Source organism: Rattus rattus, chromosome 6 (genome assembly GCF_011064425.1).
Source record: "Rattus rattus isolate New Zealand chromosome 6, Rrattus_CSIRO_v1, whole genome shotgun sequence".
Taxonomy (NCBI): Eukaryota; Metazoa; Chordata; class Mammalia; order Rodentia; family Muridae; genus Rattus; species Rattus rattus.
The window spans coordinates 134823407-134967585 of NC_046159.1; the positions used below are offsets into that span (position 1 = coordinate 134823407).

The 144179-nt window shown below is 38.2% G+C and overlaps 1 protein-coding gene across 1 annotated transcript; it reads left to right on the forward strand.

Annotated features, from left to right (window-relative positions):
• Nucleotides 1-30102: 30102 nt before the first annotated feature.
• On the forward strand, nucleotides 30103-113420 carry Calcr (calcitonin receptor). The gene is made up of 16 exons (XM_032907277.1): nucleotides 30103-30137; nucleotides 32740-32885; nucleotides 37560-37989; nucleotides 38169-38240; nucleotides 80250-80328; nucleotides 84783-84936; nucleotides 86277-86387; nucleotides 88644-88756; nucleotides 90215-90306; nucleotides 93018-93144; nucleotides 103030-103183; nucleotides 105372-105432; nucleotides 105516-105582; nucleotides 106491-106709; nucleotides 107634-107675; nucleotides 111485-113420. The coding sequence occupies exons 1-16, from the start codon at nucleotides 30103-30105 to the stop codon at nucleotides 111731-111733; spliced, it is 2151 nt and encodes a 716-aa protein (XP_032763168.1). The 3' UTR covers nucleotides 111734-113420.
• Nucleotides 113421-144179: the final 30759 nt, after the last annotated feature.

The window sequence follows — 144179 nt, forward strand, 5'->3', positions numbered from 1 at the left end:
GCTACTGAGAAGTCAGAGGAGACTACCCTCTGCCCACAGTCCAGACCCAAGAGGGAATCGCATAGTGCCAACTGTGCCCACTGGGTGCAAGGACCTAAGAGCAATCAGGGGCAGGACGCTTTGATTCCTGCCCACACCTAGAGCTGGAAGACAGTCTCCAGAAGCGCCGCAAAACCTGAGAGCAGGGGTAAGACCCACTTTGCTGCTACCAAGTGATCTGCCTGGTGGATTCAGGATACACAGAGGCAGAAGCCCTCTGGGTCACGCCACTTCCTGTTTCTGATTCTCCCCAGAAGCGAACTGATACCATTCCATAGTTCCCTGCACCCAAATCCCGTGGGGAAGAGAGCTGACCACCCAGAAGTGCAGACATCACGATACCACAAGAGAGAATGCCACCTCTGCACACCTCTGCCCACATCCCTGGTCCAAGGGAAAACTGTACAGTGCCTCTGGACATAGGGATATAGGAACAGACAGACAGCGGTCCTGAACTGGAAGACAGTCTCCAGGAGTGCTAACACACCTGAAATCAGAGCACCTGTTCTCAGGAAAGGCTGAAAGAAAACAGGAAAACAGTTCTACAGGAGTGCTGACACAGAGGCCTACAGCAGGGCCAACTCACTCTCAGAAACAGCAAGAAAAGCAAACACCAGAGAATACTCAATGGCTAAAGGCAAGTGCAGGAACTTAAGCAACAGAAACAAAGAATATTTGGCATCATCATCAGAGCCCATTTCTCCCGCCAAAGAAAATACTGTATACCCAAACACACCAGAAAAGCAATACTTAGATTTAAAATCACATTTTTTGATAATGATGGAGGACTTTAAGAAAGATATAAAGAACTCTCTTAAAGAAATGCAGGAAAACACAAGTAAACAAGTAGAAGCCCTTAGAGAAGAAACATAAAAATCCCTGAGAGAATTACAGGAAAGCACAACCAAACAGGTGAACGAATTGAAAATGGAAACAGAACCAATAAAGCACAAAGGGGGACAACCCTGGATATAGAAAACTAAAGGAAGAGACAAGGAATCATAGATACAAGCATCACCAACAGAATAAAAGAGATAGATAAACCCTTAGCCAGAGTAACCAGATGTCAAAGAGAGTGTATCCAAATTAACAAAATCAAGGCCCATATCTAAAGATAATAAAAGCAATATGCAGCAAACCAGTAGCTAACATCAAACTAAATGGAGAGAAACTTGAAGCAATCACACTAAAATCAGGGACTAGGCAAGGCTGCCCACTCTCTCCCTACTTATTCAATACAGTACTCAAAGTCCTAGCCAGAGCAATCAGACAGCGAAAGGAGGTCAAAGGGATACAAATTGGAAGGGAAGAAATCAAAATATCACTATTTGCAGATGATATGTACTTAAGTGACCCCAAAAGTCCCACCAGAGAACTACTTAACCTGATTAAAAAAAAACTTCAGGTAAGAGTCGGGGTATAAAATTAACTCAAACAAATCAGTAGCCTTCCTCTACTCAAAGGGTAAACAGACTGAGAAAGAAATTAAGGAAATGACACCCTTCACAATAGTTCCAAATAATATAAAATATTTTGGTGTGACTTTAACCAAGGAAATGAAAGATCTGTGTTACAAGAACTTCAAGTCTCTGAAGAAAGAAATTGAGGAAGATAAGAGAAGATGGAAAGATCTTCCATGCTCATGGATTGGCATGATTAATATAGTAAAGATGGCCATTTTGCCAAAAGCAATCTACAGAATCAATGCAATCCCCATGAAAATTCCTACTCAATCCTTTATAGAAATAGAAAGAGCAATTTGCAAATTCAACTGGAATAACAAAAGAAAAAGAAAAAGAAAAACAGGATAGTGAAAACTCTACTCAACAATAAAAGAACTTCTGGGGGAATCACCATCCCTGACTTCAAGCAGTATTACAGAGCAATAGTCATAAAAACTGTATGGTATTGGTACAGAGACAGGCAGATAGATCAGTGGAACAGAATTGGAGACCCAGAAATGAACCCACACACCTATGGTCACTTGATCTTTGAGAAAGGAGCTAAAACCATCCCATGGAAAAAAGATAGCACTTTCAACAAATAGTGCTGGTTCAACTGGAGGTCAGCATGTAGAAGAATGCAAATCAATCCATTCTTATCACCATGTACAAAGCTTAAGTCCAAGTGGATCAAGGACCTCCACATCAAACCAGATGCACTCAAACTAATAGAAGAATATGTGGGGAAGAGACTCAAACACATGGGCACTGGCAAAAATTTCCTGAACAAAACGCCAATGGCTTATGCTCTAAGATCAAGAATAGACAAATGGGACCTCATAAAACTGCTAAGGCAAAAGACACTGTCCTTAGGACAAAATGGCAACCAACAGATTGGGAAAAGATCTTTACCAATCCTGCATCTAATAGAGGGCTAATATGCAAAATATACAAAGAACTCAAGAAGTTAGACTCTAGAGAGTCAAATAACCCTATTAACATAGGGGGTACAGAGCTAAACAAAGAATTCTCAGTTGAGGAATGTCAAATGGCTGAGAAGCACCTAAAGAAATGTTCGACATTCTTAGCCATCAGGGAAACGCAAATCAAAACAACCCTGAAATTCCACCTCACACCAGTCAGAATGGCTAAGATCAAAAACTCAGGTGATAGCAGATGCTGTCGAGGATGTGGAGAAACAGGAACACTCCTCCGTTGTTGGTGGGATTGTAGACTGGTACAACCATTCTGGAAATCAGTCTGGAGGTTCCTCAGAAAATTAGACATTCCACTACCTGAGGACCAAGCTCTACAACTCCTGGGCATATACCCAAAAGATGCTATTTTTTATAATAGCCAGGAACTGGAAAGAACCCAGATGCCCTTCAACAGAGGAATGGATTCAAAAAATATGGTACATCTACATAATGGAGTTCTACTCAGCTATCAAAAACAATGACTCCATGAAATTCATAGGCAAATAGAATGAACTGGAAAAATATCATCCTGAGTGAGTTAACTCAATCCCAGCAAAACACACTTGGTATGCACTCACTGATAAGTGGATATTACCCAAAAAGCTCGAATTACCCAAGATGCAGTCCACAGACCACAGGAAGCTCAAGAAGAAGGGTGACCAAAATGCGGATGCTCCCACTCCTTCTTAAAAGGGGGAAAATATCCAGAGGGGGGATGTGGAAGCAAAGTTTAGAGCAGCAACTCAAAGAACGGCCATTCAGGGCCTGACTCACATGTAGCCACCAAAACTAGATAAGATTGATGAATCTATAAAGTGCATGCTGAAAGGGACTGGATATAGATCTCTCCTGAGAGACAGATCCAGAGCATGTCCAATACAGAGGTTAATGCTAGCAGCAAACCACCAAACTTAGAACAGGATCCCCTTGGGGGGAATTAGAGGAAGGATTGAAAGAGTTGAAGGAACTTGCAGCCCCATAAAAACAACAACGCCATCCAACTAGAGCTTCCAGGGACTAAACCACTACTGAAAGACTAGACATGGACTGACCCAGGGCTCCAACTGCATATGTAGCAGAGAATAGCCTTGTTGGGGCACCAGTGGAAGGGGAAGCCCTTGGTCCTGCCAAGGTTGGATCCCCAGTGCAGAGGAATATGGGGGTGGGCAATAAGGGGGATGGATGTGGGAATACCTGTATGGTGGAGGGAAGGGAGGGAATGGAGCTTATGGACAGGAAGCCAGGAAGGTGAATGTAATGTAGGCAAAGAAATATATCTAATAAAAATTTAAAAAAAACATTTTTTAAGGTTAACAGATTAAAAAGAAAGTGTCAGGAAAGAGAATGGAAAGAGAGCACAAAATCCCACCCCTTACCAAGAAGCTTTTTGTAATTGATAATTGATGGAGAAAAGGAAACCCATTTTCTCCAATGGAGTGTCACCATTAGGTCGGCCACACTCCAGTGCAGGCCTGGTGCAAGGAGAAACTGCCAGACACACATGGAGTCGATGTTTTGTGTGTGCTTTTTGGCTGTGTCTCGGTGTCTTTTTATCTTGCTAGGTCTTTTTTGTTTCTTTTGTTTTTAAGAGAGAGAGAGAGAGAGGAAGTCAGATGGGTATGGAGGTGAGGATGATATAGGAGGAGTTAGGGGAGGGGAAAAGATGTGACCAAAAATAAATTGTCTGCAAAGAGCTAAATAAAGAAGAAAAGCTATCAGATTGTATCAGTTAGAATTTTTTTTAAAAAGTGACAAAATTTAACATTCACTCATGATCCCCTTATGAATCTGTGGCAGACCTAATAGCAAAAAGAGAGGGAAGGGCAGGTCAAATTATGATAAAACACATGTGCAAAATCCTAAAGTTAATGTCATGCTTAATAACAAGTACTGGATGTTAGCCCCCAAAGTTGAGAACCAGACAAGACTCATCTCTAACTATACATTAAATAAAATAAATGTATACATGTATAAAATACATTAAAGGGATATAGACAGCAAGCAGAAGAATATTCTGATCTATAGTTATAGACACCATTATGGTAAATCTAGTAAACCCCAAAGAATCTCACTGAAAGGAAATTGGAGCTAAAATCAGCCTTTAACACAGTTGTAGGCTATAAGTGAACCTGCAGAAATTAATCGGTTTTTTGATGCACGGCAATGAGCTGGAAAATAGACTTTAGCAAATAACTCCATATAAAGCAGTAGAGAATAGTGTAAATATTTTTAGAGAATATTCTCAGAGAAACAGTTCCTAAATTATCTGTGAGAATTGTATGTTTAAGACCTTTAGAGCATTTGAAAGAAGCAAAGGATTCTGGGTAAGCGGAGTGACCACAAATAAAGACTGAAGTAGCCAGTGCCTTGAAGATCAGACTGTCTCTTTCAATGAGATCTGTACATTCAAATAAATCTAGACCAAAATTCCAGCTTTTTTCCCTACAAATTAATAAACTGATTTTAAATATTTTGTTAATAAAAAAGACATCTACAATAATTTGGAAGTAAGGAAAATAGTTTTGGAAGATGTATCTCCTCCTTTTATGTATTTTAATAAAGACACAGATAAATCAGCGCATCAGTTGGAACAGGATAATCATATACATAGATCAACACAAAAGAACATCATTTAGAAGATGGCACATGCATGAATTTGGTCAATTTATTTCTGACATAAATGCCCAGGGAAATTAATGAAAAAAAATACTTACAATAGGTTATGATATATATATAAGGAAAAACACTCAAATTTTAACTCACATTATGCTTGAGAGGCCAATTCAAAATTATTCATTGATTGACCTAAGCATACACCTAGTAGTAAAATTCTTTTAGAAGAAAACTTAAGAGTTAATTTCCATGGCCTACAGATAAAAAACATGTAATACAACAAATATGAAAAAGCCCCAACCACAAAGAAAAATAATTAGCAAGAATTTATAAAAATTGCTAACTTCCATTCGTAAGATACCACATTTTAAAAAGAAAAAGAAAAAACAAGCTACATTAGATTAGAAAAATATTCTTTTTTTAAATTGCATTTTATTAATTTACATTTTTGACGTTATCCCATTTCCCGATTTCCCCTCCAGAAACCCGCTATCCTACCACCAACCTTCTATGGGCGTGCTCCCTCATCCACACACCTAGTCCCTCCCACCTTGCTACCCTGGCATTCCCCTACGCTAGGACATCCAGTCTTGACAGAACCAAGGGCCTCTTCTCCCACTGATGCCCAACAAGGCCATCCTCTGCTGCAAATGTGGATAGAGCCATAGGTCCCTCCTGTGTTCTCTTGGGATAGTGATTTAGTCCCTGGGAACTCTGGGGTGTCTGGTTGGTTGATATTGTGTTTTTCTTATGGGGTTGCAAACCCCTTCAGCTCCTTCAGTCCCTTCTCTAACTCCTCCATTGTGGACCCCAATCTCAGTTCAATGGTGGGTGTGAGCATCTGCCTCTGTATTTGAAAGGCCCTGGCAGCACCTCTCAGCAGACAGCTATATCAATATTCTTAGTATGTGTGTTGGACATGAGCTTGAACACAGAACATTACTATGGTTCCATAACAAGAAGGAAAATGACCCAATTTGAAATCAAGCACAGTATTTGAATTGTTATTTCACATAAAAATGTACAGTTATCTCAAAGATGCCTGCACCATGCACAATGCCAGTATTCATGAGAAGAATGTAAATTCAAACCAAGGTGAACTATGTCACTCACTAGCAAAATGAGGGAAAGGAGATAAAAGGGGTTAGTGGGGCTAGAAAATGTTGATTGTTACATAGTCATTTACATTGTTCAAAACTCATCAAATGCTGCTTGCTATTAAATGGATACATTTTACTTCAGAAATGACAGTGATATAAATAAAAATAAAATGTATGTGACAATTAGGTATAAGATGATATAAAATGTAACAAATATATTTAAGGTATAAAGTTTAATTTAAAAGGTCTTATTGAATCATTAGTCTGAAGAATAATATTGAAGCACATATTTGATATTATTAATTTGACTTATTGATGTGGTCAAAGGTAGAAATAACAATGATAAGGAAGTGCTAGAGAGAAAATTGTCTATTATACAATGCAATTATGTGTCAAAACATGTGCACCTATGTGAGTGTATACGCACATTTTTCCAGAGGAGAAAAGAATATGACTGAAATATTTCATGAAAAATCTAAAAATAATTGAGAACTTCCATGAAATTTAAGTGGCAGTTATTAAGGATAGGTGAATTTTCTAGAAATTTAACGTTTTAATACTTAAATATATTAATGTTGTGATATACTCTTTATTAAATATTAAATAATTACAGTGCTTTTTATGCGAGGAAAATAAACTGTAAGTACATTTATGTTAGCAAACAGAAAATATGAAAAGGCACAGATAAATAAAGAATACCTAATATCAGAACTAAGGTATTTACAGTGGAGTGGAGAGTCTATAAGTCAATAGGCTCAAAGATTAAAAATTTGCAAAGAATATGAACAAATTTCCAGAAAAGAAAAATCCAATAGCAAACAACCACAGAAAACATTCTGGTTATAATATAAATTAAAATAAGCCACTGTGTTATTCCATATTCCTAGACTGGCAAACTAAAGTCATATACTTCCAGGTTTTGAAGATATTGTACAAAAATAATAACTCTCATACATAACTAATGAAATATAAAATAAAGACCATTTAAGACATGTGAGGATTTTCAAACCTCATTTCCTGTAATTTGTTAGACATATCATGTGCATAAATGATTAGTTACTATAACACTGTTTGTAAGAGGAATAAACCATCAACAATGTAAAGAGAGAATGGGATAATAACCTGCCCTTCACTCTCCTGTGTTAGGGTTGTACCATGTGTATTCTGTACCACAGAACTTAAAGTGGATAAATACAAGTATTGCATTTTCGTCTATATAATCTTGAGGAATAAGTGAACAACAATTGTAAGATGGGAACTGTAAATGGTGTGTAAAGAGCAAAGAGGAAGGGAAATTTCGAAAGGTAATAGAAGAAATGACTAGTATCAAAATATGCTGTCATATATGTGGTAATGATATAAGAAATCCTTTACTTTGTATAACTAATGTAGGCTAATAAAACAAAGCAGTAAGTATGAAGTGATTTGTTTACAAAACAGAACAGCAACATATGGAATAAAACAGAAACTTGCACGGAAAAATATACCTTGAATTTTAGAAAATGAATAAAAATAAAGAGTGATGAGAATTCAATTAAGGGTAAAAGTTTTCTTTAGTGGACAGGGTGGCAGGTACATAGATAGGTAGGTGGGTGAGCAGGCTAATGGATAGGTAGAATGATGGATGGATGGATGGATGGATGGATGGATGGATGGATGGATGGATGAATGGATGGATGGATGGATGGATGGGTGTGTGGATCAATGGATGGATGTGTGGTGCTTTGATGGCAGGTGGGTTGCTGGGTAGGTGAGTAGGTAGAGAGATGACAGATAGATAGATAGATAGATAGATAGATAGATAGATAGATAGATAGATAGATATGAATAGAGGTCAGAGTTCTCATAATAAGAGCTTAAAACATAAGTATGTAGATTCTAAACTCTTCCTAATTGTAGTAATTAAAAAAATGGATATCTAAAATAATCCGGTAAGTATTGAATACTGAAGCTTCCCCCTGTGACATCGACAGAGAGAAATCTATTACTATGCTGTCAATGTTCCATCAGGGGTAGTTATGCTGATCATAATTTTATGAAGAATAGATTTTTAAGGTTTAATCTATATCTAAGAATTATAACAAACTAAGAAATAGGTGTATCTGTCATGAAAAGTCTCTTCAAGATCAATACTGATCACTACGTTATTGCTCTATATAGACTGTGAAAAGGGAAGAAATTATTGGTTCAACTAAATTCCACACCTAGCCCAGGAAACAGTTCATGGCGCTTCAATAGCTTTGCAGGATATCTGAGGCATCGAATTCATTTACCATGGACCCCTGCTTTCAACTTTCCTTTGGTTATTAATTCTTCACTTTACTTCCTGGAAAAAGTCTACTCTTCATTCTGTTCCTTTGAGGCTCACAAATTATGTTATTTCCAAAGTTTTCCTGTATCCAGTTTCCAAAGGCAAAACTATAGAGGTGGTGTAGCTTTTCCTTACAATGAGTTAACAGCTGAAATGTAAAAATCCTGGAAGAGAAAATTGATGGACTCAAAAAGTCACATGAGAAGAAACAATATTGTAATAAGAAAATTCTATAGCAAAAGTCATATTTGTATCTATTATGCGTCATCTGACATTTGAAAGCTTTTATAATGAATACATGCCTTTAAACAAACACCCCGTGGCAAATGCTGATTTATTTCCATATGATTACAATTAATTACTATAATTTGGATGAATCAGAAGAATAACTTCTAAATGGCTGAAAGAGGCACTGTACTTGTGTGGGCATTTAAAACACTCTAGACAAAGACGTGATTTGTGTTAATTTTTCTAAGCCAGTTCCCACACTGTCACATGTAACTCAATAATACAACCGTTAGTCACCAACCAAAAAGAGTGAAATGACATATTCTATATGTTTAACAAAGAATTCTGAATAGCCTCTAATATTCTGCTTTTAAGTAGGGGCTCTGGGCTCATGCTGCTAGAATGAGAGGGAAACACCCTCACAGATGTGAAGGCAAGGTGCTCTTTCAAAATAGGGTTTTCCAAATGTGGCAAAAATTGTAAAGTATCCTTCTAGAACTTCTAGAATTGTCTAAGCCAGAAAACACTAGTGTGAGGGAGATGATCCGATGATACCCAAAGGGAAGAGATTCAGATCAGTGATGAGGAGACACTGAGGAGACAGTGATGCTATCTAGAAATGGCTGAGTGAAGGTGAGTAGAGTTGAGAGCGAACTGGATACACTGTCTTCCTTTAAGAACTTTCCTCACAAAGTTCTTGGTTTGATGTGAAGCAATTGACATTTGTCATTGTTGGTGGTGCTGGTTATATTGATTTGTTGAGAGCAGGTCCTTTTATACTGCTGCTGGTCCAGTCTAGCCTTGAAATCAAGGTTCTTCAGCTTCAGTCTCCCAGGGGGTGGGATTACAGCTATATGCTACCACCCCAGACTTTCTAAGTTATTCATTCTTATACTGATGGCAATGTTTCTCAAAGGACACCATTTTATACCTCCGTCCACTCCAGGCAATTCTTAAAAACTTTCATCTCCATTAGATTTTTCTTCAGACTTCAGAAAAAGACAATATTGTTAATGGTTAACCCAAGCATGGCATTGACAATGGAAAAATTGGATGAAGGATATATGTATAAGTATAGTTATAGGTATAGGTATGTATATGTGTGTAGTTTTAGGCCAAAGCTACAAAATCTTTTATAATGTAGCCTAGGGTAGACTGGGAGACACTTTTTAACACAAAAAGACAAAAAGATAGGTCCTTATAAGGAAGTGAATTTACACAAGTGATAGTTCTTTTACATGGTATGTTCCTATGTGTACACTGGATGATTAAATGATTAAACGTGCAATACTGAAGGAACACAATCTTATTGATGTTCCATGGAGAGAATATACAATTCTAGTGGCTTCTGCTACTTCCTTCTCTGCTTTCAAAATCTGACAAATCCACTCTCCTGTTTGCCATGTAGTGGTAGAATTAGAATCAGCCAGGGATGACTAATAACTTACACAAGAAGGTTGACTTCTCTAGATAATGGCAGAAGGAAGCAGTGATATGGAAACTATGTAACTGATGATCAAAGTCAGAAGATGAAAGTGGGATAAGTAAAATGAATGTGAATCCAGCCGTCCATTCCTCACCCTGTAGACTTGTGAAGAATGTAAACTTCAAGTAGATGTCTTGGATATTCTGATGAATATTTTTCATGTACTTAGCAAAGAGTATGATGATTTAAGATATTTTGATGGGTTGATCCACCTTGTCATCTATGATTTTGGAATAGTTGTTCTGAAGTGACAAATTTATCAGGGAAAAAAGTTTCCCATTCAAGTACTAAAGTCAGTTTTCAGTGGAGTGACACTTGGTGTATCAATCACACTTCAGAGCACTCCCCAGGGCCAGGATAGTCAGACAACACAACCTCAACTCCCTGCTTGCAGTTGTTGTTTAAATGAGAGATACAAATGGAGACATTAAAAGAAGAAAGAGAGAAGTTGAGTGACTAGAGAGATGGGGATGATTGGGAAGCAATTGGAGATGGGAACGAATGTACTCAAAATACATTCTTCAAAAATAAATGTGAAATGATGTCTTACAGTTTGTTGAAATTCAGTTAGACGATAGGATCTATATCATCCCCCAAGAACACAGAATAAATGAAATATATATCCTGATAAATATAGTAATAGGTTCTGTACCTGTGGAATTATTAAAACCCTCCAGCAAGGGTCTGGTCAACCTTCTAAGTTGCTATAGCCACACGCTTGAGATAAAGGAAAAAGATTTATATTGGGTCAAACATTCAAGTATTTCAACTCTGTCACCAGCCTCACTGCTCAGGGCCTGTGATGAGAAAGAAGTCTGTAAATACAGAAAAGGACAACTCTACTCATTTCATGGTGGCCACAAAGGATAAAAGGAGGGTCGGGTCCCAATATCTCTTCAAAGGTATGCTTCTGACAACATAACCTCCTCCATCCTGCTTCTGAACATCGTCTCCTAACAGTTCCACAACCTCACAGAAGAGTTCTATGCTCCTGACAATGCTTTTATCCTACTGACCTCTTGGAGACACTTGTCTATCCACAAAAGGCACAAAGAAGGAAAAGACAAGTTAGCAGAAAGGTCCTAAGCATTGAGCCTTGAGAAGGGATGCAAAACAATAGGAAAACAGATCTCACAGACCCTATTATTTTAGAAAATAAGAAACAGAGACTGCTTTACATTAAAGATTCAAACACTATAAAACAAAATAAAAATTTAAGAATATTTGTTTAAAATCAAAGAGCAAAGCGGAAGCTCGCTACTAGAAGGAAGAAGATAAAGGAAAGTCAAAGAGGACAACAAAATCAACTTCCCCATCAGTGTTCTATGTATAAATCCACAAGCATAGGGTGGAGGGTAAGCCTATAGGCAATGAGCGACAAAACACAGGGATTAGAGCAATAGTCGAGGGACCACACTAAAAACTGATTAACTAGACCTTGGGGAGATTTCTCTCTAATCTAATCTCATCTAGGATATCAGCAATCTTTAAATCAACCCTAATGATCACAGGGTATCTTTGCTCAACTTCCATACCAAGTTTCTGTCTTCCCTAGGACATCATCTCTGGTATTTCAATGAATTAAGACAAATGGCCAAGAAATACACGTTTATGCCCCTGGCTGGTTCACCAGGTCAAGCCCAGGGCAGCTGCCCTCAGGCATGAGACTTTAGTACTCCAGTTCCTATCATATTTATATTCTGTATGTTTGTTTTACTGAAATATTTACCTTCAAGCACTTAAATAATACATAACACACTCACGCAGATCTGGTAACTCCTGATGCCCTGCCATGTGTCACCAAGGAAACAGCCTCGATTTGAAGACACGATTTTCAAACAAAAGAATATCATGTTTTGTTTTCCAGAAGTATTGGTTCTATAAATAAATTTGGACAAAGCCAATCCCTGATGCCTCCTTCTTCCCTCAGTATATCCTATGACTACTCTGAATATTCTCTGAAAGACCACATCATACGAATTGGAATGGACACTGACGCCTACTGGTTAAAGTAAACTCCTTCTCAAGAAACTTATGAGTCTATTGCGCAAAGAGCAAACTCTTTTCTATTAGAGATTTTGAAATTTTAACATAACTGTCTGTTTTAAAAGAAAACTCTCTCTTCATCCTGACTGACAAATAACTCTACTGAGACAAATGTTTTCATAAAAATATTAAATATATCTTGGTCAATTGTGAAGCTAGAGAACTGTTTACCAGATTGTTGAAGTAAAATAATAGGAAAAAAAAGCACCTGCCTTCAGCCTCTAACATGCTATAATGTATGAATTTATTCTTGTGTTTATAGTGAGTATGTATTAAAGCCAGAAAATGAGTACTATTTTGACAAATGATATAGCCTTGTTGTGCTAACGTTCAACAGAATGTTATGTCAAAGTGGTTGTTACTCTTGAAGAAGAATCTGTCCTCACTTTCCTGACTTCTTCAAGGTTGAAGGCTAATAGATGATAAATCACAAATAACTCTGAGAAATGCATGTTTTGAGATTGTGACAATATGGTTGTAGCCATAGTATTACTAACTTATTGGTGCTACTTATGAAATTTGCTATCTCTGAGCAAAGGTTTCTGGAATTGGTATGATGTATTTCTTTAATGTCATAGTCAATGAAACAGAAGACCCATTTGTGGGAGACACTAAGATGAGTCATGTGGTAGATGAATATCTGTTGATTCTCAATATTTCCTTTCTATTTGCTTTTAAAAATAAAGGCCAGCTCTCATGATTCAAAAAGTGAAGATGAAAATTCTAACAAACTTCAATAGTGAGTGAGTCAGCTCTTAGGTAGAGAATTTCTCCAACTAAAATATCAAAAAATAATAAACTTATTATTTGAAATTTTCAAATAATGTATTTAGATCCTATACATCCCCTCCCTCAACTCCTCTCAAATTAATTTTGCATTATCCAACTACTCCTGGTCATGAGGCTTGCCCTGGAGTGCAGTTGATATACCAGATGTAATTCCATTGAAGAAAACTGGCTCTCCCTCTTCTAGCAGCAGTCAAGTACCTTCCTCAGCTAGGGCAGCCAGTCTTCCATGTTTCATGCTGGGATTTTGTCTGGTGTGAGCTTGTGTTGGTCTTGTGCATATTGTCATAGTAATTAATCGATATGTGCATCTTCCTTATACCTGTATAGAGCATTTCCTTGAAGCCACATGCCACCTCTGTTTCTTACATTCTTTCTGCTCCATCTTGTGCATAGATCCCTGAGAATGTGGGCTACCCTTGTTTTGTAACTTTTCAGAAGTGTATCATTATCTCCCCTAGTCCATCTGGCCTTCTAAGGTCTATGCTGTCATATTTCATCTGTTGGGTTGTTTGTTCGTTTTTTCACATGTTTGTATGGCACTAGTTTGTCATTCCATCTAAGATTATTCCTACTTGTCACTATTTTACAGGGTAAGTGGTCATGTGTAATCATTATGATTCTAAAGATAAAGGGATTGGCGTAAGGTCTCAATCAGCAACTAAATCTATCAATTGTTTTAAGCACCTCAATATCAGAATAGCCACAGGTTCACTACTCAATGAGAACACTCTTACCAGGATTGAGCCCAGTGTCTCTCTATAAGTTTAAAACAACAAAGCTATAGTATATTGAGTAATTTCTAAGTGTCAGAAATCCAGAAATATCGATGTGAATATAGATTGGGACCTTTCATGAGCCTGCAATAATTGTATTTGTGTGTTAGTCATCTGAACGTGCAACAAATGTTTGTTGACGTGAGATTCAGGTTTCTTGACAAACATAGAGGTGCCGAGTTTGTGAGGTGGTTCCCTATAGGCCATGTGATCCATGAAAAGCAAGACACAACCCATGACTGTATACACAAACCACCATTTCTGTGGTATCATATTGCTTTAGAAATAAGCCATGAAGCCTCAGTGCGGTAAGCTAAAGGATATTCCTGAGTATCTGGACATTACTGATTAACGGCTGGTCATGACTACTATACAAATAGCTTGAAGAGTGAAAGGTGCTGCTGAAAATATACAAGAACATAATTCCAGCTGCCACCTGTTACGATGGATACTCAACCAAGAGAATTGCTAGCCGCAGATAATTCTTCTGAACCTGTGACAACTAAAGAACCGTGCACCCTGAACTTGGGGATAATGAGGAAGGTGTGTGGTATTTAAAATGTGTTAGCCAGCTATGGTGATGCATTCACTTGTAATCCTCAAACTCCAGAAGATAAGGCAGGATGCCAATTGGAGGCGAGCCTAGACTATATAGCAAGGTCTGGTTTCAAAAAAGAAAAGAGAGATAAAGCAAACAAAAATATCTAATCAAAACTAACATTATGTGGGCTGGAAGATAATGAAGTCATCAACTTTCTTTTCTTCCTCCACCCAGAAAGCCATTGAAAGAATATTCGGTGGTTTTATTTTGGAGGCAATGCATGTATGAATGAATTCATGCTCCACATCAGGAATCTCTCCTCCAGCACATAACAGGACTCACACAGGGATGGGTTACGTGTAAACTGATGTTAGTATACTGATTGCAATAGATAATATGGAACCATCTCTAACCATGATGACAGAGCATGGGGAGCTTAGAAACTTTTGATATTTTGAAAAGGAAAAAAACACAGTGCCCATGGAGAAATGAGATGTATTTGGAAGTTGTTCCAGAAATGATAATGCCCCAGGCTTCTCTTTAGGTACCCACAATAAAAAAAAACTACAGAATTTTTTTTTTGCAATTTTTGTATAATAGGGGCTGATATTCTTTATACAGTTAGCTTAGCCAATCTCAACCTGGTATCATTTTCATCTTAATCTGAATTGCTTATCTAGATTTAAGAAGTTGATCTCAGAACCCATCTGGAGGTTGCTAAATATTCAATTTAGCAAACACTGTGCAGGGAATTTCAAAATATTATTTCAATACCAGACTCGAGTAAAGGAAAAACCAAGAAAGGGGACTCTTCTCCAGAGATTCAAAGTTCTTTTTAAAAAAATGAAATGTTCTCGTTCTTCTGGGGAAACTCTCTAAGCCAGGTTACCTCACTAAAACGGATGCTGTGTCAAACACAGAGACATGTGCAACCTAAAAGGTGATATCAGAAGATGAGCGAGAAACAGCATTACATGGGTCTTTACTACCTATCTGGATTTACCCCGCCCAGTCCTCCTTTATGCTTCTTGTGATACAGCCATGTTTCAATGTACAAGAATCCAAGCAGTAATTATCTCTTTGCCTGGAGTAGGGCCTTGGGGGGAAACAGAGGGATATTTTTAAAGTTGTGAGTTGCTAGTATGAACTTGATATTGTGACAACACTGCTCACCTAGTGACATCAATATTAGTACCAGCTAGGATGAGTGTCAGTGTGGATGGCTGACATGGACCAGAGTACACAAAAGGTTCCATGGTGGGTAAGCCAATCAGGACACACCAGCTTTATGATAAAATTATGTGGAGTGTTTTCTTACTGACTAAACTAATTAGTGCTTACTTTTTTTATTTGCTATTTGTTTTTTGTGTATTTCTATAATTTGTCCTGTTGACTTCTTTTGTCATCATGCAAACACTCTTCACTCTTTTATAATGATATATATTATTTTAGTTACAAATTTACTTTAAATAGATCCTGAAGACTTACAGAAGAAAGAAAATGCAAACAGACAACAATACCCATCTCCATCTCTTACTAAAGAAAATGCAACAAAAATTAACAAGGAGGAGATTTTTTTTCTCACTCACTTTAAACATTTTTCTTGGAAAAACATTATGTATAAGGTCAGTGCAAGGATTTATTGGCATGCCTTAGTTGATGTGATCCATTACCTAGCATTATGCATTATCTGTCTACAGATTATATTCTAGAAAAAGGGAGAAATAGAAGGATCACTTTTTAAGGTCACTTATCTTATTCAAGCTTTGAAGGTGTTCCTGCATATTGACGAAAGAATTTAGAATCCCAAAAGATTTAATGCACCCATATTAAATAAAGAAGCATCTCTTTTTTTTTCCTAGTGGGCTTAATGTAGAAAGAAGAAAGACCAAAATACAAAGAAAGAAAATTCAATAACACAAGCTGCAGTGACCTTAATACAGAACATGTCCAGTTATTCTTAATGAGCACATTTTGAGACACCTGGAAAATTTTCATGCAACAATACGCACACACCAAAACTAAGATCATCTTTCTGCAAACTTATTTTCTTTTCGACATAAAAGAAATATCAGATGTGTGTGTGTGTGTGTGTGTGTGTGTGTGTGTCTTTATTCCCAAGTAAAAGATAGTGACAGATTATTTTTGGTTTTTTTTTTTACAAACTATGATAGAAATATGATTTATTTCTAGTTTAAATTTTTATATTTAGTAATTTGGTAAGATCCAATTACAACACATTTCACCTACTTACTTGACGATTAACATATTTGTACCAACCCATCCTCCCATTTATATGCTACACTGAAATATCATAACGTTAGGTGGATTTGTGTCTGTCCTGAGTAAGAAAAATAGTTTAAGACAAAGCAGCTTTAACTGTGTATGCTATTACAGTAAGTGTGAGGGAGCTTGAAGTAGTGCTGTTTCTGGGTTTTGTTTTTTTTTGCTTGTTTTTGTTTTCTTTTTCCTTTTTGTGTTTTGTTTTAGAATAAAATAAGCAATTTTGGTTAAAGACACCATTAGCAATTGTAATAGTGCTGAAGTTAAGTCTTCAGGGACACAAACCTGGAAGTCTGCAAGTCAGTCGAAGGCTTAAAAAGCACTTACAGAGGTCCTTCAAGCCATGTGTGACTGGGTCCCAAACTACATAGATTTCCATTATTCATCTCCAAATGTCTGCAGAGAAACTAGGATCAAATGCCTCCCAAGCGCGAGCCCCTCTTTAATCACTATCAGATGTTTGTAAGTGAAACTTTATGAACACCTGTTTACTTGTTGTTTACTGTTGTTGTTGACTTGGTCGTGGACTTTTGCTCATCCTGTTGTATAAATTAAGCTGTGCAGTGTCACAAAGCAGCATGCACTTAGTGGACAGAGCAGTCTACTTTGTGCCATTTGGCTTAAGGGAGTGATGGCTGGTGACGGTCTTCAGTTACTTCCACACAGCATCTAATGAGGGCTATTAGAGGCTGAGGCTGGGAAGCAGAATGGCATGATGGGGGGCTATATTTGGACTCTTACCAGCAATTGTAATAGTGGCGTTTACTATAAACATGCACTAAGTGTTGTGTGATAAATTTAGCAACCAGGTACAAAGCTGAGAACAAGTTGCCATATACATACACACTCTGATTAGGAAGTAGATTTTATTGTTTTAAAACTTTAAAATGAAGTACAGCTTTTGATATTTAAAAGATTGGAGACCCCTTTCTTTCTACTGGGTTGCCTCATCCAGCCTTAATATGAAGGGATGTGCCCAGTCTTATTTCAACTTGATATACCATGTTCAGTTGATAATCCTAGCAGGCAGAGTAGATCTGGGGGAAAAAGGAGGTGGGGGAAGGGACTAGGAAGAAAGGAGGGAGAGACAGCTGCTGTCAGGATGTGATATATATATGATATATATCATATATATAATATATATATATGGTTTAAAATTAAATAAACATAAACATCAAAGAGGGGTAGAAACAAAAGATTGGGTATACAAGTAATTCTTGGAGTTGAAGTTAGGAGATCACTTAAAAATTGTTGAATGTGGGTTGGAGAGATGGTACAGAAGTTAAGAGCATTTGTTCCTCCTACAGAGGATCTGAATTCTGATCCCTGCACCCACACTGGGTAATTAAGTGCCTGCAACTCAGCTTCAGGGGTATCTGATCCGGTCTTCTGGCCTCTGTGGCATCTGGATGTGGTGCATTCCCATGCTCAAACGCTCATGAGCAAAACCTCAGTGAGTCTTTAAAATTTCTGTTGAATGCATAAGCATCCTCAGTAGGAGATGATGCTTGGAGAAATATGCAGAAATTTTTACTGAGCTTCCAACCAAGTGTCCTGTATCCATTTGAAGCCAGAGAACCTTCTAGGGGTTAAATTGTCAGTAGGAATCAAAGGCTGCTAATTCGCAGAGGCAGCTATTCCACAATGAAAAAACAAAACAAAAAGGGAGGAAGACAAGAAGGAGGAGAGGGAGGAGGAGAGGGAGGATGAGAGGAGGAGGAGGAGAGGAGGAGGAGAGGGAGGTGGAGAGGAAAGAGAGGGAGGAGGAGAGGCAGGAAGAGAGGAAGGAAAAGAAGGAGAAGAGGGAGGAGGAGAGGGAGGAGGAGAGGAAGGAGGAGAGGGGAAAGGCACATTCAGTAATTATTGCTATACCTGAAAACTCTCCAAACACCTTTTAAATGTTGTAATTTGGAGAGTCACAGCTAAATAGATGACTGTGGTGTGTGTGTGTGTGTGTGTGTGTGTGTGTGTGTGTGTGTGTGTGTGTGTGAGAGAGAGAGAGAGAGAGAGAGAGAGAGAGAGAGAGAGAGAGGGATAAGAGGGAGAGAGGGAGAGAGGGAGAGAGGGAGAGAATGAAGAATCTACATTAGTTCAGTGAATGACACATAAGCAGATCCCACAATCACCCAGAGAAGCGCTTGGTCAGTAGAGAGGAAGAAATGCTAAAGAGAAATGCTAAATTTGGATTATATTCTCCTATCAGGAAAGAACATTGCACTGATGAGCAAACAAGCTCCTAAGGAAGTTAACTAGTCCGGATCTGTGGAAATAAGAAGTTTCTTCATAGTTAAAGGGATTAGTTGTGTTGTTTGGTATGGATTGCCACCCATTTCAGTGTATGTCACTGACAGGTGATTATAATTGGACAGGAAGGATTGTCACGGTAGAAAATGGACACTATAGCGCATTCTTGACTTGCAGTGGCCCTGGTATTAACGAATGTCTTATCTGATCCACTGAAGCTCCTAGAGGGGTTATGAAAATGATGTGAAAGTGTGGTGGTCAAAGCGTGTCCACAACATTTTTAGTGGCACTCCTCTCACAGGGCCAAGATCTACTTCCCTATCTTGAGCGTGTCTTACTGACTTACTTCCGACCAGCGGTGCATGGTAAGAAGCAAACGTTTGTTGGAACCTCTGAGGCATGTTGTGTTGTGCTAAGCTTTGGCCCCTCTTCTTGGGCTGCATACTGTAGATGACAGCATAAGGACATTCAAGTTGGTACAGAGGGTCTACCAGATTAGCTAAAGCCCCCAGCCAACAAACAACTACCAAGCTGTCATGAAATTCATCCCTCCATCCAATCAAACTTCTCAGAGATTGTGGCATTGTCTTATAAATAATCATATGAAAAGCTCGGAACCACAGCCTTGCCATTCCAGCAATACTCTCTTAGAAGCTCGGAGAGCAAATAAACTCCCTTGTTTCGAGCCTGTGTTCTATGACCATTTGTAACCCAGAAATAAACAATCAATATGGAGGGTGTCTGCTGTGATCATTAATCCCAGACACACAAAATAGAGCACAGTTCTATTTCTAAAATGGATGAAACAAAGCACCCGTAATGGTTCAGGACCAAAGTGCTGATGTTGTCAACATCTTTCCCTAAGAGCAGGTCCCAATAGGCTGATCACAAACATCACAAGCATAAGTTTGCCCTTCATGGAAGTAGAAGAAGACAGACAGGCCTGGCCTGTAGCTCAGCAAAAGGGTACTTGTGATGACTTGTCTGAGACCCTAAATGTAATTCCTAATACCATATGGATACCAAATAGAGAAAAGGAGCTTTTGTGTGAAGTTCCTCCTATTTACCAGAGATTTGCATGGGCTTCTAGAGTAACATCTCTAGACAACAAGAAAGTGTCACTTTTACCTCAAATGTGCTTTTGCTTCTTTGCATGTTCATATAAGTGTCTCCTCTTTCTGTCTGTCTCTCTCTTTCCCTCTTTCTTTTCTCTCTTTTCTCTCTCCCTGTCTCTCTTTTCGCTTTCTCTCTCTGTCTCTCTCCCTCTCCTCTCTCTCTCTCTGTCTCTGTCTCTGTCTCTGTCTCTCTCTCTCTCTCTCTCTCTCTCTCTCTCTCTCTCTCTGTCTCTCTCTCTGTGTGTGTGTGTATGTATGTATGTATGTGTGCATGTATGTATGTGTATGTAGGTAGGTAGGTAGGTAGGTAGGTATGTATGTATTCATTGATCTCTTTGTATGTTCAAGGTCCAGGACTCCCTGAAAATATCAAAATTTGAAAATATAAAAGGTCCCTTGTACAAGATGGTACAGCATTTTTAAATAACCTAGACATTATTCTCCTGTACACTTTAAGTCATTTTATTTTACTTATAATAATACTCAACACAACATGAATTATATAGAAAAAGTTGTTATATAGATAATGCAATTTCCATTTCAAAGAGTTTTACGTTTAAGTGAGTCACCAACAAAGAAACCACAGCTATGAAGTGCTGTCCATGTAAATGTATCATATGCATAAAGAGCGACAAATAAACACATACACACACACACACACACACACACACACACACACACACACACACTCATATACTGCTACCACCACCATCACCGCACCTTTAGAGCTTCCAGAAAGGCTGAAATATCACTGAGATTATAGTTGGTTGTGAGTGTCTTCTGGTTTTATTGTTGTTAATACACAAACATTATATACAATATTAAAATTATTTACATAATTGATGGATCTAGATAAGAAATGGGTACAATGCCAATACCCTCAACTACCTGATTATCAGAGTGTCAGTGAGGCTACTGCCCTGAAAAGTCCCTGAAGAAATGTAGGATTATTCCATGCAAAAATCAGACTATAACAGGAGAAAAGAATTCTTTGGGTTCAAAGTTAGGCAGCTTAGACCAGCAGTCTTGCATCCTCCATCCTTGTTTCCAAAGTCTATACCTTCCTTTATTGGAGAAGGCAACTTTGCCGGAGAATGACAATGGAATTGGATCACGGCTGATAAACTGTGAAATCACTTATCTACTTGGAAAATGAACAATCAAAAACAAAACCATAGTTATCTTTCCCATGACAGCTTAACAGAGTCTAGTGTGTTCTGTAAAAATTACTTTAGAAAGCAAATTTGTAACCAGATTAATATAGTGACTATCACACAGTAAGAAAACATCCAACGACTGTCTGTATTATGCCAAATTTATTATATGATAATATTATTTAATTTTCACTTTAAATATCTGTGGAGGCTATCACTACCATCTCTGTTTTACAGATGCAGAAGCCAAGGTTTATGGAACTTGAGCCTTGTCAGACCTGGTTACATGGAAAGGCTACCCTCACAATGTTCACTTCTAACGACCACCGGGCAAAACCTCTCTAAAGACTGATCACTGAAAATACTGAATTAATATTAAAAGGCCACTACTAAACTCATCTAAAGGAGTTGAAATGTTTCTCATAGAAACCATCAAGCCGTAATGATTTCCAAGAAGAGAAACAGAATATTGCTTATTTTACTTGTATCTTCTCTGTTATCAGCACTGCGAGCTCATCACCTATTCTTTATGTCTCCCTTCCCCCATCTCCTCGCCACACACAATTTCCAATCCTCTCTTTGTCCCAGGTCCAGGGGAGTAGAAGACATTCTTTGTGTAACCTTGAAGTGCTATTATGTCCATCCGAAGAGCTATTATTCTTATTCAAAGCACCAGGCCACTATGGTCTCGGGTCTAAACAATGGCATTCAGCATCCGGGGAAACCTTAAGCTGTGTCCATCATTCTTTCAAAGGATACCATTGTATTGTCTTCTCTTTTACCTGCCTCCCTGAACAGATGGTTTTCCCATCTACTTCAACTGCTCTTCTACGAAAACAGCAGTGCTCAGAGTCCACAGTGGTGTGCAGGAATATCAGCGACATCTGCTGTTTGCCTATGTACAATCTGCCCCCGCTTATGTAATGCTCGCCAGTACCCTGAGGGGATTCCACAAGTGATGTGGGTATCATTTCACCTTGGCAAACTGAAAGTGTGCTCTGCTCTCCTGTGATCATGAATAAAAATGCCATGGAGATATTTCCTACTCGAGTTGTCATGATTATCAAGGAGAGGGGAGCAGAGCAGGTCAACATCCCTAGGAAGAGCCCCTCCCCCTCTTTTCTCCCCCTAGACTCTACAGCTCCCGAGGAAAATAACTTTTGGCAGGTCTCTATCGCAAGGGATTGTGGGATTTCTAGGCAGTCACTAACTCTAAACCTATATTCAGATGAACACGGATATTAGGAGTAAATACTAAAAACATTGTTTGAAGGGACCAGAATTTGAAGAAAGCAGATTAGAAATGATGATAAAACTCCAGAGGCTAGAAGCATAAGTTAAGGGGGAAGTCGGAGGAAGTGGGACAACCCTGATTAGTGAGAAATACAAGGACAGATGTCTGCAAAGGGGCTGAGGCGTGTGCTCGGGTGAATCAACGAAGGTAACGGGCTTTAAAGAGTTTAATATGCGAATAATTCACTTGGACAGAGAAGTTATTTTTCTAAATGTCACAGCAATAACTTCCTAAAGAGTTAAGGAGTTTTGCCACAGTAAGTTCAACCAATGCTTTTTTTTCTAATGAAATGGCTTTCTGCCAGTGATAAACTGGGATCTACCTTATTAATAATTTAAGTCCAGAAGTATGAAGTCGTGGAGATTCCCACCAGTGGCTTGGGGAAAGAACTCGGGGTAGTGTTAAGTGCTGGATATTAAGGCAGCAGTGAGGTGGCGACCTGACTGTGGCAAGGGCAGTGATTTTCTTCCTCCCAATCCATATTTTCTAACCACTGTCATTATTAGAGCAGTTGTATTTAAGTGACCAATTCTAGATAAACGATCATATTTTTCAAATTTTCTTACAAAATGTGAGGCTCTTCTGCCACAGGATATAAACAGAAAACAAGGGTGAGATTCTGAGGAAGTAAAGGTTGCCTTCAAGAACACTAATGGCAATGAGCAGGAAGAAAGGGGAGGCTGGGTCCTAGGAGCAAGGGTGCCTACCTCTGACTTGTCTATGTGTAAATCAAGATTAGCACTGTGCATTGTCCTATTACCGTAGGGTTTTCAGAGCTTGTATGACCAACTCAATCTTAACACAACTAAAACAGGGCTGTTACATTCAATAATCATTATCTTGGGATATTTTTTAATACTGAATAATATGAAGTTGGAGTTGAAGTGGACAATTCGAAGCAACTTAAAGTTCGAAGAACTTAAAATGGATATATGGATTTCATCAGTAGATTTGATCTATAAATATTAAATATTTGTACTTAATAGCTGAACTAGGAAGAATAGACCAGAGTTAAGTGACAACAGATTAAAATTACCATGAATTTTTCCATATTTCCATCATTTCATACTAAAAGGACAAGTGATGCTTATGAAAATAAAAAACGAAAGTGATCAAACGCAGAAAGTCATTTTAACTTCTCGTTTTCACTGATGTATATAATTCTCTTTTAACTTAGATTGCCAAGCAAAACGTGCCACTTCTAAAAGTGATAAGATTCTTGAGAATAATGTAATATACTATACATAAAATTAATAATGAAGGGAATGGAAATCGTGGGAAGCCATACATGACTGCTAGACACCCTTGCCAAAATAACGCCATATTTGTTTTCCTCTCCTGCCTGGGTGACTACTGGCCAGTACTCATGGTACACCTTCTATGTGTATCCTTTAAAAGCTGTCTTGTTAAGTAGAAAAACCAAACTGTTTAATAAAAATCAAAGTAGTTTCACTTTCTGTCAGGGAATGGAGAACGGAGCCCCGCATAGAAATTCTCTTGGCTTCCAAAAGGAACAAACCAATCTGAAATGCCACTCTAGACAGAAAGCATCACCCATACTCACAGACAGAAAATGTCGCTCATATCAAGTCTGTATTAATGATTGTTGGCAATTTATCTAAACCCACAGTCTCAGTCATTACCTAATTAGAACGAGTCCCTCGGGGTTGGAGATGGCTCAATAGTTTACGTCACTCACTTCCCTTCTGGAGAATATGAGTTCTATTCCTAGCATTAATGTGAGGCAGCATACATTGGCTAAAACTCCAGTTCCCAAGGATCTGACACCCTCTTCTGGCCTCCCTGACACACACGGACATGCACATACCCTCACCAAACCCACTCAATTACGCAGAAGAAAAAAACAGATGACTCTTTTTGAAAAAACAAGTCACAAATGTCTATCTTCAGGACCCTTTTTTTTTGGCCTAAATTCTGTATGGAAATCCGTTATCATCACGTGGACGTCAGCTGAACATCAATTAAATAGGAAGCATGATAAAAAAAAAAAAAAAAAAAAAAACCTTTAAATGTGAAAAAAGAAAGTTTTCTCCCTGCCCAGTTCCCAGATTGGCATGTATTCTCTCCTGGAGGTGTCACGATCACCTATCTTCCTGATACTGATTATCTTCCTCCTTACTCCCTCTTCTCTTCTTCTTCTCTCCCCCCCCCACCTTTGCAATCCCCCATTACCAAATGGATTTATATTTGCAAAGAAAGCAAAGATTTATCTCCTCCTTTCCATTGCCTTGGTCAATAATCTGAATTAACCACTGCCACTGACATCTCCACCCCAACCTTGGGCGCCTTTTACCCGGATTGCACTCTTCCTATCTCACTGGCTTTCAACAAAGATGACTACTACTCACACCTGACCAACCTTAGCCTTTCCCTCCTTAAGAGTCTTCATTGATAATCCACCTCAGACTGCCCTGGTGGTCTCCTCTCTTCTCATTTATTTCCAATGTCCTTGTATTCCACTGACATGAGGAAATTCGCCTGGAGCTGTAGACTTGCCAGGGACTCTGTGTGAGGTGAACTCTTCACTTCCCTCATCTGGTCATGGAAGCAGCATTACCCCTCTCTGGTACCTCCCATGTCTTGGACATCTATTAGGATACTTGTTGGTTTTGAAATATTTATTTTTTGACTTCTCTTCCTATCCCTACTAGTCTGTGGCTTACTTGAGAGACCGTGTTTTATGTTTTCAAATCTTCAGTATATAACGTTTGCCTTTTATATAATAGGCATTTGCTTTTCAGAATTTGGAAAAAAATTGTTGTGCATTTTAGTCTTATTCTCCAGGTAATGACTCGGAATGTATAAGTAGTCAAAGCTGGGAGCTACTGATAATACTGTGAGATTTTTATATCACAAAATAACAAATAAGTACACTGTGGTTCTTAATAGTCCGTAAATTTTAATTAAAATGTAACCCTTTTCTGGTTAATTAAACTTGCAATTGGTAAAATAAATTTTAGTAGATAAAACAGCTTGTGTGTGTGTGTGTGTGTCTGTGTGTTGTTAAGAGACAATGATACAATTTTTAAAGCAATAGAGGTTTTGAAATTCCTTCTTTCATGTATTCATGGCCACATTACTTTCCTAATAGAAAAAGACTCCTCTAAAGAAATAAAGAGACTTTACTTACTGCCATTAAAATGGCAAATCTTAAATAATTTAGAAAGTTACTTTTCCTTTTATATATCCAGTTGCTTATAGATTACGAGCACCCTTTTGAAGAATTTTAAATATTAAAAAAGTCTATTTCACAGTTTTTGGCCTTCCTACATAATTTACTTTGGTATGAGTAAACGATCTGAAATAGATGTCAAAAACAGCAGCCAAAGCTTCAGCACTCTTACTGGTTCAGATGTTGTCCTCTCTGCTATCAGATACAGGAGCTCTCTTTGGAGCTCTAGCAGAGGCAGCCACACTTTCCAGGTGTGCAGAGGCTCAAAAACTGCTCGAAAACGATTTTGAAGATTCAACCACAAGAGTCTCATGTTCCAATAGGAAGGAGTCAGCCCGCTTAGCACACTCCTCCCAAAGAAGCTTCCCTCGGGCACCCAGATTAGAAAAGATTTGGATAGTTTTTTTGATTTGCCTTGATTTTAATATTCTTATTGACTTTAAAAATTGTATCCACGCATACAATGTAATTTGATCATATTAATACCTATGAATCCCCTTAAATCCTCCCAGATCCAGCCCCACCCTCCCACCCCCTCCCAACTTCTTGTCTTATTTGTTTTTCTCAAATAGTCCCCTGAATCTGCTTTGTGCTCCCTACTACGTACTTGTGGTATGGGGCCATCAACTGGAGCATCCTAGGAGCCACACCCTTAACTTTTCTGCCAATAGCTTCATGGCGAGGAGGGTGCTCCTGAGCCTCTCAGTCTCCCATGGTAGAACGTTGGAAAGCCCTATTCTGTGTAGACAACCACAGCTTCCATGGTGTTTGGACTGCCTCAGTTGGTTAATTTCTAGAAGGCATTTAAGCCTGTCAATTCCAGTTCTTAGAATCCTTCTGCGTCCTCTGCGTATGTAGAGGTCATCTTTGGTTGTCATTCTTCAGGTAGGGTCCACGATGTTATCTGAGACAGGGTCTCAGGGGTTAGGCAGGAGTAACTGGCTGGAAAGCCATGGGGATTGTCCTGTCTTGGACACTCCAGCAATGGGATTATAAGCAGTGCAAAGAAACACCCCCAAGTGTTGGTTTCTTCTAGTGTGAATTGTGGGAATCGCTCTGTTACAGAATATATTTGAACTTTCCACAGAAATAGAGAAAATAGTCAACTTCCATAAACCAATGACCTAGTTTTGACATGTGGTAATATTTCGTCAGAAATCACTTCCAATTTTAATAATTAAAATTCCATTATCATAATTTTAGTTTTTCTCATTGGCTTTTTTCCATCTTTCATCTAACTAGTAATATACAGAAATGCCGGGATGTCTTACTATAAGTGCATCTCAACGCAATAATAATTTATAAATAACATTTTTAACTAGTAAATTGAATGCTTTAAAAGGCGGACCAATTCAAAATTCACCGAACTGTAGTGCTCAAAACAGGAGCTGGTGGATTTTTTTTCCTCCGAAAGGTGAGCTGTAAATATTTAAATTTGCTGCAGCAGCTACCCCTTGTGTGGTGCTGGAGCAGCCACAAACAGTACACAAATGGGTGAGCGTGACCACATCCCCATACAACCCTATTTACAAAACCGATAGCAGCTGGCTCTGGCCCTTAGGCAGCAGTCTGCTCACTTGTGCGCCACGCGGCTTTGATTGTACTATTTAATTTCACTAAACAGCTCCTCAAAGCATAGATACATATAGAGGAAAATAGGAATGTTATCTTCAGTGGCTTTTAATAATCTGTCTGGAGAAGAGATCAAAACTGGCCTCAGTCTCCATTGTGTTCTCATTTAACAATGGTATAAGTTATCTACGTGGTCCCTCGGGTAAAGATAAAATTTTCCCTATTTCTTTGCAAGTGAACGTAACCATATGACTCTACTCCGGTCAGGATTTTTTTTTGTTATTTTATTTTTTGTGCATGCCTATGAGTACATATGAATGTATACCATGTGTGTCTAGTGTCAAACGGTGTCAGAAAATAAAAAAGCATCATCTCGTCTAGAGCCGCAGTTGCAGACAGTGGTAAACCATCGCGAACGTGCTAGGAATGAAATCTGTGTCCTCTGTAAGAGCAGCCAGTGCTCTTAACCTCTATGGCATCTGCCCAGCTCCATCTAGGAAGTTATGAGTAAGAAAGAAGCAGAGTAGCTTCTGGAACGGTCTCTAAAGAAAGTTGCCATATACTTTTTAGTGGTTCCCCCTTAGCTCCTACACCCTTTAGCTTGAAATGTTGGTTTGGGTCCAGAACTCTTTTTACCCCTAAAGACCTAGGCCATACCCTGACAATGGAGAGGTAATTGGATGGAAGAAGGTTAGATGTGTGGAGATTTTGTATAGGCACACCCTACTAGCAATATTTTCTCTTGAATATCTATCTCCATATCCTTTTGAAGAAGAAATAAATATTATCGATCTGTGATCATTTGCAGTTCTTCCTTTACCTGGAGCCTCACTGAAATTCTATTGCTGGACGTTTCAGGTCTCACAGAGAAAGCAATAACAACGCTTAAGACGGAAAGCCAGTCAATTTCGGTATTCTGTTCTAACGTCGCCCCCTCCCTCCTCACCCAGACTCTGCACTCTCACTTCTTTTCATGATGAAACTTTCTGGAAAGCTAAACATTGTTTATGTAAGTTAATAAAGGTATACAAACCCTTAAGGAAGAACGGGGTAGCGTCTACCACCGTTGAGAGCAATGCCCCGGAATAGCTGCAGAAATACAATTATTTGTAATTTCCTAAATCTGGTCACTGTGAAAATCTACAAGCAATTTCACGCAAATCCCAGCATTTTCTGTGTTTGGCTCTGAACGCTCATGCCTGTTCCCCTGGAGAACGGCTCTCGTTAGCTGTACTGGCAAAGCTACCTTATGCAGGTGTCGGTAGCTCTCATCCCTGCTGCCGAGGTTCCAGCTGGGAAAAGAGACGGCAGAGTGCGAACCTCTGAAAAGAATTACCAAACGCGTGGGAACCTTCTGCTGTTTGAGATCCTCGTCATATGTGTAGTTAGACAGAGCATTCTGGCATTAGACAGTTGATTTTGCATCGTTTTATTCTATAGAGAGCGCTTTTTTTTTTCACCAGATCCCCGGACGATGGCAAGAAGAGTAACATTCTAAAGGGAATTGCCTCCTCACTTTAAATGTAATTGAAGAAAAGAGAACGATAAGCAGATACCATTAATATTTTTTTTTTTACACAGAAAACCTAATGGGAGAAAAGAACCAGAATGCTAATGTTGCTTATCTCTGTGAGGTTATGGGCAGCTCATTTCTCCCTTTCATTTTCTAAATACACGGCAATGTGTATCATTCGATGTCCTGAAACACTTTACTAAATAAACAAAACAGATACGAGAATGAAAAATATTAAGAAAACTCACAAAAGGAAAAAAAAAAAAGAATCTCCCAGCAATTGTCACTTATCTGTGTTTTGGGAAGACAGCAAAGTTACAGGTGCCTCAAAGATCCTGTGAGTCCACAGTCTGTTTATGCCGGTAGTTTGGAAACACCTGGGCAATTATCCTTTTGGTTTCTCTGTCTCTCAGTTTCCTACTCTGTGCAATTGTACCTGGCCACTTGGCTGATGAGAAAACTGAAATTTGATGTGAGAGGCACCTGGACTTCCATTTCTAGCTGATGAATAATCAGTGCATGTAATCATTATAGCAGATGTTCAACTAATTCAGGAAATGTTGTGTGGATGGGCATAGTATCTCTGTGTTCTGAGGAACAAGGATGAAGGAGACTACCTCCACGGAGGTCACAACCGTGTAGGAATGGTAACAATCACAGTGATTATTTAAAGTTCCCCACTAAAGAGGTCAAAGAAATTTCGTGGCAAGTTTTAAATTGTATAAGACAGACTATTCCAATGTAATGAAATAGAGAAATATTCTAATAAGGAAAATGAAAATCATGAATTCCAGAGCTAGCTATCACGATGTGAGCCGAGGTACATTTCAGATTCAACTTTTTCCATTAGAATTTTCTAACAAATCTGACCTAACACTGTGCACGAACTCACCTAACTGCTTTAGTAGCTACAGATTGAAGCTTCTATGTGTGTACGCATGTACACATGTGTGTGCTTACCTGTGAAGAAACATAGTACCAAAGATACCATATTTCATTCTAGATTTTCACACAATACAAAACCAGCTCTTTTCTTTCCATTTTTTTCTGGTGAGGAATTGAAGCGTAGAAAGATAAAGGAAGTTTCCTAAAAGGCTCGTGGAATTGGGTACAGCTTTAAATGGTCTTAGAAATCGTACCTAAAACATGTAAGATATCGAGTACATTTCAGAATGAGAGCCAACGGTGAACAAAGGTGCAGAAGATGAGTAGAAAGTGTCGAGGAGGGGGCTGCTGACCCCAAACATAGTAAATTATAGGTACATGAACTGAAGTCCATATGCATTTCATGGCAGTGCTAAAAATTATTAACTATTGTGAATATTTAATCACCTACAAGGTAAGGCCAATAAAATGTTCCTTCCAGGGTTGACACAGAGGTCAATAGCGATGTTTGAGACCCGTTTGATGCTGTCTGACAGTCGGTGGGTATTTAATTAATTGAAACTATTATTATTAATGGGTAAGTGGTTTAGACTAGCCAAGTAAGTGCACATAGAGGTAAAAAGTGGCCAACAATTAACCACAATGGCCTTTTAACCCAGTCTTGAAGAATCACAGGTGCCTGGCCAAGGAGTTTGGGCTGTTATAAACTGTTAGAATGCCTCAAGGGAATTTCATCTCCAGACAATATTAAATGTTGTAATTTCTTCAGCATTTACTTGGTAATCAGGAAAATGATGGTGCAGCATGTGGATCGTGGGTTAAGATTTAAAAAAAAAAAAAGGAAAATAGTTCAAATTCCTATGCCTGGACACTAGCTACCCAGTTACAAGATTACTGAAAATTCTGGATGGAAAGATACATTCTTACATTCTAGAAGTGTCGGTCTCTACTGGCCTGAAATTATGTATGAAGAAAATTTTAACAAATAAATGTCTGAACTGCCTTTGCTCATTTAACATTCAAAGGTTAATGTCATATCTATGACCTCTGTTCTGAGCAACAGAAGATATATCCAGATAAGAAAAAAAGACAGAAAGACATGAACTAAAAAATTTAAAGTCTGGATTCAACTCAGTTGGACACTTGCAAGCTGAGAATGAAAGCAGGGCCTGGCACATTTGCCAATAAGTTATCAATACTTGTTTACTATAGGACAAGTGCTTTCCGGTTTGCTAAGGCATTTACATACTTTGTTTCATCTCTAAAGCATAATTGCATAATTATGATTTTGTTGTTTTTTTGATGAGTAAATTGAGGCTCAAAGAAATTAAGCAATTTGTTTTTTTAGCATACACAAAAATAGCGAAGGACTTGAAACAAGACTGGCAACTGCTGCCCTCTTCTTTACTGAAAGCCGACAACACTAGTAACCACCTCTAGCCAGTTCAGGATCCCGCCACTGAGCTACCCCTCCATGATGAACACAATCAGCCTCAAACTCTGACCACAAACCCCCATCATCTACAAACTCCAGAGGTATCAATATCGCCCTCCCACCTCCATTGCTGCCTTGTGAGCATCCTCCATCCCCCTCCAACATTCATTTCTTCAGCTCAAACATCTTCTAAGAAAAGTAAATTCTGTTAATAAAACCTCCAATAATAAATTCCTTTCCCAATTTCCTGCAATAGGAAGCAGCCCCTATTCAAAGCAATCGCCCTCACTATTTCTACCTATAGATAATTGCTATTTTTGAGATTTAAAAAAAAAGACAATTAATCCCATTTCATGGAGTCGTACCACATTGCATCTTATAGAATAAAACCTATTGACCAATTTTAAGATGAATGCAGTACATATAAAACAATCTGTGCGCTTGAGGGGAATAACCAGAACTTCCCAAAAGATGACCTACGAACCAGCATCAAAAACATGTGAACTTCTTAGGAATTCAGAGTCTGTGTCTGCTGCCCAGATGAAAAACTGAGTTCCGATGTCCTGCATCCACAAGGAAAGCTGGGGCCTAATGGTGCACACCTGGAATACCAGGGTACAGGACTGATAACAAAAGATTTCTTAAGGCTTGCCGGCCAGTTAGTCTAGCAGAGTCTGTGTGCTCCAAATTAATTGAGAGAGAATATTTTTAAATGATTAAGGCAGAGAAATGTTAAAACAAGCACCCTGGAGTCGACAACTGGCCTCCAGGAGCGCGCGCGCACACACACACACACACACACACACACACACACACACACACACAAAATCTCAAGGCCCACTCCGAAGGTAACAGGGAGAGGTGACATGGCATCGAGATCCCCAATTAGTTTGCAGCCCTTTAAAACTTGAACGGCAAAGCACTAGCTTCTTCAGCTAAGTCTAACATTCTGCACATAGCAGCAGGTGATGTATGCCACGTAACATCTTAATGCAGAGCCATAAAAGACATTAGCATTTCTGTTCAAATAATATCTTACAATAGAGACACTTTCAAGAGGCTGGGGATCTAGCTGGCCCATCACTGAGCAGAGACACTTTAAGAAGAGGGAAGGCAGAGTCTGTCAACTAGAGATTTTGAAACCTTGGGGGAAAATCATCTGAAAAGGTTTAGGCAAACCAGGAGGAACAAGGCGGCAGATAGAATATGTTGCTTAAATGGAGCAGTAATGAAGAGGACATGGGAAAATACTGCCCCCCTTTGAAGTGGAGAAAGCACAGCCAGGAGAAGCAGAGGCAGGTAACCGAAGGCGAGATTTCACTCGCTCCCTGGATAAATACAGTCATCTGTAATCAATTTATTTTCTGTAATCAGTTTTGAGGAACGGCAACCTGCGTGACCGGGATAGTTCAGAATCACCCCAGGGATGAAATGCTTGCTTTCTCCTAGTCTCTCCCCGCCGTTCAACCTTCTCCTTCTCCCTAGTCCTGTTTTGTTTTTTAATTTTTTGGTTTTTTTTTTCCTTTTAAAACTGGAGGCGTCTTGGATTTTTGCAATTTCTGCCATTGAAAAATCTGCACACCTTCATCACCTTCTTGGAATGAACTCCGTAATTAAAATCTAGTTTTGAAATATTTACAGACGTCTGCCATGGGCCTCTTCTGCTGTTTAGAATTCTAAGATTTTTTTTTTCTTTTTACATTAAGAAAGCAAGCCCGTGAAGCAAGCAGACAATTCGACCCTGTGCCCTTACAGCCCTGTGAATTTATTCTCCTTTTGCTCTTTTTGTCAGTGCTGGAACTGAGGATACAGGTGATCCCCACTCTCGCCTTTACGGAAACATCGCCATCCAGTATGTGTACAAATTAATCACCCTGCAGTCAATTCCCAGTTACTTTGTCAAAATATTTAACACATTCAGCATGTGCCTGTGCACTTGCTTAACCGTAATAAAAAAATGTGCCTACCTTATAGAATTAAGATAAGAAAATACTACTGATGCTTGGTAAAAACAAACCAGTACGGAGTAAGTTTACAGTACGGGAGAGCCAATAAAAATTCTTGTTTTTTTTTTTTTAATACAAAGCAGAAAGTCAAGAACTATGACTATTAACGACAGTTTACATTTCGTTTGTAACTCTAGGGGAAGTTGTGCATTCCCATATGATATCCTGGCAATTTAAGCTAAAAGGTTAGTACCATGTGAGAGTTTTTCTACTAATACAATGTAATATGAAGCAGCCCTGGAAGGTACAGTAAATCGTGGCTACTTATCCCACAGCCCCTATCTTCCAAATTCATGAGCACAGACCAAATACACCTAAATTACAGAAAGCCTTTTGCAGAAGCACACACGCGCAATCTCAAGAGGAGTAGATTCCCGACCAAACGATCTCTTTCACAGGGATGGATGGGACAAGTCCATCGTGAGGATTTTTCCAGGAAGGCAGAAGGGGCTCAGCTCAAGGAGAACCTTCCCTGACATGTAGAGCAACACTGCCATGCCTGCATCTCAGCTGTCTGTCAGCAATCTCCTTGATACTGTCAGTATGTGAAATTAACCACTCTTCTCCTGCTTATTATTATCTGCCTCCCCCTGCTAGGATGTAAGCTCTCGGCACTCAATTATTCATATTTTTTTTCTTTTAATGAATGGGTGCATACTTTTATTTTTGCAGGTTTTTTTCCCCCTGACTCCTAGCTTTCTCTCTGGAATTCTCTTTATAACACAGGAAGCATCTATTCCCCAACTTCATCAGACACGGAATAATTAGTTTCCATTACGACTCAGTAGTATACACCCTGCCACGGCCTCTTACTATGGGTTATTTATTTACTGAGTTAACTGTTAACCCAAGTAAAGTTTAGACTGAGAAGAATTGAGAAAGACATTTCCTAGTTCATGAGGAATTCGTGGTCCAGCTTTGCCTTAGTTTAGGCTTTTGGTTTGTTTTGTTTTCTGCTGTCGGGAGATGGGTTCTTGGGAGAAAAATAATTGTGAGGCACCCTGTGAGATGCACCGGCTCCCTGTCAGAAAAAGACCCAGAAAATCAAAGCAGACTTTCTTCCAGAAAAGAATGATCTATCAGGTCAAAGTTCAAATTGTTTCAAAGGAGAAAATTATTTTTTACCAAGATGAATTATTATTCTCCCACTGTCATCCTGAGGTCTGTAAAGCAGAAGGGTAATTACATACAGGATAATCACCAGCTGCTGTGTGTTCAAGAAGGCCGAAAAGGAAGCACTGCGTGTCCATATACGAACCGTGGGCTCCCTGGGGGTGGGAACTGCACATTATACACCTTGGGTACCCCACAGTGACGAGCCCAGTGTATTATGACCCAAGGAGTATTAAGTATGCTCTAAACGGAATGTATTTCAATGCTGGGGTGATTTTCAATGCAAGGAAGCTTTACCTATCAGGAATTGCTAAAGGAACAGAATAAGTCCCTGAGAGAAACTTTTTGTCTAGATTGTTTTTTTTAAAAAAGAGAACAAACTTGGGGCTAGTGAGATGGTTCAACGAGTACAGGGCTCACTGTGCCAGGATAAGAAGCTGAGTCTGGAGCCCCAGTACCCTCCTGACCAGCAGCTCAGACCTGTAATCCCCAAGGGCGGAGGAGGCAGACCCCAGACTTTTGCTAGCCAGCCGAAGGACAAGCATTTCAAGACCCCACACTCTGAGCAGTGAAAATGGAGAGTTTTAAAGACAGAGGTGGAATTTGCCTTTAAAGCAGTTAGTCCTTTAGTCCCGAAACATGGAAGATAAGATTGATTACAGACTGTCCCTAAACTCACCTCCTCCTACAGGACAAAATGTTTTAAGAGGGATGGAAGGAAAACAGAAAACCTTCCATAAAGCTCCAGTACTTTGAAATCAAGAGACAGGGACAGTCGCAGAAATGTAGGATTGACAGTTAAGTGGATTATTTCCTGAAAACCACATTGATAACATTTATTCAAAGGTATATTTGCAAATACGAGGCATCCTGTTTGAAACACAGTAGCTTATCCCAAACCAAGTTTATGCTACCTCTGATTATAGCACATAGGAAGACATCTCCTTTTCTCTGCAGTCCAGCCCAGACAGTCCCCTGTGGAAATGAGACAGAACTTCCAAGGAACAACACCCACACTTCCCAAACATGCTCCGTGGACTATGTCCCACTCCATTTCACGGCACTGATTTTAGGAACAAGCAACAGATCTCAGAAAGTCTAGATCACTGGGCAAATAATTTTTTTTTCTATCTCACGGCCCCCCGCATCCACATCTTTCTATCTAGGGATTTACTGTGTCCACACAGAAAATATTCTGGAAGCACTAAGACAACAACCGGACTACACTTCCGTGATTCCGAATGCATCCAACAGGTGCACAGCAATTTTGGTATTAATTAATTAATTTTGGTATTAATGAATTAATTTTGGTATTAATGAATTAACGCAGCAGGCAAAGTCAGTTTTCTCCCCTCCAGAGACTCGGTCTCATCCCCGATCCACTCCAGCTACAACACCTTCCCCAAAATCTGGCTACGGTGGCATCTTGCTTTGCCAAGATTATTTCTGGAACAATTAGCACCTCAATTAGTCGAGGTTATCTATGCTTACACCACCCAGGGTTTAAGGCTTTATAACATATATGTACGGTTTTCTTGCTAATTCTTAGACTTTTTTTTCTTAATCTGAGTCATATACAGCTCTGTGACTTTACAGAAACACGTCCTATCCACACACACTCTTGTTTGTTATCCATACCGTGGGATGCTCAAGAATCAACCAACAAAAACAACAAACCAATTTTTCTGCTCTTGCTGGACAGCGACACTTCCGCCAATCATTCCCCTAAGTCTGATACTTAGTGGTTGGGGCTACAAAAGAATAATTCTGTATAGATGACCCCCAGCAGTTGCTATAGTAGATACATAAACAGTTTTAATAATTTTGTGCCGTTTGTACCCACGAAGGCAATTAAGGTTACAAAAAAGAATTTTTAAAAGAAGGCTTGATCAAGATGCGGGCTGGCTATCAGCACCTGGGTACTCAGAGAGCTACTGAACCCAGGACAGACGTTATTAAAGCACACCATCAAGATTTGCATCTAAACCCTGAATTCAGAAGGTCTCTTTTAATTTTTTATATTAGTACAAATTAATTGTACAAATGGGAAAATTCACGCCGTTTTTGTGCATGTGGCTTTGAATTTTTTTTCTTTGCCAACCTCCTTCTCATCCAAATGCCCGGCCCCTTTTCACATTTCACACGGCTAACAATATTACTGCCACTTAGATCCAGGAAATGAAGGGGCTGAAGTCTCTTCCCCTGCAGTGGGGTAGCGCTTTAGGTTTGAATGCATGATGAGTCACACTCAGCCCTCTGGGTCACCAGATTGAAGGTGACAGGGAAAGAGACAGGGAAAATGGAGTAGGGGGCTTACAAAGACTACACCCCTTGGATTTTTGGATTTTTCTTTTTCTTTTTTTCTTTTTTTTTTTTTTTTTTTTTTTTTTTTTTTTTTTTTTTTTTGGAAGCTAATTTGTCTTCACTGGGTGATCACAGTGAAAGTCCCAAAACTACACAAATTAGGGGCCCCTATAGCCTCTCTGCGTGGGGGAATTGGGGTTCAAATTAGGACAGAAACACACACACACACTTTTGCCTGGAGTCACTGACTTCCAGGGGCTCCAAAGATGGGGGAACAGCGAGAGCTGCAGCCCCTTTCCCAAGACACCTGCATCTCTGTCACACAGAACTACCCAAACTCTTAACCTCTGAGTGCCTAGAAAAGTATTTTGTCTTGCTGTCTGCTTCTTCCCCATCCTATTATTACTATTTCTTCTGCTTATGTGTTAGTAACCTCGACGGCTACAGCCACCTTGCAGTCCCGAGACACACAGGTAACTGCTTTTCCAGGCTTTTGCTTGAATGGTCAGGGGGGAAAACGTGCCCTCTAATGCCTGGCTGCACCCAGCTCCAGACAGGAGGTGGAGGGCAGCCCGTCCTTGGAAGCAACTTGCCTGCCTCCCAGGGTGCGCCTGCCAGTCCGGGTGCGCCCTGCCTGGAATCATATTGTCCCAGGCTCCTGAGGGCTTTCAGGAGGAGAAGGGAATTGTCCTCAGCACCAAGTCAGGCGCCCCCGGGACTACTCTTTTCTAGCTCACTTCTGTCACTCACCCTAAGATAGTAAACCAGCAACGACCTCTTTTGTGGACGGCAATGTCCCCCCAAATCCAACCTGCACCATAGGTTGCACCTGCCCAAATCCAGAGGGGTCCAGGGCTTGCTGGACCCTCTGGTCTTTTCTTACCCTCTGCCTCCGGGCTCCTTACTCAGCACTCCAGGTCTTGGTCAGCTGTTTTCTCACGCTCCCACCCTAATTTTATTGCCGCGCCCCACTACAGATTCCACTCTCCGTCGGGTCCCTGGTGTGGTCCCCTGAGTGGACCACTCTTGGAGCAAGGGTACCACTCTCTCTGGGGTAGGGTTCTTTGGGAAACTCACCTCCCTATGGAATTTGCATCCTCCAGGGAAGGGGTTGGACTCTCAGAAAGCTGCCTCCAGGGACGGGTTACGATCACTGAGCCCAATCTGTCGACCCCCCAACTCCCTCCCTACTCAAGGTCTAACTGGGGTCCCTCTCCTGCTTCCTGGGGCTCCGAGCGCTGGGGTGTGGGCACTCTTGGGGTGTGGAGCAGCGGCAGCCAGTGCAGACCCTCTCCCGCCAGGGCTTGGGGTCCGGAGGAGCACAGAGCGGCTGCTAGCCCCTCCCCTCCGCGGGCTGGAGGGGCTGACGCGTAGGGAGGGTCCGGGCGGGGCCGGCTCTACGATCGTCCGCCCCCACTCTCCCGCCGCGCGTAGGGAGGAGGGAGCGAGTGACGCGCACCCCGAAAAGGACTTAAGTCGGAGAAGTTTGCGCACAGCTTCATCTTTGGGCGAGCAGAGGCAGGCTCTGCTAAGGTGAGCCTCCCGCGCTTTGGGGAGAGGAGAGCAACCGGGAAAGGACTCTTGCCTGGAGCCTAGTTGCAATCTTGGGCTTTAAACCTATCCCATAAGGGAACCTTAAAGGGTCTGGAAATTGGAAGGTGGGCAAGAAGGAGTGCTCAAGACTAATTCAGTTTGCTCTTACATTAAACTAGGAGAGCCAGTGGTCCAAGCCCCTGGACGGACTGCAGCTTGGTTGGAGAGGTGCTTCTGCACCTCACTCTGAGGTTGGCACCCCCTGCCCAGTGAAGTCTGAGTTCCTGAGACATCCAGCTAGAGAATTCCTGGTAAGAAGAGGGGTTTTTCCCCCTTTTTTCTTTCTTTGGAGGGGTGATTGGAATTTAAAGATTGTTGGGTCCCAGGAATAGCTAAAGGTGGTAGTGAGAGTGATACTTTGTGGGTCTTGTTTTTATTGTAAAGTTGTAGTTTAACTGTGATGTTTAGAGGTTTTCTTGTAGGGTCTGCTTAGTCTCTGTTGCTTCACTTTACCATGATTTAAAAAAAAAAATAAGTGTCTTTGGAAGGTGTGATAGCTTATAATTCTGTGTTGAGCTCTCTGGTTCTGTGGAAGTTTCGTGTTATTATTCATATGAATTTTCTCTCAGAAGTTTTGGCCTTCTGTACTGTTGGGTATAGCAATTTCTAGGTTTAGAGTTGTGGCTTTTCCTCAGAGATGTTTAGAGAATATCGGCGTCCAGGCAGTTTTGTGCTCGGTCTTGGAAATGAGTACAGTAGTGAATGGTGTTGCTTGTTTGGTCATGTTCGACAAAGAATTATTTTCCAACAATCATTTATGCATAGCAGCCATTCTTCACACCTATTAGGAAAAATCTGTTGTGTGCATAGTTTCCAAAAGAGCTTTCTTTTTCGTGATGCTCTTTCCAAGCCGGGGTGAAAGACATCAAGAACCATTTCAACTAATTAATTCCTCTTTTCAAGTAGTCGGTTTTCCTGAGGTCCAAGGAAATCCGAAGTCAAAAATCAAAAGTGCAATTATATTTGCCAACTATTCTGCCAGCTTTGATCTGGAATCTACCCAAGAGTTCTTTATGATACATTTACTCTAATACTATATTGTAAATCAGAAAAAGGAAGCATGATCCTTAGGTGTCATTGAACACCTTTGGTGTAAGAGACTGTGAACAAGCCCATCTATTCAAGGATATTTGGTGAAATTGATGGGCAGCTGAGAGAGAAAAAATGTTCTTTATGATACCTTTAATCTGATAGTTATTATATACTATTTAATCTATAGTATATTCTAATTGGAAAAAGGAAGCATGATCCTTAGGTGTCATTGAACGAACACCTTTGGTTTGAGAAACTGAGCAAGCCGATCTATTCAAGGCGATTTGTTGAAATTGATGGGAGAAAAATGTTTTTATGATACTTTTTAATCTAATATAATTAATACATTATATATTATTTAATCTATAATATAAGTTAGAAAAAGAAGCATGATCCTTAGGTGTCATTGAACACCTGTGTGATTTAAGAGACTCTGAGCAAGCCGATCTATTCAAAGATTTTTGTTGAAATGGTTGGGCAACTGAGAGAAAAAAAAATTCTTTAGTCGATGATATCTTTAATAGTACATTGTATATTATTTAATCTACAGTGCATTGCAAGTGAGGTAAAGGAAGCGTGATCCTTAGGTGTCATTGAACACTTGTGTGGTTTAAGACTCTGGGGCTGGAGAGACGGCTCAGCCGTTAAAGGCTAGGCACCCAACCAAAAATATAAGACTCTGAGCAAGCCCGTCTATTCAAGGATATTTGTTGAAATTGTTGGGCAACTGAGAGAAAAAATTATTTTTATGGTAATTTTAATGTAATAGTATATTGTATACTATTTAATCTATAGCATATTGTAAATCGGAAACAGCAAACATGATCCTTAGGTGTCACTAAACACCTTTGTGGTTTAAGAGACTCTGAGCAAGCCGATCTATTCAAGAATATTTATTGAAATTGATGGGCAACTGAGAGAAAAAAAATTCTTTAGTCGATGATATCTTTAAGAGTTCACTGTATATTATTTAATCTACAGTGCATTGCAAGTGAGGAAAAGGAAGCGTGATCCTTAGGTGTCATTGAACACTTTTGTGGTTTAAGACTCTGGGGCTGGAGAGATGGCTCAGCCGTTAAAGGCTAGGCTCCCAACCAAAAATATAAGACTCTGAGCAAGCCCGTCTATTCAAGGATATTTGTTGAAATTGTTGGGCAACTGAGAGAAAAAATTATTTTTATGGTAATTTTAATGTAATAGTATATTGTATACTATTTAATCTATAGCATATTGTAAATCGGAAACAGCAAACATGATCCTTAGGTGTCACTAAACACCTTTGTGGTTTAAGAGACTGTGAACAAGCCGATCTAGTCAAGAATATTTATTGAAATTGATGGGCAACTGAGAGAAAAAAATTATTTTTATGGTAATTTTAATGTAATAGTATATTGTATACTATTTAATCTATAGCATATTGTAAATCGGAAACAGCAAACATGATCCTTAGGTGTCACTAAACACCTTTGTGGTTTAAGAGACTGTGAACAAGCCGATCTATTCAAGAATATTTATTGAAATTGATGGGCAACTGAGAGAAAAAAAATTCTTTAGTCGACAATATCTTTAATAGTTCATTGTATATTATTTAATCTACAGTGCATTGCAAGTGAGGTAAAGGAAGCGTGATCCTTAGGTGTCATTGAACACTTGTGTGGTTTAAGACTCTGGGGCTGGAGAGACGGCTCAGCCGTTAAAGGCTAGGCTCACAACCAAAAATATAAGACTCTGAGCAAGGCCGTCTATTCAAGGATATGTGTTGAAATTGTTGGGCAACTGAGAAAAATTTATTTTTATGATAATTTTAATGTAATAGTATATTATATACTATTTAATCTATAGCATATTGTAAATCGGAAAAAGCAAACATGATCCTTAGGTGTCACTAAACACCTTTGTGGTTTAAGAGACTCTGAGCAAGCCGATCTAGTCAAGAATATTTATTGAAATTGATGGGCAACTGAGAGAAAAAATGTTCATTATGAAACCTTTAATCTAATACTGTATTGTATACTATTTATCTATAATATATTGTAAATCAAAAAAAGAAAGCATGATCCTTAGGTGTCATCGAACACCTTTGTGATTTAAGTGACTCTGAGCAAGCCCATTTATTCCAGGATATTTGTTGAAATCATTGGGCAACCGAGAGAAAGAAAATGTTTAAATAAACTATAGGTTTACCATGTAAGCCTTGAAACTAATACTAAATATCTGAGTCTCCAAGTTTCACTGTCTGAAATGATGACAGAAAATAAATATTTTATATAGTCAAGCTGGCTGACTTGCTTTTAAGGACAAAGTGAGAATGCTTTTAATGTTATGTCTATTAAGTAAAATTTGTAATTGCTTATTATTGGCCGCATATACTTTTGGTATTTAAATATTCAGCTTTAACAATTGGGAATTGCTGGTTTCATATGCTTTTGTTATGAGAGAAACTGATAGGGCTGGGTTTGCAAAGCCCTCCATTTTGTCAATGTTCACTTCTATTCTGTTTGTAGCAACCCCAAACAACCCTCGGCTGGAATTTGTTTTGGTTCAACAATGATTCTAACCTAGAGTTAATTTTAATAATTAAACCCTTTAAGACTAGTATTTGTCATATTGTAAAAATGTGTGTTGCCTATTGACCACACCAACACATTGAATACTGTGATCTGTATATAATGAAGAATTTATTCACTATAATTGATCCAAAGGACATACAACTAAATCTATTGTATTGTCTAATTATATTTATATTTAAATTTAATTTATATTACACGTGGCGTCTATTTTCCAACTAATCATAATTTTAGAAGATTTTGGGTAAATAAAGACGCTTTTTGTTTCAAGCAATTGAAAGAAACGAACCTAAAAAGTAGTATGCTCATGCCCAGCATCTCTGTTCTTCATGAATCTTTATGAAACCTCATACACACAGTCTTTCATTGGTGATTTGAGTGAAAATAATATATTTTGTTGGTGTTTATTAAAGTAAAGTTGAGGTGACAATTAGGGGCCAGTGATACTTTACTGATATATGAACTGATGTTCTCAACTTTAGCCACAAATTAGAATCTGAGAGAATTTTTCTTTAGTGAAAAAGAAAAAGAAAAAAAAAGAAAAGAAAAAAGTATAACAGACCCTACCCAACCTAATTAAATCACAATATCTTGGGAAGAGGTCTGAATATTGATGAAAATTTTTAGGTAATTATATCTTGCAACCATGACTGATAAGAATCAGCTGAAACAATTTTCTGTGATTTGATAAACCCCATTCATGTAGAAAGGTCTTAGGGAACATAAATGCTACTTATTGAATTTTTGGTCTGATCTTTGGATTTTTTTTAACCCATTAATGTTGAAGAATCTTGATGAAAATAAATGTCATTTGTTGTATTGCCATTCTACTCTTTTTTTCCCATGTATGTGATGCATATAAGTTGATTTTCTAACTAGAAGAAAGATTTTGTTCTTTATGTTAGATGGTTAAATCATAACAGATTCCAACATTTTCGCTAGAAAAGAAGCTATCTGGTCTTACTACATAAACTCTAGCTCCAGGGAATGTTTAAAAATGCTTTAGGAAGCAAAGAATTTTATTCCCTTCTCCTAAGACCAATAATGATATACAATGTGAAAATGTGTATTTTGAAAGGGGAAAATGATAATTTAGAGCCTTTCTCCTTGGCATACCAAGTAACATATTCTGGGTGCCAAGTGTGTTCTAATATTTTCATACAAATTAGTTTTGTAAAATTCATAATAAGTTTTGGAGGTAAAATCTACTGCCCTGATTTTATACATGAGAAAAATAAAGATGTACTCAAGCCCCTACCTTCTTACTCTGAGTTTAACTGTGTCATAAAACACCTATTAAGTGAATATTTATATTCTTAAATTTTTAAAGACAGCGTCCATTTGAAAGTGGTATAAGGTAAGAGCAAAGATTCTGACATAGCTGTGCTCAGGGAGGACACTGGCTTCATCACTGTTTGACTGCATAAATCAGGCAAGTAATTCAACCTTTCTGGGCTATAAAGGCTAAATCCAGTTAAAAGATCTTATTTAATGTGGATTAAGAGGATTAGTATTTTTAAAGCATTTGGGTGTTTACTTTGTGCATAGTAGGTTCTATGTAATTGTTTTAAATGTCTATTTTAAAATGCCACTTATTCATAAACATTTTGATTATTTATTAAACGCCAACAATTGATTAAGTTTGACAGTACCAAAAAAAAAGTCATGTCCTTGTCCTCAAGATGTTACATCTCATAGGAAATATGCCTAAATAAATCAATGATTATTTCAGGCAAACACTGGCATTTTTCCTGCTTGAGTATAATTAAAATCATGGTTTGGTATATGACAGCTACGTATCTTTCAATGCTGGTGTGATTTTCCTAAATTCTAACTGGTGAAAAAGCAAATGGTAACATTTTGTATTGTTACAGTGGTCCTACCTTGTTTTAGATTTGATCACAGAAAAGCATGTGCTTCTGTCTTTCATGTGGAAGGTTAGAAAGTAGACCCATGGTGAGGCCACAGAGATTGAAACTTTGTATTTCAAGTAAATCATGGGGTTGGAGCATTTGTAGAAAGTCCCATTGCTATTGGTTCATTAATACTGTAAACTGCAATTTTCTCAAGTCAGCTTCTCAAGAGTAATGTGTGAGGTGTGCAGGTGTGCACGAATGTGTGTGTGTGTGTGTGGGTGTGTGTGTGTGTGTTTGTGTGTGTGTGTTTGTGTGTGTATTTAGAATGTGGTTTTACTTTTATTCCTGAAAAAAAAATCTTTAGAAGAGAAAATGCTCATCGAAGAACCCAGTAAAAAGTCCCTGACACTGAGCTGGCTTGCAGAATACATCTGGGAACCCACTGTTCTCCCTCAATGGAGCCTGTAGCTCCACTCAGCTGCCGACACCTGTAGGCACCTGTGGACACTTTGCTCTTTTCTACTGTAAGTTTCTATTAAAAGAAAGCATGCCCATTAGTGTCCTGTATATAAAAAGTAGTTTGGATTCTTTAACCATGATGAGCTAGTTCTCAAAAAATAAAGTACCTGGTTCAGTGCAATGCAATCAATGTTTCTCTAATCAATATTTAACTGTATTGCTGCACTAACATTTCTCTTTGGCAGTGTATTCTTTTCCCTCAAATTATCAAATATTGGGGTACTTCCAGTTTCTGACAGATGCTAAGCTTTTTCAGCAGCTCTTCAGCCACCCCTTTTATTACCATTATCAAAATATTTAAATACTCTCCCAATATTCAGCAGCATTGCATTCCCTGTGTCTTGAATTTACAACACAGACAGAGTTATTTTCAAGCTCTGGTCTTGTCATTCTCTGTTCAAAGTTATTCAGTTATTGTCTAAGAATGTAGCCCTCTTTTAAGAATACCATCTAAGACACTTCGTGATTAAAAACCCCATTTAAAAATTTTTCCCCCTCAATGGTGTGGAGAAAATCTCAGCAGCTCCTTAAGTCCAGCTCAGGAACTGCAGTTAATACTAGAAAAACTGACCCCAGAGTTAGAGTCCATCCTTCGCTTTCAACTTTATGCCTTTGCTTGTCACCCTCAGTTCACATTTTATTGCCTCAAAACTGCTCTGGGGTGTGTGTGTGTGTGTGTGTGTGTGTGTGTGTGTGTGTGTGTGTGTGTGTGAGTGTGTGTATGTGTGTGTGTGTGCGTGTGTGTGTGTGTCTGTCTGTCTGTCCGTCCATCCATCCACTTATATAATGGTTCAGTTGCTAGGCTGCTCTGCTTTGGCTTATGTTTCTCCCAGCAGTCCTTATCCCAGGAGCAGTCCTTTATTGTGTGGGGTTTCAGAATCTCGCATTTCAGATCTAACCTATGTCCATCCCTCAAAGAATGTTAATTATTCCCCCGTAAAACAAAATTTCCCACCCTGATACCATCACTTATGTTTTAATACTCAGTAAATATTTACTTATTATTTGGTCGAAGAGTATTATGATAATTACATTTCCTTGGTGGTCCGAAGTGGCACGCAGGAATGGTTTCTACGGAGGTGATCCTTTTAAAGAGGACATGAGTTGCCACTAAAATGACAGTTTATAAAAAGCCGACTAAACACGGGAGACATGGAGTTATGCTACAGGTAGGAAACTAATAAACAAATGAAGAAACAAACAAAAACCGACAAGCAACACAAAAATAACCTTCCAGGCAAAGGAACAATACGGTGATTTGGGAAACCGCAGACGCCTGGGTTGCTCCATCAAGTTTTCAGGCCACCGAAAACTTACCAAAGTTTTACCAAACTTATGATTCTCAAACAGGCCTTGTGCATGGGAGTGTGCATGAGTGTGTGTGTGTGTGTGTGTGTGTGTGTGTGTGTGTGCATGGGTGTGTGTGTATGTGTGTGTGCTCACACATATAACACATGTATATTTACTTTTATGTAACATATTCTCTCTGTGGAAAAGGCCAACAAAAGCCCAATTTACAAACTTTACAGGGCCTCTACGGATTCTAGTATTTCAACATATACAAACCGTTCTCAGGACGGTTGTGTCCTTTAAAGTCGCACAAAAGTTTCCAGGTGAAATGTGTCAATCTTCGGGTAAGATGAAATATTTTCTAGCTGTCTTCATGATGTTTTCCCTTTTGCTATGAATGTGCGTTAACTTCTCTTCTTTCTGTTCGGGGTTACAAATGACAGTCATCTGTTTTCCAATCTTCTCAGCAAATCCAGACAGCTTTCTGTGCTCATATGGGGATGAGTTAAAACTTACTTACATTTAACCATAAAGATGCTGACTTTTTTTTCCTGAATTGATTTTTGTCACAGCGAAGCCTGAAGTTTTCTTTGAAAGTTATCAGCTTGCCGTTGTCTCGAAACTTAGACATATTTTTTCTGTAATATTTCCTCCAAATCAATAATCCCTTTTCATTTTGAAGCTTATTATACCCATTCTCCTGCTTCAGGCTGGAGTCCATGTCAACCTATGGGGCAAATCATGTTTTCTTCTGTGAACATTGAAAACATCACTCGAGGCTCTGAACCCATCACTCCAGCGTAACATGCAGAACTGTTTCCCACCCCTCTAAAGCACAAAGTGTCCGCCCATTGTCTCTGGAGTTGCAGCCGTGGATTTAGCCACCCATACTAAAAATGTGGGCACACTGTTTTTTTTTTTTCTCTATAGCTACTATTCCCTAAACAAGGAAAGCCAAGCAAATATTTAAATAGCATCTATAGTAGCTGGAGAGATGGCTTAACAGTTAAGAGCACAGAATGCTCTTGCAGAGGATGGAGTTCAATTCCCAGCACACATGTCAGATGGCTCACAGGTGACTGCAGCTCCAGCCCCAGCCAGGGGCCTGGATTCAGTGGCCTCCACAGGCACCTGAACTCCACATGCATGCATCGCTAATTAAAAAGTAAAACAATGAAATAAAAAAAGTCAAACAATTCTTAAACAGCATTTACATTACAGCAGTTATTACATGCAGTCCTCCTATGATTGGGATTTGGCTCAGTGGTAGAGCGCTTGCCTAGCAAGCACAAGGCCCTGGGTTCGGTCCCCAGCTCCGAAAAAAAGAAAAAAAAAAAAAAAAAAAAAGTAGTAAAGTATGACAGGAGGGTGTGCTTTGGATTATGATCAAGCACTGCCCTACTTTACTTAAGGAAACTGTGTGTAAATTGCATATGTCCAGTTTTAATTGTGGATCCTTACAGACATTGCCACTTTTCCTACTTGCTTGAGGACAAAGCTACTCGAGTGTTATTTATATTTTCATGTGCAAGGTGGAAACAAGAATATCTTATTTTCCCAGTAGAGAACAGAACCAGAAGTGACTCACACTAAACAAAAAATCTATCTTCTATAATAACTGAGGGCCTCCTTATGTGGGATATACAACAAAATAGAAAAAAAAAAAAAAAAAAAAAAAAGGAGTGACAATTCCATGGGGCCTACTGTGTGCTGCATACTGCACTATTCGGTCACTTCTCAGGATGCTATGATAGTATCCTGTGTCCTTATAAGGTACTATCAAACCCAATCCATTGATGAGAAAGCAGGATTAGAAACGTGAGAAAATGTATGGCTCTCCGAATGTGACAGAGCAACAATTCAAACCAAAGATTGATTAATCTCCTTCTCTCTGCTGCTCCAATTAATGGCATTTGATGGTGACTTGAAGACCTTTTTGAAAAAAAAATCCTATAATTAGAATATTAATCATCATGGATGGTCAAGTCTCTGTAACAAATGAGGTAAGGAGCCCCTCTCCACAGGCATGAAAGACAACTGGTCTCCCTGCAGACTTTTAGCCTGCATTCCACCCGTTAGGCCTACAGGAGCTATGATTGCACTTATCCCCAAATTCCAACCTTTTGGAACGGCTTGGACTAGCACAAGCCCCACCCAATGGAATGTTCTAGATGCCTAAATATATAGGCAGACATTTCTTCACAACCAAATGTGAAACCTAATATTAATTTAGAATTTTATGTTTTTATTATTTGACCAACTCCTCCTTTAAAGAGTCATCAAATAAATTTATTAATTATTAATGTGCAGCAATTTGATGGCCATAAAACATAAAAGTTCTGTTTATCCTTCCCTGGAGCTCAAAAATAATTAGTGGTTATCCTACAAATAGAATGGGGAAAATATCCATTTAATAATAAAAAATAGTGATTCCTAAAGAAAAACTTGGCTATTTAAGGAAATTTTTCTCCCTAGAGTGCTTTTATATTAAGTCATCTCAAACAACAAAGGTAAAGGAAAGACAAATGTTATTGCTGCCAAATTTAATTTTAAACTGCCTCAACTCATATATTAATTAACCCAACCTTCAGTGTTATGATTTTCTATCCTTGTGCGGGACAGGTAGAATTCTAGGCGAGTATAAGGGTGTCTGGCAGAAAATATTGATGTTTATGGGCATTGGATGGACTCTCTGTAGTCCAAGATTCGAAGAAGTTCTTTGGCACACAGCACACAGTAATGCAAGGCTAAAAGGTCAGGACAATATTAGAACAGTTTTTCAATCCTAACATCACATAGACTGCGAAGATGGCATTAAGGCAAAACCCCAACGAAGCAAACGATCATAGCTCGGGGGCCAATTCAGGAAAAAATAAGAATTTACTAGGTTGCTTCTTTTCCCATTGAAAATGAAAATAATTTTATTGTATCCCATGAGGAAAATATATATTCTTACAAATTGGAAATGTTATCTTAGTGAATAGAAGGTCAGGGAGAAACTTGGCTTTTCTTTTTTAGCTACTGAAATATTAATATCTAGGCACATTTCAGGAGCAGCAGCTTGGTGTCCAATTTGAACGTTATGATCTCCTTGAGCTGCATTTTAATTTGTTAAAACAGCACTTCTGCCTTTAAGGTGATGCCATATGTTTTTTCCTGGTAATTAATATTTACCTTTATTAAGATAGAACCCAATACTTTCATTAAGAAGGAAACCACGGCGGGCATGTCTTGGTCTCCCCAGCCCCCCATCAGAAAGTTACCACCTTCTGCCAGGCAATGCCATCCTTCTGACTCCATGCCCAGTGCTCTCTGGGAAAAGCAGGCAAGGTCACTGAGAGGCATGGGCATCTGCAGAGAGCCTCATGTACCACTGTTCTCACGGATGAGAAGAGAATGAAACACGGGAACAGGAGCGGCCTGTCTTGGTTGTTCCACCTAGTCTTACTGTTACGCCCAGTACGTAAAACGCACACTGTAATGTCATGTGGGCCACATGCTTACCTTCTTAAGAAGAAGCCCCTTTGCTTGAGCCGCCCCAGAGTCTCTCTCTCAGTCTCTTTTGATACTCCTCCAAGCTCAGATCTACTACTTCGTTTCTCCGTACCCACCAATCTTGTTTTCTGCATAGGGGTAAACTGCGCTTAACTCACTTCAGGAAAAAAAAAAAATATCGTCAGCAATAATGACATTTTCTTTGTGCGATAGTTTTGAATGTTAATTCCAAAATTTTAATCTTTATACTGTGTCTGAAGATATGAAAGCCTTAATATTCGGTGTAAAAAACTAATGAAAGAAGGCGTTACGCCATTATAACTAACCTGTAAGTGACAGGGTCTCGAAACTCAAGAAAGACTTTAGAAGTAAGGACTCGTAAGAAACCGTGTATACAAAGTGGATGTGTTTATTAAAAATAATCATGAAAAATATATCTACCTCTTACACAGAATTTACTGCCAGCCACTAGTGCTGTGTGCTTTCCATTGATTTCTAATGCATTTCATATTTGCAGCGTCCACCTAAGGTAAGTGCCATTCCACACAAGAGGAAACCGAGGGAGCACGGCTTCTGAACAGCGGATCCGAAAATGACTCCACGGAGGTCCAGAATGTAAGTAAATCAGAAGAGAGACGTGTACTTACTATTAAATTTCTGACAGTCAAACTCTATTATCTTAGTGTAAAATATCTTTCACTTTGGCATTTTTGCCTGTTTTGAAGCAGCAGATCCATGGATTTCTGTCTTAGAAAATATATACAAATAATAAAGGTTTTCCATATTGTAAATATTTTTCTCATACCCAGGCATTTAATATTCCACTGTGCACCATGCTTTACCAGAAGGAGAAATTGTGCTTTTCCAAGTTGACAATTTCATTCATGAAAAAAAAAATCAAGATCAACTGCAAACAAGTTGATTTATTATTTCAAAATTTCCGTAAAGAATACTAAACACAACTCTTAACTGGACCTTAAAAAGAATCTCAGAAACTACATTTTTGCCTATTTCCATGAAAGCTGGTCAGAAACCCATGGTATCTGTGGTTTTAATGGTGTGGAAGGGAAAAAAAATGTATGGGCCCAAAATGGCAAATAAAAACACATTGAATTTTAATTAGTCTAAAAATGGTCAATTTTCCTATTCACTCAGAGATGATAAACTTTCCAGCTCTATTTTGGAACATGACAGCTCATTTCCATGCTCCCTGGACAGTCTCATTTCCCTATCTGATGACTACCTTGGTACTCTGTGTACTTGGGCAAACAGGGGTGAGGGGCCAGCAGGAGTGGGACTGTCCATTCTGAAACCCCAAGGAAACTGTGTGTAAGTCCTTCAAGCACATTCGGGCTACTCAGTCTTCTGTAAGTGGCTTTTATTAATTATTTCTGGTTTTGCTTATTTGCTTTATCTGCATTTACACTAACTTCACCTCTTCTATTTGCTTGTCTTACACTTGTCTTCCGTTCTCACGTAAAGTATGTTTAATCTAACACTTTGTTTTCCTAGTGGCACAGATGAATTTTAGAACAGTAAGAGAAAAGCCATTGAGATAAAGCTTGCTTTACATCAGATTATCCAGCTTCCTCAGGAATCTGAAGATTATTAGGTCATTATTAAAAAGTCAAGATCACAATAATAACAGGGGAGTTTGCCTTTCTATCTTACTACACCTCTGTCCAGAAACTTCTAGCTTGCAAGATATAATCTTAATATGAAAAAGGTGTGGTTTCAGACCTATCCACGGTGGTGACGGGCAGGGAAGAGATGTGGGAGACAAAGACACGTTGGGGAGACTGGACAAACACCTGGAAGTGCAAACCTACATGGGGGAGAAGCTGGGATTTATTTTTTATATTAATGTATTTATTAGTTTTATTTCTCTTTTCTCTCACGATATGTCCAAGCAGAGTTCCGAACCAGACAAAGTAGACCAGCACTGAGTCTCAGGTGTATATTTGCCAAGCAGAATACGCACACACAGTATCTCATTTAGATTGTACAATAAATAGCCTGAGAGTGAGATGTCTTTACCTCCAGTTCACTGTGATAAGGAAAGTGATAAAACCAGAGAAGCCAAAGAAGTCAGTAAGAAGAAGTTAGAATTAAGATGCTAATTCTAATAATCAGCAACATGCCAGCGCAATCATTTTAAGTGACACAAAGGCTCACTGTGACAGTTCTTGAAAGAATTCCTCCCAATTACTTCACACAGTTGTCACAGATGTTTTTATCATTCCCAGTGAACTTCAGGAGGTGTTGAAGCGTATAAAGGTCCTATAACTAGAGGCAGAGGCAGAATTGAACACCACACTATGGTCTGAGTCACTATCCTGCACTCCTCCTGAACATAGAGCTTACATATTTAATCATATTTGCCTGGTGCTGAGTTTGTGGCTTTTCAGGGTCTCATGTGGCTTTTAATCGAAAAGAGTTGTCCTCAAATATGGTCTACAAACCCATGGCGGAGTTTCACTCTCTAGTAGCAAAATCAGAAGCTCAAAGACAATGGCAAGAGTTCCCCTAACTATTAAGGAATTTTTCTATAAAGGACTGAGCTTTGTTCTGGGAACATAGTCTTCCTTCAGTGGAACAATAATACCCAATTTAAGTCTAATGATGCTCAACACGGCTGATAATTATTTTTAAAAACATTCATTGAAAACTTGTCAGTCCTGTGCCCTCTGTCTCATACTTGGGATAATGGAAGAAAATGAAATTGATTCATAAACTATAAGATTCTGGCCTCTGGAAAAAAACAATACACACATACATATATATGTGCATATATATACATATATAATGAAAGTTATCAAAAATATATTTCTCAGGTTTTCCCAAGACTTGAGCTTTATGCTTAAAGTGAGTATCACTTTTAGTTTTTAAAGACATTTAAGGGAAGCAGAATATACTTGAAGAAGACTGCTGCCATCCATGTCTAATATACTTTCATAGAATAACCCTCTCCATATACAAAACACCCGAACTCCAGCTGAATACCACACACACACACACACACACACACACACACACACACACACACACACCAAGCAGTGAGTGTCTCCACCCTCTCATTTAATAGGCACTTACTATGGTGTAATGTTACTCCAGCAGCAAGGGCGTCCTCTTTAGAATATACAAAAGCTTACACTGTGTGTCAGTAGTGCTTGGCTTTTCTTATGCACAGATTTCTGTAGAAAAAAAAATTTTGAAGTGAAGTCTTTCATAGATTTTATATAATACAGGGAAAATTATCAAACATTCAGAATCACACAGGGGTGGTTCTCTCTCTCTCTCTCTCTCTCTCTCTCTCTCTCTCTCTCTCTCTCTCTCTCCTCCTCCTCCCCCCCTCAATTTTTCTTTTTGGTAGGCAGCAAATATATAGCCAAATATATATCAGTATTGTACTCTGCCACTGAATTATACCTCTGACAACTTATATATTCTTTATTATTATTTTGGTCCTCATCTAAAATTGGGGTGAGAGTACAACTCAGATTCCAAAGTGAGCCGAAACAATTCATCTACTTAGGTGATAGCGATAAGGATTGACCCTTACTCTTCTTCTATACCAAGTCTTTTAATTATCCTGTACAGTGACCTGGCACGTCTAGATTACAGTATAACTTTGTTGGTAGAATATTAGAAATTATTGCACACACTGACTCCTTACTCAAACACTTTGTCTTCACCATAATGCTAAAGAATAAAACGGTTTCTGCCTTTTTAAAGAGAAAGCAGAAGTAGGCTGCAATTCAGTCCTCAGAAGAAGCAAATGAGGAAGGAAACCAATTCCTTTTCCTTTCCTCTACAGGGCTTGTTTATCTCTTAATGTAGCATTCCATTTCTCACTCAGAGTTCATCAGGCATCTGGAACTTAAATGGCTGCTTCTAATGTATTTAGAGCAAGTTCATATCGAATATAGCCTGTGCTGCCAGAATTAGTACTTTGAACATAAAAGCTTAACAGTTAGAAATTACCTTTCATATCTTCTGATTTGGGGTGCAAAGTTGCATCAGATAAAATTGCCACGTGGGATGTCAACCACCAGACAGCGATAAGACAAGACTCAGTCTGCAAGGGAAAGTCAGTATTATCCAAGAGCAAGCCACCAGCAAGAAGTATGACCAAGCCAGTGAGAGATCGTTCTAGACAAATTTATGAAAACAGCTTCAAAGTATTTATGTTAAAAGGCCAAAATATTTTTTCAAAGATTAACTTTGTTCCATTACAAGTAGTGAGTAGAAGTATTCAAAATGTTTTCTCAAGTGCCTGGGTACTTTGCCAACATCTCCCCGCCATCATTAAAAGTAAAATAGAAGAGAGTGTGTGGCATCGATCTTTGGAACTACAGATCCACTGTAGATGATGGAAAGAATTTGAATCAGGAGATAATCTTGATTTTTATATAAATCCTTTTGCTGAGCCACAGAAGGACAAAGGCCTTAGTAAATATCTCAAAAGACTGTGGAAGAATCTTCCTGATAGATAATCTAAAATCAATCAACCTAACTTGGCTGGCAGATGGGGGAGGGAATAGAAAATTTGTCTCCTCAGTATCCGTTTAAGGAAGTCAATCATTGGGACATTATTTACTTGGGAATCTTGGTAAGAGATTTTATGGTAACTTGCCCAACTTTTACTGTTATAATTTGCTGCCAGTCTTACCAAATTTTGGCAAGTGATTCCCACTTTCGTTTTATCCTCTGGACAAGGCAGTTAGTGTCTGAAGCAAAGATTTTAATACACAGCTGACATTTGGACCTCCCAAATAATCCTAACCCACTCCTCTCCTCCTTGCACAAAAGCTACATTTCTAAAACTTATGTCCAGAAGAGAATCCCCTGAAGAGTTTGTCCAACCCCAGTATATGAGCTCCAATCCGAGAGCATCTGATGTAGGCTAAGATGAGCTGGTAATCACAGTTTTAGTATCTGGTATGTCCCAGATCATCTCTCAACAACCTTGGTTAAGCAGTGATATTCAGAATCCCCCCCCCGGGAGCATTTTTTTTACCTCATTCCTCCCTACCTTCCAATGGTTTTGGAGGATTCAAGTTGGCCACCATCTCCAGGTCCTGTATGTCCCTGCACAACGAAAAGCTCAGCAAAACCCCAATATTGTGTGCTCCCTCCTAAGGGAAGCCCGCCTTGGCTGTATTGCTTTTTCATTACCTGGGCTTCTAGTATTCCCTTTCCTACCCATATTTCCATGACTTCTTTTCAACACGTCTAAGTTCATATTGGAAGAAGTAGGTGAATTAAGAAAAAAAGAACTTGTTGTTTTCACTGTACTTAAGAGTTGATTAATAAAATTTAAAGGTTACATTTGAAAGACTATGAAGTATAACATGAAACAGAACTCCTCACTGTCTACACCTTTCCTGAGTTTTGAGGAAATATGGAAGGAATCATATGAGCAGTCACCTAGATCATGAAGATGAAAATTTTAAGAAATGGTTATAGTCTCTCTCTAAAACAAACAGCAGTGTAAATGCTGTTTTTTGCATAACAAAAACAAATAAGCAAAATAAGCACCTCCAAGTCATGGTGTGGGGAAAAAAAACTACAACCTAACAATATGGCTGCCTTTGAAGCTATGCTACTGACAGAGTGCTTAAATGAAAGGCAAGAATTACCTTATTTCTTCCCAACATTAGAGGTAGGACAGTAGTTGTGAGAGTTTCTGTGCCTTCTGCTTTGTTTATTCTCTCTGTGACTAGTTTAACAATTGAAATGTTTGAGGGTAATGTGAAAACTCTTGGTCTCAAAAAAGATTCTAAGATTCGGGTTGTTTATTCAAGTTGGCCACTGTTTTAGCTATCTTGTTAAAAGGTGCTGAAAGTGATGTATTACAAGTCCATATGAGCACATGAAAGCTACAAGGATGGGGAAAACAAACAGGCAAACACTTTACAGAAAAGAAGTAATACATATAATAAAAAAGTTTTAACAGGCTACTTTTTGTTTACGAAGACCAATGTGCCATGAAGCCGAGGGATAGAATTACAGGGTGCTGGTGCAGAAAGGAGAAGTTAATCAAAGAGAATAAGGTTAAGCAATACACTGGGGTTTAGTGTGTGACAATAGTGGCATATGAAACCAATGGGGACAATAATAGTCAACTATTAAAGCAGTATACCTTCCACGATATCACAAATGAATATTGCTGTCTAGGAGAAATGTAAAGGACTATATTTTTTAATAAATTGAGACTTTAGCATCCTAAGCAAAACATAAAGTGATGACTGTATCCTAATGATGATTGCAGCTTAAAGAATATTTCCTATACATAAAGCAGGGAGTTTGCATTAAAATGACACTCTGTGTAGACACACCCACACCCACACACACACACACAGACACAAACACGTTTGCATGCACACACACCCATGCACACACACACACAATTCTAAAAACTTACAGTCATTGTGTTAATTTTAGCACTTAAGGGGGAAAATCCATTTCTTTCTTCCCGCATTTTCATTAGCTTAATTTAGCCATTCTGGCATATATGTCTCATTGCCAACTATAATTTTTTAAAGATAGTAGTAAAGATGTGCTTTTTATCATCAATTGTAGATAAGCAATCTGATGTTTAGCAACTTCAGGGAACTCCAAAAGTCATTTTCAAAAAGAAGGCAAAACTGAAATTTGAACTCAGATCTCCTTGAGTCACAGATCGCTTATCAAACATGGGAGTAAGAAAAGTTCCTATAATCAATAAAGGAAAGGAACAAATATTTTACATGGAAAGGTCATAAGCAGGGCGTTGTAAAAGATCAGAAAATTAGCCAAAATTATCAGAGTAAAGGTTTTGATCTCTTTAGTTATCTATGGGAAGCCCAACATATTGTTACTAGCCCAATATTTTTATTTACTATCTACTTAACAAAATTGTAAACCTTTTGTCCCCACCTTCTGTGTCTACAATGTTCTTTTTATTATTATCTGTAAACTTTAAGTAGATGCTGCTTAAACACAATGGGAGAGCCCTTAAATGTGTTATAGTCAGCATAGAGCAGCCCTAAAAAGCCCTTCAAAAGGAGGGAGATCTCTGTGCACTGACCTGGAAACATGACCATCACATAGGAAGAAAGGAGATTCCTAAGAAGAACACAACTGAATTGATACATTGTTTGTCTACAGTATTACACATCCTGGACACAGAACGCACAAGGAATGTTAAAGTTGTCAATTAGTTTTAGCTCTGAGAAGTTTTCTTTAAGAACTGGTGTCAGTCTGCTTAATCAGTTAAGATTAGGAAGGAAAAAGAAAAAGTTCTTTCAACTTACATTTAAAATGTCAAATTTTAAAAGTGTACTAAAGGAATTAGAAAACATTTAGTAAGATGTTTTAAAATGAAATGTACTATAAAAGTGACAAGCACATACTTGGGTCACAGCAGGCCAAGAACGTCCTTCCTGTTTCTCAGCTGGGGTATCTATGCCCTACAGATCTAGGTGTAGATCTAGGTATACTGACAGAAAAGCACTGAGGGTAAACACCATTCCTATTGTCTTCATTTATGCCTCCTTTGCTATTTTAAATTAGTCTTGCTCTAGGGAAATAAATTCAAATATCCTTAAGTATATTGTTAACTTACAACTAGTGGATCCAGGAAGCCTTCCCTGCCACATCCATCCCCTCCTCTCCCTAGGTTTCCCCTCCATTAAAAGTAAATTTTATTCTTTGCACACTGTTGAAAAGACCACAGTTGAATAGAGGATGTTTTAATTGAAATTAAACGAGAGCAAAACTATGTTAAACTTCATCTATTTACCAGGCAGCCCAAGTCGAGGTTTCTTGCCTTCAAATTCTTGCTTGCCAAGACCGACTTTTAAAGATATGACTTTCGAATATATTCTATTGTTGTTTCTACCTATTTTGATAACCTGATAAGCACTGTGATGTGTTTAATCAGTGCTGTTTTTATATTGTTACTTGTCCACATCGATAAGTAATTTACAAAGTTTGGCATTCAATATCTTCTCTTTGACAATTGTTTGAAAGGATTTGCAAATAACTTGAAGGCAGGCATCATTCAAACTACTGCTTTGAGTTTCTATGCCATAAGTGACTTTTCCACATAAATCTTATCAAATTTATTCTGAGGTACCAGCCCTATTCTATCTCCACTATTTCAAGTGACCCCAGGAGTATAAGGCCCTGCTTTTTCTTCCTCAAGGGCACTTTAAGGATAATGAGTTAGCCCTTCCAATACTTTCCTCACACTCCCTCAGAGGTCTGAGCTAAGTGGGCCTTCTCTGTTTTGCAGCACGAACTGGCTGAAACCTGATCAGGCCAAAATTCCCTTCTGACCACCTACTATTTCTCTATGGGATTCCTCCACCCCATGTAGAGTTCTGACAAAGGAGCAGTAGATCTGTTTTATCTGGTCAGAACCTGCTTATATAGAAAGTCCTATCACCTGTCAAGTCCTAGGGAGATAGAGCCTGGAGTTTTAATGTCCCTAGCATCATCAGGCTGTTTGGTGCTGTAGTTACTCACAGGGACTCAGGTGATGTGCTAAGGTCAGATACTCCACACTACTTACCATCCTTACCATCGGCAAAGACTAATGCAAGCACTTCAACATTTTGTGCCTGTTTCCTCTCCTTCTGTGGGACGGACTCTCCAGATTGCCATGCCTCAAAGGCTCTGGGTGCCGTGATCAATGCAGGGTAAATGGCCAAACATTCCTGGTGGAACGTACCATGCGAAAATGGTTCACACTCACACGTCACACACATGGCTTGGCAAACGGGACAGCTACTGACTGTTTCTATAACTTTATGATTTTACAATTATACCATGCCTGGAGAGGGGACTTCCATTTGAAAACATGCTTTGCTTCAAGTAGGAACAGTATTGCTGTTTGGTCTTAAGTTTCTTGCCGACCAGCTAATGACACATGCCATGCCCTGTTACCGGGCTCTAATCCCTCCAACATCACCTCTTTAGTTCAAGATTCTATTTTGTGGAATATGACATTAAGAGGGTCACCTTTAATCATGAGTCATGTGTTCCTTCTAACTTCTATCTCTCTGGCTCCCCTCCCTTCTAGACTCGCTTTCCTTTAGAAAGACTTGTATATCCAGAGTACTTCTAGATCTACAAAATAAAAAAAAAATTCAGGTCTCCTAGAAAGTGTTGAGAACATCTGTCAGTGGTTTGTAAGTGTGAGGCTCATGGTCCAATAGATTGTTGAGTAAATGAAGCTTACAAATAGTATACTTCCTAATAAAAGCACAATTCGTATAACTTTCACAATGGTTTTATTAAAGGACATCTTTTATAATGCCAAAAACAACAGACACGTTGAAACCAAACTCATGGGAAGTGGCCCAAACCCCCATGAAAAACTCACTGTAAAAAAAAAAAAAATCATGATATAAAGGTTTATCTTTTGGCCTTGTCAAGTTTCCAAGTTGACATTAAGGTCCAAATTTCTTGAAAAGCTAACATAGTGAAAGCTCATATTCTTTCTTTTTTTCTTTTTTCTTTCTTTCTTTCTCTCTTTCCTTTCTTCCTTCTCTCCTCCTCCTCCTCCTCCTCCTGATTCATTTTTGGTAATTTTCTGTGCTACAGCCCTGTTTTGAGCAGGGCACTGAAACCACCTCTAGGCACCGTGAGAAAAAGTGCACACAAAAAGACTGGTTGTGACCACAGTAATGCAGAGTGGTAGACTGTCCTGCGCAGGTGTCATTCCCACTTGATCTTGGATCACAAATGTGTCTCCTAATGTAGAGACAAAAAGTGTAAAGCCAGCATATCCCGAGCCAGGGAGGTAGAATGAAATATAACAGAACAGTTCACAAAGATTGTCTCTTAACCTTGGTCAATTTTAAAGCATGTATGTGTGCCTTCCTGTGGAGTCCATTTGGTGCCACTCATCTCTACTAAGAACCTGCTAAGTCAGAGGACTTGAGGAGAGTGTCTTACCTTATGTAATTCTACAGGCATTTTGTATGTTAGACAACAGTCACCCTTTAGAGGGGATTAAAACATTGAGAGGCAAATCAACACTGAGCAATGCCACTTAGCCTTAACTGCTTCTGCAGAAGTCAGGTCTACGTGTGCTCTGTGTCTTTTGTAATACTGACTTATTTTTTTGTATAAATATTTAAATTCAGTGGCCTTTTTTATTAGTAGTTATAAATATTTTACTTGCTTACCGACATTTGGATGTTTTCTCATTTGTGTTCTCTGGGTGCATAGAGGGTGTGTAATTTTCTATTCCCTCTGTACAGGAGACATAACCACCAAAAAACAAAACAAACAAACAAACAAAAACAACAACAACAACCTGTGGTGGTTCTAAGATGTGTTTTCCCAGTGTCAGGTGACGGTAGCTGAGATATTCTTGCATCATTCTGTTAAATCGTCCTCATGTTAGTTCCAGTGCCTATAAATCTATCTGCTTTAGTGGCTGGAGAATCAATCTAGAGCACTGGATACAGAAAATCCCCATGAAGAAAATTGTGTTGCTAGTGTTCTTCTTGTTCGAACGTTCTAGCATTGATTCTGAACACATGAACCTCATTAGTAACAATTTTGGCCTTCAATAGTAAAAGGACCAGAACTTATCGAAGAGTCCAGAGAGCTTTGATCATAGGCTTCACCTCTGCTGAAGCCTTGTGGGTAAAATATCCCCAAGCTGTGAGCGTGTTTCTTAGGAGCTGACAGGCTGTCCAGTAGGTGGCACAATATTAACACTCAGTATTCACAGAAATATACCCTTAAACTTGGCTCAGAGACTCAGGATGGAGCCGCTTTATGTCTATAGTGTTTAAATATATGCTCCGGATATTAACTTTATTCCTGAAAGTATTTTTTAGGATCAAGTAGCTTCAAATTCATGCATCTTCTCTTTGGGGTCTATATGTTAATTTGAGATCCATTATGTCTTTTTGCTTCAAAGACTTATACCATGTGTGTCTATTTTTTCTTGCTCAGATATAAGAAATATAAAAATTGAAAATGGGGGGCTGGGGATTTAGCTCAGTGGTTAGAGCGCTTACCTTGGAAGCGCAAGGCCCTGGGTTCGGTCCCCAGCTCCGAAAAAAAAAAGAACCAAAAAAAAAAAAAATTGAAAATGGGTCTTTAAATGTTAGTGGGAAAATGACTCAATAGAGCAGCCCAGGTTAAGGACCTGGGCTCGGATCCTCAGCGCCTGTGTAGTAGTCTGACTCAGTAGGATGCTGCAGCCCCAGAATATTGGGGGAAAAAACAGGAGGGCTCTGGGGCTCTCTGGCTACCCAGCCTAGCCAAAATGACAAGCATCAGGTTCAATAGGAGACACATCATCTCCAAAGACAAAAAATTAAGAGCACCGAAGGAAGATAACCACAATGATAGTAGTTGGCTTTTGCGTTTTATCTGTTTATTGGGAAGCATACGAGAAGAGTTTTGTTAGAGAATATAGAAGCCGTTACATCTCTGAAAAAGTTCTGAAGTGACAAATCTTCAGGAAAAACAAAACACAGAAATGCAGAACCAGTTAGCTCTCAGCCAAAATTATCCATCTGCACTCCATACTACATAGCATTTGCAGAGTCAGGGCTGTGTGTCGACTCATTTGAAGAAACAGGTTTGGGGACATCCAGAGACAGGAGCAGGCTGAACCTGGGAGAATGGGTACTTGACTAAACTAAGCATTGGTTTACAGATTCAGCCATCAGGACAGCTCCACACATTGAGTTTTTGAAACAATAACCTCTCATTCATGTTCTGGGTCCTTTAATTAGATGGCATGTCTGAAAACGTCTAGTAGAAACAAGTCAAAATGCACAGAAATAACAGGCTTTGTCACATTATTTTACTAGGACCAACTGTTTGCTGTGAGTGTGAAAAATGGTTTCCCAAGTGTGCATAAATCCTTACTGGGACTAGGTCCTGATGGGGGCACCTCTGTTCCTCTTCAAACACTAACCGGACAACCTGGGTGATTCTAGGAGCTCTCTCAGCTTACCTGCCTCTATGCCTGCAATTTTACCTTTCTTCAAGTTCTTTATTGCAGGATAGTTGATATCATGTTTTTGAGGAAAAAATGCATTAAAAAAATCCACATATAATATTTTGCTCCTGAATTTTAAGTTTTGGAATTTTAAGGTTCAAAAACAAAAAAATTATTAGTATAGTAATGAGTGATAATTAAAAATATCATTTAGGTAATACTTTCCATTTATATTTCAAGTAGCCATAAGAGCTTTCTTTGTCCACACAATAATTGAAATCCTATATAGGATATGATGAACACTTTGGACTTCTAAGACAAGTGGGTTCTATTAAATGATCATCTAATACCTTCTGGCCAGATGCTACTAGCTAGACTATTCAGTCTTAAGTTCTTACTCTATTCTGCCTCCTTACACACGAATAACTTCTCTAGAAGTTTCTAGAAGCTCTACCTCATGAAAACCCTGCTTTGAGGGTAGTCTTTGCTAAAGTTAGTGAGCTAACGATATCCAAATGTATAATGGACAACATTTGCGAGAACATATTTGTTTCAGTGCTCAGTCTCTAATGTCTGCATTTACAGCATCGTAATTGAATCAATTAAATCAAAGGTAGTGTGTGTTGCCATTTTCTATGCTTCAGCTGATGAGGAAACCCTCACTTTGGATCTCTGAAAGAAACCCAAACACAAAGAGCATCGTAAGGAGGGTTGTTTTCATGCCAGCACACAACCAAGTCAGGCTTAGAATGAGGGGTGATACGAAGTCACTGTTAGAACAGCAGCAAACTCCAGTGTGACTTCAGGAAGAAGATAGTTATTTTTGTTTAGATTTTTTTTTAAGTGAAAAACACTGCGTCAAAATAAAATCCAGCAAAAATAATTGGTAATAAAAGCAAAGAAATTCTAGACTCAGAAGTCCCATGAAGTCATCTCTGCCCCTTCTGCCAGCAGAGGGTCTTTTTTAAAACATGTTCTCAGGATCCTTGCCAGCCTAAGCATCAGCTGCCCCAACAATGGGGCGCCCGTCATTCACTGGCAAGCACCACACAATTTCAGCAAGCTGATGCTCCTTGACCTCAATTTCTCAATAAATTATACCCCAGCACTGGGATCTACCATATTTAATTTCTGTTAAATCCGGCCACTTAGCAAATTTACTTTGTTCGATCTTTTGCCTCTGTTTTTACATTGTCTGTTTAAATTCTTTTAGCGCATAACAATTTAACACGTCTGTCCCTCCCAAATCTTAATTTAACAAAACCAGTCCTCTCCAGTGAGCAGGAGGCTGGAAAGCTCCCAAAAGGGAGGCCCGCATACACGAGGGTCATATTTTATTAAAGAACCAAAATAGGTTCTTTCAGCCCCGATGAAACGACCAACAGGAATGCTCTGTGCACGGGATCTCGGGGTTAGAAAGACCACACCAATAATCTCCTGAGTGGTTTTTTTGTTTTTTTTCTTCCGTTCTACCAGTTTAACACATAGCATATCCAACTGTGCCCAATGTAGCATCATAAGGAAAAAAGTGCAGGCGGTTGGTCGTACTTTACTGCCTGTTTTCTGCCCTCCTTGTAGTCTGAGGGAAGTGTGGGACAGTTCGCAGGAAAGATGAGCTCATATTCAGCCTGGGAAAGCTGCTTCAGCGCCCTTCCTCCTGCTCCTGCATGAAATGAGCCCTGAGCAGCATGAAATCCTTGACCGCAGGTGTGGAGACACGCTGTGACATAAATATCTCTGCTGCTTAGCAGTTGGAGGACGGCTGTGGGAAGATTTGTCACAAGCTCCCCCAGCCAAGTCTGAGTCTAAAGAAATGGTCATTAGGCGCCAGGGCTGCCCAGGCTCGAATCCTGCTCCAACTTCCCAATAAAAGACTCATCTAGCAGAGTTGGAGGAAGGTGCTGGTGAGGGCTTAAACGATCCCATGACAGATAAAAAGGAAGGGGTAAAATTCATACACCAAACGGGCATGGTTGACTACAAACACATAAACTCTTCTATGTGTTAAAACACAGACATATCCATCAACAAATGCACAAACAAAGCCTAAATTATTTGAATAGGGCAAACTTTTGCCCACACCACTACATAAGATATCCGTAAATGTTTTCCAAAAATGACCAAAATTAATAAGAATATATGCACAGACACACACACGTGTGCACGCGCACGCGCGCGCCCGCAACCATTGGAGGAAAAATCTGAATAAAATTTTCCAACTCCCCTCACAATGAATGGGGCACATAAATTAATGTAGTGACTTACTATATTTCACTTTATTGTGTTTTAATTATAACAACTAACCTTACCTCAAAGTGGAGATCCCATCTAATTTCAATGTTTTAAACTTTTGTTTTTGTTTGATGTCAGACAATTTTTCTCACTTCACTCACTTCTGTATCATTTTTGTTTATTTTAGCAATTTATTAATCGTTCTTATCAATATAAACAGATTATTAAGTTTTAATAAAATGAAAAAGTTACTCGGTATTAAGAGAATGTATTCCGAGCATGTCTACTGTTATATTTAACACATTAATCTCAAGTTTTGTCGCAAATTTTGTTTTCCATTTGTTCTCCTGTTTGTTTTTATTTGTAACACATTCCATGTGTTCTTTAATTTTAATTTTCCCAAACTATTAAAGGAAGAAATCCTCTGACCCTTATCATTAACTGCTTTAAGTGTAAATACATCTTTAACAAGAAAAGAGACAAAATAACGAATGCTGAGACTTGTCCCTTCCTAGCTTTAAGCCCTTAATTTTAATTCTCATGCTCTTTGATGTAAAAAATAATTATTCAGTGCTTAGTTTGGTATTTCATTCACAAAGCTGTAATTTGATTTCGTTGCTCTGGAGCTTATAATCCAATTTGTATCTATTGTTCAGCCCAGTGGAGTGAATTTACATGGCAGTCATGTGTTACAAGTTATACACTGAAAACACAGCTGATGTATTTCAGTGTTTATAAGATGACAATGAGTGTTAATGTCACAATACTGCTCATTTTTATTAATGAAAATGAACTTTTGGTTACCAATATTGAAAAAGTGTCTATTGAATCTTTCCTGATCAATGGTGAATAAGAAAAGTGATGTTGAATTAAATTGATTTATGGGAGAATCCTAATGCTTATTATCCAGATTCTCTTACATAACTTCGGTATAACACAGAAGCATATCTTTTCTTTAGCAATCTCTTCACATTGGAGTTTATTTTTTAAATTTTGAATACAAATTAAGTTGTTTTAAATGAGCAAGAAAAGAGTTTTCAATACGTGTGTAAGTTAATTGTTAGGCAGTAAATTTGCCTTCCATTTTGCTTTAAGTCAATGTAAAGAAAAGAAATACATTGTTACAGTAAAATCAAAAGAGAAAGAAAGCATATGAGTCAAGATAAGCTTTGCACTGGGTCTCAACACACACAAGATCATTTATTTCACAGGCTTGACACTTGGCACAAAAGATTTGTAATTCCAATTATACCAAAGGCGATATGCATTTGGAGTCCTGTTGGCAGGGGGCTGGGGGGGAGCGTTACCTGCTAAGCACCCAGGAGGGCGGAACCTCCATGGCTGATCTGTTTTTCTATTCCCTCCATTCTTGTTGAGGTTTATTTTTCCACTGAAATGAAAACTCACCAACTTCAAAGATGAACTACATGCTCCTCAGATCTTAAAACTCATTAGCATTCTTGATCTACACCAACAAAACTCAATTGCAATTGCCACAGAAATTAGGGTTTTGCTCAAATGACCCTTAAAATAACCACTTAGACAGACTGAAGGCAACGACTCTACCCATTCCCTAACCCCCATTCCCCAAATCTCAGCATTTAATGTTGCAGTACTATCATTTCATTCATGGTCCACATTTAAAATCCCCCACCAGTTTCTCAGGTCAGAAAAAAAATGGTGGAAAAAGACTCTGCTTATCACTAAGGAGAATTAAGGGTTAACACAAGACCACAAGACCTAAGGAATTTAAGCTTGCATAGGAAAATGTCCTGCTAGTTGGAAATTATTTAATGTGAAGAATAAAGTTTCGCCCTATCTGAAGTGCATGCATGCCTTCAACAGCTTCTAGTTATCATGACTTGTGTCTAGAATACATTATGTGTTTGTATTACAGGAAATATTGATTATACTTGAAATAGAGGACAAGTACAGAATGAAGAAGCTTAATTCATAAAGTTCTGATAGTAAAAAATTTTATTCATTTTTCTATATTCTCTATATTCATAGGAGAACTTGCGGAAGGATTATTAATGGCACAAAATAGTCTACAAGTAATACTGAGTTTAGAAAGTTAGGTGAGATCACCACATGATCACTCATGAATTTAATGAGCATGGTCAACGGTTTAGCTGTCAGAACCCCAGATGAGGACAATAATTATTCTCTTTGCTAGTTTTTAAATAAATCAAGGCATTCGGTGAAATGTCCAGTGTAAATTGTTTCTTTATGTGATTCCCGAAAATGGAAGTACGTGTATATGTCACAGTGCTGAAGGCAGTATGGATTTTGGAAGGCTAAATGTTTCTTACAATTATAAGGTATTTCTTCAATACATAATTTTACCAAAAGGAGGATAAGAAAACCACAATAAAACTATTGGTTTTCACAAGAATAATACTTACTTCTCTCTGGCTCCTGAACATACCAGGGTCAAATGAAAGAAACTTGGAGGCCATTTTCCTCAATGGTTTGGCAATACTGACCTTATAAGGCAAACAGCCCAAATGAGTGTAGCTCATGTCTAGTTTGTCAAACATTGCTTACTGCACTGACCAGGATTTAAGAACATATCTTGCACATCAGAGATATAAATACTCATGACTTTTGAGATGTTTCTGCTTTAGACATGAGCATTCAAGGCTCTATGATATAGATTTGTATTCAATTTCTACAGATGCATCCTCTCGGGTCTTTTGATGAAGTTCTCTCTGCCATTTATATCATGAATAATTGTATCCAGAGACTACTATCTGTCCTCCCTTCCAAAATCCAGCCAGATGGGCTTAGTATATCTGCTCTAACTTAGGGAACGATTCCAGTGTTCAAAATCAAAGGTTTCAGTGATTTTGTTCCATGTTTATCGGTTATTGACAGACAGAACAATTGTACAGCTCTCTTGTTTTAATTTCGCTACCATAATGAGTCTTGCCAGTACCCTACATTCTCTGATAGTGAGAGTCTCTTACTCTCACCTCCTAAAAATTACCTTCCTGTTATAAACCAAAACAGAGATGCAGCAAACATCAGACCGAACAACAGGACTTCTCAGGGTGAATTAGTGGTTAGTGGAGAGAAGAGGGGACAAGAAAAGCTGGACAGAGCTCTATACTGTCCTCATCCTTGAGCTGTGCTCACTGCTGCAGTTGGAACCTTTCAGCCTTAGAAGCCCTTGAAGATCTATAACCATGGCCTTTGATTTACTCTTAGGAGGACTTCATTAAACATTTATATCTTTCTTAAAGCTGGGAAGGAATTATTGAAGAGAACAAAGACTGCTGCCATTCTAGTCTAAAATTGCTGATTATGTGATTATGATTTCTTCATAGTTATCAATGGGTGGCACTTCATAGTAGTGTCTCTACTAGTAAGACTCTGTTCAATTGTACTCAGGATGAGAACTGTGTTATTACAACTTGACCAATATCCACGACTGTTCAACAGCAGTCACATGGAACTCATTCTCACAATATATTTAAGTCATTTTTAAACATACCAAAGAGATTACTTTCAATCTAAGGTATATGTTAATAACATATTTGAGCTTTACTTATTGACTTATTCGGAGCATTGAATAGATTACAAATATAATAAGTAGAAGCAGTTTTATCTTAATGCCTTTATGATTAGCCTATTATGAGACCTAGCTTAACTGTAGAGTGGGCTGTGATTGGGAGCATCGTAGGTAAATCGTTGTGGCATCGCAGCTATTCTAGGCTAGAGAATTTCCCTGTTTTGATGGTTTCTAAGTTTTCATGTGAAACTTATATTCCATTGAATATGAAGTTCCATTCATATTTGACATTGTTGACCTGGAAACCGGCATGAGAATTCAATAAAATTAAAGGAATAAGGGGTTAGATATAAATATAAGATCATATATATTCATAATTCCACGGGGTCCTGGAGTTGGCTTGATGAGTATGAAAGATAAATTCAAAAGAGATAAAAAAAATTGTGTATTGTCTATATAGATCAACAGTTTGCTGATTTCACCATTTCTCTATATGGTTTATGATTTTCTACACTATTTTGTGATAAATGAGGGTAATGTGCAATTGAATGAAATATTCCTGAAATCATGAAGCTTAAAAGATGGACAGGGAATATAAAAAGGGTAGTTTGTATAGGAAAGCTTTAAACTACACTCAGCCCATACCCCTAATCTTAATGACCCATCCTTTAGTGCGATGCTGATGAATTCTTAAATCACCTATGCTAATTCTAATAAATTCAAAATAAATACGTGAAAGATGAAAGTTAAGCATCCTGTCTATAACCAAACAATACTTACTTAAATATAAATGTAGAGTAACTTAATTTGTGCATTTCCACTTTATTTTTAGGAGAAACTTTTCAAATACATCCAAATATCTTTCAAGAAATTAATGAGTTTTCTTTAATGAGAATCACTTGGAGACCTATGGTTTCTTTAATGAGAATCACTTGGAGACCATAGTTTCTGGTTCAGCAGATGTTAAGCAAAGAATGTTTACTTCTAAGAAACTCATGGGTGCTGCCCATGTGGCTGTCTGTGTCAGAGACCATTGGATAAGCAGTGGTTCAACTAAAGAACCTATTATTCTTGAAGGGCTGAACTTTCTACCGATCAGATATTTATGATGAAAACCAACCGAGGAATGTATGTAGAGTTTGTGGAAGATGTTTTCAGTAGCATCTAGTAATCCCGCACATCCCTGCAGATTGAGAGGCTGTTTTTCCCATGGACAGTGTTGATTTCCTCAATCAGAAAAGTTAACCAGCAGCACCTGTGTGACTAATGGACATCTGTGCTTGCTGGAACCTTTTTGAGAGGAGAGCATGTCCTAGATCTCTAATGAATTTTAAAACGTGCCACTTGTGGCTGACCAGAAGCACCTCATATGTTAAAGGAAATCATAGACCTCCTGTCCAATATGTGATATTAATCCACCAAAATAAATTCTAGCCAACACTATCGTATGCTGGGGCACTAAAGTTAAATTAAAAGGTGAAAATGGTTATGTAATGAATGTCATTTTGAACAATGAAGAGAAAACACAAGTCAACCGCTGAGTTTTCAGATAGTCTGGTAGTACAGAAAGAAGATGTAGTCTTGTTTATTTTTATTTATAAATCCAATAAAGTGGAAATGTTTTGATTTATAAATTCAAAGCCTCTGTCAGGGCTTCCTATGGGGATCCCTTAACCTCTCAGCATGCTTCCTTGTTTCCCTAACACAGCATGATTGTGTTGACCTACCTCCTAATTGAGAAGAATATGAATGGAAAGAGTTCCTGTCAGAAGTTAACTTTGTAAAATACAAACAATAGCCTGAATGCCTGTTAGTATATATGTGTTCAGTTTGGCTAACCAACTTCCTGAGATATCCTGCTGTAAACAGGAACACTGATAAAGGGCCCTGAAAACAAGAATGGTGTTTGCCATGTAAACATAAAGAAATACTTATTTGAGTCAAAGTAGAACATAAATTGAACTGTTATTTGAAACACAAAGGGGAGATTTGCACTTTATTGTGCCAGCTTCCCAGCAACTATTCAAAATGAAATAGTAGTCATTCATGTGCCCCAGACCTCAACTTTCTGTTCACCCATTTATTCATTGTGTAAATACTAACACCTAGTGTTCTATTTACTTAAAACTGTGCCTTGGACCTGTGTCTTAATACTCTGTAACTCCCAGATATAGGATGTTTATAAAGATCAAGTTAGAAGACAAATCAAAGCATCCCTGATAGATAGATAGATAGATAGATAGATAGATAGATAGATAGATAGATAGATGATAGATAGATATAGATATAGATATAGATATAGATAGATAGATGATAGAGATAATATAGATAGATAGATAGATAGATAGATAGATAGATAGATAGATAGATAGATAGATAGATAGATATCATATATATTTTAAAATTAAGTGGGATGAAGTTGTAATAAGTGCACAGTTTTTGTGGATCTTCAGATTGTGACTTTATTTGACAACTACATGAAAGACTCATGCTTATCACATGTCCAAACATCCATGTATGTGTGTATACCTCCAGATGTTAAAACCCTAATTTGATCATAATCACGTGCTTACAGCATAGCTACAATAGAAATTGCAGACAGGGTTTCCTGTGAAAATAAGGGCAGTCTCTTATCTTACAACGTTTACATGCATTGTGTGAGGCTCTTCCAGTTTGGGACCAATGTAGAATACTCTCCTCCTTTAAAGCACATAGCAGGCTGACAGAACTGGGGTAAAGGCACTTGCAAAACTGGAGCGTCAGGTAACACGTGACACAATTATCTTTCTATTAAATTAACATGAGCAATGCCATTTTGTCTCTTCCTGAAATGACACCCTCTTTAAACTGTTCAACCTGCTTAATATAAAGTCTCACTTTATATTATTTCATGTTCTCTAAAATACCTTGAAATCTCTTGAGCATCTCTTGAAAGACACGCAAGCCACTCCAGGGCTGTTGACTGGGATGCTGATTACCCAGTGTATGTTATAAATCACACCCTAATCTTTTCCCTTTATCCTGCCTGTAAGTCAGTATTACTGAGTCTTCCTTATGAGCCTCCATTCCTGTGTTTTGGAATGAGTAATGGTAGTCATCTTCAAAGGACAAGCCAGAGCATGCTGAATTGGCAAGATAGATGCCAAAAGAGATGGCATCTCACCCAAGCTCTGCCACACTGTTGGCAACATCACCTTGGCGAAAATTACATCATCATTCAGAATCAAAATCCCTTACTTAAATAAACAGAAAAGGTCCAGCAAAGCCCTTTTCTGTATTTTCCTGATACAACGAATCATTTCCAAATAGTTTTATTCTTTTCTAATTTTGTTATTGACTCCTGTCTTATGGTTTTATTGCTGTGCACAGACACCATGACCAGTGTAAGTTTTATAAGGGACAACATTTAACTGGGGCTGGCTTACAGGCTCAGAGGTTCAGTCCATTGTCATCAAGACAGGAGCATGGCAGCATCCAGGCAGGCATGGGGCAGGAGGAGCTGAGTTCTACATCTTCACCCAAAGGAAGCCAGGAACAGACTAAGCATCCTCAGCCAGCTAGGAGAAGGAAGGTGGCCACTCTAATAACATACAGTAATATGGCCAAGTCATGTACTTCTTCCCAGCCATTTACCTGCACATCAAAAAAAGAAAAAAAAAAGTCAGGAAACTAACTGAAAAGAAGCTGATTTTTCTCCATATTTGCTTTTTGTTTCCTTCTAAAAGTCTTGCCATTGACATATTAGCATAGAGAATATGACATTTCGAAATATGTTATGTATATAAATACTTGTTTCTTTACTTCATTACCTGTATTTTCATAGCAGCATGAGAGGGTCCACAGAAAACGAGAAAAGGTGAATAACTTGACAGAGGCCAGGGTCACAAATGGCTCCTGGCTATGCCTTAAATGAACCTTGTACACTGAACAAACTACCGAAGTCCTTTGTGATCTGGCTTATCTTCTCAAAAATATGGTGATTTGAAGAAACTTATAGGATTACCTTTAGTTATAAAATAGAAAAAACTTCACTATGATGAGATAAATTCATTACATTGAAAAGTTTCTGCAAACGGGCCAATGAGATGGATCAGTGCTTGCAACTAAACCATAGGCCTAAGTTTACTCCCCAGTCCTCACGATAGCTTTTGCTGTAATGAACAGTATAAGGCTAGTCCTTTTAGCTAAATATGTGCTGACATATGATTTCCTTACAGTCAGTTCTGAGCAACGAATCCTTATTAGTACATACACAAAACGTTAAAACTCTGTAAATAGATGTTTGCCATAAGACACACAGAACCTTAGCGGAACATTCTAATGAGTTCACAGTAGATTTTGAGGATCGTATAAAACCATGCAGATATGTGGCCTATTTATTTTTCTTGCAAGCTTGGAATTCGTAACATTTTAAAGTTTTAAATTAAAGCCATTTTTACATTTTTAGCAAGGGGCAACGTTCCAAGTCTCAAATTGATTTTAACAAAAATTTTAAAGAAGACTAATAGGTAAAAATGTTAGGTAGACAGTTGCTTTAATATTCACTAATGATGGAAATTAGAAGCACCCCACATTCACACACCATTACTTGGTTCTTTATGTAAATAAGAAATTTTAATTATACTACAAATCCACAGTCTTATTTTTAAAAAATTTATGCATGCTGAAAGGTTTTTTCAGACTCATTTAGATACATTTTTTTAATAACCTGCTAATCTGTGGTTAAATTGAAATAAAAAACTAAGGAAAAGAAAAATTGTTTAATGCACCCTAAAACATCATATTCAGACTGACATTTTGTGAATCACTTTTCAACTCAAAACTGCCCATGAGAACTTTTTTTTTTTTTTTTTTTTGCTTAATACTGAACTCAGATTGTAAGGTCCATCTCTATTTTAGAGATTTTTCAATTATGAAAAACATGTCAATAATATATATACATATATATATATTAGTTCATCAGAATCAAGCACTATAATCAATGTATAGAAATAATATATGCAAACAATGCAGACACACATAAGCAGATGTCGGACATATATGTATAATAGCTATACATAATTATGTCATAGTGAACTGTATAGGTTTTTAACTATCATTGCCAATCAAGCAATGTTTTGCAACTTTCTAGCAAACCCCCAAGTATGCATGATGGTTAAAACCCAAAAATCTGTGCTTTTCTGCAAACACACTGGGAAACCAAAAGCACTGTGAATGCCTGGGACACTGCTTATGTTTTTCTATATGTATTTTTCTGCAGAGGACAAGTTTGTAGGCTATAATTTTTTTAAGTAAGTGGAGTTTTGGTTTTCTTCAATGCCAGCTTCAGGAATAGCTTGAAAAGAAGCAATTTATAGCTATAGGATCATGAAATGATTTGGCATAATTTGATTTGGCTAAAAAATGAATTTATAAAGAACTTATGAAAAACATATTGCTGTGGGTTGTCGGGAGTGCAGGAAGTTGCATTTAAATCTTACAGAAACACGTGGATATGTTTTGAGGCACGAGTCCATGATATGAGAATCCCCCAGAACCTCAAACTATATACATCCAAAGATATAATAGTGAGCTAAAATCAGGAAGACATATATTTGGTGGCAGCACCTGACAGGTCGCAAGTTTAGCATGTTTTTGTAACTGAAATTATATTGCTACGTCAATGATATTTTATTCTGTTGAAGTTTACATCTCCTTCTAAGACCTCTACCTTAGCATATAGATATTACAGCTAAATTCCATTTCTTTGGCAGCGAACTTATTTCTTAAGAAATAACGGAGTTTATATTCAGACTGTAAGGAACGTTACTCAGAGAGACTCTCTCTAAATTATTAGCCTTCTGAAGGCTATTCTTAACAACCAATAGAATAAGCCCGGACCATACTAAATACCAGTGTCTGATGCAGAATAAGGACTGCAGGCTATGTGCTTTATAGAGCTATCCTCCTTGAAGTTCACATTTATACTACAAGATAGTCATTATGCTGCCCATTTTTCAGATGAGAGAAATAGAGCCTGAAACTCTAACTGATGCTGTCCCAGCTACACAGATGGTCAGTCCTGTGGCAGGGATACAGACTTATTTTTCTATCCTGACACGTGGCAAGCATTAGGTGGTGGTTTGATCGAAAAACTCACATTATCCTATCTATTGCAACGATTGTAGAATTATTAGGAATAAAACTACATAATTTCAGTGAACGCCAATATAAAAAGAAAAAAAAACAATTATTCTGTACTGTTATTTTAACAAATGGATGCCAAAACAAAGACTTAATTACTGTATCAGTGAGATAGCAGGCCCTAGGAACAGTAATCGTCTGCTGGAGTGTGTGGGGGAGGAGCTTATCATAAATTATTTATGTTGCCACTCATAAGGAAAGAAGGTTCTTCTTAGAATCCTATGATACCCTTGACGGCAGGTGCGGACAAACTGCGTGAGGCTCTTCAAGAAGAGCCCAAGAGTGGATACTCTGCAGGCGCAATTACCTTTTAATTGGACATTTCAGATTGTCAACACAAGTCATAATAATTTATGCAATCAAAAAACCATAATTATCTTGAATAGCGTGAGATCTCGGGCCACCTTTAATTCAGCGAGAGAGTATCTCCCACGCGTGTACTCACCACACAGTTGCTGATTGCATGTTTTACAAAAGTCTTAGGGAAAGTGCTAAGACTCCAGATCAATTGCGTTTCATACTGTAGCAATCAAACAGAAGAAACTAAAGCGAGGTTCTGGGAAAATTAGAAACGGGGACTGAGAGGCTTGGACTGGAAAGTTCTCGGATGAGTGTCTTTGTCTCTCTCTAATGCACTGTCTCCCTCTATAAGCTGAAGACATATGTCCCGAACGGCTTAGTGGCTAAAAGGTAAACGATGGAAATTACAACCAAACTGTTTGCCTTCTGTGTCACCACTAATTTGGTTTGAGGATGCTCTTAGTGTACAAAGCGGTTAGGATTATCAACTTTAAAAAAAAAATCTCGTTCATCATCTCGTAATTAAGACTTCCAATGATTTAGAGATGGTTTTTTAGTTAGATGGCCTCATTTAGAATGACCCATCAGACAATCCTGGGGTTCTTGACATGGTCTAACCATTTGTCATATTTCGAAATTCCAGCAGTTTATCTGAAAGTGGGGGATACTTTAATAATTAAAAGCAGAATCCTTGATCCTTGACTTACATATTATAAGTTAGATAAAATACAAATCAAACTCAGAGTCCGTAAAAAATTGAATTCTAAAATGTATTTCTTAAAGAAGTGCATTTATAAAAAAATTAATTGTGCATTAAAAGATCACACTAAACATAATGTTGAATGAGTCATGTAATAAATTAGTCAACATTGAAATTTTATATTTATCATTACTTAGCTGATGTAACAATTTAATATTAATAATAGATAATAATGATATTATAATAATGTAACTGTAATATTTAATGTTATTTTAAGTAATGTTAATAACCTTTATTAGTAACAGTCTGCCTATAACTTACAGATTTATAGAAAATATGTCATTTCATCTATAAAGGAAGATCAGAAATCTTTTCAAAAAGGTGGTGCATGACTTTAGTGGTGGCAGTGTTTGTCATCTGCCTATGACCATTGTTTATATTTTTAAATTTTTCTTATTACACTTAATTTGTTTTGTGGGGTCTGTGTACATACAACAATGTGTTAAGGTCACAAGACAATTTTTAGGGGTCCGTTCTCTCCTGACACGTGGGTCCTAGGAATCAACTCAGCAAGCACATTGACCTGCTAGGCCATATCCCTGGCTTCATGTAGTTATTTTCAGTCCAAATCACTAACACACATTTTTGTTGATTGTGAAAATACGATGTGTGCAATGAGTGCAAATCCATGTTTATTACATATAGCAAAAGACCCAAGTGGGTGGAACAAAGGTTCTTTGAATTTCTTTGCAAACCCAGTTAGGCACATAAGGGGAATGAGAGAACTATACATCTAGAAACTACCCATCTGAATTTCCCTGAGATGTTCACCTTGTTATTTGACTTGACCTCTTCTGGTGCCTATTTTGACAGTTGTGCAATCTGTTTGAGAGTCCCTGGGTATTCCTGATTGGCGAGTGCACAGATAAGAAGGCACTCTTATCCTGCTATTTCTGCACTGAATCTAGCTGATCTAACCTCAGCAAGAGAATAACCACATCTTGGCAGAAGTCACTCTTCTGCGGTCTGGAGTGGTCTATGCAGTCACTAAGTACAGGGACTGTAAAGGGAGGTCTGCCACATTCTCAGCCGCAGTTTTCTTTCCTCTACTGAGTTAATGTAGACAGGCGCCTAGCCATACCGCTATTATCATAGCTCATTGGTCTTAACTGGGAGCCCAGGCCAGAAATCTCAATACCTTTGAGGAAGCATTCATTTGCAACTGGGTTAATTAAGGATAATTCATTGACTCTGTCTGCTACACGATTCAACTCCTATTTACCAACACCACTTACCCTTTGTTTATTACCCAACAAAATTCACCGTTTGTAGGAGCATAATTAAGGATTAAATTCAGTAAAATTGCATCAGAAATTAATCCCATTTAATGCTTTAATTGGAAGGTATTTTTAATACATTCACTTTTCAGAGTAATGGCATACCCACTTGACAATGGTCCATCATCATTACGTCTCCTTTTTGTTCAAATATCATATTGCAATTGCTTTGTATTAAGTATCTTACATAAGAATAGACACCATGTGCTATTCTTATATGTGCTATAAGTATATACATCTCTGGATATATACCCAAAGGATATATAGGTTTCAATTTAGAATGTAGTGGGTATACCTTTCCATAAGATTCTGACAGTAGCCTGGGCAGACACTCTGATGTTAGTTAGGACTTTTAGAATAATCTCAAAAGTCCAAATTTCACGAAATTAGGAATATTGACTTTCCTGGATAAAAAGTGAGAAAAATGTTACCTTTATCATCTAAATAACTAATTACATGGAAACACAGACCTTTAGCCTGATTCTGATACTACAAACCGTGGTTCAGGGAAAACAATGTATTCTCTGCATTTCTTTTCAGCAACTCTTTCTTGGGACCTAATTCAACATCTAGGCTATTTCTCCCAAGGTCACTGTTCGGTTTCCCAAGAGTCTGCCTTGCTTGAATTCGTCCTCCTGATCATTGCTAGATAGCAGCTTTTGAAGGAATGTTTTCTCACCCCACATGTTAATGCTCTTAAAAGGACTATGTGTCCCTCCTTAACCAATCTCCTCTCCCTTGAATTTATTGTCTCTCTGTGTATATGTGAGGTGTTGAATAACAAGGATGTGCAGAGCCAAGAGCAAATACTGCTGATCACTAAGACTGGCATACATGTGGTATGTTCCTCTATCTTTACATCATGCTCAGACTACACGGGGTAGATAAGCTAAAATGGTTTCCTTAGGGAATATCAAGAGGAACAACTACCAGCTTTCAGTCTTTTCTATTGGCATGAAATTATTTTGTTTTCAGAAACCTATATTACTTTGTTATAATGAATAAGAAAAAATGTAACTTTTCCTCAGGATACAGAGAGAGAGAGAGGATGGCAATGGAGGACACTGAACCCTTAGAACATTTAGATCTTTGCTTATAAAACTTGGATGGAGGACAGAGCAAGGAGACATTACAGGATCACAAAGGAAAACCTGAGTGGTACATGTTTTAGTAATAAATATGTGCTGCTAGAATTTTGGAAATTCAGGAGGAAGTTGGTCCCTTTTTCCAGATGAAATATCCTCCCGTATAGTCCTATAAGTGGGGAGAGAATAGGATATATACTCACTAAAGGTGCCTGTAAGGGTAGGATATATACTTACTAAAGAATAGGACATATACTCACTAAAGGTGCCTGTAAGGGTAGGATATATACTTACTAAAGAATAGGATATACACTCACTAAAGGTGCCTGTAAGGTGTAGATATATACTTATTAAAGAATAGGACATACACTCACTAAAGGTGCCTGTAAAAGGTGGGATATATACTTACTAAAAAACAGGACATATACTCACTAAAAGATGCCTGTAAGGGTAGGATATATACTTTCTAAAGAATAGGATATATACTCACTAAAGGTGCCTGTAAGGGTAGGATATATACTTACTAAAGAATAGGACATATACTCACTAAAGGTGCCTGTAAGGGTAGGATATATACTTACTAAAGAATAGGACATATACTCACTAAAGATTCCTGTAAGGGTAGGATATATACTTACTAAAGAATAGGATATATGCTCACTAAAGATGCCTGTAAGGGTAGGATATATACTTACTAAAGAATAGGACATATACTCACTAAAGATGCCTATAAAGGTAGGATATATACTTACTAAAGAATAGGACACATACTCACTAAAGGTGTCTGTAAGGGTAGGGTATATACTTACTAAAGAATAAGATATATACTCACTAAAGGTGCCTGTAAGGGTAGGATATATACTTACTAAAGAATAGGACATATACTCACTAAAGGTGCCTGTAAGGGTAGGATATATACTTACTACTCACTAAAGGTGCCTGTAAGGGTAGGATATATACTTATTAAAGAATAGGACATATACTCACTAAAGGTGCCTGTAAGGGTAGGATATATACTTACTAAAGAATAGGACATATACTCACTAAAGGTGCCTGTAAGGGTAGGATATATACTTACTAAAGAATAGGATATATACTCACTAAAGGTGCCTGTAAGGGTAGGATATATACTTACTAAAGAATAGGATATATACTCACTAAAGGTGCCTGTAAGGGTAGGATATATACTTTACTAAAGAATAGGACATACACTCACTAAAGATGCCTGTAAGGATCGCACTCACTTGGCTGTTCTCTTCAATGCATAAAGACTCCACAGTGCCAAACACTGCTTCCGATTCAGTAAATATTTTATGAGATAATTCATAAATACAATGGATTCTCCCCACCTCATTCTTTCTCACTTTTATTTCTCAAACATTAACAGAAAACATGGAATGCAATGTTTATCAAGATTATAGGAACAAGGACAAAAACAAATAAGTAGCCAGGTTACTTTAGAGCTAGTGAGCAGAGATACATTGTACCCAACAGCCAGTAATTGTCCTGCCCAGAAGATGTTTCAGTAGAAATGGTGGTTATATATTTAAAGAACATTACTTAACGTTGTTCATTCAGGTCTAAGCTCCTTCTGACTTAAAATGTCCTTAAAATAAAAGCAGGACTGTGGACACAGCTAGTAGTAGTTCAATAGGCAGCTTAATAGGCTTGTCTCAGTATTGAAGCAAACTAGGAAAATCCTTTAAAGCAGTGGTTCTCAGCCTGGAAGGTGGAGGGGTAGGGGTGGGGGTTCAAATGACCCTTCTTCAGAGTTCACCGGAAAACAGACATGGCTAGAAGGTATCAACACCTGCAATAGTGAAACCACCTTACACTGTTGCCAGAGGTTGGAAAGAAGGGAGGTAGTTTAGAGGACTCTGATACACAGAGAACCAGATAGTTCTGAAAACTTGATGGCAGGGATAAAGAAGGGTCTCAGGTCTAGCTTGGTCCCGAGTTTCTTATTCAGACAATTTATGGATAATTGTGACCGTCTCTGATGTGGTAAATACAAAAGAAGGATGGGGAAAATAGGGACTCTTATTGCCACCATGGTGTGAACAGGACAGGGTTTAAAAGCTCAAAGGTTCAATGTTTCTTTTATTTTATTAGCACAAACACACACACACACACACACACACACACACACACAAGCATCATTCTCAGTAATAGCAAGAATCACACTCAATTGATAAGAGGTTCCAGACACACACAGATTTATTAAAAAGCCATTATCTAAGTCAGACTAGCATCAAGTAAAACCGTCAAGGTATGTGGCACATATGCAAAATGACAAAGGGTAGCTTAATTAGTACATTTCGTACGTATTTAAAAGTTTGTTTTCCAGACTTGTTTCCGGCGTCCATGAGGCTTTGTGCTCCAACTTAATATTCTTTAATTACCCTCCTTCTTGCCCACATGTTTTGTTTATTTTCTCTTTCTAGGTCTTTGCTTTTCACAATCCTATGGTATGTCAAATTATGAACCCCACTCTGGTCCTCTTAATCAGAAATTTCCTGGGTCTATATTTTCACAGGGTTGATGAGTGTTCAACCCTGACTGCATCTTAGTTATTGTCCACATCTTAGTTTATAATGTGTCCTGACTCCCTAATTCTCCCAAGTGTTCAGTTTCCTAACATGAACTCTCCCTCACCCAGCCCACCCACTTTCCTCACAGTACCTTAGCACAGAAGCATGTGTGTTTGTATCTAATTTACAAAGGGAATATGAAATCAATCAATACTAATGAATAATGGCCAGCAGATAAGATAGCATTTCGAAGTGATACTCTGTAGTCCCTGTGTATTGTGGTGCTGATGTGTGAAGTGAACAGAACTCACTCACTCAGAGGCAAGTGTGTAACACACACTTTAGGGACTCCAACTTAAATCAGCAAAGGAGACAACGAAGATTGTGTTAAGAGGGAATTACAATCTCTCGCCCCTAATCAAAAGACACTTTCCTCCCAAGTCCTAATGATTGGACTTGGGAGTAAATGTGGAGTATATTTACATTTTCACCTCTTTACCAGCTTTCCATATATGATGATATCTGTACATTCATGAGACCGTTGGATATTTGTGATGGAGTGGTCTGCTCTGACTATGGGGTTCTTGAGTGGGACCAGTGAGTTCTTGACTAAAGCATTTATTCTTTGCTGTGGAAGAAATTTATTCCCAATAGAAAATTGAAATGTAAAGGAACATATTTATAGAAAAAAACGACTTGGGACTCTCAGATCATTTTAAGAGTTGACTTCATGTTACATACCTTTCACAAGCTATAGACTCCGTTTGCTCCTCCCCAGTGAAGTGACTTCTTCCTATGTCACCATTGCTTTCCACCAATTTTATTGATGACATATACTTTTGAAGTCGCTTTTTTATTAGACTATTTATTTCAGTTCTGAAATGCAAAGTAGCAACATAAATTTAAGTTTCATATTTATTGTTACACTTAAGCCTCTTTAAGTAGCTCAAATATAGCACATATGTTACATATGTATTATCTGTAGTATGCATTCATCAACTGCAATACTTAGCTCCTCAGATAAGTAATTAAGAAATACCAAAATTGCCTTAGTGAAAATAAGTTTTAATCTGATAAATGCTCTGGTGGGTATTTATTTTGTGTCCTAATGGTTCTTTTTATATCACACAGCCCACATGGTTTGCTAAACTTTAATAAATAATAATAAATTATACCAATTTTAAAGTTAGTATTAGAATTGTACCTATGTACCACTTGATACCCTAAAATGTATCTCATGAGCTGATTTTCTCCTTCATACATCTTTCACTTGGCTTTCCCCTCTCCATGTTCAAATACAGATCTTGCCATCTTTCTTATAAGCTGCATTAAACTCTTCCATTCAACTTAAAAGCCTTTTAAAGCCAGGAAATCTCATTTTAGCTGACAAAAATGGTCGAGACATCTGGCCAGAAAATTTCCCTAGTGCCTTATGGTCCCCAACTCACTTGACAGAAGGAACAGTGGAGCATGTACCTGCAAGTTTGTCACGGGCATAGCAGTCTTGATTCCACATATCGTATGTAGTGCGTCTGAAGAGGGAAGAGTGCAAAGATCTGAGAACTATATTATTTTACATCTTAGTTTCTCCTCCTAGGAAAAGGCGGAACCTCCGAAAACCGAAGATGAGGTTCCTTCTCCTGAACAGGTTCACCCTGCTGTTCCTGCTCCTCGTGGTGAGTGAGGATTGTTGTTTCCTGTGTGTGGCTGTGCAGAGTGTGGAGGAGTGTGTGAGTGTAGGTGAACTGACAGCTGTAGGAAAACCAAAACTGGGCTTCTCCAAAGTGGCGTTCCTCTTCACATTCTGGTGGAGAATGTGAGAAATGTCCGCTGGACATTTGCTCCTTTTGATTATTGTCATGATTTATGTAAACAACTGTGTTCTGTTTGTTTGGGAAAGTGCATAATAATTTGTGTCGCCTTCATAGTACGGACAGCTGAGCGTTTGCCTGAATAACATTTCTTACCTGTTTTTGAAAGGTGGGTTTGGATTGTGACTTCTGGGCTCATCCGTGCTTTTAAAGCATGTGAACTCTGTCGGTCTAGCCCTTGATTCCTCTCCAATGTCTTTCTGAACAAAACTAAGAATCTTCAGTATTTTGGGAACCATTGGTACTGTGTAACTTGTGTAACTTGTGCAACTTTGTGGCCTTTAAGATCAGACTCATGCTACATGGCTTCATGTTGCTTTATTCATAAAGATTTGGCTAATAAGTAGTTAAAACACTCTTTTGGTGTCTATTTATATTAAAAGTATGGACACACCATGGGCAAATGAGGATGGTCTAAATCCCTGTCCCTATCACCCATGGATCTAGTGAGACCGAACTAAGCCCAAGAGGATTGCTTACAACATTCTAGAATAGGTTCTAGCTGTTATGATACTTTTAGAAACCTCTGGTAACCCAAAAGTAGGCTGATTGACTCACATCAAAGAAGGATTCATGCTAGCACAAAGTCTGAGGCCATTTCCTTCCATCCTTCATGTTCCTAATGAATTAAACCTTTTAGAATGTAAACCCCATGAGGGCAGAAACCGTGCTCGCGAATGTACTGCTAAGTTTTCAAAACCTACAACCTGGTGTACAGAAGGTGTTAATAGTATTTATTGCACAAAGGACCTGGTGGCGCCTCATCTGCTGACTGCTACAGTGGCAGCTTGGTTGTCGTATGCGTGATGACACGTTCTCGTGTATTCTAGAATGACATCACATATATGGCAGCTAAACTGTTACAGGAACAACAAGTAATATTATAGATAAGTGAGTTGGTTGGTTTTTTAAAGACATGTGAAATGTTTGTGTCTCATTGTCACCTTTATATGAGCATGTCATTATATGTTTGTTGCATCACTCATAGTATAAGCTCAAAAATAACGAATTAGTCAAATTGCTTCCAATGTTCCATATTGCTTGATTGTCTCATGGCATCGCTGCTGGCTTTATTTTTCCTTATTACTGTTGAAATAATGCTATCTCCTTAGCAATTTTATTTGCGTGAAATTATCAGGAAGGTTTAATTAACAGTGTAAAATGTTTAAATATAAATGTTATTTTTAAGCAGTACTAGTTTCATTATTAGGAAATATTGTACATTTCTACCTGCATTTACATATTTTTATCTACCTATCTACCATCCATCTATCCATCCATTCATTTACAAATGGAATATTCCAAGGTGCATGTTATTTAGGAATAAAGTCACTGGTGGGGGAGGGGGGGATTCAATGCTTAAGCAAGGACCAGGCTGGGAGCAGCCCAGAACACTGTGGCTCGTCTGACTCCTGAGGTTCTGATTTCTCATTCTTTCAGTGTTGAAACATTCTCTACTGAACCAAGCACCAAAACAAGTTCACTGGGGTTTGTTTCACTATTGCAAGAATTGCTAAGTATGAAGCTGCTCCCGCCAGAGTTATCAGGTTATCCCTACTCCGACTGATGTTACAATGTGTCAAACGTAATAAAGATGTTGCTGAAAACACAAGTGTAGAGTTTTTATATTTCCCCATCCTTACACATAGTGTTTCCCTCAGGCTCCAATGAATTCCGATTGTTACAAGAACATTTCTTAATGAGTTGTCAAACATACAGGCATACAGGGACAGAATTCAGAATATGGTTCTGGAAAGATCCATACCTAAGGAAAATAATTGCTAATGTCTAAGACTTTTAGTAAAAAAAAAAAGAATATATATATATATATCTTTTATTTGATCAGGATCATCAATTTCTCTGCTGTAATAAATTTAAAATGCATTAAATATTAAGTAATCAATATCCAAATAGTAGAAATGTTAAAAATAGGGGTTGGGGATTTAGCTCAGTGGTAGAGCGCTTGCCTAGCAAGCACAAGGCCCTGGGTTCGGTCCCCACCTCTGAAAAAAAAAAGAAAAAAATAAAGAAATGTTAAAAATAATGAGAAGTATCTACCCTCTTCACTGTATATATATATATCATTCCAGCTTCTAATTTAATTAGAAGACAATGAACAGATAGCACTCAATTAAACATAATCAAGTGAGCCCCAAATGGCTTCCAAATAGATAAACTTTGACTATCTATCCCACAAGAGCAATGCCATCCTCCCTTTTTTAATGGTTCAGGCATATCAATTTAGACGTTTTAAATATAATCACATACTTCCTTACAAATGTGAGCAAATTAGATATTAAAACACAAACACAAATAAGGAATCTCTTTTAAGAAAAGCAAAATAGAAAAATGTAAGCTGAACAAAAACACATTCTAATTTCTAATGGTATATCTGAGAATGTCCTGCGGGGAGATGATTGTTCATGGTGTCTCTGGTCAGGAGTGTCTCTTCCTAGACAGTTAGGTCCACAGGAGCAGGATTCACACCTGTTTGCTTCAGGACTTCATCCTCAGGAATGTTTGGCTTGCCCAGTTCAGTAACCATTTCTCTGCTGTAATAAATTTAAGATGCATTAAATACCAAGTAATCAATATTCAAATTGTAGGAGTGTTATAATGGTTAGAAGTATCCACCGTCTTCACCATATAAACAGTTTCTACCCAACTAACTTGTGGGCATGTCTAAACCAGTACTCACCTTCCCCCACACAGATTTTAATTTGACCCCATATTCCTTCCTCCAGAAATCACCCTTTTTTTCAGAAGTGTGGACCAAATATCTATGCCCTTTGGGCATCACTACTCCCAGTCCTTATATTGAGATATGTCTTCATCTCTCCACTGCATGGCAAAGTGTCGAGTGCTGTGTTCTCTTATTCTACCATGGGGTGCTATGGCCCAGACATTCAATTTCCAGCCTCCCCTCTCCCCATGACCTTTGAATTGTGGAGATCTATGCTGCTGAATGAACATTGCTATAATTCTGCCTTCCAAACCTTAATTGATCAAAATATGTAAAGGGTTTTTTAATTTTTTTGGTATTTCAGAAATATGCAATATCTGTTTTTTTCAACTCCTTACCTATCCTAAACTATACTCCCCTTTGTCATGATGATGTCACCACAGCGTCATAGCAGTCCCTGAACATTAGTGTGGCTTTTCCCTCTACACAGCCTTTCTTCTCTTCTCTAGATACCTCCAGAAACCCAAGATCCCATTCAAATTCTTATATGTATCTGTAACTGTCATGAAATATTTTTGCCCCATATCCTTTCCCTATTCTGAATTTTGTACTATACATCTTCACATTGATGACATGTTACTGCAGGGCCGGACACAGTGGGAGACACAGAATCAGAGATATTTGAGCACGAAGCTCAACAAATAAATAAGCTCTATTCCTAATGTGGCTGGCACTACTAAGATGTACACCAGGTGTGTCAACTGAGAAAACAGAATTCTTGATTACAAGCGAGAAGAGACAGTATAGTGATGATCACCTCACTCATACACACATGTCCAAACACACAACTTATGGGAAGCAAAGACCTGTAGATGGTGACTGAGTAGAAAGGCAATGTCAACTTGTTCTGAAACCTGATGTACCAATATAAACATTGAAGAGTTATATTTGTTTTGTTCACTGAATATGAATTACAATGTGTAAGTCAAGTGCTGACGAAGCCACTTTGAAGAACTTAAAGTCAATTATTTTCTTTGATCCGAGGGATACACAAGGCAAATTTTGGCAGAGTATACAAACCACACCTGAGCAAAACCTAGCTGAGGATGTCCACTAAAGAAGCATGTTTTTCCTGTAATTTCTATGTTTTTAAATGTGCAACCCATGATTCTTAAGATTTACAAAGATGGAAAAGTTGGTCTAAAATGGAGATGTCTCAAAAATCAAATTATTTGCCTTGTTTATGTGTAGACTTTCCAAAGAAAATAAATTAAAACCATAGGAGATTATTAAGATGTGTGTGAGTGTGTATGATTGCTCTACATTCTCAATAGCAACTGTACATTGATACAAGTATAAGTGGGTAGAATATGAATGTTAAACGAACTGTACATTGATACAAGTATAAATGGATAGAATATGAATGTTAAACGTGATGCATTTTTATTATAGAATATTTTATGTAAAGTTCTATATAAATGTTGCTTACAGAAAAAAGAAATGTTTTTGTATTTTTTACAATTAGCACATTTATTTTTTGTGTTAAGTCATTTCCTTCTCTGTACCTTTTATACAGAGCCCTACTCCAGTTCTTCAGGCTCCTACCAATCTCACTGACTCCGGCCTTGATCAGGAGCCATTCCTGTACTTGGTTGGACGCAAGAAGCTTCTGGATGCTCAGTACAAGTGCTATGACCGGATTCAGGAGTTGCCCCCTTATGAGGGAGAAGGTAAAAGAACCATGTGAACCTACATGTGTAGCATCATTTAAGTCTGTTTCTTCCCAAGGTATCAATAGTAGTGAGTAGTTGAAATGGAATAGATCTATAGTCTCACATTATGCTGTGCGTGTGTGTTTTGTTCGGTACATATGATTATTCCCCTCCTATATAGAATAGTATTTTGGCTGACATTAGCCCTTATGACAAAATTACCTCAATAACTCAGCATTCACACCTAATAAGGAGGAACTGTACAGGACTGAGTGACAGCAGAGAAATGCAAAGCGATTGGCAGGGAGTCTGCCTGAGGCAGAATCTGTGCAAACTCTGTCTTGTTTGGATTCATTAGGTGTATCTTTCCTTCAAATGCCAATTCATTGACAACCTCTGATAATTCTTCTCTCTCATTACCGCATCGCCAGTCCGTGGGGAATGGCCTCAGTAAGCATGGTTAATCTGTGCTCTTCTATAGAGTAATCTTTGTAGCCCAAATACTTTCAGGGCTAAGTATAGTTTACTTTCTGTAGAAGTCCCAGAGAAGAAAAGGAAAAAGAAAAACTGTGTGACGGGAGAGCGTTGGCACAGCCTTTTCAATTCTCCTCCATGTCTCTGACCCATCTTCGAAGACTCAATAAGACTTTTAGGTAGCCTTGAACACTGTAAGACAAAGCTTAGAAAGGTGGAAAATGGTGAGATAATGCTCTAGTGATAACTAAAAAAGATTTATCAGATGCAACACAATGATATGCTCTATTAAATTAGAAAATATATTATCCTATGTAAATATATTTCAGATTCTAGAGGAATCGATTTGTATTATCAGTTCTGATAAATAATCCCACAGATGAATTTTTCTTCACTGCCATAAAGGTAAAGGGAGAAAATGTGCCTCACCTTACGTGAACTATAAGTATTACAATTTAAATTCAACTTCTTGGTTGAATATTTTGAAAAGGGTAAAATTTTCAATAAACAAAAACTTAACAACATACCTCAAAGCCCATTCGATTTTTTTTTTTTGTGAGCTAAATTTTCGATCTCCTCTACAATTAAATAAATGGACAGAAGTGCATTGTTTGGAGCTGCTCGCCTTATGAGAAGCCCAACCTGAGAGCCTCTTGCAAAGCTAAAACAAGAACCCTGCCTGCCCTCCAAAGAGATTTTCCCCCACAGATATACCAACATCATTTGAATGTTTATTTCAAAAGAAAATTAACGAGAATGGCTCATTTGAAATACAATTAGTCTTGACTGAAGAGATAGGATCCAGCCTCTCTGATCTCCTCAGAAAACATTCTCTTTCACATAAGTCACATGTTTCAGTGCCAGTTTCTTCCTGCATTCCCCAGGTCCATATTGCAACCGAACTTGGGATGGATGGATGTGCTGGGATGACACTCCAGCTGGTGTAATGTCCTATCAGCACTGCCCTGACTACTTTCCGGACTTTGACCCAGCAGGTAAGGGCTTTAGTTTCATTTTATGTTTTCGTTATGAATTTTAAAAAATGTGTTAAATATACAAATGGACACAAAATCTACTTCAGCTATTGAAGTTACATAGTGGTGTGTCACACCAAACATCACCTTCCACATTGCAAAGCATTTTCATATTTATTATTTCATTTTAAACTGACAATATTTGACATCATACTGCAAGGGAATCCACTCAGTACACGATGTCGAGATCTATTGGAATACATTTGTTAACCTTTATGAGAGGGCACATTGTCTTCTCAGGGCTTCACGCCATCACACAGGTATTGTTAGACACCAACCTGGAATGCTCGAGGAGGACAGTCGAGGAGGGTCAGGTTCTGGGTGGCATGAAATTTAAAAGGCCGATGTCATTTATTTTAAAGTCTTCACGTATACAAGTGTGGAGGTCTAGGGCTGAGGCAGTTCCGCGATGAATACTCAGGAGTGGTGCAAAGGTGTGCAGATAGATTATAGATTGTCCCAGCCTCAATACAGTAGACAGAGAGGTGTGAGCAGGAAATGGGATTGGGTAGTTTTAATTAATAAAAGGTGGGGGGAAATCCTGGTATAGACACGATCAAGGCTTGCCAGGCTCAAATAAAGGTGGGCCTTTAGGGAGCAGAGCACCAGGTGTACCTGGTAAGAAGAGGTCTATTGGGTGTAGCTGCTCACTATGAGATCTGCCTGATCAGATCCAGAAAAGTCTTACTCAGACACCCTAGAAGAAAAAAAATCTGTCCCATTAAGCTAAATCTAGAAGATACTGAAAAGGCTAAATAAGCCTTAATTAGAACCAATGCCCAGATGATGAAACCAAAGATCAGCTACAGACACACTATGTAAGTCTCTAGAAGAAGATAATATTGTTTTCCAAGGGTCATATGATCTGACCTGGCCACAGGTGTTTAAGTGTCTCTGGAATTCCCATACGAGCAAGATATAAGCCCTTCACCGAGACAAGGCTTGGGAGATACTTTGAGGGCTCCCTTGAGGAAATTTCTCACTTATTATTGAAGTCAAAATCCTAACCCAGAACAACAGAGATAATCAAAGTTTAATTACAAGAAATTCTTTTTAAGCCAATGCAAAATAAAATAAATGTCAGTGTTGGCCAAACACTTCTAGAAATCTCCTTCTGAAGGGTGGCATAGGCAGAATGGGCTTTGTATGGTGCCCTAACTTTGAGCTACATTCATATAAATTGGAACCAAAATGCTCCATAATGAGAATCCTTCAGGCCTTTATTACCTCTTCCCAACACATGCTGCCTCATTTATCTTGATCTGTCATTGCATTGAAGGTAAGTTGACCAGCACAAAAATCTTTCCTACAATTGAGATCTGCTAGGCCATTTGAATGTAGCAATGGGCTTTTGCCAAAGTAGCTATAAATATTGACTAAAAAGCATGGTCTTGATAAGCAAAATAGAGATTTCTAGTCATAGCTCCATCTTTTCAGTCTAGGTTTTAGATGGACCCATCTTAGGTAGAGACAAATTCACTTCTAACAAAAAGAGCATCTTCAATGTGTCTTTCTTAGCACATCTCAATTCTTTATGGTTTTATTGACATAAGGCTATATCTAACACAACAATGCTCCAATGAAATGTCAGAGGTTTCAGTTTTGAAGAAATGCTTGATAGAAGACAGACAGTTTGGACTGACTGGGAAGGCTTAGTCAACAAATCTGTGAATTCAGGAGTTTGTTCCTCAGTAGCCACATAAAAATCTGGGCACAGGGGCACACATTTAAATCTTAATTCTGGGAAGGTGGAAGCAAAAGGTTCCATCCAAGTTAGCCAAGTGGGTGAGCTCCAGGTTCTTTGGGAGATGCTTTCTCAAAACATACAGTGGAAGACAATTGAGGAAATCCCAAAACACATCTACCCTGATTTTTACACACAACTGCACTTGTACAGGAAACATGTAAGCATACAGATTCTACACAAAAGCAAATAGGGAAAGAGTTTATGTCAGTATTGGAATTCTGAAGAGAATGCACTGCCCAGGAGTCATCTATAGTGTAAACAGGAATGTTTACCAAGGAGGCCTGTCAGGCCCAACACTTGGATTCACTCTTTTAACATTAAATGTCTGAGTGGCAAGATGGTCCATGTTTTCTCTACGTTCAAGTTCTACGATCTGATTCACTCTCAGGCACAGCCTGTAAGCTTTAAGCCATTGCTTTTCTTGTTGGTATTTGATATACTAATCCATTACCATTTTGTTCCATTAACAGAAAAGGTTTCAAAATACTGCGATGAAAATGGAGAGTGGTTTAGACACCCTGACAGCAACCGAACCTGGTCCAACTACACTCTGTGCAATGCTTTCACTCCTGACAAACTGCATGTAAGTTCTACTTCAAATCTCTGTACTGGGTGAGAATGCCACTATTCGTACACGGAAATAGATATAAAACTATAAAATATCCCCCTGCCCCAAATCATGAAAACCAACAAAGTAACTATAAAACTAACACATGTGAGGAAATAGGATTTCTGAGGGGTGTCAGAAAAAGATAGCATTTCCTTCCTTGATGGTGCTCAGCATCAATACTTCTGTTTGAATCGGAATCAAGCCAGATATAACAGCTCTCCACAGAGCAGAAGATGGGATTTCCTTAGTGCCAGAAATTAGGCAGCATTTGAAAGAACTCATCAATATCTTTCTCCTCCTGGGAGAGTTTCAGAACCTCCAATTATCAGAGAGCAACCCACTAAAGTTACTTTCTTAGTGCCCAAGTTGGATATGACTTTAGCTTCCCATCTTCCCATTGATACAGTGAGGGCAGTTCAGACAGTTTTCAGAGGTGTCCACTCCGATTTGTCAATACTCGTGCCTTTACATGCTATGAAATGTCTGTATTATCTTGGGTTAAAAAAAAGTTTATTTAAGTCTATTGAGCAAAGAAACAGATACTATTTTGCCTTTAACTCCTTTAAAATCTGAAAGATTGCTAAATCTACCACCATATCCTTTACCCCCACAGATGGAAGAAATAACATCAATATTTAGCTATAAAGAGCATCTCTGAACAATCCTCCTAGCTGTAGCATGGGCAATCATTTCCCTCAAACTGAGGCCTGTGCATTAATTATTTACCGAATCAGAAACTAAAAAGCACTTCATGCTTTGTTTTGCTGTTGAAAAGTTTGGGATACAAACCCAAGCAAATCACAACATAACCAAGCTACATAGTGACGAGGTGACTGGTGGACCACCTGTGACAAGGACAGAGGAGTTACTAAAGCCAGTGGCCCCTTAACAAATTGCCTAGCTATTCTACATCATAAATACATGTCTACTCATTTAATGAAGTCTAGGAGAACTTCATTAGTGTTAATTAGTTAAATTATGGAGAAACCTAGCTATTTACCTCCCTTGTCTCTCCTTGTCACCCTAAATGTCAGGGGTCAGAAGAATTTCCAGAGATTATTCATCTATGCTTCAGTGGATTAAACAAAAAATATTGCAGATAACAGAGCCCCAGGACTTAAAAACCTACCTGGATTGCCTGCTAAGATTAGGGACAGTACATTTTAATGTATTTGAAATCACTTCTTCAATGTTTCGAATTATATTAATTGCAAGGAGTTTTGTTTTTTGAAAATGGCTTAATTTATTTCTATGTAAACCACTATTTAAAAAAAATAATTTCATCCATTGAAATAGTTTTTATAATTTTAAGATATATTTTCAAGGAGTAAACATTTAAATTATACTTACTTTAAGAAGTTGAAACTGTTGTTCCTTTCCACAATAGCTGTTCATCTATTAACAAGAAGTTTTCCCAACTCTTCCTTCTAGAATGCATACGTTCTTTATTACCTAGCACTTGTGGGCCACTCCATCTCAATTGCTGCTCTGATTGCTTCCATGGGGATCTTCTTGTTTTTCAAGTAAGTACATTTAAAATACCACTTCTTTTTTATTCCTGTATCAGCCTTATTTTGTGTCTTGTTCCTAGCAAGACAATATCATAAGGAAAGTTCTTGATGTGCCATCTCCCATTGATTATTAATTGTTGTTAAAGTTATTATCTTCAGTTTCCATACATAGCAGTTAACCTTGAAAGATACAGTTATAGGGATTGTAATAACATGTGCCACTGAGCATGATAAATTAGCAAGAAAACCTAAGTTAGCTAAATACACTTTTAACTCTACCTGAGAGGAACAAGATGGAGTCTTCATCCTCTTCAAAGGCAACGTGCCCCCTTCCTGTAGTAATTCTTCAAACCCATAAGAACCCTGTGGTCATACAGTTAAAGTTCCTTTGACCCCAGTTCCATCATGGACTGATGAGAAAGTATCTATCCTCTATTTTATTTCATTCACAAGTCCTCAAGTTCAAATGCAACTGCCCAATTATGAGTTAAAAATTCTTGGGGCTGGAGAGGTAGCGCATGAGTAAAGTGCTTTACCATGAAACATGGGGACCTGAGTACAGATTCCCAGCTCCCATTTTTAAAGCTCTGCATAGCTTGTCTGTAACCCCAGCAGTAGGAAAATCAGTAGAGAAAGATGGGTAGAGTGGACCCAGTGTCCAGCCAATCACATTGAAATGGCAATCTCAAGGTGCAGTGAGAGGCCATGTCACAAAAAGAAAAGAGCAACCCAGGAAGATACCAATATGGTATCCAGTCTCCACACTCATGCACAGTTGTACCCTCAAGCCCTCCACACACAGGAATACTTTCACACATGGATCAAATAAAAATAAGTTAGAAACATTATACATACCATGAATTATTATCAAAATAAAGCGCTCATAATTTATGCCTCACTAGTTGCTTTACCTAAATTTACAAGTATAAATTTAAAGTAAGCCACATATATATTCTTTGTAGAGACACCATAGTTAAGAAATGCAATAAACTAAAAAAAATTAAGTAGAAATAATCTGATTATCTATAATCAAATAATACTTAGATTATTGACTGTCATTGAATAAATGCAATATATGTCTTCGATATAATAATCATTGTTATTATAGTCATTACTGTTGGTACTACTAATGACTGTGGAATGATACAAATTATAAAGAGATTTTCTTGAGTTTTAAATCCAAATAATCCTCCTTGCTTAAAAGCTGTTACATGGTATTAAATATATAGTGACTCGTGTCATTAAATATATAGTATAAGAGAATCCTAAGTTGATTTTTATTAAAATATTTTCTTGATAATACTAAATATAATTAACCCCAAGGGAGACTAATTACCTATAAATACATCCTGAGCACATGACTACATTTCCTTGATCCCTTTTAAATCTTCATCTGTATCATGCTCACAATTCTTACATTTATGGAGTATTACACCTAAGCAGTTTTTAGTGAACAGCAAATGACATAAACAAATTATCAATAAGCTCCTTCCACAAAAGGTTTAACGTAAAAAGGGATGATAAAGCAACAAGACACAGAGAATTAATTACTAGAATTAGGAGAGTGTTTTCAATTATAATGATCAGAACACAGCAGAGTAATCACATCACATGATTAATTTTGGAATGTCTCTTCATTTCTCAATTGCTCTTCACCATGGTAAATAAATAAATCATCATGACTCACAACAGCTTTGATTAAAAAGCATGATGCTAAAAGCCCACCTTTGAGTTCTTTTCTAATAAAAAAAAACAGAAAAGTAAAAGAATGAAAATTCTCTATAATTCTAACCACATAAAATAATAGATGTGGCTCAGAGATAAGTAGGAGGAACAAAACATACAAACAAATAACATAGGTAATCATGGAGATGATAAAAGAAAGATTCCATTGGGACATCTGGAAGAAATGTTAATCCTCTATAAAAACTAATTGTTATTCCTGCCATATTTATGTATTGTATAGATAAGTCACTTTGTCTTGAGCAATATTCATTATTATGCTTCTCTGGATGGCTCCCTGATCATACAGAAAGACCATTCAGTTGCTAATATCGTAAATTATTGATAATATCAATAATAATATTAAAAAGATATTGATATCTTTTTCCACCCTGATACAACCAATTGCAAAATAACTGTTAGCCATTTTATGGCATGGCATTTATACAGCAAGGCAGAAAACAATGAAGAGGGAAAGGAACAAATAACACAGTTGAAGAAGAATTCTTTAGCTATAAAAAACCTGTACTGAACCCAAATGTATCACTTTCCTTGTCATGTAAGACATTTCTACAGCTGATGACTTACATTGAATTTTTGGGAAATTCCAACTTCTATTTCCATGTAAATATTAACACTGGCACAAATGTACAAGTCAATGAAATAGAGAAGGAACCTAGTACATACAAGGCAGGAAAGGATTGGCCAAGCAGAAGCATCAGCTGTCAATTTCTTCAGATCCAAAGGATAATGGCCTCACCATGATCTCGCCGTTAACAACCTTTCTCTTCACTAACTCTATAGCATGCATTACCATTAAAAGTAACTTTCAATCTCAGCCTTACAGCTGTTGTCAGATGTCCCCATGAGAAACAAAAGTCACGAAATAGACTGGAAAGTGAATCTTAAAGCTTTCCTCTAAAAATCTGAAGTACTAAACATCTCTCTAGGAAATTTTATCATTTAACAAGCCTTAAGACTGTCTTGTTATTTTTTCCCAGGAACCTTAGCTGCCAGAGAGTGACTCTGCACAAGAACATGTTCCTCACTTATATCCTGAACTCTATCATTATCATCATCCACCTGGTTGAGGTTGTGCCCAATGGAGATCTGGTGCGACGGGATCCTGTAAGCACTATCTGGCTTTGATTTTAATTTTATTGTAAAGATCACAGTACTTAAAAGAAGCATGGTTCTAATTCTTGACTTAATCAGTTGTTTGAGGCATAATCACATTTATTTCTATAGTTGATTTTTGCATTATGAAAGCCTACTAAAAGTTCTTAAAAATTGTTACATGTTAAAGGGTGAGAGTCATAGTTAATTGAGAATTTCTGTAATAATGCATATGCTTATGGCTACCCAATAATTTATCAATTTTAATGACCTATTAATATCTATGGGGGAAAAATTGAGTACCTCTTGGGAATGCAGATTACTAGGTACACTATACTAGTGTTCCCCAGTAAACTCCAGTTTGCCACTGATTTTCATTCTAATGCTTCCAGCATGGATTTTTGCAGTCATCTCAGCTGTATGCACTTGTGCATTTACCCAAATGAATCGTATAATGTGGCTGGGTTCTATGTCAGTATATCTTGGAAAAGATCCATACCAACATGAGGAAATACAAAGAACCTAACGCCAACAAGACAAGCATTCATGAGATTCATGCCATGTACACCATCCTTCTATGTATTTTTGAGAAGAACTGGAGTCATTTGGCTCTGTCACCAAGAACTATCCTAGATTCCTTTTGTCAGAATCGTCCTGAGGGTTGTTTACAATGATTCATGCTTATCTTCAACTTTCTTTCTTTTTCTCTAAGATTTTTCTCCTCATAGTAGTTTCTGGATGTGGCTAACACTTTAAGACAACCGAGTAAATATAAATACTAGCCAGTTGCTATTCCCATGATGCTGAAGTTCAGTTGAGGAAACAGTCTAATGTTGTGATTTTGAGTGTGAAACCTTGCATATGACATTGCCCTTATTTGATCATGTTTGTTCTGAAACATTGACAGATGCATATTTTTCATCATAACACATATATGTGGACAATGCAGTGGGAACTGTCACCACCCTTACCACTGAGTGCACACGAGGGAAAGATGGACCCTCATGACAGTGAAGTGGTATGATGAGGATTGACCTTCAGAGACTCGTGACTCCTGTCTCCAAACACAACCAGCCTGGGACAAACCCACAAAGGGGGTTGGGGGTGGGGGGTTTGTTTTCTCGTTATTCATTCTCATCGGCTAGTTTGTGTAGAGGGTCCCATTAACTGAGGTGAATCAAGAAACTAGAGTTCAAGGAAGCCTTAGTAAATATAGACAGGCATTTATATGTACCTGGACAGTGGGGTGGGGAGGAGAGGGAACCAGGAAGCAAAAGCTGCAGCTATCTAGCACACAGGACTGGCCAGGGCATATTTTAACTTTTGTTTCTCTGCAAGCATCTGTAGATAGCCTCATCTTTCAAATCTGGCATTTGACAGTTCTGCCAACCCAATGACAAAAATGCATGAAATCTGCCGAGAGCATCATCCTGCATAACAGTGGCCTAGCAGTGGCATATCAAATTAAGCTTTTGCTTAATTTGGATTCTTATGAAATCCATGCTTTTGCCACTTGAGTATGTTCATAAAATCATTACGATTCTTCTTTAAAATCCATGCCATCTGCCAACGGACACAAAGTCTCATCTTACCTGAAGACTTATGCAACCGAATGGGTTTTTCTTGATGACTTTTCTTTTAAAATAACAACTGACTGAAATAAAACTAATCTCATTTAACTTAACACTAACAACATCCCTAGTGAGAAGTGGATATTACCTTATTTTTTTAAGTTAGGAAACTAAAGTTCTGTCAAGGCAAATTTCTTTTCTTTTATGAGTACTTGGAGATAGGACCTAAGATAGCCCAATCTCATTCGATCCTATCTCTCTCTTCTATATTCTTGATGATCTGCTATTTCCTTATGTTCTTGAAGAAAAAAAAAAACAAATCTCATCCATTGCAAGGATTCTCTGTAATTAGCCATTGAAGTATAAGCAAGGCACTAAGTGTCTCTCAGGACTGTCAGAGCTTGTTCATTTCCCATTAAAGGACTGCACTTCAGTCACTTAATAATCAACCACACTGACCTGGCATTGGTGCTCAGTCACATTGCAAAGTACTTATGCTCACAAATAGATTTTTCTCCCATCTGCTCAGCTTGCTCCCCTGCTGTTAGTAGCAAAAAGAATCCTCACAGTTTGTGAGATCTTGCTGACCTTGTTATCATCTTGAAATAGACTAAAAAGCCAAATTCTCTACACCATTACAAAATTTACTACTAAATTGTAGGAACTGGTGGAAATGTATCCATCAAATGAGAATAACAAAAAAAAAAAACATTTCACTTGGTTTTAAGAAGTTCTCCTAGAATTCATAAGAAGCATAACACTTTTAGGGTCCCAGAGAACATAATACTAGTTCACAAGGTTTCTGCTGTTACCTTGTGGCTAAACCCATACATCTCAGCATTTCAAATGAATTTATTATGCAACTTTTTATTCATAATAGTCTCATTAGCTATCTTTGCTAAATGCCTTCACTTTTATAGTATGTCTTAGTGGAGGACATACGGAGTTACTTTTCCAATCAAGCTGTTGTACCCATCACTGAACCATCCTATATCTATCCTGCGGCTCCTCCATTGCCTAGAATCTTTATTGGAACTAGTGAGCCAATGTCTGGAGGGCCAGCTTGGCCACTGTGCTGCTGACTTCCTGGGAAAATGTCGATGAGATCATAGGAGAGCCAGAGAAACAGACAAAAGGCTTTTCTACAGTGTGCAGCAATGAGTCTGATGCTCTCATGCACATTTGAGCATAAGAAGTTTATCCTTATGACATGAAAAATGAAAAACTGGTTCTCCTAATCAGTACATTTTTAATACAACAAACTCATTCTTTTAGATATATAAGAGCAAAGCTAAAGAAAAACTATGGGACACTAAAACAAAAAAAAAAAACCCGATCAATTAAGCATTTACTAGGCACTCAAAATTCAACTTTAGTCCTCAGTCTGAAGAGAAGTAGTACTATTAGATGGCAATATGTCTGTATGCCATCATCTTCACACTGCCTAGGGGTGCTCACACTGCGTCCATTGCTTTACAACCACACATGTGAGAGCTGGTAATATTTAGACCTATTTTGAAATGTTTCTGTTTTTATAAAAAGAAAAATTAACAAAAATTAACAAAAATCTGTATATAAGTCTCTATATGTCTCAAAATGAAAGTTCTCTTGTCCAAGGCTATCCAAAAGGAGAATGGACTGCTATACAAGCTCATTTATGTAGAAAATAAGCGATGTCAATAACGTGTTCTTGTTCACAATTCCAAATGTCTGTTTGATCCCTGAGATAAATTGGCAACCCAAACCTCTCACCAAATCATTTAAATAGTACAGGCTAAATGATTACCATGCTCTCAACTCTAGTAAGTCATACGCAGAATCATGAATTTAAAGTTACTTCAATGTAGTGATTTGAAAATTCTCTCCTCCAAAAAAGTAACCCAAATTGTATGAAACCAAGGTTCTGCCTCACCACAAAAAAAAAACAGAGACAAGGAAGAAAACATAGAAACAAACAAATAAGAGTAGAAAACACCACAGAAAAAACTTTCTGGAACTAGAATATTTAGCAATCTACTAATATTTATTGAAATATAATGTGAACACAACAGCCATAGTCATAAAAGTGAAGATTAGCTAATTCACCAGTACACTTTCCCTTTCTAAATGTCATATTGACTCTGTCTCCTTTAAAGAAAAACACAAAATTTAATTTTCAATGATATTTTCTCTCTTAAGTATACTAAATCTGAGAAGTGACATTTCTCTACTTCTATTCACTAACAACTATCCGAGAGTCACAAAACTTTTTCTGCCCAATAATTAAGGAAATATATTAAAAAGAAGAAATCCACTCTTGATAGGAGAGGCCACCTCATCTCATATGTACCAATGTGGTTTTCCCACGCTTATAAGAGCTTTTATTTAGTTGTGAGGGTAAAAAGAGGACACAGAATATCCCTCTCAGCAGTGGTGAATCTCTGTGGCTCCCTTATCCATCAAGGTAGTCACTCTTGGCCTCCAAAGTTTGGTTTTTTTTTGGGGGATAGGTTTATTCTTACCTATATTACCCAAGATGAGAATCTTATTCCTTCACCTTCTTCTATTTTTTTCAAGTTAAATTCAAAATAACTCATGCCATAAATAAGGGCTGAATAGATCCTCAGTTTACTGAGTGATGTGAAAATTGCCCATTGTCATGAAAGCATTTCATTTCCATAATATCCAAATTTTCACTTTTCTTGTTCTATCTGTTCACTCAGTGATCTCCATGAGGCAGCTTTAAAAGCATTGTTCTTATTGCATCTAAATGAAGCTGCCAGGATACTTGTCATTTTCTAGAAAGGAATGTCTGTCTGAACTTTTTATCTGGATCTAAAAGGGACAATACAGGGAGATTGGTTTTTTACTAGGAACCTGAGCACTTTGCACCTCGAAGGCTGAGACCATCGGATTACATTTTTAGAGCCTCTTAGCTAAGTGACAGTCCCAAGTTCACCCACACATGTCCATGACAGTTGAGCCACCAGACTAAGACTATACCACAGTGTCATCTAGGAGATTACAGAAAGATCAACTTGAAAGTGTCCTCAGAACCTAGACACTGGATTGTTAAGTCCAGAGTGGAAATGGCTGCTCCTGCCCAGTGAAGGGTAGCTGCTACAAGGCAGAACATGGAAGCAGTGACTGAGGGAAAGGCTGTGATGCAAAGTTCACAATGGACTAAACTAGACAAGAGTTACCTATTTCAGTATTCTATAGGAATATAGATTGAAAATAAACCTACATGATGGATTCGCTAGGGCGATATAGGGGAATACTGCCATGGAATCGTCCTGTAATGGGTAGTCTACCATGGCCTACTGTTCTTCATTTTACTTAAATGGCAAAACAAGTTGTGTGGGGGAAAATGTTTCTTTAAAATCTGGTTCATGCTTACCCAGCCATTATAATCATCACACAATATTACAGATTATATGACTGATATAAGAGAAAAGGATGGTGGCTGAGTTGCTCCTCTATTGCATAACATTAGAATAAAGCAAAATTACAGTTCTCTAAAATGAAGAGTATTCTTCTCAGAAAGGTGAGAAGCTTAAGCTCTGTGTATATATATTCATGATTGATGCCGTCTGATCATATATCTTCAAAGGAATCTAAGAGTGTAATTAAATCTAACTAAGATTCAATTTAAGGTACTGAGACTTAAGGTACAAACAGTTCAACTGGAAACTTGGATTTAGCCATGTAAAGTACCTATTCAAGCAAAAAAAAAATAAGAAAAATTCAAAGGAATGTAACAGAATCTAGACTATATACCAGAGAGTCTACAACATCCCAATAATGATGGCATCTAGAAATTGTTCAAACATACCAGATATATATAAAAAACTAAAAAGTATATGGCCTGTTGTCCAGAGAAAGTACAGACATGAGGGTGACTCATCCCTGTAACCCCATCATTCAGGAGACTGGGGCAGAAAAGTTACCATGTGTGTTAGACCTGCCTGGGCTATCTTAATAGAATTAAGATCAACTGTTAGTTACCCAGATGTTAAAATGTTCAAACTATGGAGTAGTCATTATAACTATGCTAAAAGTTGTGAGACTAGAAAGACAAAAAAAAAAAATCTTAACCAGAAATTTGAAATGACTAAAAATAAACTACACGTAAATTCTAGAACCAAAAGGCAGAAGTACTGAAATGTAAATAAGTTGCATTAGATTAGTTTATTCACAGGGTGGAGAGGCCACAAGGACAGATTCGGCAAAATCAATGGTTAACCAAGAGTAACTATTCAATCTGAAGAAGATACATAAAATGCCAGGGGAGATGAATAGTCCCAAGACCATGCAAGCCAAATACATAAAAATTCAAAATACAGATATCATAAATACCATGAAGAGACATCAAAGAAATAAACCAGAAACAAAACGAAGCTTAGATTCATTTTGTCTTAACCAAATTTCACTTCATGAACAAGAAATTTGTATTATTAGGGGGAAATGGTCATAATTCTCAACATACATACACTAATTTCAGAAGATACACAAGTGAAAATAGGCATGACCAATTTTTTTATCTCAATAAGACTATATATCTAACAGGGAGAACCAGAACATTCTAGATTAAATTCAAGACACCTTTATGAACTTAACTATAAGCATTTTAAATTGTCAATTTGAAACCTGAAAGTTGTTTGTGGAAAATCAAGACATACTGAAACAACCGTACACATTTATGTAAAGACAGGAACTAGAAAATTGGGTAAAGTATTGATCACTAAAGAGTTTCTGTGTGCGTACAATGGACACACATACCAATTATTTTTTAAAATGCTGTGCAAAGTAAAACAACTCTTCTAGTGGGGCCCAGGAGAAAAGTAACAGGATTTATGTGGGTATATTACTTAGAGAGTGCCACCACCAAAAGGCACCCTTACTAGACACTTAAAAGAACGTGATAAAGACCCAAAATGCAACTGACATAAAAATTCAGTTTAGGAGAATTTAGCTCAATGTTATACATTTTCTATGGATGTCAGCAGCCTGACCCCCTAAGATACGACCTGATGTCTACAAATATTCTCAGGAATTTCAGTAATATTTAGTTAAAATAAAAGGCCACGAAAATGTTGTCCACTCTTGAATAAGCAATTCTGGTTTATGTACTAAATAATAATAATACTAATTAAGAGTTAAAACACTCAATTGAACAACATTATGAGTCATATACAAAGCCATATTCATTTAAATTGAATAAGCATCTGTTTTATACCTCTGTCTGAACATTATTGGATGCAAGTCCTTAGGATAGTAATGAAGGAGTCCAATGTATGAGATGAAATTGTTATATATTAACGGCAACTGTAGGTTCACTTAACGTGGAACCTAGATGTTTAATTTAATTTTAACATTAACCTAAACATTGAATCAACATAGACCACATATCTTTGCTGCGTGAGATCCTTCAAAAACGTCTTTCCACACAACAAATTAAATTAGAAACTGAATTATTGATTCATCTTCTCCTGATCAAGTAAAAACAGCTTCCCACTCCTGTTTTTTGTATTAAAGTGAACTCGTGAGAAAACAGAATTTCCAGGAAATGTAGATAAGTGTGGTGAACCACTGGCGATCACTCAGATGAGGGACAAAGTTTATTTCTGTTTTAAAACAAAACTTAGCAGAACTAAGAATCGGAAGCTTTAGTTCAGGGGAAAGCATTTTGGAGTTAGCACACCAGCTGTTTCAAAATAATTCTGAAATTTTTTAAAAATTCTTTTTATACCAAGCAATGTACTCTTAAAGGTTTGCCATATTTCCTTAGAAACTTCTTTTTGTCCCACAATAATAAAAGAAACAGGAGAGAGATCCTTTGTATTTGTTCAATTTTGTTTTAATATTTTCCTAAGGATTTGAGAAGTAAATTTGTAGTCAGCCACCTCCCTTAGTATAAAATAGTCTGTATGGCAGCATCCCGCTTGACCCCTCAAAAGAACAAAAGCCAAAATGTGAGCAGAGCACTTTACAGTGCCCACCAATGTAGTCAGCCTACTGCTCCACTCCTTGCAGGTTGTCCCCAAATTGAGGACAGATTTTAATGTCCTTAAAACAAGACTCCCAATGAGCTTTATTGATTTTCCTAAATGCCAGACTTTGTTATGTATCTGAGAAAACAATTGTTAAAATAATTGAATAGTCAGATCACCTGGAAAGTATATACATATATCTAGAAGTCATTGTGCATGATTACGTTTGTTTACATGTCTGTCTTGCCACCAGAAGGCCACTCCCTTGATCATAAGCATTGAACTCTGCAAGAATAGATCCATTAAGGAATATATGGACATTGGTTTTTAATTATCCCTTGATAAATTTGTTTTAAGGCAAAACAAGAGAGTCTTGATATGCTCGCAAAGAAAGTAAAAGACAAATACACTTCTTTCAAGTAGTGGCTATGGTGCTGTGGGCCACGAATTCAATATCGATGAATCAATATCAAACAAGGTGTCTGTACACAAAACAGAAAACAAAAGCTATGTATTGATTATAGGGTGAAAATGTTATTTTCATCCTCAGAGGCCTAAAGAAACCTCTCACCTTATATTATGCCTAGACACATGGCATAATAGTGCTTGCTAATTCAATTTTTATAATGATTTCTCCAAACGTAACAAGTAATGAGAATGGGCTTGGTTAACATGAAACCTCACCTACTCCGGATCACATAGGCAAAGGCCACCATTTCCACATACCAATCAATCCCTTTCTCCACAAGACAAAACCACCACATTCTCTAGGAATCCTGGGGAAGCTAGGATTTCAAAGAGTAACCTTGAAAAGGAATCCAGAATCTCAACTTTTAGGGATGTTTGGGTGTCTTGGAACCATCATTGCAAGTTCTTAGTCAGTAAGCACAGATTGATGAACTAGTCAATCAACTAATCCTGGTTAGGAAGATAATCTATGCAAGGGCTCGAGGGCCAGGGGTCAGCTAGTTCTATCCCAAGCCAAACAAACTACTTCAGATTTCCTGATGTTGCGGATTTTCCTCATTTCTGCCCCTACTGGTGTGAACCGGAAGTTGATTCTATCTTTGAAAGCATAATAGCACCTTAACTGAGCCAAGCCAGCTTTCAGTCCTAAAGGGAAAAGAAGCACACCAGAAGATGCGTTGGCTTAGTTTATCATTTCCTATTAAATGATTATAAATTCGGTAGAAATGTACAAGCCCAGAAAGGTGCTTTAGACTGAAAGTCACTTTTTTGTCACTGTGCTTTATGAAAGGAAAAGTAAATCCAGCTAGACTCTAGGCAACCCATAGGAAGAGCAGCATAATAGAATGCATCCAATTTGGTAAAATAATTGCCATGAAAGCAACCACTTCCTGTTCTCTATAATCACAATGCTGAGTTGAATTGACATTGCCTTGTGGTTGTTGGCAATTAATTAAAACTAGCTGTCCCAAGTCCAGGTAGGGCTTCTGAACTAAAGAGACATTTTGCTCCTCAAAGAACATTTGGAAGCATATAGAGACATTTTGTTGTTGTTGTTGTTGTAAATGGGTAAAGGAAGCTATGGACATCTAAATAGAGGGCAGAAATAGTTAATTGCCAACAAGCCCAGAGCAACCCTTCATAACAACAACAACAACAACTAAAATAAAGTGAGGGATGTCAGGATGACAAGCCCTGTTTGACAATGACTAGGGACTAGCAGGACATTCTGTTATGTAGTTGTGGTTTCCCCATTAGGTGACTACAGGATACATAATTAACTCATTCCTAACTGTTCTCTGAGTAGTCACTGAGGACACAATCCTCATTCTTGGAGAGGGTTTGGCATACACTTTGTTCCTAATGTGGAAAACAAGTCTACATATGAAACAGAAGCTGGGATCAGCATGGGTTCCTGGTCCATACAAGAGAACTTTCTCCCCTGGTGGTCTCTTTGTGGCTAAGAAGGCATTACTAAGAGATCAATTAGCTTCAGAAGCAATATTTACCGTCAAGAGTAATTTGCCTTATGGACCACAAAAGGAGGAAAGATTAAAGAACTCTATGACAAACCCTTGGGTGTTCTTTAAAACTATTAGTCTCAGACACCTCATAGGAAAAAGTACTGTCTAGGTTAGTCTCCAGAATTTTATGGAGAAAAAGTATTTTGTGGCCTCAGCTTTCAGTAGCCTATTCAGCTATTTACATAAAATACTTGTGAGTCCACACTGTCCCTTTAATTTGTCAATATAGAGGACACACGTTGACAAATACTCAGGGTAATTCTTGAGAGTTCAATGCAGATACTTCGGCTCATAAGTGCACTCCTCCTCCAACCACAACTTGAACAATACCTTCCACTCAGCATCTTCACTTCTTTCTAACAGATAAGTTGCAAGATTCTGCACTTTTTCCATCAGTACATGATGGCTTGCAACTACTTCTGGATGCTGTGTGAGGGGATCTACCTTCACACTCTGATCGTCATGGCTGTGTTCACCGAGGATCAACGTCTGCGCTGGTACTATTTACTTGGCTGGGGTATGTATTTCAAACAACTAGATTCTGAGCTCGATTCACCCATCTTGGCATCTTCGTGCTTTGCGTCTTCATGCCCCCTTTCCAGTCTCGACTTTAAAAAGCACACTCACAATTCCAATTCCTTGAAGAACTCCCTTCACATATTTCTTTCAAGTCTAGTTTGCTTATTTCATCTGAAACACAATTGGTGGGATTTTCTCAGTAAGAGTTTCAAAAGTATCTATCTGTAAAACTCAGGAACTATTCCATGAAACTGAAGCTAGCTATAAATTAATTCTTACCTATGACATTCAGCTGTGACAAGAATATCTTGGAAGGAATATTTATACATTTCTTTTCAAACTGGTACATTGTAAATTAATTATAAAGCTTGTTGGTACCTTTGTATACAGCTCAATAAAGATCTTTATTTAGCATATAAACAATACTAAGGGGAAAATAACTTGTTTACCTGTATTAAAAAAGGAAGGAATGCCGATGACATTAACTTACCTTGATCAGCAAATATTTAACATTTCATTAGCAAGAGCCAAGTAGAAACATAAAGATGATAATAATTAAAGCAGTCACAGAATGGGACACTTCTAATCAGCGCTGGCTAAGACAATAGCTCAGGAAAAAAAACAAAAGGCAGGGTTTGTTCTTTATAGTAGGTATTTGGAAAGACAGAAAGTCACCTGAATTCAGCAGTGTACTGTTAGGTCTGTTCACGTCTATCTACACACATACTTGCACATATGGGCACACACAGAGAGAAGGAAGAAAGAAAGAAAGGAAGGAAGGAAGGAATGAAGGAAGGAAGGAAGGAAGGAAGGAAGGAAGACAGACAGACAGACAGACAGACAGACAGACAGAAAACTAAAATAATTCCTTACCATTTAAAAAACAAACTTACAATGCCAAACACAACTTCCCCCAAAAAAATGAGGCCATTAGAGTGGCAGATTTTAAAGCAATAGTCTTCACTTAGAACTTGAAATAACATTGTCTTTGTGGGGGAGGAACACAGGTAAAGGTAACCTCAAATACCTTTTCAAGAAAAATGTTTCACAGAAATGTTAAAAGATGTAATGGAACAGAAAAACTTTTTGTTTGGCAATATATGGTTTCATGTTGAAAGCATAAAATGGTAACATGGGTTCTAGACTTTACAATAGTCTAGGTTAAATTAATTCAAGCCCAACATGTAATCAATGGTATTATTGAATTATTTCATTTATGCATTTAGAAGCCCACGTGACTTTATGTGAAAATCTAATAGTTTTAGACTTTCTCCTTTTTTTCATCCCATTTACTGAAATTCGAAGGGTACCAGTTTAGCTTTTTCCTGAGACACATTTCTTAGCCTGACTGTAACAGCAAACCCCTTCCTACAAATGCTCAATGCCAGCAAGCTGTATTTATCATATACTACGTACATCTGAGTAAAAAGACCATCTTTTTAAAGGGAAATTACAACTTTAGGACACATTCATGGAGAGAAAAACTGCTTTAAAAAACACATTATAAGTTGGCAGGCTAAATGGATATCATCTGTATTTTCCTGAAGATAAACTCAAAGGGAGTTTCGTTTATGTTTGCTAAACGAAGAGGACAGTACACTCAACTCTGTAAGCCACAGCCAGAACTGTAGAGGAGAAGGAATATACTGGCTTCTCTAAAACATTGTTTTAAAAGGAAACAGGATCAGTTGTGCATGAAGCAAACAGGAAAGAAAAATAATACCCAAAAGAACTCATATGGGCATCGAGGAAGGCTTTCATAGCAATCAGCATCCTCAGTGACATTTCTTAAGGGTGGCCCAGAATCTTGCCATGTGAGAGTCTACTCCACAACAGTGAAAGACTCTCTTGTCCCAGTTCACCATACCGGCAAAAGCATCTTCAGAAACAGCACTAGTAAGAATCACTGTGCAAAACACAATGTACCTGCTGCAGCTAGGAATTGGTGAAAGCCTTTTAATTGTCTAGATGCTCTTAGCTAGACTCCACATGCTGATGAGGCTCTAACCAGGAGCAGTTCTATCTGGCTTGGCCAAAGATAATTTGTCTACAGACATCAGGGGACTGTCTTGACAGGGACTCTCAATTTGCAGCCATCTTTGCAAAACTACTCCCATTATCTACGCAATCTAAGTTAAGCTTATGGCATGGGGACCAAGTTTGATTTGTGCTTTTCTGAATTTTAGGGTTCCCAATAGTGCCAACTATTATCCATGCCATTACTCGTGCCGTCTACTACAACGACAAGTAAGTATCGTGTTGATTTTTAAATGAGGATATTCCAAAGAAAGAGCACACTCATGCTGACGTGGGCCCTTACTTTTCTTCAGCTGCTGGCTGAGTACGGAGACCCACTTGCTTTACATCATCCATGGACCCGTCATGGCGGCTCTGGTGGTGAGAATTGACTTTAAATATATTTTGCTATCAGTGTCGTTGCTCAGCTTTGTGGATGCATTTCTATGTGGCACGTGTGCTGTAACTACAACATAACGCAAATTTAATGTGATTTTATCATAGAGGAACCAATTATGTTCTTCCAAAAATTTTTTACTTTATATGTCGAGAAGCTCATTTGCATACACAGGATGAGGGCACTGTAGTGCTTTAATCTCAAAGACGGTGGTTTCTTTCCTCAGAATAATAAAAATAAAAACAGTCTCAAATCTGAATGCCCATATTCTGTTATTACACTGAGGAGGCATCCCTTAGTAACTGAAGAACTTGGATCCAGGCTGAATTTGGTCACTCCCGTTGGGTTAGCTACTTTCTTGTTTGCTGTGACTAAAACAACTTAAGAAGGAGTTCATTTGGTCCCTAGTGTGAGGTGATACAGACCATTCTGACAGAGGATACTTGCCAGAATATGAGACAGCTATTCATATGATTGTGTCCACAGTCAGGAAGCACAGAGCAATGAATTCCACTGGTTCTCATCTTCCTTTTATTCAATCATGGGCCAACTTTGAAGGATTGAATTACTATTATAAGTCTCATTCTTCTCTCTCTCTCTCTCTCTCTCTCTCTCTCTCTCTCTCTCTCTCTCTCTCTGTATTTATTTATTTATTTATTTACATTTTTGGTAAAGTGGCCATTTCTACTCTAGGTTTTAAAAATCTACTCTATGTACTTAGGATAAAATTCTTTTAAAATTTTATTTTCAAAACTCACTTTGAAAGCCAAAAATTAGATGTGGTTTAGAAATCAACTTCTTTTACTTTAAGAGTTCTCTAGTCATTGATCTGGTAGATATTGTATTGTCCCCACAGAAGTAATGGGTCATCTGCTAATGTGACTCTTTGCAGGTCAACTTCTTCTTTCTGCTCAACATTGTCCGTGTGCTTGTGACCAAGATGAGGCAAACCCATGAAGCCGAGGCCTACATGTACCTGAAGGCTGTAAAGGCCACCATGGTCCTTGTGCCCCTGCTGGGGATCCAGTTTGTTGTGTTTCCCTGGAGGCCCTCCAACAAAGTGCTTGGGCAGATCTATGATTATCTCATGCACTCTCTGATTCATTTCCAGGTAAGGGAACTAACCCCACATTTACTTGGTGGCTTTTTCTCCTGGTAGATCCATCTGACTAAAATCCATAACATTCCTTGAAAGATTATTTTCTTAGAAGTCAAAATTTGTAGCCTATAGCTGAGCAGACCCAACCAAAATTTTGAAAGAAATGGGGTTTTAAAAGGCATTTATTTCTACTTTATTGATACAGCGGACCTTTTACTGGTCCCACCTAGGCAGCTTTTCACATATCAGGTAGCTACTGAGCATTTTTTTTCATAAACCATTGTGACTTGGGAGTGATTACAGTAGTGAATTTCTATGCTTCCTACTCCATTACCACTCATTGTCTGAATTTATCCATGAGAGTTCTAGGCCTGTAAAGGAACTCTGTACCTGGGCTTCTCATGTTGCTCACATAGGAGAGTACAGATTGAGATGCCAGAGTAGTCCTGGGCGCACAATTAGCTAAACTAGAAAAGAGAGAGGGTTCCTTGTTTCCATTCACTTGGCCCAGATTCAAAGCTCCAATAAAGGGTACAGCTTTTGAGACTCCATCTGGATATGAAGACGTTCTCAGGGAGAGGATCTACCATAGGGCAGAACTTTTCTTTCTCAATTACAAATTTCAAATCCACTGCATTCTTCTACCAAGGCCTAATATGAGAAGCAGGCCAAAGTTAAGTCCCAATGAAAGGCCAGGCATTCTTTTAATAACCTAAGCTACTGGGTTATAGGTAAAACTTGGCACAAGGCATCTTATGAGACTTAAGCAAGACCCCCAGATGCAACTGAATAAAAGTTCCTGAGAGAAACACTTGGAACAGTTCCTCACTAATTCACAGCTCACAACATCACACTCAGACTCGCAAAATATTCCTCTGATGATCACAGTTTTTAATTTTTTTAATTTAATTAATGGACTTTTCCTTCTCTTTTTAGGGATTCTTTGTCGCGACTATCTACTGCTTCTGTAACCATGAGGTAGGCATGTGTTTCACATAATACTATCATCCACTTATATAAAGCCAGCATCTTACATTTTCCAAAGGATCACAGTGAAATTTCAGCAGACCTCATTTCAGTATGCCCTCATAGGGGATTGTGAGTAATGGTGTCCTGGTGGTTTTCCTACTACCTTAAGCTGAATCTCACTCAGATATGGATATATGGTACAGTTACACATAGAGCCTGAAGAGCATACCAGGTGTTTCCTTAGCTGATAATGTCAACAATGCAATGATAAAGTGAAAATGAAATTTTAATTTTGATTCATTGTCAGCACGTTGCTGTTAGAGATTGCTGTCATATAAAGGCTCATATAAGAATCTGAATATCTGGGTCAGTGTACACAGGACTTAGACAACCAAGCTAGTTTCAGCCAGAGTCACCTCTCCTCTAACAAAATCTTGCCTAAGAGCTTAATTTATACGACATGAAAATAGCCTTAGATGTCCTTTCAACGAAGCTCCACAATCTTAGGGAATACAATTTCTCAATTCTTAGAATATACAAGTGTTCATCTCATTGCAAATTAATTCCTATTAAAAACACTTTTATTCAAGACAAATTGCAGTTTGTTATTATATCATTTAATATTTAGGAACATTTTCTAATAATTAACTATGGGAATCTAATACTTGTTCTATTGTTCCCTTAAAGAATATTCACTGGTTATCTAAAATATTTGCTTGTTTTGTCAACTGATACCCAGCTCCCAATTCAAGTTAAATATTTTTATTTCTTTTTCACTGGTACATATTTTTCTTTCATCCAACAGTTTATTCCTCCACTCAACTAAGTATATTTGTGGACTCGTGATTACTAAGTGATAAGAGTCTGGAATAAAAATGAGGTTTCCTTCTGTTACTAGCTGGTAGAGTAACCTCTCCTCCTCCTTTTATTCTTTGACAGTAAAAACTAAAAACTGAATGGGGCATAAATCATCCCTGTAGAATATTGTTGCACCAGTGAGAATGCTCTGTGAATTGTAGACTCTTGCATTTTGAGTTTCTTTTAGTATATAAAATATTTTTTTCATCTGAAACAATATCAAAACAAAGCTAATACAAAAATAAGACTCACAAAGGCCAAGCCTTGAAAAAAAGCACAAGAGGATTGCATGCATTTGTAAAATTGCCACAATATTTATTATCTCTTAACTACAATGTCATTGGGAGTCTCAGACACAGAAAGTAAACCCAAGGGGGAACCTTGGCAGTTGAAATAACTGGAGTTTATTGCCTATGTTTTTTCTGGTTTTGAAATGTTTCTGTTTTCATTAAGATTGTGTAGCTAGAGGAAGGTGTAAATGTGACATTTCTAATATTACAGAAATGGTATGCTGGACCAAATGTAATATCACGCAGTCCCATGAACATCAGGCATCTGGGTCTCAGCTGGACATTCTGCATACATTTCCCCTTCTGTCACTAAATGCAAGGCACTCATGCTCATAGGATGTTACTTTCAGCTACATCTGAGATAAGTCTGTCATGAGGCTTTGCCTGGCTGGATATTGAGTTTTGGCAAAGATCCAAGGGGCCAGTAGGTCAGGAATGCAATGATAAAAAATTGAAAATTTAATTCTGATTCATTATCATCATGTTGCTGTCAGTGATTGGCATCATGGAAATAAAGCCTTACAGGGAGGGCTCGTGGATAGCATAAGAGCAGCGGGTATGCTAGACTGGTGATAGAGTAGAGAATGAATGACGAACAGGCCTTAACTCTTTCCAGTATTGGAAGGAAACCACACCTCCCATGCATCAGCACATAACTTATGTGCTTACAAAAAAATTTAACAGGAAAAGAGAGATACACACCAAAACATCCCAGTCTAACCAAGAAGATTCCAGTATAATGTTTGTCTCTTCAGATGTGGGAACCAAGGCCCAAATATACTAGCCTTCCATGGCTCAGTCCTATATAATAGGGGCTGCAAGAACAACTGTGTCTTCAACCCTCAGACGGAGCTTTCCTTTTTCTAATTCAAAAACAAATACATTGATAAAAATCAAGTTATGTTGCTTTTCCAGATAAGCAATAAACAAAATTATAATCTGAAACACCATGCATGGGTCTTACCCAGTGATCTCTCTAGACATTTCTATTTCTTTCCAGAACAGACAGAAGTCTCAGTGTTGTTTTGGTTTTTGGATTTTGTTTCAAGATCACAAGTTTAATGCCCTTATTCTTATCCTCAAAACAGCATAGAGTCCAAGTACAATATCCATCTACCTCTATGAGAGATAATAAGTTGTATTGGGCTGTCATTACTGTACTTTTTGCATACTGCTCAGGGACTGTTTCTACACATATACTTTATAAATGGAAGCAGCTTGGAAGCTGATTGCCATCACCCCACAAAAGGACGGCTCATAGATTTGAGATGCAATTAGAGAAGGTTGCTAACTTCCTGAAATCATAATTTTAAGTATTAAAGTTGACTTTAAACCCTTTGGCCTCCTCTTGGGTTTGGTAATTCAGTATATGTGGATTCTCTGTGTAGGGATTGTAAAAGGACAGGAGAGGCAAAACCAAGTTTTTTTCCCCTCATGGGGCACTTCTCGCCTACTTATACTACATGTTTAACTGTTTGCAATGGATGCCTCCAAGTGAGCTTTAGCTGTAAGGGCAACCTTGGTACCTAAGAGATGCTGAATCCATGGAAACTATCCATTCTCTTTATCTACAGACTCTGCATCTCCAAAGATACTGAACTGGCATCTTTCCTAGTTTCTCATGAGTACGCTGATGGTCTCTAGATTATAAACCTGACATCAAAGGGCTTATCAACAATCCAAATAAAGCCAGGCTTCAACTGGAACTTAGGCTCTTCCACATTGCAGCCCCCACCTGTGCACACATGGCATAATCTACGCCCTCCCATCTCTAAGTGAACAGGACAGGGATGCCCTTGTAAGAAGGCTGTTGTGAGGATTAAGTAAATTAATTCAAATCAAGTGAGATTTTAATATGGCCTGTGGCAATCAGTCAGTAAGGAGTAACTAAATTCTTTTTGCCATCCTTCGTTCCTGTATGATTTTATCAGGGCAAAGTCCAGCTGCATGATACATCTCACCCCTTAGTGCTGCAAGGTTTTGTCTCTCTGTTTCTAATACTGTTGTATCTAAAACGCTCCACCCACGCACATACATCCATAGCTTGTTTGAAAAGTGCAGTATTTCAAATGATCCAATTACCAAATTATTCTGATTGGTTTTCTTTTTCTACAAAAAGAGACAGAAGTCTCATTCTTAAAATGTTTTCCCTGCCTTAGTCAGAGTTTTTATCTGGACCACCTCATGTGGTGCTAAGGGTAAATGCAGAACATAGGTCTGTTATGGTAAAATTTATGACTATGTTGTGGTTTATGAATGTACTTTCATGATCTGCAGGTTAAGATTTTAATAAAATCATGTCTTAGTATGAAAGGCAGCAGGTAATTTTTCTTAACTCTTTCTCTCTACTGAGACATGTCTGCTACATTATGAAATGAAGTAACCTTCTCTCTCTCAAGCTATGAGAGACAAGACAGAAAGCTTTGCTCAAAAATGGCCAATGGCTTGCTTGCCAGTTGTTACCCAGACAAGTAACTCACTATCTTGATTGGCATATTGATATTCCAAGAAGGTATATTTCTTAGCCACAGTATAAATTCAGTTCTTAGATTAGATCTACAGCGTAACCTCCATTTGCCTCTGATGAGCCCCAAGCGTCATGTACATAAGGTTTGTTTGGGTCACAGCCGACAGACAGTCTTTGGCAACAAGTTCTCTTTGCCCTTGCAGGTGCAAGTGACCCTGAAGCGTCAGTGGGCGCAGTTCAAGATCCAGTGGAGCCATCGCTGGGGTAGGCGCCGCCGCCCCAACAACCGAGTGGTTAGCGCTCCTCGTGCTGTAGCCTTTGCAGAACCAGATGGCCTCCCCATTTACATCTGCCATCAGGAACCAAGGAATCCTCCAGTCAGCAACAACGAAGGCGAAGAGGGTACTGAAATGATCCCCATGAATGTCATCCAGCAAGACTCATCCGCTTGAATGCTTGAATGTGAAGCAACCCCCCCCCCAACATTGTGATCCACTGAGCCTTCATTTCCTGGGAGAACGATAGACCATGCGTTTCAAGTGATCCCCATCCTCCCAGGAGCTAAGCATATCATTTGTGAAGATGTATTAAGTGAATTTGTCCATAGTGAATTTGAAGAACGTTATTCTTGGTACTATTGCTTTGGGAGTCAGGCTAGGCTCTCAGTGCAATTTGTGAACTCCCATTATTCATCTAGGACTGAGATGACAGTGTTCATAGGAATGTAGACAAGGTATCCAAAACTGCCACTAAATTGACCTAGTTCAGATAAGGGTGCTCCATGTTAATCTTGAGCCATTTGTACCTTTGAGAAACTAAAATCACTCTCAATGTTTTTAATTTTAACACTGGACTTTGAATTAGACTATTTCTGTATTTGGCTATGGATCTGGTTTTTAATGTTTTTATTTCAGTCAATTCCTATATTGCACATTTTTTCATCCGTACAATGTCAACTGCACAAATAACATGACCTCTGAAAGATGCTGTGTCTTTTATAACATGATCCACGTCACCAGGCAGACCCAAATACTGTAAAGAATTGATCTGAATGTTGAGTGTGCTTTGGTCACTGACATTTATAAATTGGGAGGTCATCAAGAACCTATCACTAAATTTTTCACAAAACTGATCCCCCTCAAATGTAATTTTCCATCCAAGAGAACACTCTTTAAAGATAGTTTTCCACTTTCCTAAACTACAGGATTTATAAAGCAAATCATTCCAAGGTTTATAAAGCAGATTACCTCTTGCCCTTGGGTGCTATTTAGCAGTGAGAGATAGATTTGTTTACGACTGGTAATTAAAAGACTCCATTCACGTCCATTAACTGCCTTCCACCCAGCTTCAAAGCTTGACAAGATCCCTGTGTTTTCCAGGAAGACTCAGTGTGGCTAATTACAAATCAGTTTCTAGTTGACCTCTTGTTTGCTTCTATTAGCAAAACAAGGAGGGAAAAAAGCAAACCACAATGTAAGGACTTGGAGTTTAACCACATATTAGTTCATCTTAAATTAAAGACAAGCTTCTCACCAAAACCCAGTACCATATTTCCACGCCTCTCTTTACTCCCCAGAATGAGATCTTCCAAGATCCACAAATAAACCAATACCATTACCAATTTCTGAATCTGCAACTGCAATCAATTATCATTATTAATTTGTATGCTGAATGAGACGCATCCTTGAGACCCTTAAAAATCTCATCTCCTCTTTGTCATCTTGTGTCACTGCCTTTCAGAGGTGATTTAGTTGCGTAAAAACAAAAGTAACTTGATTCGTTCCGGTTACGTACTTGGTGCACCCAGAGAAAATTGTATTTCGCTAGTGGCTGTGGCCCTTGGATACTGAGAGTCTCCTTTACCAAAATGGGAGAATTGAAAGGAAGGATTTTTTTTTCCAATCACAGTGTTACGTGGTGATGTTCCCATGTTTTGTTTACAAACATTGAAATCAGTGTATTTCAGGCAGCTCTGGTACAAATGTGATAGTGTATTGCTGAAGAGTTTGAGACGTTATTGTGCTTCTGTAGTAGGGGCTGATGAAATCAAACTGATTTATCATAGCATTGCATGTAATACCTAAATTGTGTGAAACACTTCTTCTGTGTACGTGTATAAATTAATACAAGCATGTTGAAAAGGCAAAGATGTTTGTTGGCATATTTTTCTAAAGAAATACATGGTCGTCTTCCATTCATTCATTTTTGTCTCTGCTCATTCCACGCCTTCTTCATTTCACCCAGGAGCTACCAGCATCTCCATCTTGTTCATCTTATGGGAGGGAGGAAGAGATAAAAGCTTAGGTTAGAGATGGCTTACATGAATCACAAGATCCTCATCTGTATTAGTGTAACCACTTTTAATCTAACGTGGTGGTACAGTTCTTACACCCTTGATGATATGAAACCATCCCAAACTGTCCATCTGTTATTAGATACCTTTGGGGATTCTAGCAAAGAAATCCAGGACAGGGACATAGAAAATCATTTTGTTCTGTGTTGGTTTTCATTATTCTGGAGCTAGACTCGATCTGTTCAACATTACCTCAGGTCACTGGAATTATTACAAGTTCCTAATATAATTTGAAAGAAAGATTAAGATTGAACTAAAGATAACTAATTAAATACCATTAAAATGCACAAAGGCCACTATTAGAAAGATATTTTTTTGTTCAAATCCAGAAAGCATGAAATGAAAAACCTGAGGTTTAAGTGAGAACCACTGGGCTCATGAAGGGAAACGAGGGTGATTTGTAAATGTAGCACCTAATTTTCTGCCTCCTAAGGCCTGGAGATCTTTTTAGAAAAGATACATGGAAATGCACCTTTCCCTGGATGGTCCAGAGAACAGAAATAAGAGATTTTTGAAAAACAAAAATAATTTCACACTCCATAATTATGTCTTCAAGAGAACAGCTTCTTTAGTGGTGGCAACCCATCTTTTTAGATCTTCTCTTGTAAAATTTCTACTGTTACATTACTCTAATGATCTTTGTGTACAACTGGATATTATGGTGCTGAGGGAAGAAAAGGCATTGGGGAAAAAGACATGGTAAAATATTTATTCATCATTAAGTTGCACTTCATTCATTACTCACTGGTACAGATGTTTCATACCCATTCTGTCCTACCATACATCTAACATTTATCAATAGTGACAACATCTTAATTTCTGGGTCGGGTACAAATCACGACTTTCAAGTCCCAAACTTAGCCATTGCTATTCCAAGTGTGAAGAAGCAAAATGGCGAGTGTTGTTGGAGACGGTAGCCGGATGTGAGGTCCAAGCACCGGAAATGCTCTCAGAACATCTGCACAATGTTTTATCTAGGATCCGTTTCCTAGACAACAACAAGGAAAACATTGGTCCTTCCGAGGCTACATTATGGCTTACTGCTTAACACATGACAACACTTTGGGGTTTAAAATGAGGCCCTTGGACTAAGCCACTACCTAAAGACTATACATGGACTGACCCTGGACTCTGACCTCATAGGTAGCAATGAATATCCTAGTAAGATCACCAGTGGAAGGGGAAGCCCTTGGTCCTGCTAAGACTGAACCCCAGTGAACGTGATTGTTGGGGGAGGCGGCAATGGGGGAGGGGGGAGGGGAACACCCATAAAGAAGGGGAGGGAGGGATTAGGGGATGTTTGCCCGGAAACCGGAAAGGAATAACACTCAAAATGTAAATAAGAAATATTCAAGTTAATAAAAAAAAAAATGAGGCCCTTGATAACAAAAAAAAAAGTAGAGATTGAAGATCACATTTGGAAAGCCATCAGGTACATACAGAGAAATCCCACTTGTTATTTTGAAAGAAAGAGTCAGGCATCTTACTTCTACCTCGGGTTTAGGTCCAATTAATGTCATAGATTGACAACAGGCATGGGGCATGGGAAAGTGGCTGGAAAACTAAAAAGAAGAAAAAAATTATAATATAGTATTGGGATGGCAAAGGAAGGAGGAAAAATTTCCAAACCAAGAATTTTAAACACTTTTTTTTTTGCAACATGGAATTAACTTACTTTCAATACCTCCAAATAATCCCCTGCAGTGTTGAAGAAAAACACCCTTGAAACGATAAACCAGTAAGATCTGAAGATGTTTCTAATGCTGTATCTTCCTTCACTTAACTTAGCAATGTGTTTGAGGATTTCAGGTTTTAAGTGTTGGCCTGCTGGCCCCGTATGGTCCTAATCAATGCCTGTTTTCTACTTAAAGAAATTCAATATATTCTATCTAACTTTCCCAGAAGCTCTTCCACTGAGACTGAAGCCGGGCCATCCCTCTTTCCCTATTGACCAACAATGCCACCTAATGTCACTGAAGTCTCTGTTGCTGAAGTAATCTATTATCTTTTAATTAGGAAAATTTGCCTCCAAATCTCAGTTATGTTAGTGAAGTGTTCAATAGAAATTCAATAAAGCCAGTTAGATGCCTTTCATTAAAAAAACAAAAAGTCACAAATAGACCAAGAATTATGTCTCAGTTCAACCCTCACAGACAAGCTGACCAAAGCTAATATACAGATCTCTCACACATGTACTATGCTCCTAGGCATACACTCAGCTACAAACTCTAAAAATATTTACTCAACCAAGGGGGTAGTTTGTAGGGTTGTAGGCCTGTATCCACTCCTCTACTGGGCACAGCCACTTGGGGAGGCAGAACTCTGGGAGTTTGACTGCACTTACCCCCAAAGACACGGCTCGGAGGGTGGAAAGGCACAGGTGGGAAAGCCAGAGCTGGCTCGGAGATCCCTGGGCCTGCGACAAGGCTGTGTGTGGGATTCTCAGACTCTTGGACATACAGGCAATGTTGGGAGTCACAGAAAAAGAGCAGAGAATGGAGTCAGAGACCAAAGGCTGCATCTAACCCGGGGAGGAGGGGCTCCGACTTTTCTCACAGGGTGATTGTCCTTATTTTGGCAGATGTAGGAGGGCAGAGAGGAGTTCTACAGGAGATTAGGCTAAGGCTCTGTAGGCAAAGACCTTCTTCGTGACTCCCCACAGTGGATATTGGTGAAAAGAGAGAGTCCATGGTTCTAAACAGTTTATTGTCGTGGCACAAAATGGATCGGAAAACCATACCCCACTTCTCAATGTGGGCCTGAGATTAAGAGCCATTTGCAGGGAAGAATGTTTGGGAAGGCAAGCTTATTGTTTCAGTCCTCTGGGCCTCTAGGTACCTCATCAGCATAGAGAATTCTGCTTTGGGCCCACATAACCATAGGACAGATTTCTTTTATGTGAGAAGCATGGTGCATATTCCAAGTCAGGAATCTGTCAGGGATCTGGGAGTCACCTAAGCCTCAGGTGTGTGCCCACCAAGCCTCCAGGTCTCGATCTGTTCTATTTTACCAAACTTCCTGGCACGGCTTTACGGCCCACAGTAGTTAGTTTGTGTGCAGCAAGTATTTTGCTGAATGTAACGTATCTCCCGGGCCAGTTCGCTGTGGTCTACGTACTGTAATAAGCATATGTATACTGAGGGTCTTCCAGAGACAATGTATGAAGACACGGAGATGATAAACATCATTTAAGGAGACACAGACATCTATATAGGACAGACCAATAGCCACTAGCTCCCCTACTTCTATAAGAACTGATCCACTCCTTATTCCCATTTCAACAATAAGAATACTGTATAAAGTGAAGTTGAAGATCGTGTCCACACATCACACTTAGTGGCTATTTTGGTTACTTCCATTGATTCTGCAATCAAATGCCTGATAAGAGGAAGGATTGATCTGGCTAATAGCTTAAGAAATGAATATGGTCATTGGTTTCACTGATTTTAAAAAAGCGGAGGACACAACTTTGGAAGGGTCACTGGTTTGGGAGTTGGAGAGGAGTTGGACAGGGAACCTGTGGATATGATCAAAATATGAAATCTCAAAGAATAAATTCAAAATAGCATAAATATTTAAAAGAAAGAATATAGTCCATTTTGACAGGGAAGGTATCACTGCAGAGCCATGAGGAGGGTGGTCCCATTGTGCCTACAGTCTGGGACAGAAAACACGCAGGTTGTAGGGAAGACTATGAAACCTCAAGGGCTGCTCCCATGGCCCAACTTCTCCCAGCAAGGCTCCACCTACTAAAGGTTCCACACACAACTCCTGAAAAACAAGAGGGTGGTTGTTTTAATTAATTGCTCTGAAAACACTGTGACTGAGGCAACTTACAGAAGAAAAAGTCGATTCGGGATTTACAGTTTCACACAACTAGAGTCCATGACCATCGCAGCAAGGAGCACGGCAGCAGGCAGGCAGGCATGATGCTATAGCAGTAGCTGAGAGCTCACATCTTGATCCACAAGTTTGTGGCAGAGAAAAGTAACTAGGAACTGTATGGGCTTTTGAAAGAAATGTCACCCCCAGAGACACACCTCCTCCCACAAGGCTATGCCTCCTAATCCTTCCTAAACAACTCCACCAACTGGGAGCCAAATATTCGAATACGAGAGCCTATTCTTATTAAAGCTAAGTAACATTCTTATTAGAAAAGTGATAAAGAAAGGTATTCTGAGGAAGAAAATGGAAAGGGCAACCAAGAGGAAAACCCTGTTAGAGCAACCGTGTGCTTTCTGGGAATCAGCCCTGAAGGAACTATAGAGTGTAAGAGGACACAGTCATTTCAATATTTACCTCATTAGTAATAAAAGAGATCACCTAATGGGAGGAAAGTAACACAGATAAGGAGAGACCAAAAACAAAACAAACAAACAAACAAACAAACAAACAAAAATCCCAAAGCTTCATGAGTCAGCCTGCATTTGAGGAGGGGAAGGGAGAGCTAAAGAAACCAGACCAAGATCATGTGCAGGAAAGAACAGGGGAGAAGACAGATATTCAGGGTGGTTTGTACTTCAGTCCTCTCTAGTGCTTGAGATCTTTCCTTCACACCAAGTCTGACTGTTGCTTCCAGTGTTCATGAGATCCTCTCAGAGATGTAAAAAACTCTCAGAGAGCCAAGAAGCTCACATAAATAAATACACACTCTGAGCAGCTACCCAGGATATCCATGGCTTCTCTTTTCAATTCCCAAGGAACTGGTGGGTTATAGCTTGGTGTAGTTTTTCCCATCCTATCGTTTTTGTTTTGTTTTCTTTTCTTTTCTTTTCTTTTTTTTTTTTCCAGAGCTGGGGACCGAACCCAGGGCCTTGCGCTTGCTAGGCAAGCGCTCTACTACTGAGCTAAATCCCCAACCCCCCATCCTATCGTTTTATTTGCAAAGTCTCCTATGTGTTCAGGGTGAAGGTTTCCTGGTAGGTTGGCCATAGAAGGAAAGACCAAGGATAGCTCTGTGACAACCATTTCTCCACTTTCTCACTCTCCTCCTTTATTTGCCTTCAGCGACCAGAACTCACAAAGTCAAACTCTGTCATTTAGTCACCTCCCCCCCATAGATGTTAAAACCTACCAAAAAAGAGCTTTCAGAACAAATTAGCTAGAAGTTCCAATAGAGAGCTAGCAGACAAAGAATTTTGCCTTCTACCAGTACTCAAGAAACATGGCGAATCCAGAAAGCTACAAAATGTCTGTCGGAGGTCTTAAATGGAGCTGATGGCAACAGATAAGGAAAAAGAGGGATCAAATAATAAATAAATAAAAAATAACCCCCCAAGTGGGACTACAGGCTATGAAAATGAAATAGCTGAAGTAACAGAAGAGGAGAAATAAATAGCATTTAATTAATAACATGGACACAACTTTAAAATGAGTTAAATGAAATAGAAAATTAGGTTTTCAGTCTATCCAAGAATAAAATTATATTTAAAAAGTAGAATATAAAAACTGAGAGACAGAAATGGAAGCCTGAATATCTGTACAAAGCGGGTTCTAAAAATAACACTAAAAACAAAAAAGAAAATGGAGAGTCGAACACATTTATTAAAATGTGGTTAAAACCACAACGTGATTAAAAGAAATAGTAAGACAAAGAAGGTTAGTAGAAAAGGAAAAACAAAATGTTTCATGTTCTCTATCATATGCACAATTCATATATAAAAGTAGAAAAGCAAAAGTTTAATGTAGGGAAGAGAGACTAACACAAGGAGTTAAGGGAAACAGAAACAGTTAATAGAGGGAGGAAAGAGGCAAATTATGAAGTTAAATAAAAGGCCACAATGAAACCTATTGTTTTGTAAGCAAAAAAGTTTTAATGCAGAAGATGAAAGACACTGAAAAATGATTTACTGAAAGATTTTCAAATACATGCAAATGCTAAAACTCTTCATAATGTTAATAAGATCGAAGCAAGGAGAAGTCAACATGGCAGATATGCAAAGCTTCCTCTTGAAAAGAATAAAAAGATGTAAGTGACTTAGGAAGAAGTATGCGTGGACAGATGACTGGGTCCTCAGATGTATGATAGCATCATAATGGCATCCTGGTGTCCATGCTCACCAACTAACAACAGAGAGGTTGGCGACTGGAAAATAAAATGAAGCCCTATAGGCAACAAGAGACACTAGAAAACACAGAAAGTAAGCTGAAGACAGATGGAAATGAGGTCGGTTGTGGCAGGGAAATAAATAAAAGATTCTGTCTTTATATGAGTAACTATAACATTATATAAAAGCAATTAAAGGACAGTGTGTAATTTGACTCAGGCAGCTATAACAATATACTATGGGCTACATAGTCTAGGAGGAAAAATGTACAGCTCACAGTTCTAGAAATTTGATTTCCAACAGCAAGATATTCAGCAAAGTCAATGTCTTATGAAAGTCTGCTCCCCACAGCCCTTCCATTCCTTGACTTGTAGAGGAGAGAGTAACGGAATTCCCTCGGGCCCCTTTTCATAGGGACTCTATTCTGGTTGATGAGGCAGGTGCTTTCATGGCTAGATTCTGCCTCAATACATGAATTCTGAGAGGCACGAACATTCAGACAACATCACATAAAAATGGAAATTATATCCTAGCAAAAGTAATAAGTGTATAGAAGACTTATAACCACAATAAAGCCATATATGCCCTAAACTTCAAATTACATCAAGCAGCATTAAAGGAACAATGGAAGGAATCAGTGCTGTAACAGAAGGTGTTCACATGCAGGATTCAGAAGCTGCCAGGTCGAGCAAACACGAACAGTGTTATAATGTACCTGCAAAGGAACCGTTGATCTCAGGAAATTACAAATATATCAAGCAGCATGCTTGACAATATAGGAAACAGTCCTCCTAAATATGCACAGAATGCTCATAGCACAACCATATTTAAGAACAGAATATAAGTTGTAAAGGATTGCAGCCACCAGTGATCTGTAACCATGACATAACAGAATGTAAGGATAACTACAAAATTTGAGCTTAAATAATCTAATATTTCTGTATAATGTTAATTTTCCAAGAATATATATGTATACATCTATCTATCTATATAGATAGATAGATAGATATTACTATCACATAGGTTTTCTATTTTGTGTTTAAACTCTATTCTATACTTTGTGTGTATGTTGGCAAGGGTAGAGAGAGAGAGAAAGAGAGAGAGAGAGAGAGAGAGAGAGAGAGAGAGAGAGAGAGAGAGAGAGAGAGAGAGATTTACACATTGGTACAAGTAAAATACAATGCACCTAAGAGGGAAAAGGCCAACTTTATTGGGTCAGTTCTCTTTTTCATTTTTATGTGTCTTCTGACAACTGAATTCAGATAGTCAACCCCTTTTGTTTAAAAATAAAAACCCGTATAGATCTAGATTTTATTTCTAAATTTTATTTGTTTGTTTGTTTATTGTGTTTGTGTGGGTGTATTCACAGTTCTGTGAAGGGCCACGCGCATAGGCCAAAAGAACACATTGAGTACTTGACAGCTACAGTGACAGGACTTTGTGGGATGCTCTGGTTTGTTATGTGTTGGCCCTTATAAGTGAACAAGTCCTCCTAACATCTGAGCCAGGTATGCTATGCTTTCTGCATTATTACTACCTCAATGAACGCACTGTTGGCAACATTAAATTTATGGGTCATAAACATAGAAAGAAATCAAACATTGGGTATACTTAAGAAGAAAAAGAGGTTGAGCAACAGAGTCTAAAGAAAAGAAGGAAAATTCTTGTTGATTTTGAAATTTTAAGGATAAAACAATGGAGTTGGGCAACAAAACTGAAAGAAATAAAATATTTAGGATAATATGATGCCTGGGCTGGAGAGGTGGTGCCACCTCGTTCTTTCCGAGGACCTGTTCAGTTCTCATCACCCATGTGGTGGTTCACAGTCACCCACAACCCAGGTCTAAGTGCTCTGACCCCCTCTTCAGACCACTGCAACATCAGACAAGAATGTGATACACATATACATATGCAGAAAAATATTTATGCATGTAAAAATAAAAGACTTTAAAAAATGCAATAGTGGGGCTGGGGATTTAGCTCAGTGGTAGAGCGCTTACCTAGGAAGCGCAAGGCCCTGGGTTCGGTCCCCAGCTGCGAAAAAAGGAACCAAAAAAAAAAAAATGCAATAGTAAGATGGGGAAAGTACCATCTGCCACCCTAAATCTTATTTTTAAGTAAGATATTTATAAATACTTAGTTTCAGCATCAGATTGTTCATAGTAGTGTCAATTTGACCTTTGGGAAAAATCTATCAAGGAGGAAGAACTCTAATGAGATTGTTCAAGGGAAAAAGAAATAGCTATTTTAAGACTATTTCTTAAAAGGAAGAACAATTAATATACAACAAATAGTATAAGACAATATGACCACTATAACATTTGCATGTTCACTGATAACCAACAATACACACTCAAAAATTAAAACAGATTAAAAAAGTAATTTTCTAAATATTTATGGAAAAAATAAACAAAAACTAGAAAATTTGCATAAAATAGTAAAATAACCACAACCTTAAATGACCTGACTGATACATCCTATCAAATAAATTGAGAAATAGTTCAATTTTAAAACATTTTCTGGATACTAAAAGTATTCCACTTGTATTATTAACAGATTAGCAAGTCAGAGAAGCAATAAGTTTTCCAATAGTTCTAGAAAAATGTACATACATAATGGGGCACGTGTTATCTAATCCCACACAGAAGGAAGGCCTTAAGGCTAAGAATGTCTCACTGTAAAAAGTGAATCTGCATACTAAAGAAATGCTTTTGGCAGAGAAGTTTAGCTTGCACACATATCATAAGCCAAATCCATCTGTCTGTTGTCTATAGTAAAATCACCTTAACTCAGAGATAGGAACCACCTTAAAGTTAGAAGATATCCCAAGCAAATATAAAAAGGAAGTAAGTGGGCGCCACTGTCCTAATACCTGACAAAATAGACTTCAAATTAGATTAGGTTGAGAGATAAAGACAGACTTTGTTTTAATCAAGAGAACAGTTAACCAAATAGACACTATAATCTAAAGCACGTATGTCCCAAACGTGGGTGTAGCCAATTTCAAAAAAAAAAAAAAATTACTTGACTTAAATACATTTCAGCTAAGGAGGTGATTTCAATACCCTACTTCCTGCAAGACTGGACATCTGAGTAAAAAAAAAAATAAACTTAAGAATTAAATGATATAATTCAGCAAATTGACCTAACGGGTGTCTACAGAATAGTCTACCTGAACATCAGAGAACACAAGCTATTCAACAGCCAATGGAAGTCTCTCTAAAATAGATGACACTCTTGGACTCAAAACAAATTTAATGAATTCAGAAAAACTAAAATAAGTTCACATATTCTATCTGACGACAATACAGTAAAGTTTAAAAATCAACGACAAACCAACAGTAGTTAGACAAACTCCCAGAAATTAACGGGACTTAATTTGGAATCCCAAATTAATGATTTGGAATTATTAATGGGATCAAAGAAGAAATCAAAATAATAAAAAATAAAATGAAATCCCAGAGTTAAACAAAAGTTAAAACACCACAAAGTGAAATCTCCATAATACATTAAAAGCAGTCCCATGAGAGAAATTAACTATAAGTTAATTTTAAAACTGTAAGTAACATTTAAAAATTGAAAGAGAAAACATCAAGAAAAAAAACAAACACCAGTGAAACTACTCTACATTGGAATATTAGAATCTAGAAGAACCTAAATCTATATTCCTGGGCCATATTCATTCATATTTTGCTTTAGAATAAACTGTCTCTTATTCCCTTTCAAGATAAATAAAACCATATGACTTCATCAATTGAAAGCAATGAGGACATCACATCAAAGAATCCATTTTTCTGACCCAGTCATAGACTTCAAACTCAAGACCACATTCATGTGGACTTCAGAAACGCTGGATCTTCAACCGCATTGGCAGTTGAGTACCCAAAGTAACTGAACTGCATGCACAAAATATTGTCTTTAGTCAACAGGGGGAATGGTAATGAAGAATTCCTGGAAAGAAACTCTTTCTACAAAGGCTGACTGACATAGCTAATCACAGTGACTATGGAGAATTTTGAATTTCCAGCCAAAAACTGGAAACAACCTAGATGTCCCTCAGCTAAAGAATGAATAAAGAAATTGTGGTACATTTACACAATGGACTGTCATTCAGCTGTTAAAAAAATTACATAATGAAATTTGCAGGTCCAGAGTCTAAAGTGTCATTCCTTGCCCACCTCTGTGTCGGACCTTTGAAATGTATTATCTCGGCCTATTTGTTTGTTTGTTTGTTTTCTGAGATGGAGTCTTCCCATATAGCCCTGGCTGACTTGGAGCTCACTGTGTACACCAGGGCTGGCCTCAAATCCATAGAGACCTGCCGGATTCTGCCTCCTAGGTTATCGGTTTGCACTACCATACCTAGCCTCTTGATCCCAAACTCTATCCTCTAATATGCACAGGGCCAAAAATGCTATCAGGTAGCATCCAAGGCCTGCATTTGAAATTACCCCACTTCCCCGTAAACTCCAGCAATATAGTTTTAAATACCTTGGCTTATTACCATTTCCTGTGCTGAAGAGATTCCCAGGCTGCTGCCCTTGTCTTTGGTTGCCCCCCAGAACTTGTACAGAACTTTCTTGCTCAAGACACAACATATTTCCAGTATTTAAATGAATCAGGCTGAAACTGACCTAGAAACCTTCTGCCTAGTCCTTCTAGTATCAGAAGGTGCATCAGAGCAGTATGCAAGCTGCTAAGCGGTACAGTCAATAACACTACCCAGCTGTCATGCCAACAACCCACAACAATGGCCAGCATGCAAGATTATCCCCAAGGGTACAATAATGGTACCTAATCAACAGACTTCTAATTGTAATTAAGGCCCAAGTAACGGAGAGTTCATGCATGGTACTGCAAACTGAGCCAACAACCACTAGCTGGTGAGCTCATGGAATCTAGTAAAACATTTACACCTGCCACTTTCCTAAAGCAGTACAACCCCTGAGTTCTAAACACTTACACTTATTCCTACTGACAAATGCAGCCCTCACCACTCTCATCAGATAATCTTCTTTTGCAGCAGACAGAAACTGTTGTAAAGTACACACCTAGTCAAAATGAAGAGAACAACTAACTACCTGTGGGTTGCCCAGTCCCAGTTGGCAACTCTAACACAATCCATCCATCTAAGGCTTAAGGAGTATCACGGAAGAATGGTCAGAAAGAGTTTAAGATCCATGGGTCACCCGATCCCAAGTGGTCAGCCTTAAACACATTTACATATGATTAAATGGACTCCACAATTGTGTGTGTGTGTGTGTGTGTGTGTGAGAGAGAGAGAGAGAGAGAGAGAGAGAGAGAGAGAGAGAGAGAGAGAGAGGACTAATAAAGAAGCAGTGATAAATTTGAGAGGAAGTAGGTATGATAGGGAAGGAACTGTAGGGGAGAAAGAATGGGGAAAATGTATTAAATACAGTACTCAGGTATATAATTCTCAAGATATTTAAATTTAAGAACATTGGTAGAGTATCCATGGAGCATAATTCCAAGTGTTCCTTTAAAAAACAAATGTGTTTCTATGATTTTCTTCAATAACTAGTATTGAATGGAAAGCAAGTTTGCAAGCAATGTTGTGATTTGAATGTGAAATATTTGCATAGGCTCACATTGAGTCCCCAGCGAGCAGCAAGGCTTGAGAAAATTGAGGAACTTTGAGGGCAGGAAGCCTTGCTGGAAGGAGCCGCTCACTGAAGGCAGCCCTTAGGCTTTCTACCCTGGCTTTGCCCATTGCTCATCGTATGATTTCTGGGTATGCATGGCTCCTGGCCTGCCCTGTGCCTTCCCTGACTGCTGCCACGTCTTCTCTACCATGACAGACTGTGTCCCCAAGGAACCATAAACCAAAATAAACAATTTTCACTTTTAAAAAGGAAAGAACAAAATAGAAGAAAATGAAGAACATAGAGGAGAAAATCCACCCACAGTCAAGCAGAGACTATGGAAACCAAAATCCAGGAACTCTGAAGGAGCCTATGGCTTAACCGGGTCAACAAGAAAACCTGAACATTAATAACAGGAGCCCAAATGGCCAAAATTATAGAATCAAGCTCCAGTGTGACCTACATTTAGTAGCTCTAACTATGTTGTAAAACTGAGAGAGAAATAGAGGCATACCCAGAAAGGCAAAGTAGAATCTTGCAAACCCCTGCTCCTACATAAAGCAGTGAGAACACAGATCACAAATACGGGATAGATAGATAGATAGATAGATAGATAGATAGATAGATAGATAGATAGATAGATAGATAGATAGATAGATAGGATAGAGATATATAGATATGTAGATATAGATATAGACATATAGATAGATATAGATAGATATAGATAGATAAATATCTCCCAAAATCTAACTAGTAGCCTCTGTTCTTCACCATCTGACGTCACACAATGTGTGCTAGTGATGACACAATCACTGTTTATTTGTTAAACATTCAGATCCCTGGGCTGTACTTCAGTACTCGGAACTGGAATAGCTAGGGGAAAAAAATGTAAATATAAACCTCAATCTGGTTGCTTCTCAAATGGTAATGGGCTGGGGGATGATCAAAACCTTGGCTAAAGGGGTAAGTAGGCTGGTATCTGAAATTCTGTTCTTCTAAATCCCCAGGATTCTGCAAGTGCACTAAGTGGTTATATAAATGCATATGCCCGCAAAGACCTGTATGCATCGGTAATATGAGACAGGGAGCAGGATATTACCTACAACTAAATATTCATTGTTTTCCAGACAATGACAAATACCTTTTCACAAAATTACAAAACCACCTTGATCAATTTTCACTATTTACTTTATCCCCAACCTTTATATGCCCAAAAGGATATGGGGATGGGGAGGGGGAATGTTTATAATTCCTAGCAACTGGATGAAAAGAAGTTCATACTCATTTTCATTTTATTCAAACCACATTTGCAATCAGCCCCTAAATTCTTATCTTGTCTCTTTACAATGGTAAGCAGCATTCACACTGCCCATGATAAAAAAAAAATGATAGTAATCAGCCACTGGAATTGATGTCAGAAAGAGTTTGCTTTACAGAGAAACTCCCTTAGTAAAAAAAAAGGAGTTAAACCCACATTTTGAAATTCTTCAGATGAATCCATTCACCCCAGGGCTTATAATTTACAAGAGATGGCTGATATGGGCCACAAGTATAACTCAGTTGTTTCCTCAGCATGCAGAAAGCACTGGGTTTGAAGTCCAGCACCATAGGGCATTGTGGTACACTTCTGGAATCTCAACACGAAGAGGACATAGAGGTAAAGGGATCACCTGTTCATTAGCAGTGTCATAGAGAGTTTGAGACCACTCTAGGTTACATGGGTTACTGTAACTCTCCAAAAAAAAAAAAAAGTGTGACCTTCTTGTTGAGAATGAATCTAGGGTTTAGGAACAGGGTCCTGTTTGTAGTTACATTAAAATAAGGCAAGACATTGCATTCAGAACTTTCACACCAACGGCCCTGCAGATTGTTCAACCAGATGGCTCCAATGTGTGGTTACAATATCTGTTCGCAGGACTCCCCAGTCAGGTATGAATTTACATGTGGTATACTAAGAGTTTCTAAAACTATATTTGATATGAACACCCACCTACAGCTGGGTGATGTTACAATCAGCAAAGACCATTTCTGGGATTTTTTTTTTGAAGAAATGATTTTTTTTAAGTTTAAATTTCTACATGTGGTGGAAATAGCTAGATTCCACCCTATCCAGTTCTCTGTCATAGACAGATTGGACATATTCTTGGCTCCTATGGATAAAGGCACTGTTTCTTGCCACTGGCCCAAGAATGGAAAATGGTATATGTCACATTCAGTTCAAAGTACTAAAAGGATTTCTATCCTGATCTTCTACTGCAGAACTTCTAAAAGTCGCAGCATTGTGATAAAAGATGGCAGAGCCCCAATAACCTGGTTTTCCAATCGCAGAAGCTGGATGAAACCGGATTCAGGCCTTCAATGACCATTCACATAGGAATAAAACTTGGTTATGTACAAATCTTGATAGCTAACTTGCTAAACAGAATTAATAAGTAGGATTTGGGGATTTGGTTGGTTGGTCTTACCTTTTATATTTTGTTTGGAGCCCAGACCAGCCTGGCTACTTAGCCCAGGCTAATCTCACATAGCACCTACAGGAATTACATGCATCTGTCCAAATCTACATTTAAAAGAAGATCTTCCACCAAAGTAGAAAGTAAAATAAAAAGAATGTCATGAATTGATAATGTCAGCTTTTTCATACTTCAAGGTACACCACTTCTCTGAATAAAACTTTTTTATTCATATTATTTGGATATTTTAAGTGTTTACATTTCAAATGTTTTCCCCTTTCCTGATTCCCCATCTCCCATTCCTCTTCCTCCTGCATCTATGAGGATGCTCCCCCTCCCATCCACCCACTCCCATCTCAAAACCCTGGCATTCCCCGACACTGGGGTATCTAACCCTCACAGGGCCAAGGGCTTCTCCTATTGATGTCTGACAATGCCATCCTCTACTACATACGCAGCTGGAGCCATGGGTCCCTCCATGTGTACTCTTTGGTCCCTGGGATATCTGGGTGGGGGTGGGGGGTTGATTGGTTGATATTGTTGTTCTTCCTATGGGCTGTCAAACTCCTTCAGCTCTTTCACTCCTTTCTCTAACTTCTCCATTGGTGTTCCCATGCTCGGTCAGATGGTTAGCTACAACCGTCCTCATTTGTATCAGTAGGGCTCTGGCAGAGGCTCTCAGGAGACAGCCATATCAGTCTCCTGTCAGCAAGCACTTCTTGGCATCAGCAATAGTGACTAGGTTTACTGTCTGTATATGCAATGGATGCCCAGGTGAGGCATTCACTGAATGGCCTTTCCTTCAGTCTCTGCTCCACTATTTGTCCCTGTATTTCCTTTAGACAGGAGCAATTCTGGGTTAAATTTTTGAGAAGGGTGGGTAGCCCCATCACCCTCCTGGGGGCCTTGTCTAACCTCTGGATATGTTCTCTACAGGTTTTCCCTCACCTTCGATGGGCATTTCAGCTAATCTAGTCCTGTTGGGTCCTGGAGCCAATTACTTTTCTGTCATCTGGGACTTGCTGGTGACTACACCCAGTTCCCAATCCCCCATTGCTACACACCCATGCTCAAATTTCTAACACCCTGAATATCGTCTTTGTCTCCTCCCATGCCTGATCCTGCCTCCCTTTTCCCCTCCCCCTCTTCTCTTCCTCCCAAGTCCCTCCCACCCTCTACTTTCTGTGAGTATTTTGTAAATTGTACCTTGGGTATTCCAAGCTTTGGGGCCAATATCCACTTATCAGTGAGTACATACCATGTATGTTCTTTTGTGACTGGGTTACCTCACTCAGGATGATATTTGATAGTTCCATACATTTGTTGTCTAAGAAATTCATGAAGTCATTGTTTTTAATAGCTGAGTTTAATAGTTCAATAGTGTGTTAATGTACCACATTTTTGCATCCATTCCTCTGCTGAAGGATATCTGGGTTCTTTTTAGCTTCTGGCTATTATAAATAAGGCTGCTATGAACATAGTAGAGCATGTAACTTCGTTGTACGTTGGAGCATATGCCCAAGAGAGGTATAGCTGGGTCCTCAGGTAGTTCAATGTCCAACTTTCTGAGGAACCAGACCGATTTCCAGAGTATTTTTACCAGTTTGCAATTCAACCAACAATGAAGGAGTGTACCACTTCTTCCACATCCTGGCCAGCATCTGTTGTCACCTGAATTTTTGACCTTAGCAATTCAGACTGGTGTGAGGTGGAATATCAAGGTTGTTTTGATTTACATTTCCCTGATGACTAAGGATATTGATCATTTCCTTAGGTGCTTCTCAGCCATTCGATATTCCTGTTGAGAATTCTCTATTTATCTCTGTAGCCCATTTTTAATAGGGTTATTTGACTTTCTGGAGTCTAACTTCTTAAGTTCTTTGTATATATTAGATATTAGCCCTTTATCAGATCTAGGACTGGTTAAGATCTTTTTCTAATCTGTTGGTTGGCATTTGTCCTAATGAGTATCCTTTGCCTTACAGAAGCTTTGCAGTTTTATGAGGTCCCATTTGTCAACCTTAGAAGCATAAGCCGTTGTTGGTATTTTGTTCAGGAAATTTTCCCCAGTGCCCATGTGTTCAAGGCTCTTTCCTACTTTTTCGTCTGTTAGTTTGAGTGTATCTGGTTTTGTGGAGGTCCTTGATCCACTTGAGCTTTGTACAAGGAGATCAGACAGGATTATTTGCATAATTCGACATGCAGACCACCACTTAAGTCAACACCATTTGTTGAATATGCTGTCTTTTGTCCACTGGATGGTTTTAGCTCCTTTGTCAAAGATCAAGTGACATAGGTGTATGGGTTTATTTTGGGTCTTCAATTCTATTCCATTGATCTACCTACCTGTTTTTGTACCAATACCATGGAGTTTTTATCACTGTTACCCTGTAAATACAGCTTGATGTCAAGGATGGTGATTTCCACAGAAGTTCTCTTACTGTTGAGAACAGTTTTCACTAAACTGGGTTTTATTTATTCCAAATGAAATGGCAAATTGCTCTTTCTAACTCTATGAAGAATTGAGATGGAATTTTTGAAGGGTATTGCATTTGGCTTTCTTTCTGGGTTTTTTGTTTGTTTGTTTGTTTGTTGTTTTGTTTTTTTTTGTCAGGAGATTTTTAATGATTGCTTCTATTTCTTTAGGGGTTAAGGGACTGCTTAGATAGTTTATCTGACCCTGATTTAACATTGATACTTAGTATCTGTCTAGAAAACTGTACATTTCATCCAGACTTTGCAGCTTGGTTGAGTATAGGCTTTTGTAGTAGGGTCTGATGATTTTTTGAATTTCCTCAGTTTCTGTTGTTAGGCCTCCCTTTTTGTTTCTGATTTTGTTAATTTGGAAATTGGCTCTCTGCCCTCTGATGAGTTTGGCTAAGGTTTTTTCTACCTTGTTGATTTTTATCAAAGAACCAGCTCCTGGTTTTGTTGATTCTTTTCATAGTTCTTTTTGTTTCTAGTTGGTTGATTTCAGGCCTGAGTTTGATTATTTCCAGACATCTACTCCTCTTGCATGTATTTGCTTCTTTTTATTCTAGAGCTTTCATGCGTGCTGTCAAGCTGTATGTTCTCTCCAGTTTTATTTTGAAGGCACTCAGAGCTATGAGTTTTCCTCTTAGCACTGCTTTCATTCTGCCCCATAAGTATAGGTGTCTTGATTTTCATTAAATTCTAAAGTCTTTATTTGTTTCTGATTTTGTTAATTTGGAAATAAAGAAATTCTAGTTTCTTCATTTATTTCTTCCTTGACCAAGTTGTCATTGAGCAGTGTGTTATTTTGCTTCCATGTGTCTGTGGGCTTTTTGTTGTTATTGAAGACCAGCCTTAGTTCATGGTGATCTGATCTGAGGCATGAGATAATTTCAATCTTTCTGTATCTATTGAGGCCTGTTTGATGATTGATTATATGGTAAATTTTGGAGGCGGTACCATGAGGTGCCGAGAGAAGGTATATTCTTCTGTTTTAGGATGAAATGGTCTATAGATATCTGTTAAATCCATTTGATTTATAACTTCTATTAGTTTAACTGTGTCTCTGTGTAATTTCTGTTTCCATGATCTATCCATTGATGAGAGTGGGTTGTTGAAGCCTCGCACTATTAGTGTGTGAGGTGCAATGTGTGCTTTGAGCTTTAGTAAAGTTTCTTTTATAAAGGTAGGTGCCCTTGCATTTGGAGCATAGATATTCAGAACCGAGAGTTCATCTTTGTGGATTTTTTTCTTTGATTAGTATGAAGTGTCCTTCCTTATCTTTTTGGATAACTTTTGGTTGTAAGTCTATTTTATTTGGTCTTAGAATGGAAACTTTTTCCTGGCCTTTTTTTTTTTTAATTAACGAGTATTTTTTATTTACATTTCGAATGTTATTCCCTTTCCCGGTTTCCAGGCAAGCATCCCTCAATCCCTCCCCTCCCCTTCTTTATGGGTGTTCCCCTCCCCACCCTCCCCCATTGCCGCCCTCCCCCAACAATCACGTTCACTGGGGGTTCAGTCTTAGCAGGACCAAGGGCTTCCCCTTCCACTGGTGATCTTACTAGGATATTCATTGCTACCTATGAGGTCAGAGTCCAGGGTCAGTCCATGTATAGTCTTTGGGTAGTGGCTTAGTCCCTGGAAGCTCTAGTTGCTTGGCATTGTTGTTCATAAGGGGTCCCGAGCCCCTTCAAGCTCTTCCAGTTCTTTCTCTGATTGCTTCAACGGGGGTTCTGTTCTCAGTTCAGTGGTTTGCTGCTGGCATCCGCCTCTGTATTTGCTGTATTCTGGCTGTGTCTCTCAGGAGAGATCTACATCCGGCTCCTGTCAGCCTGCACTTCTTTGCTTCATCCATCTTGTCTAATTGGGTGGCTGTATATGTATGGGCCACATGTGGGGCAGGCTCTGAATGGGTGTTCTTTCTGTCTCTGTTTTAATCTTTGCTTCTCTATTGCCTGCCAAGGGTATTCTTGTTCCCCCTTTTAAAGAAGGAGTGAAGCATTCACATTTTGATCATCGGTCTTGAGTTTCATGTGTTCTATGCATCTAGGGTAATTCAAGCATTTGGGCTAATAGCCACTTATCAATGAGTGCATACCATGTGTGTCTTTCTGTGATTGGGTTACCTCACTCAGGATGATATTTTCAGTTCCAACCATTTGCCTATGAATTTCATAAAGGCATTGCTTTTGATAGCTGAGTAATATTCCATTGTGTAGATGTACCACATTTTCTGTATCCATTCCTCTGTTGAAGGGCATCTGGGTTCTTTCCAGCTTCTAGCTATTATAAATAAGGCTGCTATGAACATAGTGGAGCACGTGTCTTTTTTTATATGTTGGGGCACCTTGTGGGTATATGCCCAAGAGAGGTATAGCTGGATCCTCAGGTAATTCAATGTCCAATTTTCTGAGGTACCTCCAGACTGATTTCCAGAATGGTTTTATCAGTCTGCAATCCCACCAACAATGGAGGAGTGTTCCTCTTTCTCCACATCCTCGCCAGCATTTGTTGTCACCTGAGTTTTTGATCTTAGCCATTCTTACTGGTGTGAGGTGAAATATCAGGGTTGTTTTGATTTGCATTTCCCTTATGACTAAAGATGTTGAACATTTCTTTAGGTGTTTCTCAGATATTCGGCATTCCTCAGCTGTGAATTCTTTGTTTAGTTCTGAACCCCATTTTTAATAGGGTTATCTTGACTCCCTGCGGTCTAACTTCTTGAGTTCTTTGTATATTTTAGATATAAGCCCTCTATCTCTTGTAGGATTGGTAAAGATCTTTTCCCAATCTGTTGGTTGCCATTTTGTTCTAACCACAGTGTCCTTTGCCTTACAGAAGCTCTGCAGTTTTATGAGATCCCATTTGTCGATTCTTGATCTTAGAGCATAAGCCATTGGTGTTTTGTTCAGGAAATTTTTTCCAGTGCCCATGTGTTTGAGATGCTTCCCTAGTTTTTCTTCTATTCGTTTGAGTGTGTCTGGTTTGATGTGGAGGTTCTTGATCCACTTGGACTTCAGCTTTGTACAGGGTGATAAGCATGGATCGATTTGCATTCTTCAACTTCAGCAAAGTGGCAGGGTATAAAATTAACTCAAATAAATCAGTAGCCTTCCTCTACACAAAAGAGAAACAAGCCGAGAAAGAAATTAGGGAAACGACACCCTTCATAATAGACCCAAACAATATAAAGTACCTCGGTGTGTCTTTAACCAAGCAAGTAAAAGATCTGTACAGTAAGAACTTCAAGACTCTGAAGAAAGAAATTGAAGAAGACCTCAGAAGATGGAAAGATCTCCCATGCTCATGGATTGCCAGGATTAACTTAGTAAAAATGGCCATTTTACCAAAAGCGATCTACAGATTCAATGCAATCCCCATCAAAATACCAATCCAATTCTTCAAAGAGTTAGAACAATTTGCAAATTCATCTGGAATAACAAAAAACCCAGGATAGCTAAAACTATTCTCAACAATAAAAGGACTTCAGGGGGAATCACTATCCCTGAACTCTAGCCTTTTACTCTAAGGAAGTGCTTTCTTTGTCACTGAGGTGTTTCCTGTATGCAGCAAAATACTGGGTCCTATTTACATATCCAGTCTGTTAGTCTGTCTTTTTATTGGGGAATTGAGTCCACTGATTTTAAGAGATATTAGGGGCCAATAATTGTTGCTTCCTGATATTTTTGTTGTTAGAGGTGGAATCATGTTTGTGTGGCTATCTTCTTTTGGGTTTGCTAAAAGAAGATTAATTTCTTACTTTTTTCTTGAGCATTGTTTCCCTCCTTGTATTGGAGTTTTCCATCTATTATCAGTTCTGGGCTGGATTTGTGGAAAGGTATTGTGTAAATTTTGTTTTGTAATGGGATATCTTGGTTTCTCCATCTATGGTAATTGAGAGTTTTGCTGGATATAGTAGCCTGGGCTGGCATTTGTGTTCTCTTAGGGTCTGTATGACATCTGCCCAGGAGCTTCTAGCTTTCATAGTCTCTGTTGAGAAGTCTGGTGTGATTCTATTAGGTCTGCCTTTATATGTTACTTGACCTTTTCACTTACTGCTTTTAATATTCTTTGTTTTGTGCACTTGGTATTTTGACTATTATGTGATGGGAGGAGTTTCTTCTCTGGTCCAATCTATTTGGAGTTCTATAGGTTTCTTATATGTTCATGAGCATCTCTTTCTTTAGGTTAGGGAAGTTTTCTTCTATGATTTTTGAAGATACTTACTGGCCCTTCAAGTTGGGAGTCTTCACTCTCTTCTATACCTATTATCCTTAGGTTTGATCTTCTCATTGTGTTCTGGGTTTCCTGGATGTTTTGGGGTAGGAGCTTTTTGCTTTTGCATTTTCGTTGACTGTTTTGTCAATGTTTTCAAAGGTATCTTCTGCCCCAAGGATTCTCTCTTCTATCTGTTGTATTTCGTTGGTGATGATTACATTTATAACTCTTGATCTCTTTCCTAGGTTTTCTATCTCCACGGTTTTCTCTCTTTGTGATTTCTTTATTGTTTCTATTTCCATTTTTAGATCCTGGATGGTTTTGTTCAATTCCTTCACCTGTTTGGCTGTGTTTTCCTGTAATTCTTTTAGGGATTTTTGTGTTTCCTCTTTACGGGTTTCTACCTGTTTACCTGTGTTCTATATTTCTGTCTCCCTAAAGTCCTCTATCATCATCATGAGATGTGATTTTAAATCCAAATCTTGCTTTTCTGGGGTGTTGGGGTATCTGAAACTTGCTGTGGTGGGAGAACTGGTTTCTGATGATGCCAAATATTCTTGGTTTCTGTTGCTTAGGTTCCTGCACTTGCCTCTCACCATCTGGTTATCTCTGGTGTTAGTTGGTCTTGCTGTCTCTGACTGGAGCTTGGCTCTCCTGTGGGCCTGTAAGCTTGTGAGCTTAGGAGTGAGAGCACTCCTGGGAGACCAGCTTTGTCAGGGCAGGATTTGTGTAAGCAGGGCTGTGGGACAGCTTTAGATCTGGGGGCTCAGATAAAGACTGGAAGGATCCTGTCCCCAGCTGCTCTGTGTTTCCTGTGCCCCGTGTGCTCCTGGCAGCTCCCCCTTCGGACAGCTATTAGTTCAACAGTGGTGTTCTCATCTGTGGACTAAAAGTGAGAGCTCTCCTGGAAGACCAGCTCTCTCCAATGGATTTGGATGTGGAGGGCTGTGAAACAGCCTTAGCTCAAGGCACAGATGGAGACCAAAAGATAAATATAACTTTTTGTATATGTAGAACAAGGGACCTCAAATATACTGAATTTAACACATGCCTTGGGAAAACATGGTATTTTCAGATGTAAGGCACTGTGCCAATTGATAGACATTGGGTAGGCCTAAGGATTCCTTCCCAGTCTCTCATTCCAACTCTAGAACTTTCAATAAGCTAGCCTATCAACTTGATGAACGCTATGGGAATCAGCAGCTGGTCACACTTCTTCAGTCAATTATAGTAAATCTGTTGCATGAATGAACATACTTTAGGAGAGAAACCACAAATTCTTTCACCTCATGGAACTACTCTCATTCAATTCACTTTGTAAAGTGGGTTTTTCTCTACATTGGGTAAAAGCTGCAACAGTTCCTCCTCATTCACAAGGATAGTGTCATTTTGTGAATTAAGTGTTTACAATAATATAATAATCACAAAATCCACAATTCTCTCAACCCCAAACCTCTTTTCTCTGTGGTGCCCTCAGAGAGTAGGTATGGGGGAGATCGAGCAGAGAGGGCTGCAGCCACAGGATGGGAGGTTTTAATGGTTTTCTCTCCTACTAAATATTTCTGATTCCTCCAGGATTGGTCTTAGGGAAGGCAAGAATAAGAGACAAAAGTGCTTCTCTGGCTTTCACTCCCTCTATTTTTGCAAAATCTACTGTTTCCTGTGAGGTTTTTGGAAATTTGTCCTTAGGAATTTCTAACACCTGTCACAGGATCTTGTCCAAAGAAGAAGCCTTGCTTTCTCATCCACTGCTTTTTTCTTAGCTGGTGTGTCTGGGGACACCCCTCTAGCAGCTTGCCTCCTCACTCTAGTGTAAGTTAGTCACCTGCATCGGGTCGAAGTTAGGTTCCTGAAGAGCAGTCATTTCTGCCACACTTGCTGTTAGGCAGAGGAACTCTGTTTACAGCAGGATCAGCCTTTGTTTCAGCCTCATTGGGTATTTCAGGTCTCTTCGTTTCCACTCTTTGTTTCCACTCCTGTAATCAAAGCACTTACACTTTGGATTATAATTAGAAGATAGTATTCATCCTCATTCTGCTGTTGATAAGAGCAGGGGAAAGCAGGGGAATGCTTAGCACTGGTCAAAACAAACAGACAAAAGCACCTCCCTGAGCCTCTTTACCTCCCTTTTATAAAATCCCCTCAAACAAAACAATAGTGGAAAAATTGGTTTATAAATTTTGGGTACCTCCTGTGTAGATCTTGCTTCTTGTTTTTCCAGTTTACGCAGGGATGTCAGGAACCTAATATTGTCCTAACTCACTGTGGCATCAGAGAAAAGACTAATATTTTGACATTCTAGTACTGTAATTGTAAATAACATATACTTGAATTACACAGAGTTATTACTGAGGCAGAAATTGGTATAAGAGAAACAGTACAGCATCTAGGTTTGAACATACTTGAGCTCACTTGTACCTCACCAGTTAGCAACTGTGCATCGTGCTGCTCATATATCTAACGTAGACAATATCTAATTCCACGGAAATTTAGGTTAAATGTTTACATATTACATGTTTACCTATGTTACATAATAACAACTTTATTGACTCATTGAGGAAGTCAACAAATCAATTTCATTTTTTCTCCTTGTTTTCTGTCAAATGTAAACTCTGCCAGTTTTCCAAAATCATTAGTTATGAATTAAATGACAATAGCCAGACTGACACAGACTTTGTGCCTCAAATCTAAACACACAAACTTGCTTTTACATGATAAAGCTTGAGATGTAAGTAGATAGTTCAGATGAATGCTCTCTGTTGACCACTCCTCCCTTTTAGAACTTAGTAGAGATGGTAGAAAATAAATTATTCAACACTCTGATAGCTTCCTGGTAACTGAGATATGTATCATACATTCTGAATAAGATTATCTGTATTTAAATTTTTGAAAACTTAATTCACAAAACTTAAGATCATTTAAGATTCAGTTCAAAGCTCTAAGGTCAGATGTTAATGATTAAATTTATAGAGATGGCTGTGCTAAAAACATGGTGTTTGTTAAATTCTAGAGATCACAATTAAAATGTATAAATTTTCTTTGTCCACAAGATGTTAAAAAATTTCACATTTGTATGTATTTTGTGTCAACAAAATAAATAAAAATTGATTTCAAAGGCTTATTTATTTATGCTGTGTGCATATCTTTACGGATTATTTTTTCATACGCAGTCCACAATCTTACAGAAAATAAAGTAGAAGCAGGTTGAGATTGTAGCAGATGAAACCATTGCTTCCTCTCCCTTTTAAGAATGAATTGGCTCTCTGAGTGTATGGGTTAGCTCACAGCCAACAACTACAAACTCCTTCTGGTCCATCCATCACTGGAGCTGAGCATACACTTTCTATGGTGACCCTGACCAGTACATAAATGACATTGAATCTCCTTAATGAAAAGTCTAAAGGGTAACACATAGATGAGAAAAGTTTGCAAAAGCATAAAAATCCTTATACATTTCTGGCACTATTCAAATCTTTATAGCCATCTCGTGTGTAATACAGTAGCGTGTTTGAAGTCCCATCATCTCTATGGTCAAAAGAGTATCCTTACAAATGAAACAATGCCACCATATATTTCATTTACCTTCTCTTGGCAGTTACTGAGTTTTGTCATAGCAAATGTATCAAAGGACTCAAGAGTAAATATTTCTTAAGCAGGTATACTTGTCCAAGTACTTCTCAAACATGAGCATGTTGACGAATCATCTAAATTCTATGAAAATACAGGCTCTGAGTCATCAACTCTGGGGTCAGCATTCTAGCATCGAGGTATCATCTGGGTGATGTTAATATTGTTGTTCTTTGATCAAATCTTCTTGGTTATCTATTAGCATGCTGTGAGTATTCAAAGTACTTTAGAGAGAGAGAGAGAGAAAAAGAATATGGTTTCACTGGCTTCACTGACAAGCCAACGATGACAAAGGAAGTTCTTACTTTGGTCATAAGTTATGCTAAACATTTTCTATCTATCATTTCATTTGATCCTCTGGAAAACTGTACCAAAGGAAGTACTGCTCCTTTTTTGTATGTCACAAAATTAAGCTGACTTGATTGATGTTCAGCAACCACAATGAAAGAAATATTGTGACTAGGATAGAAGCAACCATTGTTTGTTTCTTATTAAGATTTTGAAAATAGACTAAAGGGAAGAAACTTCACCAGGACTAGGCAATTCAGGAATTTTTCCACACAAAAGAAATAAAAACAACAGAATGAGCCAGTGTTTAAATTCTTAGTCTTCGGAACAGATTCTGGGTGAGGTAAGCCTATGCTACACTTCATTTACTAAAGGCATATTTTTATCCTTCTTAATAGAAATATGTTTCATGTTTGAAGCTCTGTCATGTTAACTCATGATGTTTGTGAGCTTTGAATGCTCATGAGCAAAGTATACACGTGACATTATCCACAAAATGCAACCTCAAACGTGTTGTGAGGATGAATCATGAACATTTACATAGTTGCTGAGTAAATCAACCTCTTAAAAAGCTCCTGTAGATTCCCCCCTTTTTTTCAGAATAGACTGAAAATGAAGTCACATTTATATTCCATCCTATTTAAATCACTTTTCATCTACAAGAGGAGAAAACAACATAATAAACTAGGACCATGAGCCAGAAAAACAGAATCCAGATGTTTTCAAATTCTTTTTCCTAAACAATAGTACAACTAAAAGCAATTTTCAATTTAACAAAAAGCCTTCTACTTCAGTTAAACTAATTATTAGTTGACAAACAGGCACAGAATGCATTTAACTTCACAATGCACTCTCACAGGAAAGCATGCTGCATGTGGTAGTTGGTACACTGTAATTTCAGTGTTTATGGCAACTCCAACTAAACTGGCAAATAATGTAGTGCCTCCCGTTGGCCAAAGGATCACTGCACAATGACCTCTTCCCTACTTTCAGGTTAGCCAAATCTAGGATACTACAGGCTTCCATTGGCGTCTGGCTTTCAATTGAACCACTTGGCCATCTTCATAAAACTCAGATGCTTTGGGAAAATAAAGAAAATGAAATTTAGTGTCACTTATTTTCTAATGTAGATAATAAAATTTCCTTTCATATTCTTACTACACAAATATAAAGCAAGGGTGATTAAACCAGAGCAATTCAGCACCTATTGAAAGGACCCTTACCAGGCTAGGCAGTAAAATACTGAGCCAACTAGTTAGCCCAGACTATCCTCCCCCAACACAAACTAACCAAACCAAACTAAACTAAACAACAAGCAAAGACTGGTTGACTTGCTCGCTAACAGTTCTACAGTCTGTAAGTAAAAGATAATGGTTCTGGTCATTTGGTTTATGGTTGAGGGCTCTATCTTCTTAGTGTCTTCACAAAAGTACTCTGAAATTCCTTTGAAAGGGTTATAACTGCCTCTGTTGGATCAGTCCACACTTTTCTGGCCTCACTTAATAATATTGATTTGTTTTAAAAGGCCCCTTCAAACGAATTTTTCATGGGATGTATCATTCTACATATGCATGAGGAACTGGAGCAGACATTTAATCCATGATCTCCAATGTGGGTAGTTTTATGCCAACTTGACACGAAATGAGATAACCTCAGTTTAGGAAATGCCTCCATAAGATCTGACTGATAGGAACTTTCTTAATTAGTGATTGATGGGAGAGAGCTCAGGACATTTTGGATGGTGCCCTCTCTAGGCAGGTGGTCTTGGGTTCTATAAGAAAAAGGCTGAGCAAGCCTGGGGAAGCCAGCCAGTAAGCAGCATTTTACCATGGTCTCTGTATCGGCTCCTGCTCCCAGGTTTCTGCCTTGTTTGAGGTCCTGTCCTGACTTCCTCCCATTATGAACAGCAATATGGAAGTAAAAGCCAAAATAAACCATTTCCTCCCCAACTTGTCTTTGGGTCATGGTGTTTCATTGTAGCAATAGAAACCCTAACTAAGATAAACTCTCTTCCGTCTTAAACTATAATTTCAAATTATACATTTGATATCCTTTGAGTTGCTTAAGAATGACCAAAATATTTTACATAACATCTATGACATCAAGGTCTATTGCCCTCTACTAATAAGAAATTGATCGATAAGCATGACTATAGCTATACATCTGTAAGAATATTCTAGAATAGATAATTTCTATACCCTTTCTATGGATGATAAAAATTCCAGTTTTAGATCCCTAAGTCAATCAATGAACTAATCTCTTCAACTTAATACATTATTATCCCTTCCTCAGGCGACTAACTTTTGACTCCCTACTCTTTCACCCATTTTTCCTTGGCAGATAAACAAAGAAAATAGAATGAGACAAATAATATTACTTTAAAAAGAATCTCTTCTTTAATTCCTCAGGGAGATCCCAAAAGATTTTTCAACTCGTAAGATTTATTTTACAATAGCAATAAGAATACAAAATTTTTGTCTATACATTCAATTTTTAGTTGTTACAATGATTGCCACTCAAGTGAAATGTACCAGACAGATACAATCTCTCTCCCCAGGTAAAAAAAATTCAATATATTTCCAACATTTCCTGACAGATTCAATAATAAATAAGTAGAATAGATGTCATCAAGTCCAGAAATCTGATATTAGTTGCTGTAGGCTCCTGATGAATTCTGAAGCCTCTGAAATTCTTAAGAATATAAAAGGAACAAATACCTGGATCTCAGCTGGCTTCTGGGTTCAATGCTTCTCCAGGTCAGTTTATAGAGAATATAAAACCATCATATTTGTCCTTTTAAAAATAAGTTTTATTATATGTTTTAGAGGCATCTTACAATGATCTTATGGAATACAAACAGGTAGAAAACTAAAGTAAATCAATGTATACATCAACATATACATTCACTTTTGTAACAAAATCAAGTGAAATCTTATCTTTTAAAGCCTCAAATACAGGACAATTATGTTAAGTATAGTTGTCATGCTAAATGGTTTTTTCTTTCATTATCTTGATGTGTTTGATCTTAGCGTTCCATTGCTCCATCCTCCTTCTGGGTATACAGATTGTCCCTCAGTGCTCAGAAAAGAAGAAACATGGCTTGGGAAAATGTAACGTACTGAACATAGTAAAGTAAGGAAGTCAAGGCCCAAATCAGATCATCCAAATGTAATTCTGTCCACAAGTTATCCCAAGAAACAAAACCTGCCCTTGTCATCTGCTAGGAAATTCACTAGACCTTAGGGACTAGATGGCTACATATGTATCCTGTCTCAAAGACAATAGACATCTCAATAACAGAAAATGAATCTTCCATTGTGAGCTGATCAGGAAAGAAAAGCCCACATCCACCCCCACCCCTGCCCCCACAACCCGTATTTCAGTACCGGCAAGTACAGCATCTGCTCTGTGAGCTATCACAGTGCCCTGAGCATTGCCTCTGGTGTCTTCTCAGTCTACAACTGTTAATATTTTAATGCCTGCCAAACAGTGGGGTATATTAATTTCTAGTGTTCTGTAGTAATAACAAGCAAAAACCTCCTACTCAAGCACCAACAGTAAACACTTTCCAGATTCCAATCAACTGTTTTATTCTTTGAGGGGCTGGAAATGCCTACACACACTCACCAAAAAATACAAAATAAAATATATTGTAAAATGATTGAGGTTGTCTGTCATTTTTCTTTTTTAATTTCAAATATTGTTTCAGCTCTAAGACTGTCCCTCGATTACTAGTTGCCAGTTGGATTGGTAGCTGTTGCTTACAGTTGCTTACTCTCTTTAGAGTGATCACCTAAGAGACATTTTTTAGGAAATACTTTTAATTTTTCTTGCACTCAGCAAATTTAAGATAAAAGTTGCTTCGTGTCGCTTGCAAAGCAAGGAGGAATAGTCATTGGAATTACAAGTTGGTTGTTCTGTCTTCATCTTTAAATTTGCTAACAATGCTAACAAAGTTCATTCTAAGAAAAGTAAGCCTCATTTTAGTTGCTTAAAATAATTCCTGGGGTGGGAGAGGTGACTCAGCAGTCAAGATCACTTCTGCTCATGCAGAAGACCCTCATTCAGTTGCCAGCATCCTCATAGTGGCTAAGAACAACCTGTACCTCAAGTTCCTTGTTGAGGTCTAGGTAAAATATTAAGGCCAGGTAACAGTTACCTGGCTAGCTGGCCATTATAAGGAATCCTTCTCATATGTTTCTGCTATTATGAGGAAACTTTCTAATGCCAAATTGATTACATATTTCACTACATTTTGTGTCCTTGGAAACCAGTCACAATAGAAGTCAGTAGAACTTTTGTGTATAGTTACCCACAATAAGCTTGGACCCAAACCAACCACCTAATAGTACTTCCTGCCCCTATGTATAAGCTTTAACAGTATAAACTTCCCATAAGATGGACCCCAGCATAAAAAAGAGACTCCTATACAAATATAAAAAACTATTTGTAATAAGATTTCCATTTTGAGTAGTAGTCTAGTAAAGTTTAAGTTCCCAAGACCTCCCTAGGAACTGACATACTACTTGGCAGAAAGAAACATGTACATGAGTAACTGATATCCTGGTTGATAAGTTAACACATGAATATTGGGTAATGCAAGTCCTCAGCCAATGAGAACAGGATAAATGTACAACAAAGACATGTTCCTAAGGAAATCCCCTATCCCTAAATCCTGATTAGTAGAATAACTTGGCACAGATGTTTGAGGATTTTAGGATTAAATCCCTGTAGAATCTTGACTTAGAATCACAGTTCCGTTTCCAAATCTGGACTGAGGCCCAGGTCGATCACTCCTGGGGCATATGCTTAATAAACTATCTCTGTCTGACTGAGATCAGTGTTCATGTGGTTTGTGAGGCAATTCCTGGACCTCAAAATCCACAGAAACCAAAACAACTTCTGACCTCCATGGGCTCCATACATGCATGTGGTGCACAGATATATATGTAGGCAAAACAGTCAAATATATAAATAAAATAACCTTTAAAACACACAAATGCTTCCTGCATTGGCCCAGACCCATTGGTTTACAGGTGATTGATATTCACTCCACTCCACTCCATTTTCTCTTATCATTTCACTGTTGGGTGTGTGTGTGTGTGTGTGTGTGTGTGTGTGTGTGTGTGTGTGTGTGATATGTGCATGTATGTTTGGGTGTGTCTACATGCACACATGACCTATAGTTCACATGGTCTGTCATATAAACTAACTAATAAGGAAAATAAACAATTGCAGAACATAGTGCTGACTTCCTTTTCATTAGCACCATCAGTAAGGGTGACATCTCAGGGTTGTTTCCTTCAGCAGTCTACTGAGATGCAATAACCCAGACTAATTTTCAAATAACTCACTGTAGTTTCAGTCATTTTGGTTAAGGTCTAATAGAGTTTTTATCTGAAGGTCTGCCAATATCAGGCACTGTACAAATAGAGAAATTAAAGTTAAATAGTTATTTCTTTTCAATGAAGAAGACACCTAGGCACGTTGCACTATTTTTCCAAAAAGCATGCTTAACCTTAGGAGATGAATGTTCTTCAGACTTACAGCCTTCCTGTCAATATTAATGAATGCAAGGGAAATTGTTAGAGTTCAGAATCTCAGTTCCATTCCATTTTCTCCCCAAATTTAAATCTATCATTTTATTGATTTGTCATTTTTTTTGAGATGGGTTGTCTTTATTTAGTCCTGGTGTCCTTGAACTCACTATGTAGACCAAATCCAGCCCTACAAAAAAATAATAGATGGAAAACTCCAACACAAGGAGAGAAAATATACCCTAGAAAAAGCAAGAAAGGAATCTTCTTGCAACAAACCCAAAAAAGACAGCCACA

Coding starts and splice junctions, on each gene's coding strand:
- Calcr (XM_032907277.1), top strand. CDS start 30,103: ATGTTTGAGACCCGTTTGATGCTGTCTGACAGTCG. Junction 38,241..80,249: donor CTTCTGCACCTCACTCTGAG/GTTGGCACCCCC, acceptor TTCTCCTCCTAG/GAAAAGGCGGAACCTCCGAA. Junction 105,433..105,515: donor GCCGTCTACTACAACGACAA/GTAAGTATCGTG, acceptor ACTTTTCTTCAG/CTGCTGGCTGAGTACGGAGA.